We start from the raw sequence: 133,051 nt of genomic DNA on the forward strand, positions 1-133,051 counted from the left end.
TCCCTGGGGGGCATCTTCGGATTCGCAGAAATCCAGCTGCCAGCAGGCCCCTAAAGGCCGAGGGCCTACCTGGTACACAAAAAGGCTTCTGCCCTGGTAAGCAAAACTCACCAGCCCACGTTCCTGGTCTCAGTTTGCAGAGCTGCATGGGCACTCTCAAAGCAGCCCGAGTTGGCACAGGTGGCAGCTTGTCCCTGGGCGGCATCTTCGGATTCGCGGAAATCCAGCAGGCAGCCGGCCCCTAAGGGCCGAGGGCCTACCTGGTACACAAAAAGGCTTCTGCCCCGGTAAGCAAAACTCACCAGCCCACGTTCCTGGTCTCAGTTTGCAGAGCTGCATGGGCACTCTCAAAGCAGCCCGAGTTGGCACAGGTGGCAGCTTGTCCCTGGGCGGCATCTTCAGATTCGCGGAAATCCAGCAGCCAGCCGGCCCCTAAGGGCCGAGGGCCTACCTGGTACACAAAAAAGGCTTCTGCCCCGGTAAGCAAAACTCACCAGCCCACGTTCCTGGTCTCAGTTTGCAGAGCTGCATGGGCACTCTCAAAGCAGCCCGAGTTGGCACAGGTGGCAGCTTGTCCCTGGGCGGCATCTTCAGATTCGCGGAAATCCAGCAGCCAGCCGGCCCCTAAGGGCCGAGGGCCTACCTGGTACACAAAAAGGCTTCTGCCCCGGTAAGCAAAACTCACCAGCCCACGTTCCTGGTCTCAGTTTGCAGAGCTGCATGGGCACTCTCAAAGCAGCCCGAGTTGGCACAGGTGGCAGCTTGTCCCTGGGCGGCATCTTCGGATTCGCGGAAATCCAGCAGCCAGCCGGCCCCTAAGGGCCGAGGGCCTACCTGGTACACAAAAAGGCTTCTGCCCCGGTAAGCAAAACTCACCAGCCCACGTTCCTGGTCTCAGTTTGCAGAGCTGCATGGGCACTCTCAAAGCAGCCCGAGTTGGCACAGGTGGCAGCTTGTCCCTGGGCGGCATCTTCGGATTCGCGGAAATCCAGCAGCCAGCAGGCCCCTAAGGGCCGAGGGCCTACCTGGTACACAAAAAGGCTTCTGCCCCGGTAAGCAAAACTCACCAGCCCACGTTCCTGGTCTCAGTTTGCAGAGCTGCATGGGCACTCTCAAAGCAGCCCGAGTTGGCACAGGTGGCAGCTTGTCCCTGGGCGGCATCTTCGGATTCGCGGAAATCCAGCTGCCAGCAGGCCCCTAAGGGCCGAGGGCCTACCTGGTACTGACAAAGGCTTCTGCCCCGGTAAGCAAAACTCACCAGCCCACGTTCCTGGTCTCAGTTTGCAGAGCTGCATGGGCACTCTCAAAGCAGCCCGAGTTGGCACAGGTGGCAGCTTGTCCCTGGGCGGCATCTTCGGATTCGCGGAAATCCAGCAGCCAGCAGGCCCCTAAGCCAGCCTACCTGGCCCCTAAGGGCCGAGGGCCTACCTGGTACACAAAAAGGCTTCTGCCCCGGTAAGCAAAACTCACCAGCCCACGTTCCTGGTCTCAGTTTGCAGAGCTGCATGGGCACTCTCAAAGCAGCCCGAGTTGGCACAGGTGGCAGCTTGTCCCTGGGCGGCATCTTCGGATTCGCGGAAATCCAGCTGCCAGCAGGCCCCTAAGGGCCGAGGGCCTACCTGGTACACAAAAAGGCTTCTGCCCCGGTAAGCAAAACTCACCAGCCCACGTTCCTGGTCTCAGTTTGCAGAGCTGCATGGGCACTCTCAAAGCAGCCCGAGTTGGCACAGGTGGCAGCTTGTCCCTGGGCGGCATCTTCGGATTCGCGGAAATCCAGCAGCCAGCCGGCCCCTAAGGGCCGAGGGCCTACCTGGTACACAAAAAGGCTTCTGCCCCGGTAAGCAAAACTCACCAGCCCACGTTCCTGGTCTCAGTTTGCAGAGCTGCATGGGCACTCTCAAAGCAGCCCGAGTTGGCACAGGTGGCAGCTTGTCCCTGGGGGGCATCTTCGGATTCGCGGAAATCCAGCAGTCAGCAGGCCCCTAAGGGCCGAGGGCCTACCTGGTACACAAAAAGGCTTCTGCCCCGGTAAGCAAAACTCACCAGCCCACGTTCCTGGTCTCAGTTTGCAGAGCTGCATGGGCACTCTCAAAGCAGCCCGAGTTGGCACAGGTGGCAGCTTGTCCCTGGGCGGCATCTTCGGATTCGCGGAAATCCAGCAGGCAGCCGGCCCCTAAGGGCCGAGGTCCTACCTGGTACACAAAAAGGCTTCTGCCCCGGTAAGCAAAACTCACCAGCCCACGTTCCTGGTCTCAGTTTGCAGAGCTGCATGGGCACTCTCAAAGCAGCCCGAGTTGGCACAGGTGGCAGCTTGTCCCTGGGCGGCATCTTCGGATTCGCGGAAATCCAGCAGCCAGCCGGCCCCTAAGGGCCGAGGGCCTACCTGGTACACAAAAAGGCTTCTGCCCCGGTAAGCAAAACTCACCAGCCCACGTTCCTGGTCTCAGTTTGCAGAGCTGCATGGGCACTCTCAAAGCAGCCCGAGTTGGCACAGGTGGCAGCTTGTCCCTGGGCGGCATCTTCGGATTCGCGGAAATCCAGCAGGCAGCCGGCCCCTAAGGGCCGAGGGCCTACCTGGTACACAAAAAGGCTTCTGCCCCGGTAAGCAAAACTCACCAGCCCACGTTCCTGGTCTCAGTTTGCAGAGCTGCATGGGCACTCTCAAAGCAGCCCGAGTTGGCACAGGTGGCAGCTTGTCCCTGGGCGGCATCTTCGGATTCGCGGAAATCCAGCAGCCAGCCGGCCCCTAAGGGCCGAGGGCCTACCTGGTACACATTGGTACAAAAAGGCTTCTGCCCCGGTAAGCAAAACTCACCAGCCCACGTTCCTGGTCTCAAAAGGCTTCTGCCCCGGTAAGCAAAACTCACCAGCCCACGTTCCTGGTCTCAGTTTGCAGAGCTGCATGGGCACTCTCAAAGCAGCCCGAGTTGGCACAGGTGGCAGCTTGTCCCTGGGCGGCATCTTCGGATTCGCGGAAATCCAGCAGCCAGCCGGCCCCTAAGGGCCGAGGGCCTACCTGGTACACAAAAAGGCTTCTGCCCCGGTAAGCAAAACTCACCAGCCCACGTTCCTGGTCTCAGTTTGCAGAGCTGCATGGGCACTCTCAAAGCAGCCCGAGTTGGCACAGGTGGCAGCTTGTCCCTGGGCGGCATCTTCGGATTCGCGGAGATCCAGCAGGCAGCCGGCCCCTAAGGGCCGAGGGCCTACCTGGTATTGACAAAGGCTTCTGCCCCGGTAAGCAAAACTCACCAGCCCACGTTCCTGGTCTCAGTTTGCAGAGCTGCATGGGCACTCTCAAAGCAGCCCGAGTTGGCACAGGTGGCAGCTTGTCCCTGGGCGGCATCTTCGGATTCGCGGAAATCCAGCTGCCAGCCGGCCCCTAAGGGCCGAGGGCCTACCTGGTACACAAAAAGGCTTCTGCCCCGGTAAGCAAAACTCACCAGCCCACGTTCCTGGTCTCAGTTTGCAGAGCTGCATGGGCACTCTCAAAGCAGCCCGAGTTGGCACAGGTGGCAGCTTGTCCCTGGGCGGCATCTTCGGATTCGCGGAAATCCAGCAGCCAGCCGGCCCCTAAGGGCCGAGGGCCTACCTGGTACACAAAAAGGCTTCTGCCCCGGTAAGCAAAACTCACCAGCCCACGTTCCTGGTCTCAGTTTGCAGAGCTGCATGGGCACTCTCAAAGCAGCCCGAGTTGGCACAGGTGGCAGCTTGTCCCTGGGCGGCATCTTCGGATTCGCGGAAATCCAGCAGCCAGCCGGCCCCTAAGGGCCGAGGGCCTACCTGGTACACAAAAAGGCTTCTGCCCCGGTAAGCAAAACTCACCAGCCCACGTTCCTGGTCTCAGTTTGCAGAGCTGCATGGGCACTCTCAAAGCAGCCCGAGTTGGCACAGGTGGCAGCTTGTCCCTGGGCGGCATCTTCGGATTCGCGGAAATCCAGCAGGCAGCCGGCCCCTAAGGGCCGAGGTCCTACCTGGCATTGACAAAGGCTTCTGCCCCGGTAAGCAAAACTCACCAGCCCACGTTCCTGGTCTCAGTTTGCAGAGCTGCATGGGCACTCTCAAAGCAGCCCGAGTTGGCACAGGTGGCAGCTTGTCCCTGGGCGGCATCTTCGGATTCGCGGAAATCCAGCAGCCAGCAGGCCCCTAAGGGCCGAGGGCCTACCTGGTACACAAAAAGGCTTCTGCCCCGGTAAGCAAAACTCACCAGCCCACGTTCCTGGTCTCAGTTTGCAGAGCTGCATGGGCACTCTCAAAGCAGCCCGAGTTGGCACAGGTGGCAGCTTGTCCCTGGGCGGCATCTTCAGATTCGCGGAAATCCAGCAGCCAGCAGGCCCCTAAGGGCCGAGGGCCTACCTGGTACACAAAAAGGCTTCTGCCCCGGTAAGCAAAACTCACCAGCCCACGTTCCTGGTCTCAGTTTGCAGAGCTGCATGGGCACTCTCAAAGCAGCCCGAGTTGGCACAGGTGGCAGCTTGTCCCTGGGCGGCATCTTCGGATTCGCGGAGATCCAGCAGCCAGCCGGCCCCTAAGGGCCGAGGGCCTACCTGGCATTGACAAAAAGGCTTCTGCCCCGGTAAGCAAAACTCACCAGCCCACGTTCCTGGTCTCAGTTTGCAGAGCTGCATGGGCACTCTCAAAGCAGCCCGAGTTGGCACAGGTGGCAGCTTGTCCCTGGGCGGCATCTTCGGATTCGCGGAAATCCAGCTGCCAGCCGGCCCCTAAGGGCCGAGGGCCTACCTGGTACACAAAAAGGCTTCTGCCCCGGTAAGCAAAACTCACCAGCCCACGTTCCTGGTCTCAGTTTGCAGAGCTGCATGGGCACTCTCAAAGCAGCCCGAGTTGGCACAGGTGGCAGCTTGTCCCTGGGCGGCATCTTCGGATTCGCGGAAATCCAGCAGCCAGCCGGCCCCTAAGGGCCGAGGGCCTACCTGGTACACAAAAAGGCTTCTGCCCCGGTAAGCAAAACTCACCAGCCCACGTTCCTGGTCTCAGTTTGCAGAGCTGCATGGGCACTCTCAAAGCAGCCCGAGTTGGCACAGGTGGCAGCTTGTCCCTGGGCGGCATCTTCAGATTCGCGGAAATCCAGCAGTCAGCAGGCCCCTAAGGGCCGAGGGCCTACCTGGTACACAAAAAGGCTTCTGCCCCGGTAAGCAAAACTCACCAGCCCACGTTCCTGGTCTCAGTTTGCAGAGCTGCATGGGCACTCTCAAAGCAGCCCGAGTTGGCACAGGTGGCAGCTTGTCCCTGGGCGGCATCTTCGGATTCGCGGAAATCCAGCAGCCAGCCGGCCCCTAAGGGCCGAGGTCCTACCTGGTACACAAAGGCTTCTGCCCCGGTAAGCAAAACTCACCAGCCCACGTTCCTGGTCTCAGTTTGCAGAGCTGCATGGGCACTCTCAAAGCAGCCCGAGTTGGCACAGGTGGCAGCTTGTCCCTGGGCGGCATCTTCGGATTCGCGGAAATCCAGCAGCTGCCAGGCCCCTAAGGGCCGAGGGCCTACCTGGTACACAAAAAGGCTTCTGCCCCGGTAAGCAAAACTCACCAGCCCACGTTCCTGGTCTCAGTTTGCAGAGCTGCATGGGCACTCTCAAAGCAGCCCGAGTTGGCACAGGTGGCAGCTTGTCCCTGGGCGGCATCTTCGGATTCGCGGAAATCCAGCAGCCAGCCGGCCCCTAAGGGCCGAGGGCCTACCTGGTACACAAAAAGGCTTCTGCCCCGGTAAGCAAAACTCACCAGCCCACGTTCCTGGTCTCAGTTTGCAGAGCTGCATGGGCACTCTCAAAGCAGCCCGAGTTGGCACAGGTGGCAGCTTGTCCCTGGGGGGCATCTTCAGATTCGCGGAAATCCAGCAGCCAGCAGGCCCCTAAGGGCCGAGGGCCTACCTGGTACACAAAAAGGCTTCTGCCCCGGTAAGCAAAACTCACCAGCCCACGTTCCTGGTCTCAGTTTGCAGAGCTGCATGGGCACTCTCAAAGCAGCCCGAGTTGGCACAGGTGGCAGCTTGTCCCTGGGCGGCATCTTCGGATTCGCGGAAATCCAGCAGCCAGCCGGCCCCTAAGGGCCGAGGGCCTACCTGGTACACAAAAAGGCTTCTGCCCCGGTAAGCAAAACTCACCAGCCCACGTTCCTGGTCTCAGTTTGCAGAGCTGCATGGGCACTCTCAAAGCAGCCCGAGTTGGCACAGGTGGCAGCTTGTCCCTGGGCGGCATCTTCGGATTCGCGGAAATCCAGCTGCCAGCCGGCCCCTAAGGGCCGAGGGCCTACCTGGTACACAAAAAGGCTTCTGCCCCGGTAAGCAAAACTCACCAGCCCACGTTCCTGGTCTCAGTTTGCAGAGCTGCATGGGCACTCTCAAAGCAGCCCGAGTTGGCACAGGTGGCAGCTTGTCCCTGGGCGGCATCTTCGGATTCGCGGAAATCCAGCAGCCAGCCGGCCCCTAAGGGCCGAGGGCCTACCTGGTACACAAAAAGGCTTCTGCCCCGGTAAGCAAAACTCACCAGCCCACGTTCCTGGTCTCAGTTTGCAGAGCTGCATGGGCACTCTCAAAGCAGCCCGAGTTGGCACAGGTGGCAGCTTGTCCCTGGGCGGCATCTTCGGATTCGCGGAAATCCAGCAGGCAGCCGGCCCCTAAGGGCCGAGGGCCTACCTGGTACACAAAAAGGCTTCTGCCCCGGTAAGCAAAACTCACCAGCCCACGTTCCTGGTCTCAGTTTGCAGAGCTGCATGGGCACTCTCAAAGCAGCCCGAGTTGGCACAGGTGGCAGCTTGTCCCTGGGCGGCATCTTCAGATTCGCGGAAATCCAGCAGCCAGCCGGCCCCTAAGGGCCGAGGGCCTACCTGGTACACAAAAAGGCTTCTGCCCCGGTAAGCAAAACTCACCAGCCCACGTTCCTGGTCTCAGTTTGCAGAGCTGCATGGGCACTCTCAAAGCAGCCCGAGTTGGCACAGGTGGCAGCTTGTCCCTGGGCGGCATCTTCGGATTCGCGGAAATCCAGCAGCCAGCCGGCCCCTAAGGGCCGAGGGCCTACCTGGTACACAAAAAGGCTTCTGCCCCGGTAAGCAAAACTCACCAGCCCACGTTCCTGGTCTCAGTTTGCAGAGCTGCATGGGCACTCTCAAAGCAGCCCGAGTTGGCACAGGTGGCAGCTTGTCCCTGGGCGGCATCTTCGGATTCGCGGAAATCCAGCAGCCAGCCGGCCCCTAAGGGCCGAGGGCCTACCTGGTACACAAAAAGGCTTCTGCCCCGGTAAGCAAAACTCACCAGCCCACGTTCCTGGTCTCAGTTTGCAGAGCTGCATGGGCACTCTCAAAGCAGCCCGAGTTGGCACAGGTGGCAGCTTGTCCCTGGGCGGCATCTTCAGATTCGCGGAAATCCAGCAGCCAGCAGGCCCCTAAGGGCCGAGGGCCTACCTGGTACACAAAAAGGCTTCTGCCCCGGTAAGCAAAACTCACCAGCCCACGTTCCTGGTCTCAGTTTGCAGAGCTGCATGGGCACTCTCAAAGCAGCCCGAGTTGGCACAGGTGGCAGCTTGTCCCTGGGCGGCATCTTCGGATTCGCGGAAGCATCCAGCAGTTCCTGGTCTCAGCCGGCCCCTAAGGGCCGAGGATTCCTACCTGGCCGAGGGCCTACCTGACAAAAAAGGCTTCTGCCCCGGTAAGCAAAACTCACCAGCCCACGTTCCTGGTCTCAGTTTGCAGAGCTGCATGGGCACTCTCAAAGCAGCCCGAGTTGGCACAGGTGGCAGCTTGTCCCTGGGCGGCATCTTCGGATTCGCGGAAATCCAGCTGCCAGCCGGCCCCTAAGGGCCGAGGGCCTACCTGGTACACAAAAAGGCTTCTGCCCCGGTAAGCAAAACTCACCAGCCCACGTTCCTGGTCTCAGTTTGCAGAGCTGCATGGGCACTCTCAAAGCAGCCCGAGTTGGCACAGGTGGCAGCTTGTCCCTGGGCGGCATCTTCGGATTCGCGGAAATCCAGCAGCCAGCCGGCCCCTAAGGGCCGAGGGCCTACCTGGTACACAAAAAGGCTTCTGCCCCGGTAAGCAAAACTCACCAGCCCACGTTCCTGGTCTCAGTTTGCAGAGCTGCATGGGCACTCTCAAAGCAGCCCGAGTTGGCACAGGTGGCAGCTTGTCCCTGGGCGGCATCTTCGGATTCGCGGAAATCCAGCAGCCAGCCGGCCCCTAAGGGCCGAGGGCCTACCTGGTACACAAAAAGGCTTCTGCCCCGGTAAGCAAAACTCACCAGCCCACGTTCCTGGTCTCAGTTTGCAGAGCTGCATGGGCACTCTCAAAGCAGCCCGAGTTGGCACAGGTGGCAGCTTGTCCCTGGGCGGCATCTTCGGATTCGCGGAGATCCAGCAGCCAGCCGGCCCCTAAGGGCCGAGGGCCTACCTGGCATTGACAAAAAGGCTTCTGCCCCGGTAAGCAAAACTCACCAGCCCACGTTCCTGGTCTCAGTTTGCAGAGCTGCATGGGCACTCTCAAAGCAGCCCGAGTTGGCACAGGTGGCAGCTTGTCCCTGGGCGGCATCTTCGGATTCGGCTTCTGGAAATCCAGCCCACGTTCCTGCCAGCAGGCCCCTAAGGGCCGAGGGCCTACCTGGTACACAAAAAGGCTTCTGCCCCGGTAAGCAAAACTCACCAGCCCACGTTCCTGGTCTCAGTTTGCAGAGCTGCATGGGCACTCTCAAAGCAGCCCGAGTTGGCACAGGTGGCAGCTTGTCCCTGGGCGGCATCTTCGGATTCGCGGAAATCCAGCAGCCAGCCGGCCCCTAAGGGCCGAGGGCCTACCTGGTACACAAAAAGGCTTCTGCCCCGGTAAGCAAAACTCACCAGCCCACGTTCCTGGTCTCAGTTTGCAGAGCTGCATGGGCACTCTCAAAGCAGCCCGAGTTGGCACAGGTGGCAGCTTGTCCCTGGGCGGCATCTTCGGATTCGCGGAGATCCAGCAGCCAGCCGGCCCCTAAGGGCCGAGGTCCTACCTGGCATTGACAAAGGCTTCTGCCCCGGTAAGCAAAACTCACCAGCCCACGTTCCTGGTCTCAGTTTGCAGAGCTGCATGGGCACTCTCAAAGCAGCCCGAGTTGGCACAGGTGGCAGCTTGTCCCTGGGCGGCATCTTCGGATTCGCGGAAATCCAGCAGCCAGCCGGCCCCTAAGGGCCGAGGGCCTACCTGGTACACAAAAAGGCTTCTGCCCCGGTAAGCAAAACTCACCAGCCCACGTTCCTGGTCTCAGTTTGCAGAGCTGCATGGGCACTCTCAAAGCAGCCCGAGTTGGCACAGGTGGCAGCTTGTCCCTGGGCGGCATCTTCGGATTCGCGGAAATCCAGCAGCCAGCCGGCCCCTAAGGGCCGAGGGCCTACCTGGTACACAAAAAGGCTTCTGCCCCGGTAAGCAAAACTCACCAGCCCACGTTCCTGGTCTCAGTTTGCAGAGCTGCATGGGCACTCTCAAAGCAGCCCGAGTTGGCACAGGTGGCAGCTTGTCCCTGGGCGGCATCTTCGGATTCGCGGAAATCCAGCAGCCAGCCGGCCCCTAAGGGCCGAGGGCCTACCTGGTACACAAAAAGGCTTCTGCCCCGGTAAGCAAAACTCACCAGCCCACGTTCCTGGTCTCAGTTTGCAGAGCTGCATGGGCACTCTCAAAGCAGCCCGAGTTGGCACAGGTGGCAGCTTGTCCCTGGGCGGCATCTTCGGATTCGCGGAAATCCAGCAGCCAGCCGGCCCCTAAGGGCCGAGGGCCTACCTGGTACACAAAAAGGCTTCTGCCCCGGTAAGCAAAACTCACCAGCCCACGTTCCTGGTCTCAGTTTGCAGAGCTGCATGGGCACTCTCAAAGCAGCCCGAGTTGGCACAGGTGGCAGCTTGTCCCTGGGCGGCATCTTCGGATTCGCGGAAATCCAGCAGCCAGCCGGCCCCTAAGGGCCGAGGGCCTACCTGGTACACAAAAAGGCTTCTGCCCCGGTAAGCAAAACTCACCAGCCCACGTTCCTGGTCTCAGTTTGCAGAGCTGCATGGGCACTCTCAAAGCAGCCCGAGTTGGCACAGGTGGCAGCTTGTCCCTGGGCGGCATCTTCGGATTCGCGGAAATCCAGCTGCCAGCCGGCCCCTAAGGGCCGAGGGCCTACCTGGTACACAAAAAGGCTTCTGCCCCGGTAAGCAAAACTCACCAGCCCACGTTCCTGGTCTCAGTTTGCAGAGCTGCATGGGCACTCTCAAAGCAGCCCGAGTTGGCACAGGTGGCAGCTTGTCCCTGGGCGGCATCTTCAGATTCGCGGAAATCCAGCAGCCAGCCGGCCCCTAAGGGCCGAGGGCCTACCTGGTACACAAAAAGGCTTCTGCCCCGGTAAGCAAAACTCACCAGCCCACGTTCCTGGTCTCAGTTTGCAGAGCTGCATGGGCACTCTCAAAGCAGCCCGAGTTGGCACAGGTGGCAGCTTGTCCCTGGGCGGCATCTTCGGATTCGCGGAAATCCAGCAGGCAGCCGGCCCCTAAGGGCCGAGGGCCTACCTGGTACACAAAAAGGCTTCTGCCCCGGTAAGCAAAACTCACCAGCCCACGTTCCTGGTCTCAGTTTGCAGAGCTGCATGGGCACTCTCAAAGCAGCCCGAGTTGGCACAGGTGGCAGCTTGTCCCTGGGCGGCATCTTCGGATTCGCGGAAATCCAGCAGCCAGCAGGCCCCTAAGGGCCGAGGGCCTACCTGGTACACAAAAAGGCTTCTGCCCCGGTAAGCAAAACTCACCAGCCCACGTTCCTGGTCTCAGTTTGCAGAGCTGCATGGGCACTCTCAAAGCAGCCCGAGTTGGCACAGGTGGCAGCTTGTCCCTGGGCGGCATCTTCGGATTCGCGGAAATCCAGCAGCCAGCCGGCCCCTAAGGGCCGAGGGCCTACCTGGTACACAAAAAGGCTTCTGCCCCGGTAAGCAAAACTCACCAGCCCACGTTCCTGGTCTCAGTTTGCAGAGCTGCATGGGCACTCTCAAAGCAGCCCGAGTTGGCACAGGTGGCAGCTTGTCCCTGGGCGGCATCTTCGGATTCGCGGAAATCCAGCAGCCAGCCGGCCCCTAAGGGCCGAGGGCCTACCTGGTACACAAAAAGGCTTCTGCCCCGGTAAGCAAAACTCACCAGCCCACGTTCCTGGTCTCAGTTTGCAGAGCTGCATGGGCACTCTCAAAGCAGCCCGAGTTGGCACAGGTGGCAGCTTGTCCCTGGGCGGCATCTTCAGATTCGCGGAAATCCAGCAGCCAGCAGGCCCCTAAGGGCCGAGGGCCTACCTGGTACACAAAAAGGCTTCTGCCCCGGTAAGCAAAACTCACCAGCCCACGTTCCTGGTCTCAGTTTGCAGAGCTGCATGGGCACTCTCAAAGCAGCCCGAGTTGGCACAGGTGGCAGCTTGTCCCTGGGCGGCATCTTCGGATTCGCGGAAATCCAGCAGGCAGCCGGCCCCTAAGGGCCGAGGGCCTACCTGGTACACAAAAAGGCTTCTGCCCCGGTAAGCAAAACTCACCAGCCCACGTTCCTGGTCTCAGTTTGCAGAGCTGCATGGGCACTCTCAAAGCAGCCCGAGTTGGCACAGGTGGCAGCTTGTCCCTGGGCGGCATCTTCGGATTCGCGGAAATCCAGCTGCCAGCCGGCCCCTAAGGGCCGAGGGCCTACCTGGTACACAAAAAGGCTTCTGCCCCGGTAAGCAAAACTCACCAGCCCACGTTCCTGGTCTCAGTTTGCAGAGCTGCATGGGCACTCTCAAAGCAGCCCGAGTTGGCACAGGTGGCAGCTTGTCCCTGGGCGGCATCTTCGGATTCGCGGAAATCCAGCAGCCAGCCGGCCCCTAAGGGCCGAGGGCCTACCTGGTACACAAAAAGGCTTCTGCCCCGGTAAGCAAAACTCACCAGCCCACGTTCCTGGTCTCAGTTTGCAGAGCTGCATGGGCACTCTCAAAGCAGCCCGAGTTGGCACAGGTGGCAGCTTGTCCCTGGGCGGCATCTTCGGATTCGCGGAAATCCAGCAGCCAGCCGGCCCCTAAGGGCCGAGGGCCTACCTGGTACACAAAAAGGCTTCTGCCCCGGTAAGCAAAACTCACCAGCCCACGTTCCTGGTCTCAGTTTGCAGAGCTGCATGGGCACTCTCAAAGCAGCCCGAGTTGGCACAGGTGGCAGCTTGTCCCTGGGCGGCATCTTCGGATTCGCGGAAATCCAGCAGGCAGCCGGCCCCTAAGGGCCGAGGGCCTACCTGGTACACAAAAAGGCTTCTGCCCCGGTAAGCAAAACTCACCAGCCCACGTTCCTGGTCTCAGTTTGCAGAGCTGCATGGGCACTCTCAAAGCAGCCCGAGTTGGCACAGGTGGCAGCTTGTCCCTGGGCGGCATCTTCGGATTCGCGGAAATCCAGCAGCCAGCCGGCCCCTAAGGGCCGAGGGCCTACCTGGTACACAAAAAGGCTTCTGCCCCGGTAAGCAAAACTCACCAGCCCACGTTCCTGGTCTCAGTTTGCAGAGCTGCATGGGCACTCTCAAAGCAGCCCGAGTTGGCACAGGTGGCAGCTTGTCCCTGGGCGGCATCTTCGGATTCGCGGAAATCCAGCAGCCAGCCGGCCCCTAAGGGCCGAGGGCCTACCTGGTACACAAAAAGGCTTCTGCCCCGGTAAGCAAAACTCACCAGCCCACGTTCCTGGTCTCAGTTTGCAGAGCTGCATGGGCACTCTCAAAGCAGCCCGAGTTGGCACAGGTGGCAGCTTGTCCCTGGGCGGCATCTTCGGATTCGCGGAAATCCAGCAGGCAGCCGGCCCCTAAGGGCCGAGGGCCTACCTGGTACACAAAAAGGCTTCTGCCCCGGTAAGCAAAACTCACCAGCCCACGTTCCTGGTCTCAGTTTGCAGAGCTGCATGGGCACTCTCAAAGCAGCCCGAGTTGGCACAGGTGGCAGCTTGTCCCTGGGCGGCATCTTCGGATTCGCGGAAATCCAGCAGCCAGCCGGCCCCTAAGGGCCGAGGGCCTACCTGGTACACAAAAAAGGCTTCTGCCCCGGTAAGCAAAACTCACCAGCCCACGTTCCTGGTCTCAGTTTGCAGAGCTGCATGGGCACTCTCAAAGCAGCCCGAGTTGGCACAGGTGGCAGCTTGTCCCTGGGCGGCATCTTCGGATTCGCGGAAATCCAGCAGCCAGCCGGCCCCTAAGGGCCGAGGGCCTACCTGGTACACAAAAAGGCTTCTGCCCCGGTAAGCAAAACTCACCAGCCCACGTTCCTGGTCTCAGTTTGCAGAGCTGCATGGGCACTCTCAAAGCAGCCCGAGTTGGCACAGGTGGCAGCTTGTCCCTGGGCGGCATCTTCGGATTCGCGGAAATCCAGCAGCCAGCCGGCCCCTAAGGGCCGAGGGCCTACCTGGTACACAAAAAGGCTTCTGCCCCGGTAAGCAAAACTCACCAGCCCACGTTCCTGGTCTCAGTTTGCAGAGCTGCATGGGCACTCTCAAAGCAGCCCGAGTTGGCACAGGTGGCAGCTTGTCCCTGGGCGGCATCTTCGGATTCGCGGAAATCCAGCAGCCAGCAGGCCCCTAAGGGCCGAGGGCCTACCTGGTACACAAAAAGGCTTCTGCCCCGGTAAGCAAAACTCACCAGCCCACGTTCCTGGTCTCAGTTTGCACAGGTGGCAGCTTGTCCCTGGGCGGCATCTTCGGATTCGCGGAAATCCAGCAGGCAGCCGGCCCCTAAGGGCCGAGGGCCTACCTGGCATTCACAAAGGCTTCTGCCCCGGTAAGCAAAACTCACCAGCCCACGTTCCTGGTCTCAGTTTGCAGAGCTGCATGGGCACTCTCAAAGCAGCCCGAGTTGGCACAGGTGGCAGCTTGTCCCTGGGCGGCATCTTCGGATTCGCGGAAATCCAGCAGCCAGCCGGCCCCTAAGGGCCGAGGGCCTACCTGGTACACAAAAAGGCTTCTGCCCCGGTAAGCAAAACTCACCAGCCCACGTTCCTGGTCTCAGTTTGCAGAGCTGCATGGGCACTCTCAAAGCAGCCCGAGTTGGCACAGGTGGCAGCTTGTCCCTGGGCGGCATCTTCAGATTCGCGGAAATCCAGCAGCCAGCCGGCCCCTAAGGGCCGAGGGCCTACCTGGTACACAAAAAGGCTTCTGCCCCGGTAAGCAAAACTCACCAGCCCACGTTCCTGGTCTCAGTTTGCAGAGCTGCATGGGCACTCTCAAAGCAGCCCGAGTTGGCACAGGTGGCAGCTTGTCCCTGGGCGGCATCTTCAGATTCGCGGAAATCCAGCAGCCAGCAGGCCCCTAAGGGCCGAGGGCCTACCTGGTACACAAAAAGGCTTCTGCCCCGGTAAGCAAAACTCACCAGCCCACGTTCCTGGTCTCAGTTTGCAGAGCTGCATGGGCACTCTCAAAGCAGCCCGAGTTGGCACAGGTGGCAGCTTGTCCCTGGGCGGCATCTTCGGATTCGCGGAGATCCAGCAGCCAGCCGGCCCCTAAGGGCCGAGGGCCTACCTGGCATTGACAAAGGCTTCTGCCCCGGTAAGCAAAACTCACCAGCCCACGTTCCTGGTCTCAGTTTGCAGAGCTGCATGGGCACTCTCAAAGCAGCCCGAGTTGGCACAGGTGGCAGCTTGTCCCTGGGCGGCATCTTCGGATTCGCGGAAATCCAGCAGCCAGCCGGCCCCTAAGGGCCGAGGGCCTACCTGGTACACAAAAAGGCTTCTGCCCCGGTAAGCAAAACTCACCAGCCCACGTTCCTGGTCTCAGTTTGCAGAGCTGCATGGGCACTCTCAAAGCAGCCCGAGTTGGCACAGGTGGCAGCTTGTCCCTGGGCGGCATCTTCGGATTCGCGGAAATCCAGCAGCCAGCCGGCCCCTAAGGGCCGAGGGCCTACCTGGTACACAAAAAGGCTTCTGCCCCGGTAAGCAAAACTCACCAGCCCACGTTCCTGGTCTCAGTTTGCAGAGCTGCATGGGCACTCTCAAAGCAGCCCGAGTTGGCACAGGTGGCAGCTTGTCCCTGGGCGGCATCTTCGGATTCGCGGAAATCCAGCAGCCAGCCGGCCCCTAAGGGCCGAGGGCCTACCTGGTACACAAAAAGGCTTCTGCCCCGGTAAGCAAAACTCACCAGCCCACGTTCCTGGTCTCAGTTTGCAGAGCTGCATGGGCACTCTCAAAGCAGCCCGAGTTGGCACAGGTGGCAGCTTGTCCCTGGGCGGCATCTTCGGATTCGCGGAAATCCAGCAGCCAGCCGGCCCCTAAGGGCCGAGGGCCTACCTGGTACACAAAAAGGCTTCTGCCCCGGTAAGCAAAACTCACCAGCCCACGTTCCTGGTCTCAGTTTGCAGAGCTGCATGGGCACTCTCAAAGCAGCCCGAGTTGGCACAGGTGGCAGCTTGTCCCTGGGCGGCATCTTCGGATTCGCGGAAATCCAGCAGCCAGCCGGCCCCTAAGGGCCGAGGGCCTACCTGGTACACAAAAAGGCTTCTGCCCCGGTAAGCAAAACTCACCAGCCCACGTTCCTGGTCTCAGTTTGCAGAGCTGCATGGGCACTCTCAAAGCAGCCCGAGTTGGCACAGGTGGCAGCTTGTCCCTGGGCGGCATCTTCGGATTCGCGGAAATCCAGCAGCCAGCAGGCCCCTAAGGGCCGAGGGCCTACCTGGTACACAAAAAGGCTTCTGCCCCGGTAAGCAAAACTCACCAGCCCACGTTCCTGGTCTCAGTTTGCAGAGCTGCATGGGCACTCTCAAAGCAGCCCGAGTTGGCACAGGTGGCAGCTTGTCCCTGGGCGGCATCTTCGGATTCGCGGAAATCCAGCAGCCAGCCGGCCCCTAAGGGCCGAGGGCCTACCTGGTACACAAAAAGGCTTCTGCCCCGGTAAGCAAAACTCACCAGCCCACGTTCCTGGTCTCAGTTTGCAGAGCTGCATGGGCACTCTCAAAGCAGCCCGAGTTGGCACAGGTGGCAGCTTGTCCCTGGGCGGCATCTTCAGATTCGCGGAAATCCAGCAGCCAGCAGGCCCCTAAGGGCCGAGGGCCTACCTGGTACACAAAAAGGCTTCTGCCCCGGTAAGCAAAACTCACCAGCCCACGTTCCTGGTCTCAGTTTGCAGAGCTGCATGGGCACTCTCAAAGCAGCCCGAGTTGGCACAGGTGGCAGCTTGTCCCTGGGCGGCATCTTCGGATTCGCGGAGATCCAGCAGGCAGCCGGCCCCTAAGGGCCGAGGGCCTACCTGGCATTGACAAAGGCTTCTGCCCCGGTAAGCAAAACTCACCAGCCCACGTTCCTGGTCTCAGTTTGCAGAGCTGCATGGGCACTCTCAAAGCAGCCCGAGTTGGCACAGGTGGCAGCTTGTCCCTGGGCGGCATCTTCGGATTCGCGGAAATCCAGCTGCCAGCAGGCCCCTAAGGGCCGAGGGCCTACCTGGTACACAAAAAGGCTTCTGCCCCGGTAAGCAAAACTCACCAGCCCACGTTCCTGGTCTCAGTTTGCAGAGCTGCATGGGCACTCTCAAAGCAGCCCGAGTTGGCACAGGTGGCAGCTTGTCCCTGGGCGGCATCTTCAGATTCGCGGAAATCCAGCAGCCAGCCGGCCCCTAAGGGCCGAGGGCCTACCTGGTACACAAAAAGGCTTCTGCCCCGGTAAGCAAAACTCACCAGCCCACGTTCCTGGTCTCAGTTTGCAGAGCTGCATGGGCACTCTCAAAGCAGCCCGAGTTGGCACAGGTGGCAGCTTGTCCCTGGGGGGCATCTTCAGATTCGCGGAGATCCAGCAGCCAGCCGGCCCCTAAGGTCCGAGGGCCTACCTGGCATTGACAAAAAGGCTTCTGCCCCGGTAAGCAAAACTCACCAGCCCACGTTCCTGGTCTCAGTTTGCAGAGCTGCATGGGCACTCTCAAAGCAGCCCGAGTTGGCACAGGTGGCAGCTTGTCCCTGGGGGGCATCTTCGGATTCGCGGAAATCCAGCAGCCAGCCGGCCCCTAAGGGCCGAGGGCCTACCTGGTACACAAAAAGGCTTCTGCCCCGGTAAGCAAAACTCACCAGCCCACGTTCCTGGTCTCAGTTTGCAGAGCTGCATGGGCACTCTCAAAGCAGCCCGAGTTGGCACAGGTGGCAGCTTGTCCCTGGGGGGCATCTTCGGATTCGCGGAAATCCAGCAGCCAGCAGGCCCCTAAGGGCCGAGGGCCTACCTGGTACACAAAAAGGCTTCTGCCCCGGTAAGCAAAACTCACCAGCCCACGTTCCTGGTCTCAGTTTGCAGAGCTGCATGGGCACTCTCAAAGCAGCCCGAGTTGGCACAGGTGGCAGCTTGTCCCTGGGCGGCATCTTCGGATTCGCGGAAATCCAGCAGCCAGCAGGCCCCTAAGGGCCGAGGGCCTACCTGGTACACAAAAAGGCTTCTGCCCCGGTAAGCAAAACTCACCAGCCCACGTTCCTGGTCTCAGTTTGCAGAGCTGCATGGGCACTCTCAAAGCAGCCCGAGTTGGCACAGGTGGCAGCTTGTCCCTGGGCGGCATCTTCGGATTCGCGGAGATCCAGCAGGCAGCCGGCCCCTAAGGGCCGAGGTCCTACCTGGCATTGACAAAGGCTTCTGCCCCGGTAAGCAAAACTCACCAGCCCACGTTCCTGGTCTCAGTTTGCAGAGCTGCATGGGCACTCTCAAAGCAGCCCGAGTTGGCACAGGTGGCAGCTTGTCCCTGGGCGGCATCTTCGGATTCGCGGAAATCCGGCTGCCAGCAGGCCCCTAAGGGCCGAGGGCCTACCTGGTACACAAAAAGGCTTCTGCCCCGGTAAGCAAAACTCACCAGCCCACGTTCCTGGTCTCAGTTTGCAGAGCTGCATGGGCACTCTCAAAGCAGCCCGAGTTGGCACAGGTGGCAGCTTGTCCCTGGGCGGCATCTTCAGATTCGCGGAAATCCGGCTGCCAGCCGGCCCCTAAGGGCCGAGGGCCTACCTGGTACACAAAAAGGCTTCTGCCCCGGTAAGCAAAACTCACCAGCCCACGTTCCTGGTCTCAGTTTGCAGAGCTGCATGGGCACTCTCAAAGCAGCCCGAGTTGGCACAGGTGGCAGCTTGTCCCTGGGCGGCATCTTCAGATTCGCGGAGATCCAGCAGCCAGCAGGCCCCTAAGGGCCGAGGTCCTACCTGGCATTGACAAAGGCTTCTGCCCCGGTAAGCAAAACTCACCAGCCCACGTTCCTGGTCTCAGTTTGCAGAGCTGCATGGGCACTCTCAAAGCAGCCCGAGTTGGCACAGGTGGCAGCTTGTCCCTGGGCGGCATCTTCAGATTCGCGGAAATCCAGCTGCCAGCAGGCCCCTAAGGGCCGAGGTCCTACCTGGTACACAAAAAGGCTTCTGCCCCGGTAAGCAAAACTCACCAGCCCACGTTCCTGGTCTCAGTTTGCAGAGCTGCATGGGCACTCTCAAAGCAGCCCGAGTTGGCACAGGTGGCAGCTTGTCCCTGGGCGGCATCTTCGGATTCGCGGAGATCCAGCAGGCAGCCCTGGCCCACCAGCCCACGTAGTTTGCAGGGCATGGGCACTCTCAAAGCAGCCCGAGTTGGCACAGGTACTTGTCCCTGGGCGGCATCTTCAGATTCGCGGAAAGCTGCCAGCAGGCCCCTTACTGCCCTGCCCCGGTAAGCAAAACTCACCAGCCCACGTTCCTGGTCTCAGTTTGCAGAGCTGCATGGGCACTCTCAAAGCAGCCCGAGTTGGCACAGGTGGCAGCTTGTCCCTGGGCGGCATCTTCAGATTCGCGGAAATCCAGCAGCCAGCAGGCCCCTAAGGGCCGAGGGCCTACCTGGTACACAAAAAGGCTTCTGCCCCGGTAAGCAAAACTCACCAGCCCACGTTCCTGGTCTCAGTTTGCAGAGCTGCATGGGCACTCTCAAAGCAGCCCGAGTTGGCACAGGTGGCAGCTTGTCCCTGGGGGGCATCTTCAGATTCGCGGAGATCCAGCAGCCAGCCGGCCCCTAAGGGCCGAGGGCCTACCTGGCATTGACAAAAAGGCTTCTGCCCCGGTAAGCAAAACTCACCAGCCCACGTTCCTGGTCTCAGTTTGCAGAGCGGCATGGGCACTCTCAAAGCAGCCCGAGTTGGCACAGGTGGCAGCTTGTCCCTGGGGGGCATCTTCAGATTCGCAGAAATCCAGCTGCCAGCCGGCCCCTAAGGGCCGAGGGCCTACCTGGTACACAAAAAGGCTTCTGCCCCGGTAAGCAAAACTCACCAGCCCACGTTCCTGGTCTCAGTTTGCAGAGCTGCATGGGCACTCTCAAAGCAGCCCGAGTTGGCACAGGTGGCAGCTTGTCCCTGGGGGGCATCTTCGGATTCGCGGAAATCCAGCAGCCAGCAGGCCCCTAAGGGCCGAGGGCCTACCTGGTACACAAAAAGGCTTCTGCCCCGGTAAGCAAAACTCACCAGCCCACGTTCCTGGTCTCAGTTTGCAGAGCTGCATGGGCACTCTCAAAGCAGCCCGAGTTGGCACAGGTGGCAGCTTGTCCCTGGGCGGCATCTTCAGATTCGCGGAAATCCAGCAGTCAGCAGGCCCCTAAGGGCCGAGGGCCTACCTGGTACAAAAAAAGGCTTCTGCCCCGGTAAGCAAAACTCACCAGCCCACGTTCCTGGTCTCAGTTTGCAGAGCTGCATGGGCACTCTCAAAGCAGCCCGAGTTGGCACAGGTGGCAGCTTGTCCCTGGGCGGCATCTTCGGATTCGCGGAGATCCAGCAGGCAGCCGGCCCCTAAGGGCCGAGGTCCTACCTGGCATTGACAAAGGCTTCTGCCCCGGTAAGCAAAACTCACCAGCCCACGTTCCTGGTCTCAGTTTGCAGAGCTGCATGGGCACTCTCAAAGCAGCCCGAGTTGGCACAGGTGGCAGCTTGTCCCTGGGCGGCCTCTTCGGATTCGGGGAAATCCGGCTGCCAGCCGGCCCCTAAGGGCCGAGGGCCTACCTGGTACACAAAAAGGCTTCTGCCCCGGTAAGCAAAACTCACCAGCCCACGTTCCTGGTCTCAGTTTGCAGAGCTGCATGGGCACTCTCAAAGCAGCCCGAGTTGGCACAGGTGGCAGCTTGTCCCTGGGCGGCATCTTCAGATTCGCGGAAATCCAGCTGCCAGCCGGCCCCTAAGGGCCGAGGTCCTACCTGGCATTGACAAAGGCTTCTGCCCCGGTAAGCAAAACTCACCAGCCCACGTTCCTGGTCTCAGTTTGCAGAGCTGCATGGGCACTCTCAAAGCAGCCCGAGTTGGCACAGGTGGCAGCTTGTCCCTGGGCGGCATCTTCAGATTCGCGGAAATCCAGCAGCCAGCCGGCCCCTAAGGGCCGAGGGCCTACCTGGTACACAAAAAGGCTTCTGCCCCGGTAAGCAAAACTCACCAGCCCACGTTCCTGGTCTCAGTTTGCAGAGCTGCATGGGCACTCTCAAAGCAGCCCGAGTTGGCACAGGTGGCAGCTTGTCCCTGGGCGGCATCTTCGGATTCGCGGAAATCCAGCAGCCAGCCGGCCCCTAAGGGCCGAGGGCCTACCTGGCACACAAAAAAAAGGCTTCTGCCCCGGTAAGCAAAACTCACCAGCCCACGTTCCTGGTCTCAGTTTGCAGAGCTGCATGGGCACTCTCAAAGCAGCCCGAGTTGGCACAGGTGGCAGCTTGTCCCTGGGCGGCATCTTCGGATTCGCGGAAATCCAGCAGCCAGCAGGCCCCTAAGGGCCGAGGGCCTACCTGGTACACAAAAAGGCTTCTGCCCCGGTAAGCAAAACTCACCAGCCCACGTTCCTGGTCTCAGTTTGCAGAGCTGCATGGGCACTCTCAAAGCAGCCCGAGTTGGCACAGGTGGCAGCTTGTCCCATCTTCAGGGCGCAGCAAGGTCCGAGGGCCTCTGGCATCGGCTTCTGCCCCGGTAAGCAAAACTCACCAGCCCACGTCGGTCTCAGGCAGAGCGGCATCACTCTCAAAGCAGCCCGAGTTGGCACAGCAGCTTGTCCCTGGGGGGCCTTCTAAGGGCCGAGGGCCTACCTGGTACACAAAAAGGCTTCTGCCCCGGTAAGCAAAACTCACCAGCCCACGTTCCTGGTCTCAGTTTGCAGAGCTGCATGGGCACTCTCAAAGCAGCCCGAGTTGGCACAGGTGGCAGCTTGTCCCTGGGCGGCATCTTCGGATTCGCGGAAATCCAGCAGCCAGCAGGCCCCTAAGGGCCGAGGGCCTACCTGGTACACAAAAAGGCTTCTGCCCCGGTAAGCAAAACTCACCAGCCCACGTTCCTGGTCTCAGTTTGCAGAGCTGCATGGGCACTCTCAAAGCAGCCCGAGTTGGCACAGGTGGCAGCTTGTCCCTGGGGGGCATCTTCAGATTCGCGGAAATCCAGCAGTCAGCAGGCCCCTAAGGGCCGAGGGCCTACCTGGTACAAAAAAAGGCTTCTGCCCCGGTAAGCAAAACTCACCAGCCCACGTTCCTGGTCTCAGTTTGCAGAGCTGCATGGGCACTCTCAAAGCAGCCCGAGTTGGCACAGGTGGCAGCTTGTCCCTGGGCGGCATCTTCGGATTCGCGGAGATCCAGCAGGCAGCCGGCCCCTAAGGGCCGAGGTCCTACCTGGCATTGACAAAGGCTTCTGCCCCGGTAAGCAAAACTCACCAGCCCACGTTCCTGGTCTCAGTTTGCAGAGCTGCATGGGCACTCTCAAAGCAGCCCGAGTTGGCACAGGTGGCAGCTTGTCCCTGGGCGGCATCTTCGGATTCGCGGAAATCCAGCTGCCAGCAGGCCCCTAAGGGCCGAGGGCCTACCTGGTACACAAAAAGGCTTCTGCCCCGGTAAGCAAAACTCACCAGCCCACGTTCCTGGTCTCAGTTTGCAGAGCTGCATGGGCACTCTCAAAGCAGCCCGAGTTGGCACAGGTGGCAGCTTGTCCCTGGGCGGCATCTTCAGATTCGCGGAAATCCAGCTGCCAGCAGGCCCCTAAGGGCCGAGGGCCTACCTGGTACACAAAAAGGCTTCTGCCCCGGTAAGCAAAACTCACCAGCCCACGTTCCTGGTCTCAGTTTGCAGAGCTGCATGGGCACTCTCAAAGCAGCCCGAGTTGGCACAGGTGGCAGCTTGTCCCTGGGCGGCATCTTCAGATTCGCGGAGATCCAGCAGCCAGCCGGCCCCTAAGGGCCGAGGGCCTACCTGGCATTGACAAAAAGGCTTCTGCCCCGGTAAGCAAAACTCACCAGCCCACGTTCCTGGTCTCAGTTTGCAGAGCTGCATGGGCACTCTCAAAGCAGCCCGAGTTGGCACAGGTGGCAGCTTGTCCCTGGGCGGCATCTTCGGATTCGCGGAAATCCAGCTGCCAGCAGGCCCCTAAGGGCCGAGGGCCTACCTGGTACACAAAAAGGCTTCTGCCCCGGTAAGCAAAACTCACCAGCCCACGTTCCTGGTCTCAGTTTGCAGAGCTGCATGGGCACTCTCAAAGCAGCCCGAGTTGGCACAGGTGGCAGCTTGTCCCTGGGGGGCATCTTCAGATTCGCGGAAATCCAGCAGCCAGCAGGCCCCTAAGGGCCGAGGGCCTACCTGGTACACAAAAAGGCTTCTGCCCCGGTAAGCAAAACTCACCAGCCCACGTTCCTGGTCTCAGTTTGCAGAGCTGCATGGGCACTCTCAAAGCAGCCCGAGTTGGCACAGGTGGCAGCTTGTCCCTGGGCGGCATCTTCGGATTCGCGGAAATCCAGCAGCCAGCCGGCCCCTAAGGGCCGAGGGCCTACCTGGTACACAAAAAGGCTTCTGCCCCGGTAAGCAAAACTCACCAGCCCACGTTCCTGGTCTCAGTTTGCAGAGCTGCATGGGCACTCTCAAAGCAGCCCGAGTTGGCACAGGTGGCAGCTTGTCCCTGGGCGGCATCTTCGGATTCGCGGAAATCCAGCAGCCAGCCGGCCCCTAAGGGCCGAGGGCCTACCTGGTACACAAAAAGGCTTCTGCCCCGGTAAGCAAAACTCACCAGCCCACGTTCCTGGTCTCAGTTTGCAGAGCTGCATGGGCACTCTCAAAGCAGCCCGAGTTGGCACAGGTGGCAGCTTGTCCCTGGGCGGCATCTTCGGATTCGCGGAAATCCAGCAGCCAGCAGGCCCCTAAGGGCCGAGGGCCTACCTGGTACACAAAAAGGCTTCTGCCCCGGTAAGCAAAACTCACCAGCCCACGTTCCTGGTCTCAGTTTGCAGAGCTGCATGGGCACTCTCAAAGCAGCCCGAGTTGGCACAGGTGGCAGCTTGTCCCTGGGCGGCATCTTCGGATTCGCGGAAATCCAGCAGCCAGCCGGCCCCTAAGGGCCGAGGGCCTACCTGGTACACAAAAAGGCTTCTGCCCCGGTAAGCAAAACTCACCAGCCCACGTTCCTGGTCTCAGTTTGCAGAGCTGCATGGGCACTCTCAAAGCAGCCCGAGTTGGCACAGGTGGCAGCTTGTCCCTGGGCGGCATCTTCGGATTCGCGGAAATCCAGCAGCCAGCCGGCCCCTAAGGGCCGAGGGCCTACCTGGTACACAAAAAGGCTTCTGCCCCGGTAAGCAAAACTCACCAGCCCACGTTCCTGGTCTCAGTTTGCAGAGCTGCATGGGCACTCTCAAAGCAGCCCGAGTTGGCACAGGTGGCAGCTTGTCCCTGGGCGGCATCTTCGGATTCGCGGAAATCCAGCAGCCAGCCGGCCCCTAAGGGCCGAGGGCCTACCTGGTACACAAAAAGGCTTCTGCCCCGGTAAGCAAAACTCACCAGCCCACGTTCCTGGTCTCAGTTTGCAGAGCTGCATGGGCACTCTCAAAGCAGCCCGAGTTGGCACAGGTGGCAGCTTGTCCCTGGGCGGCATCTTCGGATTCGCGGAAATCCAGCAGCCAGCCGGCCCCTAAGGGCCGAGGGCCTACCTGGTACACAAAAAGGCTTCTGCCCCGGTAAGCAAAACTCACCAGCCCACGTTCCTGGTCTCAGTTTGCAGAGCTGCATGGGCACTCTCAAAGCAGCCCGAGTTGGCACAGGTGGCAGCTTGTCCCTGGGCGGCATCTTCGGATTCGCGGAAATCCAGCTGCCAGCAGGCCCCTAAGGGCCGAGGGCCTACCTGGTACACAAAAAGGCTTCTGCCCCGGTAAGCAAAACTCACCAGCCCACGTTCCTGGTCTCAGTTTGCAGAGCTGCATGGGCACTCTCAAAGCAGCCCGAGTTGGCACAGGTGGCAGCTTGTCCCTGGGCGGCATCTTCAGATTCGCGGAAATCCAGCAGCCAGCCGGCCCCTAAGGGCCGAGGGCCTACCTGGTACAAAAAAAGGCTTCTGCCCCGGTAAGCAAAACTCACCAGCCCACGTTCCTGGTCTCAGTTTGCAGAGCTGCATGGGCACTCTCAAAGCAGCCCGAGTTGGCACAGGTGGCAGCTTGTCCCTGGGCGGCATCTTCAGATTCGCGGAAATCCAGCAGGCCAGCCGGCCCCTAAGGGCCGAGGGCCTACCTGGTACACAAAAAGGCTTCTGCCCCGGTAAGCAAAACTCACCAGCCCACGTTCCTGGTCTCAGTTTGCAGAGCTGCATGGGCACTCTCAAAGCAGCCCGAGTTGGCACAGGTGGCAGCTTGTCCCTGGGCGGCATCTTCGGATTCGCGGAAATCCAGCAGCCAGCAGGCCCCTAAGGGCCGAGGGCCTACCTGGTACACAAAAAGGCTTCTGCCCCGGTAAGCAAAACTCACCAGCCCACGTTCCTGGTCTCAGTTTGCAGAGCTGCATGGGCACTCTCAAAGCAGCCCGAGTTGGCACAGGTGGCAGCTTGTCCCTGGGCGGCATCTTCGGATTCGCGGAAATCCAGCAGCCAGCCGGCCCCTAAGGGCCGAGGGCCTACCTGGTACACAAAAAGGCTTCTGCCCCGGTAAGCAAAACTCACCAGCCCACGTTCCTGGTCTCAGTTTGCAGAGCTGCATGGGCACTCTCAAAGCAGCCCGAGTTGGCACAGGTGGCAGCTTGTCCCTGGGCGGCATCTTCAGATTCGCGGAAATCCAGCAGCCAGCCGGCCCCTAAGGGCCGAGGGCCTACCTGGTACACAAAAAGGCTTCTGCCCCGGTAAGCAAAACTCACCAGCCCACGTTCCTGGTCTCAGTTTGCAGAGCTGCATGGGCACTCTCAAAGCAGCCCGAGTTGGCACAGGTGGCAGCTTGTCCCTGGGCGGCATCTTCGGATTCGCGGAAATCCAGCAGCCAGCCGGCCCCTAAGGGCCGAGGGCCTACCTGGTACACAAAAAGGCTTCTGCCCCGGTAAGCAAAACTCACCAGCCCACGTTCCTGGTCTCAGTTTGCAGAGCTGCATGGGCACTCTCAAAGCAGCCCGAGTTGGCACAGGTGGCAGCTTGTCCCTGGGCGGCATCTTCAGATTCGCGGAAATCCAGCAGCCAGCCGGCCCCTAAGGGCCGAGGGCCTACCTGGTACACAAAAAGGCTTCTGCCCCGGTAAGCAAAACTCACCAGCCCACGTTCCTGGTCTCAGTTTGCAGAGCTGCATGGGCACTCTCAAAGCAGCCCGAGTTGGCACAGGTGGCAGCTTGTCCCTGGGCGGCATCTTCAGATTCGCGGAAATCCAGCAGCCAGCCGGCCCCTAAGGGCCGAGGGCCTACCTGGTACACAAAGGCTTCTGCCCCGGTAAGCAAAACTCACCAGCCCACGTTCCTGGTCTCAGTTTGCAGAGCTGCATGGGCACTCTCAAAGCAGCCCGAGTTGGCACAGGTGGCAGCTTGTCCCTGGGCGGCATCTTCAGATTCGCGGAAATCCAGCAGCCAGCAGGCCCCTAAGGGCCGAGGGCCTACCTGGTACACAAAAAGGCTTCTGCCCCGGTAAGCAAAACTCACCAGCCCACGTTCCTGGTCTCAGTTTGCAGAGCTGCATGGGCACTCTCAAAGCAGCCCGAGTTGGCACAGGTGGCAGCTTGTCCCTGGGCGGCATCTTCAGATTCGCGGAAATCCAGCAGCCAGCCGGCCCCTAAGGGCCGAGGGCCTACCTGGTACACAAAAAGGCTTCTGCCCCGGTAAGCAAAACTCACCAGCCCACGTTCCTGGTCTCAGTTTGCAGAGCTGCATGGGCACTCTCAAAGCAGCCCGAGTTGGCACAGGTGGCAGCTTGTCCCTGGGCGGCATCTTCAGATTCGCGGAAATCCAGCAGCCAGCAGGCCCCTAAGGGCCGAGGGCCTACCTGGTACACAAAAAGGCTTCTGCCCCGGTAAGCAAAACTCACCAGCCCACGTTCCTGGTCTCAGTTTGCAGAGCTGCATGGGCACTCTCAAAGCAGCCCGAGTTGGCACAGGTGGCAGCTTGTCCCTGGGCGGCATCTTCAGATTCGCGGAGATCCAGCAGCCAGCCGGCCCCTAAGGGCCGAGGTCCTACCTGGCATTGAAAAAGGCTTCTGCCCCGGTAAGCAAAACTCACCAGCCCACGTTCCTGGTCTCAGTTTGCAGAGCTGCATGGGCACTCTCAAAGCAGCCCGAGTTGGCACAGGTGGCAGCTTGTCCCTGGGCGGCATCTTCAGATTCGCGGAAATCCAGCTGCCAGCAGGCCCCTAAGGGCCGAGGGCCTACCTGGTACACAAAAAGGCTTCTGCCCCGGTAAGCAAAACTCACCAGCCCACGTTCCTGGTCTCAGTTTGCAGAGCTGCATGGGCACTCTCAAAGCAGCCCGAGTTGGCACAGGTGGCAGCTTGTCCCTGGGCGGCATCTTCAGATTCGCGGAAATCCAGCAGGCAGCCGGCCCCTAAGGGCCGAGGGCCTACCTGGTACACACAAAGGCTTCTGCCCCGGTAAGCAAAACTCACCAGCCCACGTTCCTGGTCTCAGTTTGCAGAGCTGCATGGGCACTCTCAAAGCAGCCCGAGTTGGCACAGGTGGCAGCTTGTCCCTGGGCGGCATCTTCAGATTCGCGGAAATCCAGCTGCCAGCAGGCCCCTAAGGGCCGAGGGCCTACCTGGTACAAACAAAGGCTTCTGCCCCGGTAAGCAAAACTCACCAGCCCACGTTCCTGGTCTCAGTTTGCAGAGCTGCATGGGCACTCTCAAAGCAGCCCGAGTTGGCACAGGTGGCAGCTTGTCCCTGGGCGGCATCTTCGGATTCGCGGAAATCCAGCTGCCAGCCGGCCCCTAAGGGCCGAGGGCCTACCTGGTACACAAAAAGGCTTCTGCCCCGGTAAGCAAAACTCACCAGCCCACGTTCCTGGTCTCAGTTTGCAGAGCTGCATGGGCACTCTCAAAGCAGCCCGAGTTGGCACAGGTGGCAGCTTGTCCCTGGGCGGCATCTTCAGATTCGCGGAAATCCAGCTGCCAGCCGGCCCCTAAGGGCCGAGGGCCTACCTGGTACACAAAAAGGCTTCTGCCCCGGTAAGCAAAACTCACCAGCCCACGTTCCTGGTCTCAGTTTGCAGAGCTGCATGGGCACTCTCAAAGCAGCCCGAGTTGGCACAGGTGGCAGCTTGTCCCTGGGGGGCATCTTCAGATTCGCGGAAATCCAGCTGCCAGCCGGCCCCTAAGGGCCGAGGGCCTACCTGGTACACAAAAAGGCTTCTGCCCCGGTAAGCAAAACTCACCAGCCCACGTTCCTGGTCTCAGTTTGCAGAGCTGCATGGGCACTCTCAAAGCAGCCCGAGTTGGCACAGGTGGCAGCTTGTCCCTGGGGGGCATCTTCAGATTCGCGGAAATCCAGCAGCCAGCCGGCCCCTAAGGGCCGAGGGCCTACCTGGTACACAAAAAGGCTTCTGCCCCGGTAAGCAAAACTCACCAGCCCACGTTCCTGGTCTCAGTTTGCAGAGCTGCATGGGCACTCTCAAAGCAGCCCGAGTTGGCACAGGTGGCAGCTTGTCCCTGGGCGGCATCTTCAGATTCGCGGAAATCCAGCAGCCAGCCGGCCCCTAAGGGCCGAGGGCCTACCTGGTACACAAAAAGGCTTCTGCCCCGGTAAGCAAAACTCACCAGCCCACGTTCCTGGTCTCAGTTTGCAGAGCTGCATGGGCACTCTCAAAGCAGCCCGAGTTGGCACAGGTGGCAGCTTGTCCCTGGGGGGCATCTTCAGATTCGCGGAAATCCAGCAGCCAGCAGGCCCCTAAGGGCCGAGGGCCTACCTGGTACACAAAAAGGCTTCTGCCCCGGTAAGCAAAACTCACCAGCCCACGTTCCTGGTCTCAGTTTGCAGAGCTGCATGGGCACTCTCAAAGCAGCCCGAGTTGGCACAGGTGGCAGCTTGTCCCTGGGGGGCATCTTCGGATTCGCGGAAATCCAGCAGCCAGCCGGCCCCTAAGGGCCGAGGGCCTACCTGGTACACAAAAAGGCTTCTGCCCCGGTAAGCAAAACTCACCAGCCCACGTTCCTGGTCTCAGTTTGCAGAGCTGCATGGGCACTCTCAAAGCAGCCCGAGTTGGCACAGGTGGCAGCTTGTCCCTGGGCGGCATCTTCGGATTCGCGGAAATCCGGCTGCCAGCCGGCCCCTAAGGGCCGAGGGCCTACCTGGTACACAAAGGCTTCTGCCCCGGTAAGCAAAACTCACCAGCCCACGTTCCTGGTCTCAGTTTGCAGAGCTGCATGGGCACTCTCAAAGCAGCCCGAGTTGGCACAGGTGGCAGCTTGTCCCTGGGCGGCATCTTCAGATTCGCGGAAATCCAGCAGCCAGCCGGCCCCTAAGGGCCGAGGGCCTACCTGGTACACAAAAAGGCTTCTGCCCCGGTAAGCAAAACTCACCAGCCCACGTTCCTGGTCTCAGTTTGCAGAGCTGCATGGGCACTCTCAAAGCAGCCCGAGTTGGCACAGGTGGCAGCTTGTCCCTGGGCGGCATCTTCGGATTCGCGGAAATCCAGCTGCCAGCCGGCCCCTAAGGGCCGAGGGCCTACCTGGTACACAAAAAGGCTTCTGCCCCGGTAAGCAAAACTCACCAGCCCACGTTCCTGGTCTCAGTTTGCAGAGCTGCATGGGCACTCTCAAAGCAGCCCGAGTTGGCACAGGTGGCAGCTTGTCCCTGGGGGGCATCTTCAGATTCGCGGAAATCCAGCAGGCAGCCGGCCCCTAAGGGCCGAGGGCCTACCTGGTACACAAAGGCTTCTGCCCCGGTAAGCAAAACTCACCAGCCCACGTTCCTGGTCTCAGTTTGCAGAGCTGCATGGGCACTCTCAAAGCAGCCCGAGTTGGCACAGGTGGCAGCTTGTCCCTGGGCGGCATCTTCGGATTCGCGGAAATCCAGCAGCCAGCCGGCCCCTAAGGGCCGAGGGCCTACCTGGTACACAAAAAGGCTTCTGCCCCGGTAAGCAAAACTCACCAGCCCACGTTCCTGGTCTCAGTTTGCAGAGCTGCATGGGCACTCTCAAAGCAGCCCGAGTTGGCACAGGTGGCAGCTTGTCCCTGGGCGGCATCTTCAGATTCGCGGAAATCCAGCTGCCAGCCGGCCCCTAAGGGCCGAGGGCCTACCTGGTACACAAAAAGGCTTCTGCCCCGGTAAGCAAAACTCACCAGCCCACGTTCCTGGTCTCAGTTTGCAGAGCTGCATGGGCACTCTCAAAGCAGCCCGAGTTGGCACAGGTGGCAGCTTGTCCCTGGGCGGCATCTTCAGATTCGCGGAAATCCAGCAGCCAGCCGGCCCCTAAGGGCCGAGGGCCTACCTGGTACTGACAAAGGCTTCTGCCCCGGTAAGCAAAACTCACCAGCCCACGTTCCTGGTCTCAGTTTGCAGAGCTGCATGGGCACTCTCAAAGCAGCCCGAGTTGGCACAGGTGGCAGCTTGTCCCTGGGCGGCATCTTCAGATTCGCGGAAATCCAGCAGGCAGCCGGCCCCTAAGGGCCGAGGGCCTACCTGGTACACAAAAAGGCTTCTGCCCCGGTAAGCAAAACTCACCAGCCCACGTTCCTGGTCTCAGTTTGCAGAGCTGCATGGGCACTCTCAAAGCAGCCCGAGTTGGCACAGGTGGCAGCTTGTCCCTGGGCGGCATCTTCAGATTCGCGGAAATCCGGCTGCCAGCCGGCCCCTAAGGGCCGAGGGCCTACCTGGTACACAAAAAGGCTTCTGCCCCGGTAAGCAAAACTCACCAGCCCACGTTCCTGGTCTCAGTTTGCAGAGCTGCATGGGCACTCTCAAAGCAGCCCGAGTTGGCACAGGTGGCAGCTTGTCCCTGGGCGGCATCTTCAGATTCGCGGAAATCCAGCAGGCAGCCGGCCCCTAAGGGCCGAGGGCCTACCTGGTACACAAAAAGGCTTCTGCCCCGGTAAGCAAAACTCACCAGCCCACGTTCCTGGTCTCAGTTTGCAGAGCTGCATGGGCACTCTCAAAGCAGCCCGAGTTGGCACAGGTGGCAGCTTGTCCCTGGGCGGCATCTTCAGATTCGCGGAAATCCAGCAGCCAGCCGGCCCCTAAGGGCCGAGGGCCTACCTGGTACACAAAAAGGCTTCTGCCCCGGTAAGCAAAACTCACCAGCCCACGTTCCTGGTCTCAGTTTGCAGAGCTGCATGGGCACTCTCAAAGCAGCCCGAGTTGGCACAGGTGGCAGCTTGTCCCTGGGCGGCATCTTCGGATTCGCGGAAATCCAGCAGCCAGCCGGCCCCTAAGGGCCGAGGGCCTACCTGGTACACAAAAAGGCTTCTGCCCCGGTAAGCAAAACTCACCAGCCCACGTTCCTGGTCTCAGTTTGCAGAGCTGCATGGGCACTCTCAAAGCAGCCCGAGTTGGCACAGGTGGCAGCTTGTCCCTGGGCGGCATCTTCAGATTCGCGGAAATCCAGCTGCCAGCCGGCCCCTAAGGGCCGAGGGCCTACCTGGTACTGACAAAAAGGCTTCTGCCCCGGTAAGCAAAACTCACCAGCCCACGTTCCTGGTCTCAGTTTGCAGAGCTGCATGGGCACTCTCAAAGCAGCCCGAGTTGGCACAGGTGGCAGCTTGTCCCTGGGCGGCATCTTCAGATTCGCGGAAATCCAGCAGGCAGCCGGCCCCTAAGGGCCGAGGGCCTACCTGGTACTCAAAAAGGCTTCTGCCCCGGTAAGCAAAACTCACCAGCCCACGTTCCTGGTCTCAGTTTGCAGAGCTGCATGGGCACTCTCAAAGCAGCCCGAGTTGGCACAGGTGGCAGCTTGTCCCTGGGCGGCATCTTCAGATTCGCGGAAATCCAGCTGCTAGCCGGCCCCTAAGGGCCGAGGGCCTACCTGGTACACAAAAAGGCTTCTGCCCCGGTAAGCAAAACTCACCAGCCCACGTTCCTGGTCTCAGTTTGCAGAGCTGCATGGGCACTCTCAAAGCAGCCCGAGTTGGCACAGGTGGCAGCTTGTCCCTGGGCGGCATCTTCAGATTCGCGGAAATCCAGCAGCCAGCCGGCCCCTAAGGGCCGAGGGCCTACCTGGTACTGACAAAGGCTTCTGCCCCGGTAAGCAAAACTCACCAGCCCACGTTCCTGGTCTCAGTTTGCAGAGCTCCATGGGCACTCTCAAAGCAGCCCGAGTTGGCACAGGTGGCAGCTTGTCCCTGGGCGGCATCTTCAGATTCGCGGAAATCCAGCAGCCAGCCGGCCCCTAAGGGCCGAGGGCCTACCTGGTACACAAAAAGGCTTCTGTCCCGGTAAGCAAAACTCACCAGCCCACGTTCCTGGTCTCAGTTTGCAGAGCTGCATGGGCACTCTCAAAGCAGCCCGAGTTGGCACAGGTGGCAGCTTGTCCCTGGGCGGCATCTTCAGATTCGCGGAAATCCAGCAGCCAGCCGGCCCCTAGGGGCCGAGGGCCTACCTAGTACTGACAAAGACTTCTGCCCCGGTAAGCAAAACTCACCAGCCCACGTTCCTGGTCTCAGTTTGCAGAGCTGCATGGGCACTCTCAAAGCAGCCCGAGTTGGCTCAGGTGGCAGCTTGTCCCTGGGCGGCATCTTCGGATTCGCGGAAATCCAGCTGCCAGCCGGCCCCTAAGGGCCGAGGGCCTACCTGGTACACAAAAAGGCTTCTGCCCCGGTAAGCAAAACTCACCAGCCCACGTTCCTGGTCTCAGTTTGCAGAGCTCCATGGGCACTCTCAAAGCAGCCCGAGTTGGCACAGGTGGCAGCTTGTCCCTGGGCGGCATCTTCAGATTCGTGGAAATCCAGCAGGCAGCCGGCCCCTAAGGCCCGAGGGCCTACCTGGTACTGACAAAGGCTTCTGCCCCGGAAAACAAAACTCACCAGCCCACGTTCCTGGTCTCAGTTTGCAGAGCTGCATGGGCACTCTCAAAGCAGCCCGAGTTGGCACAGGTGGCAGCTTGTCCCTGGGCGGCATCTTCGGATTCGTGAAAATCCAGCAGGCAGCCGGCCCCTAAGGCCCGAGGGCCTACCTGGTACTGACAAAGGATTCTGCCCCGGTAAGCAAAACTCACCACCCCACGTTGCTGGTCTCAGTTTGCAGAGCTCCATGGGCACTCTCAAAGCAGCCCTAGTTGGCACAGGTGGCAGCTTGTCCCTGGGCGGCATCTTCGGATTCGCGGAAATCCAGCTGCCAGCCGGCCCCTAAAGGCGGAGGTCCTACCTGGTACTCAAAAAGGCATCTGCCCCGGTAAGCAAAACTCACCACCCACGTTCCTGGTCTCATTTTGCAGAGCTGCATGGGCACTCTCAAAGCAGCCCGAGTTGGCACAGGTGGCAGCTTGTCCCTGGGCGGCATCTTCGGATTCGCGGAAATCCGGCTGCCAGCCGGCCCCTAGGGGCCGAGGGCCTACCTGGTACTCAAAAAGGCTTCTGCCCCGGAAAACAAAACTCACCACCCCACGTTCCTGGTCTCAGTTTGCAGAGCTGCATGGGCACTCTCAAAGCAGCCCGAGTTGGCACAGGTGGCAGCTTGTCCCTGGGGGGCATCTTCGGATTCACGGAAATCCAGCAGGCAGCCGGCCCCTAAGGGCCGAGGGCCTACCTGGTACACAAAAAGGCTTCTGCCCCGGTAAACAAAACTCACCAGCCCACGTTCCTGGTCTCAGTTTGCAGAGCTCCATGGGCACTCTCAAAGCAGCCCGAGTTGGCACAGGTGGCAGCTTGTCCCTGGGCGGCATCTTGATCTATGTGCAATTCCAACTGGTATCTGGCTGCCCTGGCCCCCAGGGGCCCCAGGCCGCTCTTCAGGCCTTCTCCCTTGGAAACTAATCTCACCACTCGAGCACCCTGGTCTCCATTTTCCTGTGGGAGCCTGCTGCTCTGGTGAGTTTGTTGTCTGAGTTTTCTCCCCTGCAATGCTGCCAGCATCTGACCCTGGCCGCAATGACTCCACTGTGCCCAGCACTCACAGCCTGTGTCCCCGCCTTGTCTTACCAAACCCACTCTGTCACCACCGGCCCTTTTCAAACCCTCTCCACTGCTGTTCTAAAACTCTGCATTTTCATTGAGCATCCCCTCTGATCCTGACTCTGAAAATACTCCGAGAAATCCGGAAATAGCACTGAGAAACCCCTGACAAATCTCTAAAACACAAAACTCCTGAGAAACCTTTTAGAATCCCCTTTATATCCTTAGAAGTTTTGGAAAAACCCTGGAAAAAAACCTGCTCAGCCTCCCAGCCCCACCTGTTGTTCTCTAACCCCCAGATGTCTTCCCTACCTTTGTGCAGTGGCTCTGTTGTCCCCTGAGGGTTCTGTCCTTGTCCCGGTGTCAGGGCTGCTGTCCTGTCCCCCCGGGAGGGTTCCGCTGCGCTCTCGCTGTTGGGGTTGCTGTGTTGTGCTGCTCTTGGGGGCACAGGCTGTTGTTGGGGGGGCTGCTTAGGGCGAGGTGAGGGCTGGGGGGACAGGTGGGGCACCTGTGCCCTAACTTGCCTCCTAAGCTGTCCCCTGTTGCCCAGATCTCCACTGGACTGCCCGGCCCTCAAGCCCTCTCCCTCTGCCCCCCAGCCCTCAGGCTCTGTGTGTCACCCTGAATGCCTCTCCTGCGCCCCTCGAGCCCCCCTCAGGCTCTGTGTGTCACCTGAATGCCTCTCCTGCGCCCCTCGAGCCCCCCTCAGGCTCTGTGTGTCACCCTGAATGCCTCTCCTGTGCCCCTCGAGCCCCCCTCAGGCTCTGTGTGTCACCCTGAATGCCTCTCCTGCGCCACTCGAGCCCCCCCTCAGCGACCCCCAGCTCCTGTGTGTGACCCTCACGCCCTCTCCTTTGCCCCTCAGCCCCCAGCTCCTCTGTGTCACCCCCCAGCTGCCCCTGCCACCCTCAGCCTCTTTGTGTGTCACCCACTGTCCCTTCTCCCTGCTCCTCTGTCACCCTCGAGCCCCCACAGTGCCCCTCAAGCCGCCCCTCAGCCTCTGTCGTGCCCTGGAAGGACACTGAAAAGCCCTCTGAAGTCCCTAGAAAAGCTAGAATCTTTAAAACGTCCTAAAAACCCCACAAAAACCTAAACAGCCTCAGAGCACCCTTAAAATCACTAAAAATACCCTTTTAATAAGGGTATTTATCTTTTATTAAAAAATAATTAAATGCTATTAAAATTTATTCAATATTTAGTATTACTTTTATTTTTACTAAGATATATATTAATTATCAATTTAATTATTATATTTAATTTTAATATATAAACCTGATAGTAAAATTATTTTAATAAAAATAATTGTTTTTTAATTTTTTTATATTTACCATTATTTTTATTTTTAATTTTAATGAAATATATACTCCATATAAATTTAATTAATACATTTAATTTTATTATTTAAACATTTTAATATTATTTTTATTTATAAATATTTGTTATTTTTAATTTTTAATTTCAACGTTAATATATTTAATTAATATCAAATTAATATCAAATTAATTAATACCTTACTTTTAATATACATAATGAATTTTATATTATATTTTTTAAATATTTTTTAAAATTTTTTCAATGTTCAATATTTTTGTATTTAATTTTATTATTGGTATATTTGATCAATATTTAATTAATAAATGTAATTTTAATATATTGAAATTTTATATTTTTATTTAAATCATTAATTTCTATTTTAAAACAATATAATTTTTAAATTAAAAAATACCCTATTAAAAATGTTTTTTAAAAAACTTCAAACACCTCTAAAAATCCCCAAACAACCTTTAAAAAAATCCCTAATTATTCCTAAAAGACCTCTAAAATACACCAAATATCATAAAAATACCCCAAAATCCCTCAAAAATTCCCTCAAAACCCTAGAAATACCCTAGTCCTATTAAAGTCCTCTGCATACCCTCAATAGTTCTCAAAGAGCCCTAAAACATTTTTAACAGTCTGAAAAAAGCCCCAAGGATCCAACAAAAAAAAAAAAAAAAACTAAAAACCCTATTTAGTAGTGGAAAGCCCTTGACACACCCTAAAAAATTCTTTTCAAAAAGCCCCAAAGGTATCTTAAACATTCCCAGAGAATTCCTAAAAACCACCTGCAGAAAAAAAAAAAAAACCTAAAATATCCTTAAAAAGCCCTGAAAAAAAACCCTAAAAATAACCATTAAAAAACTGCTCAGTCCCTACCTGTGACTCTGCAGCCTCCAAACACCATCCCGACCTTCTGACTGGGGCAACAGCCGGGGCCTGCTGGGGCTGCACCAGAGGCTTCTGGGGCTGTCCCTCCATCAGGGTGATCACCTGCACCTGCTGGGGGGCTCCTGGGGCTGTCCCACCATCTGAGCTGCCTTGTGCTGCTGTTGGGGAAAACAGCACCCCAGACCCCACGGGGAAACTGCAGGTCTGCCCGCTGCATCACAGAAAAGCTTCCCCGCACTGCCTCGGTGCCTCGCAGGGAAATTGCCCCTGCCTTGTCTCAGTGAGGCACCAAAAGCCCCCCCACGCCTCCTCTGCTCTGCAGTCTGGGGTCACCCAGCCCTGGAGACTCTGAGACAGGTGGGATGGGGCAGAAGCTGCTGCTGGCTTCATCTTCCCCTCGGACCCTGAGGGCTGCACCCCCAGAACTGTGGGGTCACCTCAGCGACACCAGCGTCCCATCCAGGGCAGAGCCCATGTGGGATGTGGTGGTGCCGGTACAGGGGAGTTTGGCATCCTTCAAGTACTGCAGGTGTGCTGCAAAAGGTGGCAAGGGGCCAGAGCTTGTCTTGCTGGACCCACACCTTCAAACTGGAAGCACTGGAATCACCCTGGAACTGGGTGCACCAATCACCCACTTGCCAACTGCAACTGTGGAAAACGCAGAATTTTAAGAGCTGGGCACCCCCAGGCTGGGACCAGCATCCTCCAACAGGGACCACTGGGATACATGTGACAGTGAGCCACCTTCAAACTAGGTTACCTTAACAGCAAGATTGCAGACTGGAACTCTCCCTGGAAAAACTGGAATCTCAGGACAACCACACCAGCTCTGACCAATGTCACCTGTTGAATCAGACCTACAAGGCACCCCAAGGTGGGTGTCGCTGCCCCTCCAGAACCCTTCCCCAGCTGAAACACTAAGGACCCCATGGATCAGTTCAGTGCCCAGACCAGCTTGCTCTCTTCACTCTGGATCCTACTGGGGTGCCTGGTGTAACCACCCCACTGGCAGGTGTCCTCCTGCCCCCTCAACACCTTCTTTTTCCTCCCCCACCAGTGCCAAACCCTGGCCTCCCCAGGTGGTGACAAAAGGGAACTGCTGTGGTATATGTAGTTTAACTCGTTTTATTTAGACTCAAAGGTTAACTGCGGCCCAGTGGGACCGTGACCCAGTAGAAACGCAGCAGTACATCAGAACTGGGGTGGGAGCGGGTGAGCTGCAGCGGGCTGCGGTGCCCAGGCTGCCCGAGGAATCGTCAGTCGGCGAGAGAAGGGTTTACGAGAGCTGCCCGCAGTCGGTGATGGTGATCTTCTTGCTTGTTTTGCCATCTTTGGAGCCACAGCGCTCCATGGCCTCCACCACGTTCATCCCCTCCTTGACGCGGCCGAAGACGACGTGCTTGCCATCCAGCCTGCCAGAGAAGCACCAGTCACAGCCGGTCCCTGATATCCCCAAGAGAGGACATCTCCCAGATGCAGACCCCCAAGCTTGCCCTCCCACAGCCCACGACTCACCACTCGGTCTTGGCAGTGCAGATGAAGAACTGGGAACCGTTCGTGTTGGGGCCGGCATTGGCCATTGACAGGATACCAGGACCCGTGTGCTTCAGGATGAAGTTCTCATCTGGGAACTTCTCCCCATAGATGGATTTGCCTCCAGTGCCATTGTGGCGTGTGAAGTCACCACCCTGCGAAAAGGCAGCATTTCAGGAGACGGGTGCAGAAGAACACTCTGGAACTGGGTGCAGAACCAACCTCTCACCCTGAATCTGCCATCATACTTGAGTGCCAGACTGCCTCACCCACCTACCCACTGGAGCAGGAGCACCACGCACCTGGCACATGAACCCAGGAATGATTCTGTGGAAGCAGGACCCCTTGTAGCCAAATCCCTTCTCACCAGTGCTCAGAGCACGGAAGTTTTCTGCAACGGAAATAAAATCCCACCATGAACAACTTTATTTGTTGAGTTCAGGACAGTACTAGGGCTTGGTGCAGTTGCAGTGGAGACAAAGTTGCTTTACCAACCTGCTGTCTTCGGGACCTTGTCTGCAAACAGCTGTAAAGACAAGAAAGGCATTTGTCAAATCCGGGCTGATGACTGGCCACTGCCCTCCCTCCTCGAGGCCAGTCCAGGCTGCGGGAATCCCCCCAGACACTGCTCGGAGCCCAGGGACCCCCACCGGATGGGGGCTTCTCAGCCGTGACGGCAGCTCTAGATTCCTCCCCGTCTCACACCGTCATCTGCAAGCTCTGAACTAACAGCAGCGGCATCGCTCATCTCACCAGCGGGGCAGAGAAGCGTTCGTTCCGCTGGCCTGGATTAAATTAAACATTAATGTGCCTGAAGCCTTCCTGGGCGGGGCGCACGCGCCGCCTCCCAACGCTTCAGGAGGATTTTGGGCTGGATGCGCCACCCGTGCGGGAGCGCGGCCCCGAATCCGCAGCAGCCGCGGCGCCCGGAGCAGGCCCAGCCGTGCCAGGGATGCTCTGCGCCCCGGGCGGGGCGATAAATGCTTCGCCCTCCAGCGACAATCCCGCGGTGATCGGGTTGCCGGCACTCCCCGCCGGCATCCCCAGACTCGGGCAGCACTGCCCGGGAGCTCGACACGGCTCATCCCGATGCTCCGGGGGCCTTGCGATAAAATGGCGGCGAAGCCGCCACGGCCGCGACCCGCAGTGGGGGGGGGAAACTGCTGCGCCCCACCCCGGCCCCGGGGCGGAGCGGAGGCGCGGCGGGAACACGGCGGTAGCGAGGCCAGCGGTAACGGGGAACCAGCGGTGCCGGCCCAGGTGCGGACGGACTCCCTCGGGCGACGGCGCGCCCCGGGCTGGCATCGCGCCGCCGCTCGCGGGGCCGCCCGAGCGCGCCGCTGCGGGGCCCTTTGTTCGCCCCGCCGGGCCGGGGGCGCCGCAGCCCCGCAGCCACACCGGCGCGCCCCCGCCGCGCACGCGCGCCGCCCGCCGGCCCCCCGCCGGCCCCGCGCGCCCGCCGAGGAAACGGCAACGGCGCCCCCCGCCCCTCCCCTGTCGCCTCTCGCGCCCACCTCGAAGGTGACGCGACCCAGGGGCTCGCCATTAGCGGCGATGTCGAAGAAGACGACGGGGTTGGCCATGGCGAGACAGGAGCAGGGCAGCAGACACTTGTCCGTGCGGCGGGCGCGGCGCAGCAGAAGGAGCGCAGTGCCCCGCCGCCCCTTATATCGGGTTGAGGAGGGCCCGCCTCCCCCACCGTGCCGACCAACGGCCGCTGGCGGAGTGGCGGAGTGGCAGGGCAAGGAACCAATCGGCCGCACCGCGTTTGAAAGAGGGGGGAAGGGGGAAAAAAAGCGCGGGCGGGGCGGGGGCCGCGGTCCGGCGCTGGGCAGGGCGCGGCGCGCATGCGCCGTGCGGAGCACGAAGCGGCGGAGGGGCGGCGGGCGCTGGGCGGCCGTGAGGGGCGGCGGGGATGCGGCGGCACCAGGGCCTGTGGGGCTTGGAGCTGCCGGAGCTGCGGCTCGGCCCTGGCAGCCCACCGCCCGACGTGGGGAGACACCCCATTCCCCTCCTCCGCCGTCGGACTGCAGCACCACCCCGCCGGCCCCGGTTAATGATTGACGCCACAGGTCCGGTTCACCGCCCGGCCGGGCCGCCACTGCTCGGGGATAGGGCAGGATTCCCTCGCTACACGGGATACGCCCTCCCCGCTCTGCCCCGAGAGAGGGCTGGATCCTCCCGCCACCCGCGGACCTGCCCTGCTTGCCCCACAGCGGGATGACAAAAGATGGGGACACGCGTGACCCTGCAGAAGGATCCTTTAATAGCCATCGGGGACATACAGGGCAGCTGGGCGCGGGGGCAGTGGGAGCTGAGCTCCGCACCCCACACCAGACCCGTGCGGTATAAGGGGCAGCAGCATTTGCACATTGATGGGGGGCACGGGCAGCCCCGCAGTGACACACTTGCCTTTAAATATGGGGACTCTCGGGGAGCAGTAGTGTTTCTACACTATGTACAGCCTTGTGCTTCTGGGGGGGCTCAGCCCCTCTGTCCCATCGCAGCCCTTTGAGAAACCCCCCCTGTGGGGGGTCCCAGCTCTGCAGCGGGCAGGGGCACACAGTGCTGCCCCCCAGCCCCGGGAGGGGGGCGAGGATGGCTCAGTTATTCTCGAAGAGAGAGAGGAGGTCATCGTTGCTGCTGCTGGGGAGGTCGGGGGGCCCCAGGTAGGAGAGCAGCTCGTCAGGATTCGTCAGCTCGGGCAGGAGCTGGGGGCGGCAGTGTGTGATGATCGGCTCCCCGCAGCTTCTGCCCACCCCCCTGCAGCAGCTGGGGTCCCGAGCCAGCAGCGGGACCCTCGTCCACCCCCCTGAGTACTCACGTCGAGGGCAGCCTCCGAGCCATCGCCCGCCGCGGCCATGCTGGGTGCGGGGGGGAAGACGAGGTCGGCAGTGTGGGCCGGGGGTCCCAGGGGCTGCCGCGCCGCTGCGCTCCGGGAGTGCAGCGTGGAGCTGGGCTGGCTGCCCGAGGGAGTGCTGTGCAGCCCCGTCTGCACTGCGGGGTGGGACGGCTCCATTCGTCCCGGTGGGGGAAGCTGGGGCAGGGGGGGAAGAGCATAGCCATGAGACCCTCCCTCCCCTGGGACCCCCCAGCACCCCCACAGTGAGACATGAGGGCTTGGGGGCAGTCCCTCCACCTGTAGCCCAGCTGACCTGTGCAGGCAGAGGGGGCACAGGAGGCTTCTCAGGGGCCAGAAGGCTGCCTGGGATGTTGGGCTGGTAGGAGATGGAGGAGGGGCCTGGTGTGAAGTCGCTCAGCGTTGAGGGGCCAGGGACACCCGGGGCAGCAAAAGGCTCTGGGAAGCCCCCAGGACCCAGAAAGCTGGAACCTGTGAGAGGAAATGGGGCAATTGGGGGGGACACACACCGGGATGGGGTTCAGTCCTGTCCCCCATGGGTCCCCCCCGTACCCGGGGTGCTGTAGTCGGTGGCAGCCCCCGCTGGAGGTTGTGACAATGTTGGGAAGGGCACAGAGCCAGGCCCCAGGGCTGCAATCATCTCCATGATGTTGGGCAGCACCATGTGCGCAGGACTGAGTGTCCGGCACCGCTTCAGCGCCGGCCCCTCCGGCTCCTCCTTGATGTGGACATCAGGTTTGATAGGGACGGGTTTCCAGCTGCAGGTTGGGTCGATGGTGATCTCCTCATGCTCTGAACTGGGGGCAGCAGGAGCACAGGGGAGGTGAGGCTGGGGGCACTGGCTGCACAGCCCTCCAGGGGTGGCACAGGACCAGGCATGGATGGACAGACAGCCAAAGGGAAGGCACTTACTTCTGGATGTAGATCAGGATGCCCAGCATGTACTGGTCAACCTCCAGCCCCTCCAGCAGGGCCGTCTTACTGCAGGCAGAGTGAGAACAGAGTGAGGTAAGAGAACCCCCACCAGACAGGAACCTCCCCCTAAGGCAAGAACTACTCCTCTCCCAGGGCAGGAAATGCATCCCCCACAGGCAGTGAAACACACACCCATGCCCTGCAGGCCCCATTGCAGACCCCACTCACTTGCAGACAGGACACCGCCATGTCCCCCTCTCGCAGTTGAGCTGCAGGTATGACTCCAGGTCAAAGCACTGTGGGGAGAGCAGCAGCTCAGATGCAGGAGGCAGGATATTGGGTGGGGGATACCCCCAGCACCCTGTCATCATCACGCCCTACCTGTATGTGCCGGCAGTCGTGACCCCTGGCTGGAAGCTGGATCCTCCGGAAGGTGATAGGGCACTTGAGGGACACCTTGATGGCCGTCTGCTCCACACCGTCCTCACCATTGGGCCCCGGTGTCCCCGGGATGGTCCCACTGCTGAAGTTGCGCTTGACTGGGAAGGTGGGGGCGAGGGGCACCAAGGGTCAGAACCAGGACCCTGGGATGGGGGTGGCACCATGGTGGCACCTGGGCAGTACTGCACCATCACCCCCATCCTGCTGCGGCCTCCCTGCCACAGTGCATCCTCCTAAGCCCCAGATGCTCACTTTTGGTGATGCAGTGCTCAGCGGGCAGCAGGCGCTTCTTGATGAGCCCCTGCAGCACCGAGCGCACCGAGGGCCGATGCACCAGCTGCAGGACGAACAGGTGGGACTGTGGAGAGATGGGAGGCTGAGCTGTGGCCCCAGCCACCACCCTCCCTCTCCTGGTACCCTCCTGGTGACTCACACAGCAGCAGGCGGTGACAGTGATCTGGATAGTGTTTCTGCCGGGCTGGCAGACGTGCTTCAGGTAGAGTGGCTTGTGGGAGGTCTTGTTGTCACCACGCTCAATGGTGAGCGGCGTGGCGTTGACGCTCACCTGCACGGAGGCCGGCCAGTTGGTGTTCATCTGCCGGTCTTCGTGGTGGTAGCACTTGAACTGCAGCTCCAGGTCAGGCCTGGGGACAGGCAGGGTGTGGGCAGGGGTGTGTCCGCACACGAGCACCGTGTGTCACCGCACCATGCTGCTCCAAGCCATGCAGAACCATGCAGTGCTAAGCCATTCCATGTTACACTGAGTCACACGGCACCGTGACAAACCCCAGCAGTACCACAGCACAGCGCTGTGCCAGGCCATACCGCGTCCCACCATGCTGTGCCATGCCAAGCCACGTCCCAAAGCACCGTGCTGTGCCACAACGTGCCAAACACCATGACACCACGCTGAACCACGGCAGGTACAGCTGTGCCAAGCCACACCTCGCACCGTGACGCCAGACAGTGCCGTGCCCAGCTGTACCAGGCCACACGGCGCCATGCAGTGCCCAGCTGTGCTGCCCAGCACAGCCCCACTCCACTCCACTCCACACCACACGGCGCCGTAGAGCACCCCCTGAGCAGCGCTGTGTGACGCTACAAAAGGTGCCCCCCAGCATCCCACCTCATCATGAGGGTCTTGTAGACAGAGTCACGGAGCTGGAAGACGTGGTTGCTGACAGCCAGGTTGTGCTGCAGGCGGAAGGGCTCCAACACCACGCCGTCCCGCACCGGGAAGGTCAGTCGCAACTCCTCGCCGGGGGCCGGCCCTGCGGGACGCCGCCATCAGGAAAACCATCAGGGAAACCGACACCGTCCCCGCGGGCGCCAGCCGCACCCTGGCCATGCCCCAGCCGCCTCCGCCCACCGCACAAGGACCCACCTTGCAGGGAGCCCAACTGCACTTCGCGACCTGCCCACCCCGGGAAGGGCACCCCGTGCGATGCAGGAGGCTCCTGCCACCCAAGGTGGTCCCACCCCTGGGGACCACCCCCCTCCCACCCCAATTCCTCCCGCTCGCTCCAGGAAATCGCACCCCATCCAAGCCCCTCCCGATCCGGATGGTCCCACCCTAAAAGCAGGAGCCCCCCACCAAAGCAGCACTCCTGATAAAGCCCCGCCCCCCTAGGCCACACCCTTTTACCAAACCCCTCCCACCAGTCACAGCAGCCCACCCCCCGCCTCCATCAGCCCCCAGACCCGGGCAGGGGTCCCGCCCTCCTCTCTGAACTCCCTCCCGCCCTCCACTGAAAGGGGCAAAGGCCACGGAGCTGTCAGAAGCGAGCTGCACACCGCACTGCTCGGGGGTGATCTCTGAAGGGCCCCCTCACCCAGGGACACCTACCTGAAGGGGACGGGTGCAGGGGGGCAACGCTGGGCTTCATGTCCGCCAGGAAGGGCGACTTGACATCCTGACCAGGGGACGCGTAGGCGGGGATGCCACTGCCTGGTGTCATGGGCGGCGTGGGGTTCCCGGCCAGCGGCGAGCTGGGGTACCCCGGCAGTGACCGGCCCGGCTGTAGAGGCAGCACGTGCCCTCAGCGTCCAGCCAGGCCAGCAGAGCCCCCTCCCCACCCGCTGCCACACTCACCCCATTGATGGCTGCTTGGCTGTAGGTGCTGAAGCTGGTGCTCTGCCCATTGAACTGGTCAGCTGGCTATGGGAGGAGGAGGGTCTCCAGGGGCTGGCACCGGGGGATGGTGGACACCCAGACCTCCACCCCGGGCCCACCGTTCCCCTGTGGTACCTTGTAATAGGATGCAGCACTGCCTGAAGCGGAGAGGTACTGGCCCACGCTCTGCTGCAGCCTGTGGCCAGGGTATGAGGGGGACGGCGCGGAGGACTGGGGGGCGCTGGGGGCATACTGGGCACCAGCTGTGGCGTACTGCCCGCCCTGGAGGTACTGCTGTGTCGGGTACCCCTGTGGGGCCACGGAGTCAGCACCAGTGGGAAAGGGGGCCACCATACGCCATAGCCCCCACCAAGGCAGCACTCACCTCATTGGAGTATGCCCGCTTGAGGCCCTGGCGGGGCAGCTGCTGGCTCTGGGGAGGTCCAGGGTAGGTGTGCTGAGGCACTCGCTGCCCACCATAGAGGGGGCCAGTCCCGGGCGCCCGCACTGGGCTCATGCTCACAGGGGAGACACCAGAGGGGGCCACAACACCTGCCATGCCAGCTGGGCTCATGCTGTTGGGGCCACGGGGTCCAGCATGGGGCAGGAACTGGCTGCTGAAAGACTGCCCTGTGCCCATCTGCAGCAACGAAGAGAGAAGGGTCACAGCAGGCCAGGGGAGCTGTCAGCTCCCCAGCTCTGCCACAGCCAGGCTCTTACCGCACCGTACTGGCTCAGCTCCTGGCTCTGTTTCTCCTGCAGTGCAGCCACCGTCGCCGTGGCTGTGGCCGTGGCTGTGGCAGCAGCAGCAGCCACAGCAGCAGCTGCTGCTGCCTGGGTGAAATCAGCAGTGGCCCGGCTGGCGTGCGATGGGAGCCCCATCCCTCCGGGGCCACTCGGGCCACCATTGTAGCTGGAGAACAGAGAAGCAGGAAGGGGAATGCAGTGACCCTGCAGCAGGGCACATGCCAGGCCACAAAGCACAGGGCTGGCCTTACCTGGCAGTGAAGCCTGGCCCGCTGGGGTAGGTGTTGCGCCCATAGACGCTTGGCTGCACATAGCCCTTCCCTGGCGCCCCCTCAGTGAAGGGCTGCTGTGGCAGGAACGGCGGTGAGCTCATGCCCGAGCTGGTGCCTGCCATGCCAGGCAGCAGTGGGGTGCTGGAGCTGTTTCCCCCAGGGCCCATGGGGCTGCCAAAAACCTGCAGGGTGCAGTGGGAGGCAGCGGGTCAGGCAGAGGCAGTGGCATCCAGGCGCGGGGGATGCCCGGGGCGGGGGTGCTGCCGGTACCTGGCTCTGGGAGGGGTTGCTGACACCCCAGACAGTGGTTACCACGGAGAGGGATCCCGGCGGCTGATTGGTGCTTGGTTGCCAAGGAACAGTCTCGTATGCAAATGAACCATCACTAGAAAGAAAAACAAATTAATGAAGATGAAGGACAGAGGGATGGAGGGACAGAGGGATGGAGGGATTGAAGAAATGGAGAGATGAAGAATGGAAGGGATGGATGGACAGACAAGGGGATGGATGGAAGGAGGGAGGGAGGGAGGGAGGGAGGGATGGATGGATGGATGGATGGATGGATGGATGGATGGATGGATGGATGGAGCGACAGATGGAGCGATGGATGGATGCACGGATGCATGGGTGGATGGAGGGACGCTGCCCCGGCGCCCACCCGTGGGGCGCAGGCGGCAGCGAGGGTTTCATGGGGTTCATGGAGCTCATCAGCGGGTGTGGGCTGGGTCTTCCGAGGCCGCGGCGGGCACTGCGGGACGGCGGCACCGTCTGTCACCGGGGCTGCGGGAAGCAGTGGAGCGGCGGGTGAGGGGCGGCCGCCCCCGGGGAGGCCGGGGCGGGGGGGGACAGCCCTTAGGCTTCGCGACCCCCCAGCCTCCGCGCCGGGGACTCGGCGTCCGGCCCGCGGCGGGCACGGGGCGCCGGCCGGCACGCGCCGCCCCCGCTCCGGGCCGCCCCCCCCCGTGCCGGCCACCGCGGCCTCAGAGCTCCCCGGGGCGGCGGGCGCCGGGGGCTTCCCCCGCGCCTGCGGGCGGGGGAAACCACGGGGACTTCCCGGGAAAGGGACGCGGCCCCCGGCCCGGCATGGCGCCCCGCTGCCCGGGGTATTTCCAGCCGGGCCCGGCAGCGGGGGGCCGCGGGGTCACCGGCGCTTTCGGTTCCTCCCGGCGCCGCGGGAGGGCGGCGGAGACGGGGTCGCCGCGAGGAAAGACACGGACAGGGGGAACACCCGCGGCGGGCCGGCCCCGGCTCCCGGGAGCCGCCACCACGGAACCGCCGGCCCCCGGCGCCCCTCGCCGGTGGTGACAGCCCCCTCCGCTCCTTCCCCGGCGGCACCGCAGGGACAGGCCCCGGGGCCGGGTCCCCCCATTGCCATGGCAACCACCCCCACCACCCCCGGCACGGCGGGGGGGGCCCGCGGGGACACCGCCAGCCCCGCCCGCCCTCCGCCCCGTCCCCCCGGCCGGCGCTCCCGCTCTCACCGCGGCGGCGGCCCAAGATGGCCCTGGCGGCGCGGGGCGCGCGCGGCTGCGCGGAGGCTGCGCGGGATCTTCAGCCGCGCGCGGCCGCAGCTCCGCGGGGGGCGGGGCCCAGGGGCGGGGCCGGGCCGCCGCCGCGCACAATGGGGCCGCGCGCTCATCAGCATGCAGGCCCCGCCCCCGCCCGGCCAGGCGCGGGTAGCCGAGCGCCGAGGAAGGGTCCGGGCAGCGGGTGGAGGGGGGGAAGCGCGGCCCCGAGGGCAGCCCGCGGGAGGCGCGGGCACGGCGTAGCTGGCGCCGGTGTGCGCGTGCGGACGGTGCGCGGTGGCACCGGGTGCGACCCGGTGCGTGACAGCGCAGCCACGGGTGTGGCACGCGCACCCCCCGAGCTCCCCACCGCAGCCGAAGGAGCCGCGTCGCACCGAAAAGCGGCGATGCGTGCTGGGGACACCGACAGCCAGTCCCAGCTGCGGCTGTCCCCGCCACCCGCACCCCCCAAGGACGTCCCGTGGGAGGACGCGGTGGGCTCGGGAGATGCCAAGGAGCCGCATTCGGGAGGTCACCTCCCTCGCACCCCACTTAGGATCTCCAATGAGAGGACACGGCCCCCGGCACCAGCCCCGTCTGTCCCCATGGGGGCTCAGAGCTGGGGGATGGTGCAGACGCAGGCGGGAAAAACATGCTCCCCGGGGACAGGCAAAGCTGAGACATGGGCACAGCCCTCTTACACCTGCCGGCCCTATCTCCTTCCTCCAAGAGGCAGTGGCTGCACAAGGGCAAGTCCAAGACTGAGAAGAACTGGGAAGAACCTGACTCACTGCACTGGACACCCCCACAAAAGAGCTGTGGGGACCAGCCCCTCTTGGGGGGTATGGGACACCCCCAGAGAAGAGCCCAGGGAGCAGACATTCCAGGGGTCTGAGGGGCCATGGGTCTTACCCACCATGGCAGCAGGCAGCCCCCAGACCCTCATCCTCCCAGTGTGGCTGCACCGGAGCCACCCTGGCATGAGGCAGACAAGGACGCCGGGCACCAGTGTGGGTTGATAAGATCTGTAGTTGAGGGGGGGAGGCGAGCAAAGGACAGAGAAACGGACAGACAGACGGAGGAGCATGCTGCGCCGCGCCGGCGCTCAGGCCAGGTCCTTAAAGGCATCGAGGTTGAAGGCCGTGTCCAGGAGCCGCTGCAGCTCCGTCAGGTGGGTTTTCTTATTGCCAGTGGCAGGGGCAGCTGCCGGCTCCCGCCCTGCATACCTGCCAGGGAGAAGGTGGGCCGTGAGAAGGGTCTGTACCGACCAATTCCCTCCCAGCCTCTCAGCACCCCCTGCATCCTTACCAGACAGGCTTCGCGCGGTTGATGGTGGTGCGAAGCCGGGGTTTGACATAGTCATAGTAACCCTGGTTCTTGTGCTCCTCCTGGCACCACACCAGCTCGGCAGCCGGGTATTTCTGGGCTTCCCGCTGGAGGAGGTCAAAGGGGAACGGGGAGAGCTGTGGAGGACACAGAGTGGTGTCACAGGAGATGTGGGGCAGCGTCTCAGGGGCTGCAGAAGCCCCAGCCCGCAGGCACGGCGGTGGCAGGGCCCTGCTCACCTGCTCCACCCTGGTGATGGCCACATCGGCCTCCATCTGCCGGGCCTTGCGCTCGCGGGTCAGGTCATAGTACACCTTGCCGGTGCAGAACAGCACCCGCTTCACCTGCTCGGGGTTGTGGGCTGCAGGGCCACTGTCAGGGATCACACGGAGGAAGTGGGTGCCTGCCAAGAAAGAGAACAGCACCCTGAGCCACAGCAGTTCACAGCCCTGTGCCAGCAGCCACTGCACCCACAGCCCATGCCAGCCCCTCCCGGGACCCTGAGAGGCAGAGTCAGCTAACCCAGGTACAGGCACAACTCCCACTACAAACCATCACGTGCCGCTTGGGGCTGCCAAATCCCAGCGCAAGTGGCTGCTGGTGGAGGAAGCACCATGGAGCCAAGTCTCCCAAGGGTGCCAGGCTCAGCCCTAAGGAGGTTCTGGTGTGCCAAGGAGAAGGCCCTGGCCTCACTCGGCCAGCCTCCAGCATGGGGAGGCTGCTGCCAGGCAGACTTTACCCAAGGCCACAGGCTCCTGCCCCCCACCCTGCGGAGCAGCACGGGGGAGCACAGGCAGCTCCGTGCCACTTGTACCTGGCAGCATGTCGTCAAAGCTGGAGCGGGCTTCGGGGTGGCGCAGCAGCGACTTTGGAGTGAAGATTATCAGCTGGAGTGGGGGAGAAGAGTCAGAGCAAGGTGGTCAGCTCTGCCAGAAACACCTCCTCTGCAAGCCAGAGCTGGAGCAGCCACCTGCCTGCCCTCCGCTGCCCATCCTGCCTGAGCAAGGGAGCAGCTGCCAGAGATCTGCTTCTCACTCAGCTGCAATGCTCTGCCAGACTGAGCACCCACCCCGACAGCACCAGCCATCCCAGTCGGGATGTCCCCTGGGGAAGAGGTGGAAGGGCCACCAGGGACCTGCCTGTCCCATGGCTGGAGCTGACTGAACTGGCTGAAGAAGTTACGTAGCAGTGTCTGTTGGCTCCAACAGCCCTGACCTGCCCGTGCAGTTTGGGAAGGGGTCACAGCCCTTGCAGCCCACACGAGACAGCAGCTGCACATCAAGTGCAAAGCCAGTCCTGAGCACCATGAGGTCCTTGGCCAGGCAGCAGCCAACTGCCCATGTCTGAGGTGCAGGAAGAAGCTGCCCTCAGCCCAATCCCAGTCCAGGGAAATACCCAGCAGGACACAGCGCCCTGCCTGGGCACCAAGCTGGGCACGGAGCTGCTGGCACTGACCGGTTTGCGGAAGGGCAGGAGGATCTGGCGCCGGAGGACGTGGAAGAAGTTGGCTGGAGTGGAGCAGTTGACGACGATCCAGTTGCACTCATAGAGCTGACGCACATCAAAGTCATCCAGCTTCTGCCTTGGCCAGCACGGGTGAGGGGTTTTCAGGAAACACAAGGTATCTCTTGGCCTTGTGGCTCCAGCAGCAGGCAGAAGAGTAGTCCCAAGCCCTACCTCCCCTGCCTCCCTCCCTCCCTCACTCACTCTCCAGAGCATACAGAGACCCACAGAGATCTGGGAGAGGCTCCAGAGCTGTGCCCTCCACCTTAGTCTGGCCATGGGGGTGGCCAGCAACCCCCTCTCGTGCCATTTTCAGGGCCACCTCTCCCTTGGACTATGCCATGGCCCCAGGTTCCGCAGAGGTGCAGCCTGGGCACCAGGTTCAGGCCCTTTCCCCAAACCCTCTGGCTAGCATGAGACCAAAGCATCCCATGCCTCCTGCCATCAGCTCCCACTGTGCTAAGCCCAATCCAGGGCACAGGAGGGCCAGGCTGAGCACCACACCACCATGGGGGCCACCACTCACAGGGAAGACATCGGGATCATCGTTGCACATCTGCAGGAATCGCTCTGGGCGGGCAGAGGAGTGCTCGGGACCCTATGGGGACCAAGAAGGGGGATGGTCATTGCAGGCCAAGGCAAGCATGACAACCCAAAGTCAGGCACTGCCACATGATGAGCAGTGCCACTGCTGTCCAGGGTTCCACCTCCAGGGTGAGCCAGGGGAGTCCTTACCATGCCCTCCATGCCGTGGGGAAGCAGCAGGACAATGCCGTTCTGCCTGACCCACTTGGCCTGGCCAGGACAGATGAACTGGTCGATGATACATTGAGCAGTGTTGTGGAAATCCCCAAACTGGGCTTCCCAAAGCACCAGGGCATTGGGACTGGCCATGGCAAAGCCCAGCTCAAATCCTGAGGAATGGAAGAGTAGTGAGAGGGTTGGGTTACCCTTCCAGAGCAGCCTCACCCTGGGCAGTGAGCACAGACCTACTCACTCACCCAAGACACCGTACTCTGACAGGGAGCTATTGCACACAGTGTACGGAGCCTGGTTGGGCCAGAGGTGGTTCATGGGGATGCAGGTCCTCTTGTCCACATTCTGATCATGCAGGACATGGTGGCGATGGCTGGAAAAGGGAGAAGAGTAACTTCATTGTCAGCCTTTGGATTCCTTCCAGAAGGGCTGGAATTGCCTTTAAAGCCTCCAATAGCAGGGTTTTACCTAAATGTCCCCCTCTCAACGTCCTGGCCACTCAGGCGGATGTGGATGCCCTCCTTGAGCAGGGAGCCAAATGCCATGTACTCTGCCAGGGCCCAGTCGACAGTGCGGTTCTTCACCATCTCCCCACGGGTCTTCAGAATACGGCTCAACCCTGCCGGGACAGGAGCGGCTCACAGCCAGCACGGGACAGAGCTCCAGTGACACCAGGTCTGCTCCACAGCCAGCCCATGGACTGACAGACTGCAAGTGCCACGGGCAGAGGAATGGATTCACCTCCTCTGGAGGGATGAATCATGGATGAGGAAATCAGGGCTGCAGGGAAGGATCAGCTCCAAAGAAGAGCTGTTCCTTGCTTCACTTCCCTTACCCACAGCTCCCTCGTGAACAAGTTCTCATAAGAGTCTGGGTGAGAAGGAACCTTAAAGATCATCCAGCCCGACCCCTGCCATAGGGCTTTCTTGCACTACAAGGGACACCTTCCAGTAGACCAAGTTGCTCCAAGCCCTGTCCAACCAGGCCTTGAACACTTCCAGGGCAGCCACAACTTCTCTGGGAAACCTGTGTTAGGGCCTCACCACACTCACAGGGAAGAATTCCTTCCCAACATCCCATCTAACACTGCCCTCTGGCACTGGGAAAGCATTCCCCCTTGTCTTTTCACTCCATACCCTGGTGCCAAGTGCCTCTCTACCTCTTTGGAAGCTCCTTTAGGCACTGGAAGGGTCTCTAAGGTCTCCCTGGAGCCTCCTTTCCTCCAGACTAGACACACTCAGCTCTCTCGGAGTTCCTGCACAGGGGCTCCAGCACTGGTACAATTTTCAGGGCCTCCTCTGGACCTGCTCTAACAGGTCCAGGTTTTGTTCTGGGGCCCCCAAAGCTCCAGGCAGGGTCTCAAGAATGCAGCATGCAGGGGAAGGATCCCCACCCTTGACCTGCTGCCCATCCATATTGAAGCAGTCCAGTATGTCCCTTCCTTCTAGGCCACATCCCAGCCCTATCTCACATCTCTCTGGAACAAATGCCCAGTCTGGCACAGCTTTCACAAGCTCCTACCTCCATGGATAGTGAAATCCTCCACTGGCACTGAGCTGGCCACTTGGCCAATGTGTGTCAGGTCCTCTTCATTGAGGCCAGTGGAAGGGCAGGTCATGCTCCGGGGCTGCCCATCCAAAGTGAAGAAACCTGTCAGAGAAGGAGAAACACCACGCTGCAGGAGCTGCGCCAGATCCGTGCGAAGACCTCAGGTCACAGACACCCTCAAACCAACATAGGGACACCAGGAACAGCACCACTAACCTCCCCTGTGGGGTGGCTTACTAGAAAATCTCTGCCATGGATCTAGAGAGGCCAGGTGCCTTGCTATGGCCTCCAAATCACTGCTAGTGCCTTACCTGGCCAAGGTGAGTCCAGCCAGTGCTTGATGTGCAAGATCTTCTCATCCTTGGATCTGGCATGGGCCTCCTCACAAATCTTATCGTACTTGGCAATTTCCTCCTGAAAGGCAGAACCAAGAGGCAGAAAAACATTAACGGGGGATCTCCAAATGAGGGTGTTGAGCCTCGGGACCTTGGTAAGCTTGCAAGGGTGCTGGAGGGCAGAAGTGGTCCCCACCACAGGAAATCCCAAAGCTGTGCAGTGAAGCCTCAGAGAGCACAGCCACAGCTGGGACCCCTGCACCCCAAGGCATAGCTCTGCTATGTTCTGACATTTTGTGTCCAACCCTACTGATGCTGAAAGGTGATGCCAGGGCAAGCAGGGCTGGGGGAACCTCTGCGTCGTGAGCTGCCCAAGCAGCAGAACCAGGACAGGATCTGCCCCAGATACCCGTGGCCACAGCAATCCTGAGCACGGGCACCTGCCTGTGCTGCAGTGGCCCAGAGCTGCATGGCCTGTTCCACACTGATCACAGGGTGATCCTTGAACTAGATGTTCCTGCACTTTTCAGAGCTGGCACAGTTCAAGGACGAGCCTTGGCTCTGAGCTCCATTGCTGCCAGGTCTGCAATGCACACCCAACCCCAGCACAGCTCTGCCACCTTCAGGTTACAAGTGTAAGAATGTGGTTCTTGTAGGCCCACGTGGGCCCTGCATATGGTTCACACCCAGGTCTGAACCACATAAGTAGTTTTCCCTGGAGATGCCACCAGCAGTTTTCCCCTTTCAGCCCCGCAGATGGTACCTCATACTCCGGCTGGTTTACCACCCCCTGGGAAATCAGCAGCTCTGCGTATTTCTGCAACACTGGCTTCTGTTTCCGGATCTGTTTGTACATCAGGGGCTGCGTGAACATAGGCTCATCCATCTCATTGTGCCCGTTGCGCCTGTAACAAACCTGCCAGGAAAGGAAAGATGCTGCCTGTGACCCACCACCCCAAAAGCACCTGGGAGCTACCTGGGTCATGTGAGGGAGGGCCCTAAACAGCCCAGCAGGGACCCAAGCACGCCCCTGGCAGAGTCTCAGCTGCAGGCACTCGTGCCACATTCCTTACCAAATCTACCACCACGTCCTTGTGGAAGGTGCTTCGCCATTCTGCTGCCACGTTGCACACATAGACAACGGCCTCAGGGTCGTCCGCGTTGACGTGGAAGATGGGCGCGTTGACCACCCGGGCGACGTCGGTCGGGTACGGCGAGGAGCGCGCCATCCGGGGGTCTGTCGTGAAGCCAATCTGTGGCAGGTCAGGATAAGCACACTGTTACCAACTGCATTTGGGATTCAGCTTTGCTATGCAGCTCCTTCTCTGGACACTGACATCACAGCTGGCTCAGCGTGAGGCAGCTGCGCTTTGCTGTCCCAGGAAACTGTCCACACAGCTCCAAGGGCAGCTCAGCTGCTGCAGCTGGGATGCAGATGAACAACCTGCCTGTCTCCTGTGTCTGCACACAGTGGCACATGCTGAGACCTGCTGCAGCTATGGGGACAGGCTGGTCCCAGTGAAACACCTCTGGTTTCCGTGGCAGTAGACAGGATGGGCCCTGTCAGACCTCAGACACTCAGCATCAGGTTGTATCACCTCTGCACCAGCCTGGGCTCACAAGTTGCTTTTGTCGAACAGCTGGGTGAGAAGTACCCCCTGCTGACCCCAGGTTAGGGCTCCTGCCATGAACACTGGCAGAGAAACAGCTGCTGCTGGTTCCAGCTACTCCCTGCCCCAGAGCCTGCAGTGACACCTCTGCCAGGGACCCACAAGCATGGGGTATTTGCTCCTCACCTGGTTGTTGACCACAACGTGGACAGTGCCGTGGGTGGTGTAGGAGGGAAGGTCGCTCAGGTGAAATGTCTCGTACACAATGCCCTGCCCCGCAAATGCAGCATCTCCGTGCAGGAGGATGGACATCACCTGGGAGAGGGGAAGCCATGGTGGTCATCAGCGTCAGAGAGCAGGGCACCACCAGGAAAGGGCCCAGCTCTCCTCCCCATGAGCTTTCAGCATCCCAGAAAGGACATAGAGCAGTTCATCAACACATCCAATGCTTTCCCAGAGGATGGGAGGGAGGCAGCCATGGCTGACACACCACTGGGCAGAGACTGTGGCCACCACCACACCCCCAGCAAGGACAGCACACTTGGGGCACCCTGAGCAGACAGCAAAACAACACCCAGTATGCCCCAGCTGGGCAGCAAGTCCCATTCCCAAATACATACACCCCAAAGCAAAGCCTTTTTCTCACTGGGGGAAGAAGAGAAGAAGCCCTGTTCTCTCACACTTTCAGCCCAGAAGCCCCAGGGGCAGCAGCGGGCCCAGGAGCTGCAGAGCCACTGACGTTATTTTGTCACCATCCCAGGGGCTGGCTAAGGACACCGCCTGCCAGGCGAGGACAGGATCAGGCTATTTATATCCAGCCCCTGGGGTGTAGGAGGGAGGGAAGCACTTTGGATCTCACTCTTCCACTTCTTAGGATTGGAGTCAGGTCTGCAATGAATCACACAGGAAACAGCTCCCCATAGCCCCTTCCCACCGGGGTGTGGAGAACTGCCTTCTGTTGCCAGTTCCAGCTTTCCCAGCCCCAGGAATGGTTATCTCTAGTCACACTGAGATCCTGCTGCCAAGCCCTCCAAGGTGTGGTGCTTGGATTGCCTTGGAGTTCCCCTCATGTCCCTGTCTTCCAGTCAGGGGCTGTGCATTTGCTGTGCCCACAGCCCAGCTCAGTTCAGAGATGAAGAAAGCAGCAATGGGAGCCTAGGATGGGCAAGCCCCTCCCAAAGTTATCTCCAAAAACAACAGGAAGGATGGGGAGCAAAGTCAGGGTGACAGCAGGGGAAGTGGCACATCAAACAGAAAGCAGACAAGTTACTTCACTTTCCCACCAGCCTGTCTCCACCAAAATCCATCCAGCCTAAGCCTCGTCACTACACACATCTGAGCAGCACTCACCTTCTTCCCCTCCGTGTCCCCACAGTAAAACTGCTCTGCCTTAGTCTTGCCTTGAACAACAGGATCGGCTGCTTCCAAATGAGAAGGATTTGCCACCAAGGAAAGGGTGATGTTCCTGTCAGTGACGCGGTTAATCCGCCGGTGGTACATTCCCAGGTGGTACTTCACATCCCCAGAGCCCTGTGGAGGGGAGAAGGGAGTCACCCCAGGAGCAGGAGGGGCTTTTGGGGCGGGGAAGGAGACAGAGGATTGCTGACCCCAAGGCTGGAAGAGGGGGGCATTTTTTGGAGGTACTGCCACAGCACAGCAGGCACTCACTGCAGCAGCTGAACTGGCACCCAGGAAAGCCGGGTCCAGGTGCCAGACCACCGCCACCTTCAGACATGCACCCAGCCCATCTAGACACAGCTGAAGGTGTGGGGGATGAAGCAAGGGTGGTGGGCTGGGCAAAGACCCTGAATAACAGGTAATGCTTGCCTGAGCTCTACCCACACTGCAGCAGCATGGCCATCCATGGCACCATTCCCAATATGCGGCCAGGTAGCCCACCAGGGCACCTCGAGGCCCCAGCCTGCTGCTTTTCTCACCTTGAAATCCTACTGAAGGTCATGGCAGGATCAAACTAGCCCAGCCCAGCTTCCCAAAAGCCAAATCATCCCAGCTTGTGATGCTGAAGCTTTGGAGCATGACATTACTGCAGTGACAGAGCTGCTTTTGGAGCTGCTTTAGAACCCCAGATGGGGACCAGGGGCACAAATAATCTTCTGCTCCTGGCCACCTCTCAGCAACCACCCCAAGGCTGCTTCATGCCCTGCAGAGCTGCCAAGAGCCAAGTTTGTGCTGGAGACAACGGCACATGTCACCCCCAGGACAGGCAAGGACAGACCAGCACTGGCACCTCTACAAAGGCTGCCATCACCCAGGTGCGCTGGCAACGTGGAAATCCATGCAACACCAGTGCCACTGAGTGATACCAGAAGCAGTGGCACAATCCAGCCACAGCCCTTGGGGACTGCTCAGGGACAGGCAGCAGCAGCCTGCTGCAGGCAGGAGAAGCTCACCTCATCAGCAGCCTCCAGCTTGGAGTCGAACTGGCAGAAGATCTGCTCCAGCTCCTTCCTGATCACGTTGGCAAGAACGTTCAGGCGTCCCCTGCAAAAGCAAGGCCACTGCTGACAGCCATTGAGTGCTGATGGTGATCTACACGCCCTCGCCACAGGCCACACCTCCTGTGATGGCTGTGGGGTCACCCAGATACAGGGACTCCCCAGGAGGAGTCTGAGGATCCCTCAGCACAGGGATGGTTTGGCCAACACCACATCCTACATACTTGCTGAGATGCCCCAGAGTGGGCAGGTGCTGGGATTCCAGCATGATTCCAGCTCTGACCTCAAGCCACCACCCTTCTCCAGATGAATTTACAAAGAAGCTGGAAAGATCCTGATGAGCAGAGAGCAGCCAAGGCCTGAGATCTCCAGCTGAGGTTCATCACCAACCAAGATCAATTTGGTGATGGTAGAAACCAGTGTGCCCTCCAGTACCAAACCCCAGCAGCATCCTCCCACCTTCTACCCGCACCAGGCAGCACCATGGCTAGAGGCAAGGTTACCTGTGGGGCATTCCCATGATCACATAATCCACTCCCTTCTCACTTGACTTATCAATAATGGTCTTTAAGGCTGGGATCAGCACTTCGCATCCCTCCAGACCAAAACGCTTCTCTGAAGACCATTTCCGATGGAGGAACTCCTCAAACCTGGGAGGCAAAGGGAGGGAGGGATTAGTGAGAGCAGAAACCAGAGAAGGGACAGGGACTGCACCAGGGGAGACACAGCACCGGCTGATGCTCCAGCTGGTACCATGCAGCACACAACAGTCAGTCACTTCAGTGTCTTCCCACAGAGTTCAGCCGGCTGTTTACCCCCACTCCAACACCATGCTGCACTTAATCCTTATTTTTAGACCTTTTCTTTCAGGATCATTCACATTTTCAGGCTGTTTGCCAGCATCTGAGCCTGCCAGACGGGCAGCTCAGTGGCGTCAACCTGTACATTAAGCTGACGGCGACAGATGATGTCAAGATGTGACTCAGCTGGGGACTGCATCACTCTGGCTGGGGCAAACCTCCTGGGGAAGATACGGAGAAGGTGAAGCCCCCCAGGGTACCTGGTAGAGCGGACCAGCCTGGCCAGCAGCGTGCGTTTCTCCTCATTGGTGAACTGCATGATGCCTGGGGTCTCAAACTTCTGCCGGATCCACTGGCACTGCTCCAGGTCATTGATGAACATGAACTCCACGCCAATGTGCTGGCAGTATGCCATCTGCTCCAACAGGAAATGAGGGGCCATCAGACAACAGCCAGGGCTTCAGCACCTCAAACCCTCAAAGGACTGGCACTTGTAGCACCCCTCTGGATCACAGGGCCAGGGGCTCTTCATTTCCCCCTTTACCCTTTCAGCCAAAGAGCCCTTCTATGCCAGCAGAGACATTGACCCTCATGCCTGGCAGCTGGAGGGGGATCCTGGGGGAACCTAGCTGCCAGCCCTGCAACAGCCCCACTTCAGGAGCCTTGTTTGAGTGGTATTCCCAGGAAAAGGGATGTGGCAGGACATGTTCCCGGATGCTGCAGGGCAGCTCGGACCGTGCACATGACCCAGCATCAAGCTGTTTAATTCCCCTTCCCTGAGGGGCCCACAATCAGTCCCTCAAATCCTTTACATCCACCTCAGAGGAGAGATTTTCCCTCTTCATGGCATCACCTGTGAGCAGTCCAAAATCCCACATCACAGGGCAGGGGAGAATGAGAAGCTCCTCCCACAATGAGGAGTCCATTCCTGCAGATGGGCTAAGAAGTTGGCAGAGTTTTGCTTCTTCCAAGGTCAACTAGTCTCAGCAGAGACCATCTGAGCAGCCTGCAGCATGCCTAAGAGCTGCTTGAGATCAATCCAAGCACAGGAGGGGATGAAATTTGGCAGAAAAGGGGAACTGCCTGTACGAGTTGGAAGCCCCAGCCCCAGGGGTCTCAAACCTGCACCAAGACCCTCTGATGGACACCCATGCAGGACAGCAACACTGCTGCAGAGCCTGAAGAGGGGATCACTGGCCTCCAGCCCACTCCTGTGCTCTGCAAGTACCAGCTACAGCTTCAAACTGGAAAGCATAGCTGGAGAGGTTTCAAAAAAGGCAATATCCAGCTGCCTGGGGTTTGCTCCACCTTGGGCAAACCAAGTGTGTTGCTGCAATGCAGCAGAAAGCTGGAGACAATCAGAGCTGAGCAGGTTACTCGAGGTGACTCTGGTGAGTGGGGCGAGTGCTGAAAAGCAGCTCCCAAACTGAAAATCTTAAAATGTGCAGGTTGACCCAGGACTTTCCAAAGACCACTGCTGTGCCCCTGCCCCTGGCTGCACACTGTTCTGGTGAGAGCCCTGCCCTCCTCACCTCCAGCCGACGGATGATTTCCCGCAGTGGAAGAGCCGATTCATTTCCGCCGATGAAAGTGGTTGTGGGCAAGTGGAAAACTTTGTCGAGGTCAGATTCATCCAGACCATAAAAGCCTGCAGGATTTGTCATGGGTGGGAGAAGCAAGAGAAAGAAGGAAGGAAGAGGGACGTGGATACCGTCACACGGGGCCCAGGTACGTTTGGGAGAAGGGGGGAAGGGACAAAAAAAAGCAGCATAAAAAAATAATAAGCATGAAGGAGGTTTATATGGATAAAAACCAAGCCATAATTAAACAAAAAGATATTAAGCACAGAACAATGAGTTATTATGGAAGGCACCGCAGGAAATGAACCACAAAGCAATGTATATGCATGGAAATGGGCAATTAAAATCCAGGGTGAGTCAGGGAGTTTGGAGCCCCAAGAACACAAAAAACACGCAACAAATTATAACAAAAGGGAGAAAAAAGAACCAGGAATTGAGGAGTCACCGAGCACATCAGAGGTATCGGCACGTGGTGGGAATTAAATATGGAGAGTCAACGCACAGAAGGAAACAGTTAAAACAGACACAACCCAGCAGACAACACCCCGAGGAGAGAGAGACAGAGAAGCGAGAAAAGGCAACAGGGCTCTGATGGACTCTCCTGAATAGCTCAGCCCGGGAGGAAGGTGGCCAGCAGCCACTCGGGGGTTTGGCTGCCCAGGCACCCTTTCACCCCAATCAACAGCTTTTTAATTAGAGCTTTTGCTTAGCTCTGCTCAGCATCCACCCTTAGGTGCTAGGCAGCTGACGATCTGGAGGCAGCTCCTACTCATGGTATGGAGCTGAGCTGGGCCTCAAAGGGGCCAAGCAGGTCTCAAGAGCTGGAGGTTGGGATTTAGGGCTGCAGGTGAGTCCCACTGTACCCCAAAGCCATCAGAGGTGCCTCACTACCCGCTGAAGCTCATGGTTGTCTCTGAGGAAACTGAGGCACAGAGGAGGAGGGACAGTGCTGACCTCACTAAACCAATGCAGAAAGGCAGAAGCAGGTCCAGGAACTGGAGAGTCCCATGACCCTTCTGAAGCAGGAACGTGGATGAAGGAGTCGGTCTACAGCCCTTTTCCAGGCTCCTGCTCATCCCTCCCACGCTCCCAACAAGGCCTGGTCCCAAGGTGTTTCCTAACCCCAGGGCAGGAGCTGCAGTGGACACACATACCACTGTTCCTCCCAGCTTCCTCCAAACCAGCCCAGGACCCCAGATTTTAGAGAGGGAGCTTTTAGAGGACCTGTTCTTTTAGAGAGAGGGTGGGGAACACCATCTAAGCATGGCAGGGCCGTGCAACCCACCTTCCTCAGGGGAATGGGAGGCAAAAACTGGCCCCTCGTGGGCTGGCCCCTTCCTTGAACTTCATGTTAAAAGTCTATCCCTTGCTGTCTGGTCAGGAATGGACAGTGATTTGTGGACAATCCCTAGAAGTGTTCAATGCCAGGCTTGGAGCAACCTGGTCTCATGGACTGGGTAGTATGAAAGGCCCCTTCCAGCCTAAGCCAGTCTGTGATTCCCTGATGACAGGGCTGGTCATGGCTCACTCCTGTGCAGCCTTGAGGGGTGAGTTCAGAAACTGGAGCACATTCCTGGCTGCCACTGCTGTTCATCCCCTCTGCTCCTGGGACACTAGAGTCCAGGAGAGGGAATGAAGCCAGGCTCTGCTCCAGAGCTATGCCTAGGAACACTGAACCAGACAGGAGTTGAGAGTCTGGCCCCATGTCTCTGGGGTTTCTCTTTGGTTCCCATGCAAACAGAAACCCCAGAGAGAAGCAGCAGGGAGCCTCCCACACAAACTGCCTGTTGAAGGGTTTCAAGGAATCCTCAGTAATTTGCTGAAGCTCGCAGACCTGCAGCACAGGGCTTTGGATGGTTCTCCTGTGATGCTTTGAAGACACTCTGGCACACTTTGGAGAGGATCAGATTTTACAAGGAGTTTTAGGACATCTAAGCATCTTTGCTTCTTCTTTGCTGCAGCCTGACAGCTCTGACAACACTCGGTATTTATAGGCAGCAACACCATCGGATGGAGGAAGGCAAGGGACGAGCTGCCAAATTTTCCCTGTGACAAAACCAGCAGAAGACAGCTTGGATTTTTAGGAGTCTTGAACCAATGAGGGAGATTGAGGCCTTGTAAAATTAATATTCACAACAAAAAAAACAAGTACTCTAGCAAGCCAGGCATGCAAACACAGTATAGAAAAGGCCACCAAGGCTCAAACTGGGGATTTATACAAGGCAAAGTGTCACTAACCACACGCCTACATCAAGACTTTGAGTAGAAATTAAAAATAAAACATGCCACAAAATTCAGGAGTGGTGGGAGATGGGAGGGGTCCACTTTACCAGCTCAGTTCATGCCCAGAATAACCTATTCAAAGAGAGTCCTGCACTCCAGAGGGTTAAGGGCTCATTAATTGCATACCTCCTACTGTTAACACTCTCAGCCGCTCCTTGAACACTGCGAGGTCTGGGGAGGGCAGGGAGGGGGGATGCAGAAAGGGAGAAGACAGAGAGATGCAGTCAAAGTTAGTAAAAAAAAATCTGAAACTGTGAAAACTAGTCATGGAAAGCACAAGTCAAAAATACAGTATTTAAAATACAGGCAAAATCCATCAGAGGCAAAAGGGCAGGGATGGAGGATGACTATACACTAGGCAGAGGAGGAATCTTGGTGGGAAGTCTAATGAGAGGAAGGAGGAGCAGGAGGGGAAGGGGGCATCAGACACTGGGGAGTAGTTGAGCTGCATGGTTTGAGATCTCCTCTTGCACCTTGATGGGAGAGAGGGTGGCCTGGCATCTTCATTTGCCACGACCAAAAGCATCCTGCCAAGCTGCATCACAGGGAGTGGGACCTCTGCAGAAGCTGGGAGCTGCCTCCCACCAACACCTGCTCCAGAGGGTTTGCTCTGCTCGTGCTGCTAGGAGGATTTCAAGGTCAACCCACGCAGGTAAGGGTGCTGCCCTTGCACAAAGGAGGAGGACTGGGGTGTTGACAAGCAGGCAGTTCATGAGGAAGACAGCAAAGACGGCAGCACAGCAGGCATGCACAGCCGCCTCTCTGGAGCATGCTTGGTGCAGGCAGAGTGCCAGCACACTGCAATGGTGGGTAAGCATGCAGCACCAGAGCTGCCTGCCCGGCTAGGTTAGTGACCCAAGTGCCTCAATCTCACCTAGGTTACAAAAAGGCCTTGGAAACACTGGTCATTTGGGTCAGCAGGGAAAATCAGACACTTCCCCAAAGTGGGGAAAATTAAGGTGGGAGCACCTCAAGACCAGGTCCCCGCAGGGGCTTGCCTGGCTCTTCCTGAGCTGGAGGAGGATTTCCATCAATTCCCCTTGGCATGAGGCAGAGGCAGCTGTCTTCCACGGGGAGAAAGACAGACAGACAGACACTTAGACACACACAGCCTTCCACACACCACCCGGATTTCAGTGTGCTAAGGTGCTATTTCATTCTTTCTATTTTCAGGGTCATACTGAGTTCCTGTAGTCATCCTGTCCTTGTTTTACACACTTACCATGCCAGACCAGCTGCAGTGGAAGACCAGGATGAGATTACTTGGGTTGTTTTGTTTTAATGGAAAAGACAAGAGAAAGGGGAATTGGGTGGCTCCAGCCCCACCACTCCTCAGACTGAGCAGCCCTGGGCAGGTTTTCTCCCTCTGACATTTTCCCCAAAGATCGCACTGCTTAATCCAAAGAGAGCTTCCAAACCAGAGCCAAACCAGTTGCTAAACAAAAGGCAATTGAGAAGAAGGATCAATTTCTGAGATTAACCATCCAACTCATTTGAATCACAGCAGTGCCACTTAAACTGTTGGCAACTGTGATCACACCACAAAAGCTGACCTTTGAAGGACTTCACTGTTCAGAAAGAAGAAACAAGATTGTTTCCAAGCTTCAAAACCACTCCTGTTATTAACCACCCTGTAAAGTGCTACACATTCCTTCAAAGCAAAAAGACAGCAGGATCTGCTTAGAAATTGGCTTTTTCTGCCACAATCAGGCAACAACCAACCTTAGGCCCAGCTGGAGCTCTGTCTTCTGCACCACCGCAGCTCCTTCCCCACTTTCTGAACACTATTTGCAAGCTAAGTTCACTCAGTTACAGCTAGGATTGACTAGATGAGGCTTTCCAAGATAAGAATATCAAGGGAAAATCTACTCAGTATAAATAATACTTACAGCTAGTTAAACAAAGCCTTTTGCTAAGACCTGGCCACCTGAGTCTGGGTTCTACCATGAGACACAACCCCAGCACGAGCTGGCAGCTTGCCACTATTATATCTCGTTCTCAGGACTCATTATTTCCTATGAATTTGTGGATTCCTGGGAAGCAAATCAACACCACTAGCTCACTGAGGGGAGTGTTCTATCCTTCTGCTTCACTCAGGTGAGACCCCACCAGTGCTGCTTAAAGCATGGGGTCCCCAGGGCAAGACAGACATGGACCTGCTGGAGCAAGTCCAGAGGAGGCTGTGGAGATGCTTGAAAATCTGGAGCCCCTCTGCTATGGAAATAGGCTGGGAAAGCTAGGGGTGTCAGGCCTGGAGGAGAGAAAGCCCCAGGAGATCCTGTTGTGACCTTTCTGTATATAAAGGGGCTTATGGGAAAGGAGCAGAGAGTCTTCTCACCAGGGTCTGCAGTGCCAGGACCAGGGACAAGGGTTGCACACTGACGAAGGGCATGTCAGTGATTGGACATAAGGAAGAAATTCTTCCCTGTGAGGGTGGTGAGGCCCTAGCACAGGCTTCCCAGAGTAGCTGTGGATGCCCCATTCCTGGAAATGTTCAAGGACAGGCTGGACAGGGCTTGGAGCAACCTGGTCTAGTGGAAGGTGTCCCTGCCTTTGGCAGTTCAGTTAGACTAGCTGACCTCTTAAGCTCCCTTCCAGCCCAGACCACTCTGTGAGTCTAGGATTTCCTGAGCAGCACAGTAACTGTGCTCCCCACACCCCGCTCCCTTTCCTGCTGAGGGACAGCTGTCACTGCCACCACTCACAGCTGACTCGCTCTGGGCGTCACCCAGATCCTGCTCTACTCTCAAAAGGAATACACATCCACCAGGCATAAGGCTTCAGGGCTCTCCTCTCCTGCTCTGCTTCAGAATTGTAGTGCCCACAGCAGAGGTCAAAAACCCTGAGTTGGAAAAGCCTTTCCTCATCCTCTCCACTACCCAGCCATGGTGAGTGGCTTTAAGGTTACCTAAAAAGTCTTCCTGCTTTCCTCACAATGCTGACTATGAGCACGTGTCTTCTCCCACAGGTGGGTTCACAGCAATCATCTCCCCACCTCTTGCCATCAAAATGGCAAGAGGCACAGGACACACTCCTAGCTGGAGCTGCATGGCTCCTGAGGTTCATCCAAGGGCTGGTCTTCCAGGAAGCATGTCAGAGTCCAGACTATGGGATGAAGCAGCTTCCTCACCATCCAGTGAACTGGTCCAACCAAAACCTACTCCCTTCCCTACCGCTCCTGGTACATGTAATCCTGTCCGAAGGTCCAGCAGGTCCAGGGCTGGTGTCCCTGTGCTGGCAGATGAATAAGGAATCAAGGAGGTTGCCATGCACCGTGCATTCTGATCGGCTGTTTCGATTGGCGAGGTTAGTAATCATCACTGCTGCTCTACTCTACGTTAGGAGCATCAGCATGCCTCTGGAGCACTCGGAGTGCCAGGGAACCACCCTGGGAAGCACCAGTGAGGTGACAAGAGTTCAGCAACCTCATCCTGGCTAGGAGAATGGTAGCAAACTACAGAAATCAGCTCTAAAGCACATGGAGAGGTGCTGGGTTTAGGCACTTTCAGATCAGGATTTCAAGTCCTGGGAACCACACACACTTCTGTACAACACTCATGCAGCTCTCACTCAAACGCATTGGAATTTCCACCTCTCTACTTGGACAGGAATGCATCCCAAAGCTTCCTTGTTATGATCACCAGTAGGGACTCATAGCTCCGTCTTGGACAAAGGGCAGTTAAAGGATTTACAGATGCTGGGGCAAGCTGGAAGTTCAGTTCAGGAAGGTCATCTCAGCCCTGCAGAGATGAACCCAGTATATTCACCCCCAGCTCTGAGGGTCACCAAGGGCAGCAAGAGGAGCTGAGAGAACAGACCTCCAGCTCTCACCAACAAAAAACCTCTCTGCTTTGCATTTCTAGAAGATGCAATTGCTTCCAGCCCTCCTGGGTTTTTGCTTCTGGGTGAACAAGATCAGTGATAACACTGATTGGTACTGGTTGAAGAAACATGAGCTGAGTACTGGAGCGACAGCCGGAGGGTGGCAGGACTGCACTGCTGCTGCTGCCAGCAACTACAATTTTAGAGTGATCATTACTAAGGAAACTTCAGACCCCCGGCCTGTGAAGCAATCTACCTACGAAGCTGTGAAAGAGAGGGGAGCTCAAGCAATGCAGCACCAACTGCTCTCAAAGCCCTCACCCAGTTTGTCTGTGGATGTGATAATATCGGCTGGAAGGGAGGAGTCCAGATCTGCATCCAAGATGCCCAGTGGATCGAGTTGTGCTACATGATGCCCTCGAATCTATGAAATGCATCAGGAATGGAAAGGAGAACAGGAACCAAAAGGGAGAGAAAAACAAAAGAGGGGAGGGGTAAAAAAGTTAAATTACATTAGAATTAATTTGCAGAGTAATTCTCACCGACGTTTGGAGAAACAGTTACTGGCGCATCATCAAAATTTACACAACTAATGCCGAGAGGATCAAGCTTTGCAATGTGGTGACCCCTGACCTGGAAGCAACAACACAGATTAGTCATTAAAACAAGTTAACTGAAGAGACATTCCTTTCCTCGGAAGTTGGGTCTGCAACAGGGGGAAGCAGGATGGGTGCTCGGTGCTAAGCATGGCAGGAGCCCATGGCACTGGGGCAGCATTCCAGACAGCAGCAAACCACACAGTGTGGAGACCTCCCCCTCCCTGCCACCCTGCTTGGATGACAATAGCTTTAATCTTCCCATTGTCCAGCAAAGCATCAGCTGAGCTTCTGCCCCAACAGATCAGCTGCTGCTGTGAGGCAGCCCAGCTCCTATCCTGCGTGCTCTCCATGCAAATGTGCATCATTCACACTAACCCCAGCCCACCTCAGCCCCAGCAAGCCCCTCTACAAAGGACCTGACCCTCCTCGGCACAAAGTTCCTTACCTGATATGCCCTGATGAGAGATTGCACTGCAAGATGGTCCTCCACCAGTTTATCCACGTTAGGCTGTGCCTGAACCAGGGACTGGGCTTGGGACAGGGTGGAGAGGCTGGTAGTCAGTGGAGGGGGGCTTTGGTAAGCAGTGCCTGGAGCAGCTCCAGCATTGGCGTTGCGAAAAAAGATGTCCCATGACTAGGAAAAAGGAAAGAAGAGAGGTGACCAGGGTCTTCGCTTGCAGTCCAAACACCTCCTCCAGTCAAGGTAACAGAGGTCTCAACTTTACTGCCAAAGCAGGGGACAGAACTGCCTCCTCCCCTGTACCTCATCTCCATGCAGCTGCTGCTGAAAGCACCCACCTGCCCTGAACAAAGGAGCAATAAAGCTCTCCCACTATTCCAGCTGCATCATCATCCCACTTCCCATCCATCTGGATTGTTTCTTTTGGCATGAGGCCAACGCCAGAGCCACCCCTCCCTTGGCAGTGCCACCAGGACAGGACAGAGTGACACCCCATCCCTTGGCTCTTCTCTGAGCAACAAGCCCCAGCGTGGACTTCCAGCTCATTTCCTTCTCCCCAGGGGAGAAGCAGAGATTTTTTGGGGCAGAAAATAGTTTTTGTCCCCTGGAAGCAGGGTGGAAAGGACTGAAAATCCACCCTTTGCTGGAGTCGCCCCAGCTCAGCTGTTCTCCCCGGAGCTCCTCCAGTTGCAGCACCCATCACATGCCCCAGGAAGGTATTTCCAGTCCCAATTTACCCAAACACCCCATTGTCCCATCACATGACTGCACAAGGCGAATAAATTTAGAAACAGGTCACGCTAAAGGAACATAAATAAGATCCGGAACATTTTGACTGTAACTGATAAACAATCACTCCCCCAAGGGGAAAAAAAAGGGAAGACAGAAAACACCCAACCCTGTTCTGACTGCTAAAGGAAATTTCAGTGGGAAAAGAGGGAGAGCTGCTTTTTGTTCCCTCCCAGCCCTTCCCTTCCACAGGCTCACAGAGCTCCTGGGTGCCCACAAAGCCATCAGCTCCTGGAAACGGAGGGACAAGCACCCAGGGATGGGCTCTGTGCCCTTGGGATGGAGAGGAACCTGGCTGGATACTTTGCTCCGCAGTTTAAGGTTCCTGTACTGGCAAATAAAGACAGGCAAGAGAAAAGGAGCACCTGTCAACCTGAGAGGGGGGTGATGGGGACAGGGACAGAGCCAGGGGTGCTGCCTTTATAACCTTCGCCCTTCTGCCATTCATTTCTCTTGGAGTTGCAATTAGCTTCTGTTTCGGAAGGAAAAGCTCACTTTAAACTCTGCAAACAAGGTGTGGCACTTTCACTGAGTGCTTTATTGCTCCACAGAATGATGTCTGGATGGCACAGGGCAGGCTAGGGCCGTGATAAGGGCCATAAAGACATCAGCTTTCAACCAGCTGATGCGGTTTTGAATTCAAGAGACTCCAAGGGCTATCCCATGGGTTTCTGAGGAGCACAGAGGTGCCCCTGGAGCTCCTATCTCCCATGGGAGAGGCTGCCCCATCAGAGTTATCCCGCTTTATCATGGGAAGGAGAACTTTGAACTTAATCCAGCATTTGCCAAAGGTAACAGCAGTAATAAACTCATGGGGTTATTGTCCTCTGACTTTTCTGTGCCCGTGGCAGCTCTGTGAGTGCTCCACTCGCTTTTATACCCTGTATAGACGCATAGAGGATGTAAAATACATAGATATACATTTTGGGTACAAGAGAGCTCAGTTTCGGGGCATTTTTAGACAGTCCCACAGCTGCAACACAAAGCATTAGCCTGGACTGGCTTTCCCAGTGCTCCTCCACACACAGGCAAAGTGGGATGGTGAACCAGCGGCCTGCCACACACCAGGATAGTTCAGGCTTTAGAGGGATCCTGAGCTCAGTTCTGTGAGTGGAGCTCAGGGCAGGCTCCTCTGTTGGGAATAGTCCCAAACCAGCTCACCAAGCCAAACCAGCACCTTCTACCAAATTCAGCTTCTGAAGAAGGGTGTGGGCTCATACTGCCATGTCCCAGTTTCTCAGCTTGGAGGTCAGGCATGCAGAGCAAGGAAAGAGGGATGACATTTCCCATCCACTGCAGGCACTGAGGGTGCTTCAGGCTGGGACGTGCGTAAGGGACGCACTGCTTCCACCTCCAGCTCAGGCTGCTTCCTGCTCCTTCCCCTACCACAGGCTCCAGAAGCATCAGCCCCGCCTGGCATGGTCTGCAGGTCTGGCAGCCCCTCCTGCTCCAGCAGGGAGGAGGTGATGAACACCAGAACTTAGGGCTGCACGAGGAGGAGGAGGAGTAGCCTGAACCAAATTTAAGGCAAATTTAATGTTTGCTGAGAGCAGGCAGTCAAGTAGCAACCAATGGGTTCATGCTGTGCACATTGCTGTGTCCTTTATCAACCTAGACAAGGACCTTCAGTTTTCTGAGGGTGATGGGTTCATCAAACCCCTTTCAATTTAAAATCCCAAACACTGGCAAGTCAAAGGGTCTGTGTTAAGGACTGTTTCATGTACAGATCCATGGGGAGAGCTGTGTCCCTCTCACCCAGTTCAACCCAAACTGCTGCTGCTTAGGGAGGCTGAACCTACCTGAGATGTATGCAGGTAGCAGCCACCTGCAGCCACAGCTGTTTGGCCTGAAGCACCCATGATGTTGCTTAGGGTATGGGGAGACACTGTGGGCTGTACCAAACACCCAAGCTGGTCAAATGGAGAGCAGGAGGATGGTGTCCCCACTTTCAAGGGGATGCAGTCCCAGGAGCAAGCAGCACCGACTGACCCTGTGGCAGCCCATCCATCATGCCTTCACCTCCTCCTTCTCCCACTCTTCTCTAATTTTTATTATTCTACTGTTATTATTATCCAACTCTGCTCATTTGACTTGAAAACTGGAGCTCAGCTAAAGGATTCCATGCAGAAAATACCCTAAAATAACCTATTTTTTACCTTCCCTATTTTAAGCAAGAACTAAAGCTTGTTCTGCAGTTTAAACCCCTGGTGTGTACATGGAGGAAATGCATTCAGTGTGCTCAGCTGGGACCAGCACACCAGCAGGAAGCCTCAGAGGTTTTTGGTGACAACAGCAAAGACATTCCAGCTCTTCCCAGTTGAACGTGTCCCTCCTCCCTGGTGGGACACAGCACAACAAGGAGCAGCTGGTCTCTGTGCTACACAGGGATAGAAAAACCTCAGCCAGGTCCCCGTGACAGCCTCACTCCTTCAAGAGCTCCACCCCAGGATCTGACCCTCCATGTGGCAGGACAGAGGCCAATGCTTATCAGGGACAGGAGTGGCACTTTCCACCCCTGGGCAGGGCACACAGGCTGATGAAGCCTGCGAGCCAACGCGACCAGGGACAGCTGCAAGCCCAGCAGCTCAGCATCAGGGGATGCATGAAAAAGTGCAGAGAGGACAAAGCAGCACAGAAAGGAGCTGGGAAGGAATCTTGCTGAACAGGTCACTGGAACAAGGTGGAGTCCACACAAGAGACAAGGCCAGAATGAGGCCAAGTCTGTAGATCAGCAATCTGGCTTTACACACACAAGCTCAAAGCCAAGCTTAGCTACGTCTGCCCCAACACAGAATACCACCCATGCCTGAGACAAAAAGGAAGCCAGTCACAATGTGGAGAATACCCTCCTTGCCCCTTTTCCCCATCCTCCACTCCAGAATCAATCCTCTTGATGAGCCACCAGAGATGGAAAAAAACACAGCATTGGGAGCTTGCTACAAGTGGATTCCCAGAAGCCGTTCCTTGTATCTGTTTGTGATCCAGGATGCTGCCCATGTCCCAAGCCCACGACGTTTCCTCTTGAACAGAAAAAGCTCCTCTTGCTTCTTGCTCAAGGAATCACTGCTGTTTCTTTCGGGCAAAGTGAGGCAGAAGGACCATCCACGAACATCCAGCCCCTACTGACGAATTCACTCCTCCTCAAGAGGTGGCACTTACCTGCACCCACTGTTCAGACACATAGAGAAGTGAAGGTGACGTCCTGGCAAGGTTGATCCTTACCTTATGTACACTTTTGGGATTTTCCAGCCAAGCATAATACATTTCCTCCACATAGTTTGAACTAGTCCCACTCAGAAATGGCTCGGCAGCCACCGGTGCGCTGTAGCACCTGAGCTGTTGGAACGTCCTGGGTGCTGCCGGTCTGTGTTGGGAAATTGTCTTTACAGTCTGTGAGGCCGTCAACGGCCTCAGTTTTGCTGCACAAGTCCTTAAGTTAAGCATTTTTGTCCTGTTGCCTCACACAAGTTCCTGTTGAGGGAGAAAAGTGGGTTATGAATTACTGCAGGAGAGCACTGAACAGAGACCACCCCCTCCCCGAGCACAGAGAACCCAGCTAAGGATCAGTTTTTAATTTGGATTAATCCATCCACCCTGTCCCACAGCCAGGTCCCTGATGGCTTGGAAATGCAGTTTTCACTCAGTACACTCGGCATGACCAGGTCTGCCTCTCCTACCCCAGGCAGCCTGGCATCATCATCTCCCCTGTCACGACAGTGCAAAGCAAATCTGCTCGGTGGGTACCCAACACCGGCCTCGAACGAGCCACTGCACACCAAAGCCACCCACATCTCTTGACTTCAGCCTCTTCCATCACTCTCCTTCCCAGGTTGGTCTGGGCTTCCATTTCCATGACCACTCTGCGTGGCTGAGGTTTTCTTCTTGGTTTGTTGTGATGTGCACCAGGATAAAGCTGGGAAGGAACTGTCTGCAGGGAAAATCACTTGCAAAGTAGGGGTACAGCAGTGCAAAGCACCTGAGAAGTGGGCTCCAGGAAAGACTGCTGCTCCTCAAAAGCCCAGACTCAGGAATATCAGTGCAGGTGAAAGACCCAGAGAGAGGCTCTCTGCTGCTCAGAGAACCCAGGAAAGTAACCCGGAGCTGGTGTGGGACCTTGGAGAGGTGCAACCTTGCAGCTTTCAGCAGGGCATGTACTGGGAGGCCTGGGGTCAGCCAGGGGGTTTGCACATATCCAACCAACCACCACAGCCCAAGGAAAGCACTGGAACTGATCCTGAAGGAAGTGCAGGCACTTGGAGCTGCCCTTTCCACCCAACTCCTCCTGCAAGAGGCAGGACCCAAGGCTAGAGGTGACCCAGCTGGCTGGTTTCCATATCACAGACCAGTTCAACGAGCAGCAGCCCAATGGCAAAGCAGTTACCATGTGTTCACTAGATTAAAATGAAATTTCACAAGGGGCTAGAGAAAACAACACACCTTCACGGCCAGCATTTTGCCAGCCAGCCTGCCAGCTGAATCTAGCTCAGACACTGATCTCTCCCCTGCAGTGACCAATAACAGGGCCCAAGGGCTGCATCAGGGGACGTTTAGGTTACATGTTAGAAAAAGGCTCTTCACCCAGAGGATGTTTGGACACTGGAACAGCCCCTCAGGGGAATGGTCAAAGCCTGACAAGAAGCACTCAGACTGTGCTCTCAGGCACAGGGTGCGACTCCTGGGGATGGTCCTGAGCCAGGAGTCAGACGTGGTGATCCTTGTGGGTCCCTTCCACTGAGCATATTCTGTGATTCTGCAGTGCTGGCTGCCCAGCATGACCAGGGCTACACTTCTCATTGCAAACTACAAGGTTTTGGTTCAAAAAGCCTGAGGAAGACCCAGAGTCACCTGAATTCAGACAAAGTGACAGATTTACCCACAGGAAAAAGGGAACCACCTGTTTCCGCCCTGCCCACAATAACACCTGGCAAGGAAGGCCAGCAGGTGCAGGACCACAGGTGCCACAGCTCTGGGGATTCTCCAAGTTCACCCTCATCAGATCTACACAGCAAAACACACACTGTTATTTTTCTGAAAGGCTAAGAAAGTCAGGGATGTTCAGCCTAGAGAAAAGAAGGCTCCAGGGAGTCCTTGGAGACCCCCATAGCCCCTAAAGGCACTCCAAGAGAGCTGAGGAGGGACTTTAGACAAGAGCCTGGAATGACAAGACAAGGGGGAATGGCTTCCCACTGCCAGAGAGCAGGTTAGATGGGCTATTGGGAGGAAATTATTCCCTGTGAGGGTGGTGAGACCCTGGTACAGGCTGCCCTGGATCCCTGGAAGTGTCCAAGGCCAGGGTGGATGGGGTTTGGAGCAACCGGGGCTAGTGTAAGGCGTCCCTGCTTATGGTGGGGGGTGGAACTGGATGATCTTTAAGATCCATTCCCACTCAAAGCGTTCCATGATTCCGTGATATTTCAGAGAGCCAACTGAATCCGGTGCCAGAGCACAGGCATGCATATGGCAGGGAAAAACCTTTAGGACAGAAGTAGCATCATCATCTCCAGTTTCATATCCAGTTTTGGTGCTGTCACTCAGCAGCATCCAGTGACCTCTCTGGAGAACAGTGAGGTTAATGCCAGAGTTTGACCCAAAGTGAGCAGAACTAGCTGCTCCTGGAAGATCTCTTGCAGGAAAGGTTAGCTAGGAGCCTGGAGAGAGACAGGCAAGCTTGGAGCTGGGATGATTACAAGTTGTATCAAAATACAGAACCAGAAGCAAGGACGTAGGAAACCAAGTCTGAGATAAAGAATATCAGGGTCACACAGGAATGCAAAGGTCACACTGGGAGTGACGGCTGAGGAGAGTGCAGTGGGGCAGCCAGCCACAGCCCAAACCTCACCGAAAGGTCATACCTCAGGAATGCCCACAACAGATGACGGCCGGAGCGCGCCAATAAGCAGATTTAAGTGTTAAATGTGACCCACCCGCAGCCGGGATGGGGACGTCGGCCTAGATGGCAGGTCTCGGTAAGGACTTGTGATGTAGGAATACTTTCTAGGTTAAAAACAGCACAAATTCCACCTTCCAGGAAACGGCGGGGCCAGAGCCACCGGCTGCAGCCACAGCTGATCCAGCACCGAGCACCTTCGGGCCCGCGGCAGGCGAGGGCCTCAGAGCGGACGGGGGCCGGGGCAGACCCTCCGTGTCCGCCGCAAGGCCACCCCCGGCCCGGCAGAGCCCTCCAGAGATGTCCGCGAGGCGCCGCGGGCTCGGACGGCATTCCCCGACCGGGCACACGGGACGGAGCGGCCCCGCGGAGGGAGGGCGGGCGCGGGGCGCCGTGAGGAGCGCGGGAAGGGGCGGCGGGACCCCGGCCCGGCCCGCCCGGGAGAGCGCCAGGCCCGCCCGCGCCCGCGCGCGCCAATCAGCGCCCGCGCCGCCGCCCGGGCTCGCCGTCCCTCGCCGTCTATAGGCCCGCAGCGAGCAGCGGAGCCCTCCCATTGGCCGCAAGGCTGTCCATCTGGCCACAGTCCCGCCCCCTCGCTCCCCTCCTCCCAGGCGCCCGGGCGGCGCCAAGGACACCGGGGCGCGACCGCGGGCTACCGGCCCAGTGCGGCCCCCGGCGCGGCCCCCGCTCCGCTCCCCTGCCGGCCCGGGCCCCGGCCCCGGCCCCGGCCCCCGCCCCCGGCCCTCCCGCCCGGCTAGGTGCAGCCTCACCGTCCGCCGCTGCCGCGGAACCCACCGGTGCGTCCGCACACCCCGCTCGTGGTCCCGGCTCTGACAGCGGCCCCGAACACCGGCCCCGCCCCGCCCCTCCCTGGCGTCAGCACGTCGCGTCACCGCGCCCCTTTCGCCACGCCCTTCTAGCCCGGCCCAATGCGTCTGCGCCGTCCGGCGGGGCGGGGCCGGGGCGGGGCCCGGCAAGACTGAGGCGCAGGAGGGGCCTGGGGACCGCTGGGGACCCCCGGTATGGCCGGGGAACCGGGGAACCGTCACCGCGGCCGGAACACCTTGTACGGCCTGCGGACACCCACCGTGGTTCATGGCTCTCAGCCCTCATCATGGCCTGGTGACTCACCATGGCTTCAGGACCCCAGCCGTGGCCTGAGGACCTCTGCCATGGCCTAGGGACCTCCACTGTGTCGTGGAGAACCCCTTGCTCTGGAGCACCTCAGGCTTTTGGGGATATCCTGCCATGTGTGACAGCCAGCGGATGCCCAGCAGGGCACAGGAGGTGTTCTGGGAGCTCTGCGTTTCTGGCAATTTCCTGACAGTGAGTCATGGTGGTGCCAGTCTCGGCCACAGCAGCTGTGCAGGGCTGGCTGACATTTTCAGGAAGTGAAACGGGTGCCAGGAAAACACCCCAAGAGCCCAAGTCCACGCAAGCCCGGCCACGCACATCCCCGGCCCTCCCAGCATGGTGCAATCTCCGGCAGGCCAGATGGACATGAGGATGAGGAGAGCCCCTAAAGGCCACGTCTCTGAAGGCCATGTCCCCAGGGCGGCATGAGTGGGCACAAGAAACTGAGCGGACAGCAGGGTCCTGCACCCGCTGGTGTTGGGGCAGTGAGGACGAGAGGGGTGACAGAGGAGGCACAGCTGGCCGTGGCACCGGGGTCTGGGCGCTACAGGAGGAAGCTGTGGGGAAATGGTGGGGTGGCAGCGCTTGCGCCACCGGCACTTCCGGGACACCCACGGTCCCCAGCCCTGACAACGACGGGTGTCATCACAGCTGGGCTGGGCTGGGGCTGGGACTGGGGTCGAAGCTGGCTCTGAGTGAGTCCAGCTCCCAGCTGGGTCAACCAAATGGCAGATTGGCACATGGTCACAGGCCCCACACATCAACCCCAAACATCCCCTCTGCTCTCTGCCCCACACACCAGCCCTGGAGCATCCTTCTGCTCTGCCCCATAACCCAGCTCTGGATCATCCCCTGCTCTGACCCATATCTCCTCCTGGAGAATCCCCTGCTCTGCTCCATGCTCTGCCTCCCCACTGCACTGCTTATGGGAAACCAACCCCCTCCAGTCTCAGCAGAGCAATTGGGCAAAACTGGGCGTTGCGAAACCTGGAAATCCCACTCTGACGGCGCTTCCTTCTAGAGACTCTTGAAAACCAGCCACACCGACGCCGGGCTCAGAGAGCAGCCAAGCAGCACTGCAGGCAGGACCGGCCGGAGCAGGCAAGCAAGTGCCTCAGAAGTTTGCAGGTGCTGTGAAGTCTCTGCCCAGGACTCTGCAGTCAGTGGCGGCAATGGCGTTCGTCCCTGATTTGGACACGCTGGAGAGCAGCAGGTAAGAATAGACACGCCAGAGAGGACTTTGGGGATGTGATGCTGCATTCCTGACCCTGACTTCACCATCTCCCTTTGCCTTTCAGCCTGAACGAGGAGACGCTGTACGGCCCCAGCTGTCTGTGCCCGCAGAAGGTAAGGCTGTGGTGGCGGGAGTGGTGGGGTCCATCTCGTATGGAAGCCAGGCTCTCACCCTGCATATCCCCTTTCTTCCCCAGAAGCCCCGACTGGACTTGGAGGGGACATCGCCTGGGGTGGGCATCCAGGTGACAGTGACAAAAGGACCCCTTTCCAGGACCTTTCACCAGGCTGCCGTCCTGGTGGTTGCTGTGACCAAGCTCCGAAAGCAGCCGACACGCAAGGACTTTGCTGACAGTGACCTTGGCAGCTTCTTGGATGATATTTTCGGTATGAGGGTGATGTCAGGGGGGGCACCCCAGCCAGAGCGTATTCTTGGGGGACATTCTTGGACCTGGGAGCAGCATCCTCCTGACTGTCTCTCTCCCCACAGAGCCCGTCTCCTTCCAGTGCATCAAGGGCAGCCATGCCAGGGCACCCGTTTTCCGCTACACTCGCTCCCAGTCCTTCGACATCCTGGACATTGACCACAAGTGCTTCGTACTGGAGTCACCCACCCAGCTGGTGGCCCTGCACCTGCAGGGACCCTCTGCTGGACAGAAAGGTGAGAGCATATGCTCCCATCCCAGTGCCCCTGTCCCCAAACCCAGGACCATGCAGGAGCCACCCCACAAGCCCAGGAGCACCCCTTCACCTGTCCCTTCTCTCTGCAGTGAAGCTCAACATTGCTCTGTACCGTCCCCGCTCGTCGCAGGGCGCGCCAGGCTCTGGAAGGGTGCCGGTGGCTCTGGGCATCAAAGGCTACCAGCTCTACATGTCATGTGTGATGAGCGGCACCGAGCCCGTGCTGCAGCTGGAGGTGAGCAGGGGTTCCCACCGCTCTGTCCTCTGTGGGGCTGGGGGCTCCATTCCACCTTGACCCCCATTTCACCCCCCTGGCTATAGGAAGCTGACGTCAGGAGGGATATTGAGAGCGTGGAGCTGACCCGCTTCATCTTCTACCGCCTGGACAGCCCCGCTGAGGGGACCACACGCTTCGAGTCGGCCGCCTTCCCCGGCTGGTTCGTGTGCACGTCCCTGCAGCCCCGCCAGCCTGTCGGCATCACCAACACCCCAGACCAGGTGAACATCGCCACCTATGAGCTGAGCGGGCGCTGAAGACCCTGCATCAACCCAACCGGCAGTCACCGGTTTTCAGGCTGTATGTACTAAGTACAACCCCCGGGACACAATCCCCTTCCCCCTCTATTTCATGTGAAATAGCAGCTCTGGGCCCCATGGGCTCGAGCCATCCCAGTCTGTATTTATTTATTTATTTATTTATTTATTTATTGTGTCTGCCCATCGCTTTGGTACTTACTTGTTGTGCCCCCTTTTTTATTTTCGCTTTTAACTTGTATGCGGATAGAGGTGGAAATAAAAAGTTTTCTAGGACAACATTGCTCAGCTTATTGCTCATGGGGGATGGGGTTATGGATGGGAAAATCCCTCTGCTTTGGCTGCTTTTTGGGTGAAAATCCAGGGCGTGGGGGGCCACCCCACAGCCCAGGGACCACCCTGACCCATGCAGAGCCCTCCACCACTCTGTCTCCATGCCCACACCACAGCTGGGAGGTGACTGGGGTGGGCATCCCGTGGTGGATACTCATCAGCTGCCTGAAACTGTCACCTCTGCCCCAGCTGTGGCCAGCGCATGGCATGGTTGGCCACAGTGCTGCAGGACAATGAGTGGCGTGGCGTGGCACTGTCAAAAATAGGTTAGAAACTGTTGTAAAATAGTTGATAGATCGTTTAGTGTGTACTGTTAGTTTGGTTATTATATTGTAACAGGGGTTAAAGGGCAGTTGTAAGGAATCCGGTACTCAAGGTACCCGAACACAGCTCAGTAAAGTGCAGCACCCCCAGCGGAACGAGCTGGCCTGGCCAGAGCTGCCATGGGCAAACCCAGCGCCTCAAACCTTCCTGCAAATGAAGGATCCGAACAGAAACCAATCCAAAGGACAAAAAACAGGATTAAAAAAAGGCATCCGACCTAGTGAATCCGTGCCGCTCCACCTGGACCCTGCAGTCCCGGGAGCGTGTCCCGTTGTCGGCAGCACGGTGCGGCTCGGCTCGGCACGGCGAGCTGTCACCGCGGGCACCGCCCCCGGGGCTGCCCCGCCCCTGCCGCTCAGCCAATCACAGAGCCGGAGCCGGCGCTGGGCTGTCGCCATTGGTCGCTTTGAAGAAGGCGGTGGCCAATAGCGGCGGCGCGGCCGTTGTCGGGAGTGCCGGTGGCCGTTCGACGGCGGCGCCCGGGATGGAGCGGGCGGGAGCGGCCGGTGAGGGAGCCGCGTCTGGGGGAGCCGGGTCTGAGGGGTCCCGGTGCTGGGGGAGCCGGGTCTGGGGGAGCCGGGTCTGAGGGGTCCCGGTGCTGGGGGCGCGGAGGAGAACGGAGCTGTGAGGGCCCGGGATGCGGGGCAGCTGCGGAGCCTCCGGGGCGGGTACCTCGCGGGGAGGCCCGAGCTCTGTGGGCGCGCTGGGCCGGAGGCGGCACGGATGGGCCCGTGGGGAGGGTGCCGGGGCCGCTGCTGAGGCCTTGGGTGGTGTGCGTGACGATGCGCGAGCCCGCGGCAGGTGCCCACAAAACGGGCCCAGGGACGCGCTGTGGGAGGAGTGGGAGCGTGCTGGGGGTCCTGCTGCTCCTGGGGCTCAGAGGAAGCCTTTCCTTCTGCAAACTGAGCCCTGCACAGTTGAGGTGTTGAGTGGCATCGCACTGCGGAGGTCAGGAAGCTTAAGTGCCAACAGCCTCTGGGCAATATCATGTGCAAGGGAGTTCCTGGGAACAGCATTGCCAGGCTCCCCAGGCAGGGAGGTCCAGAGGTGTGCAATGTAGTGTTTGAGAGTAACAGAGATTCTTTGAGTACTGAGACGGGTCCTGTGTGCACTGCCTTTCCTGTCATCTCTTCACAGCACAACGGAGGAGCCAGCTGCAGAACTGCCAGGTAGCCAAAGAAAGGCTGAAATGCACAAGTGCCAAGTAAGTTAGGAGGATGTTGGGCTTGGATGAGATGATATGTAAAGGTCTGAGGTATAGCTGGCTCTCCCCAGTCAGTGTCTACCCTCTCTGGCCTGTCTAATGCAGCAGTTGGTTACATACGTAACTCTTTCTGCTTTTCTTATGGCTGATAAATAACCTGATAATTTGTGAAATAACCTGATAACTTTTTTGACTTTTACAGACCCTTTTTAAAGGACTGGACTAATCACCCGAATCCACCCTTAGAACCGGTTTCTAAACTCAAGCAGGTAAGTAGGAAGCTTTTGAGTCTTTCATGCTTTAAGTGAGTCTGGGCAGAACGGGGTCCCCTCTCATGAATAAGTGTTTTATGGTTGCTTAAAGAACCACTGGCAAAGGCAAAAGCAGGTTTAATATTAAAGTGAAAGTACGACAAAGTTCATTGTCAAGCTTCACTCTACTTACTGGATGGTTAAAGCACATAGAGAAAAAGCAAGCTAAAATCTAAAACTCAGACTTAAGAAGGCTTCTCTATATTAGGAGCCTCCCCTAAAATGGAAAATGTAAACCCCCTCCCTCCAAATTGCTATAAATTTAAAATTAAGGAGGGCTCTCAGGCAAAGATATGGGAGCAGGAATAACAGTTCTTTACTAGGGAAGAAAATTAAGAAGAAAAAAAAAAACAAACAAAACAATGCAGTAAGTCAAAACAACACTGACAGAGTCAGAATACGACCTGACACCCTGTTGGTCAGGGTGCTGGTAGCAGTCCCATTGGAATGGTGGCTGCAGCCCTCCTGAAGCATCAGGGGTGGTTCTGTTGGAGCAGGGATCCTGTAGAAGGGTGTGGGGGGGTGTAGATGGGCCTGGTCTTCCTCTGAAGATCCAGTGGAAGAGGCAGCTGTTCCTCTGGGAATCCAGTGGAAAGGCTATTGTGGTGTCCCAAAAGCTCAGATTATATTCAGGTAGGAATGCTGTCTGGCAAGGGCGATGGGTTTTCCTAAGAGTCTAATATAATAAAGTGATTGATGAGCCTTCTGCAATCATGGAGCCAATGCTAATTATTCCCTGGTGGGGACCGCTGCTATGATACGTTCTCCTTGGAGCTGAAGGCTGCTTTCTTTCCAGGTTAACAGCAACAAGAAGGATGTTCTTGGGACTGTGATGGAGGATGGTCAAAAGAATGGCAAGCTTGGAGCCAAATCCACGCAGCAGACTGGCCACGCTGCTCTGAAGAAGGCTTCAAATACATGCCAGAGAGCAGGAGGGGTGCGTCCAGGGCAGCCAGGGAACCATGCCACGTTTCCTGCTTCTGCACAGACTGGAGGCAGGCTCCCACCTTCAAGCTCTGGTCACCTAAATCCAGAAAGGAGCCAGAAGCCTGCACAGGAGACTGTCACTGCAGCAGCACCGCAGGTGGGAAATGACCACCCTCTGCACTCCCTGAATGTGGGGCTGCAGGACAGGCTGGCCTGCAACAAGGAAAACCTTGGCCCACAAGCCTCCACATCCTCAGAGCCGATCAGAACTATCCCCTCCAATAAAAACAGTCTCAGGAAGGAGAGAGTCTTGGCCCACAAACAAGGAAGACCTGGAACATCAAAGTCTGTTCTGGGTCAGAAAGGAAGCATGGGTAACCACCAGGCTAAGGAAGAGCCAGATCTGGGTAAATTCAGGAAAGCCCTGCCAGAATCAAGGAGCATGTCACAAAACACAAGTATCAGAACTCAGCCATTGCAGCCCTCTCGGTTCCTTCCTGCTTCTTCTAGTTTGACACATAAAAACCCAGGGACAAAGCAAGGAGAAGGTATTGCTGTGAGGCAACCTGGCACAGCTCCAGGGGGAAGCCTCAAGCAGCACAGCCAGCCTCCCCCAGTGAGAAGATTTCCCCCCAAGCCTCCCACCTTGGGCAAGCCCCAGGGGACCACAAACCTGAAATCCAGCCTGAACCCAGGTGTCACTTTACCAAGGCCCATGGTTAAAGAGGTGATGGACAGGAAGGACGTGAAGGTGGTGGCTCCTGGACACACGGCAGCATCCCAAGGGACAGGTCACAAAAACCGATCTCACAGCATACACAACTCCAAAACTCATGTCCGTGAGGATGATTGGAGAAGCAGGAGAGATCAACTTGAACCAGAGCTGCAGAAGGCAAGTGGCATGCAGGCCCGGCGCGTTCCAAGGACCCCATCAGCTGCAGATCGTAGGTAAGTGGCAGCTCTGAGTGAGCCAGCACCACCCTGCTGAAAATGGAGTCCAAGTCTTTTATCAGTGAAAGCTTGAGGGGAGGTTGATGCCCTGAAGAAGAAGGGATTTGGGGTAATGTTGCGAGGCACCCTGGGTTCCTCTCCCACCAGTTCAGTAAGTGGAAGGAGAGTGTGTGGCCACTCTCCTGCTTTAGCCTCAAGGTTTCGGCTTGAGAGTGATTTCCTTTCCCAGTCTGGACCTCAGGTGGGTTACTGAGATAGACAGATAGACTGATTCTTCATAAGCAGCTGAAGTTGGCTAAAGGAAGACTCCAAGGAAAAACAGCCAGCTCTTGCCAAGCTGCTGTCTGCTGGGGTAACTGTGATTTCTCTGTGCTTGGACAGGAAACAGCTGGAGGAGTGGTTGGCATCCAAAGGCAGGACATACAAGCGGCCGCCGATGATGCTGCTTCAGAAGCAGGCGGTGAAACCATCCTGCAGAAAGGTCAAGGCAACAGAGAAGCAAGAGAATCCAGGGCAGCGCTGCCAAGCAAAGATCAACAACATATTAACTGAGTGCCTGAAGCTCATTGAGGAGGTGAGAATAGGAAAGGAGCTGCTTGAAGGAGCTTTTCCTCTCCTGAAGCATGCCAGGGGATGAGGGCCATGTCCCTCCAGTAGCTAAGAGGGGCTGGGAACAAGGCTTCAGTGGCAAGAGGGGAAACATAGGAAAATAAAAGTCCTCATAAAGCTATGGGGAGGCCAAAGGTATGCAGAGGCAGACCAGAGCTTAAAGGTGGGAGCCTGCCTCTAGACTGGGAGAATGGAGAGGTACCTTGTCACAAAAGACCATTGCAGTTTTTATCTGCCACGATTATGTAGGAGACTTGCAAAGCCAGACTTTTGAGGGCCTCCTCCTGGAGACTGCTGGGAGCTGTGCTCAGGCAGGGTCTGCTTCCTGGAGCACACACTCATCCATGCCATGGATACCTTCCTTCAGGCCCTCACCCTTCTCCTTGTAGGGTGTCCATGCAGAGGAGATCTCGGCAGTGCTGTCCCTTGTGCCCCAGGCAGAGAAATTTGCCAAATTCTGGGTCTGCCAAGCAAAGCTGCTGGCCCGGAGCGGCCCCTTTGATGTGTTGCAGCTGTACAGAGAAGCAGTCAGTGCTGGGGCTGAGGTGAGTGGGGCATGCCACCTCCCTGTGTTCCCTGCCTCTGCTCTGGAGGGCTTCCTCAAGATCCAGGGGCCAGGACTTGGAATGAGTTTAGCAGCATTACTCACTGGTGAAAAAGTCCTTTGGAGCTGCCAGTCCCATTCCATGCTGCAGGATGTGCCCATGCAGGGTGGGCACCTGGCCAGCTGTGCTGGGTGCTGATGGATCCCACTGGGCAAAGGGGAATACTGCAGCCTCTTCCTGCTGTCCTCAGCACAGGCTGAGCAGCAAAAGCCTTTCCTCCCATTCAGTTCTAACCCTGGTCTCCATTCCCGTGCCAGACCTGCCCTGACCCATGTTCTGCTTTTCCTGCAGCCAGTGGAAGAGCTCAGACAAACTGCTCTCAATATTTTGAAGGATGCAGGCCAGAAACTGGAAGGTAACCTGAGCATTGTGGGGTTGATGAGCATGGGCAGGCGGGGGCTCCCTGGTGTTGCCAGCCTGGAGGCAGCACGGTTTGCAGTCTGTCCCAGAACCTCGTGTCCCTCCTGAGGAGCATTGTGAAAGTCTGGAATTCTGATCTGAAAAATGGGACACTGTTACTCTTCCTGGGCTAGGGAGGGTCCTGGCCCTGCAAGCCTCTGCAGGCAGGTACCCTGCCCCTGTCCAGAGTGCCGAGGTGTGATCCCTAGCCAGCACTGCAACTGAGCCGCCCTCTTCCTTTTGTGCCAGGAGAAAAGGCAGAGGAACCCATTCCCTGGGAGCCTACCACGCCTTGTCCAGCTGAGAGGCAGCCCATAGTGTCAACTCCAGGCCTGGTGGGGAGGCCCATGACCTCCCTCCCCCCATCAGTCAAGTTACAGGTTACATCTGCATCCAGGTAAGGCTGAACCTCCTGCTCCTGGCAGCACACACCCTTCCATGCCAGTGGTCCTCTGCAGGCTTTACCCTGGGGCTGCATTTCTCTTCACAGAGAAAAGCAAGGCACAATTCTTCCCAAGGATTTCTGAGATCCACATTCTCTGAACCTCAGAGAAAGGAAAAACAATTCTTATTTGCTGGGCCTGTGTTTGTGCCCAAGTAGAATGCAATATGGGGATTGCTTACCCAGAGTGATGGTGTTTTGTTTCCTTGGCCTGTCAGGGCCAAGTGTGTGTGTCTCGGGACTGTCGACTGACAGACACAAGATGAGTGCAGTTGTGTGCAGAGTTGAGTGCTGGGCAGATTCAGTTTAGATGTAATGTAATACAGTGTAATATAGTATATAATAATACAGTATAATAAAGTAATTAATTAGCCTTCTGATATCCATGGAGTCAGATGCATCATTCCTCTCCCTCATCAGGGGCACCCTGTTTCAGTATTACACAAGCCTCTTCTTCTCTCCACAGAGGAAGGGAATTCCTGGAAGGCCCAGAACTGAAATTTCTAACTCCCGTGCGGCGCTCCCTTCGGATTGAGAAGGTTGGGAGTTACTACCCAGAGATGCTAAAGGACCATGACCCTGTGGTGTCATCCCTCAGTGAAATCCTGGATGCTGAGGAGGAGACTCGCTTCTTCTTCCGGAAAAACAAGGCTTTGCCAGAAGTGGAAGAGCTGGAGGGCTTGAGTTCGTACCCCCCCACGAGCCCCTGAGGGGTTCCCAGCAGGAGCAGCCTGCCTGCCCACCATGCTGCCTGCCACACTCCCCTGACTGCTCTTGCTGCCCCTCAGATGTAGAGGGGAGGGGTTGGCACAGAATAAGCATGGATCAATTATGTAAATGCAATAAATACTTAAATGTGGTTTTAAATAATAAATGTAGTTTTAAATATTAAACTTTGCATGGCCAATGTGTGTGGGCTAGTGAGGGGTGTGGAGACACCAGCTGCGTCTCTGGGGATTGTGGCCCCCAGGCCTGCCCTCAGCTCCTCTGCCATCACACACACTGCTTCTCCTGCTGCAGAATGCTGTCAGTTGGACTGCAATGTTCCAGGCATCTCCCAGTGTCTGGAAGCAAAGTCCTGAGCGATTTGCTCTGGAGCTGCCTTGTGCCCTGCCTAGCGCCTCCTGAGAGGCCCAGCTGCAGCCCCAGTGTCTGGAGGCACGGGGGGAGCAGTGGCTCTGCCTGAGGAGCTGGGGGCCCTGCAGTGCCCCAGTGCCCTGTGCAGCGCTCCTGGCCCCATCACGCTCTTCTCCTCCTCTCTCCCTAACCCAGAGCAGAGGGGCATCACCAAGGGGATATCAGGGACAGACAAAGGTGACACAGAGACTCCATCACCAGAAGGCATGAAAAAGCACTTCATCATTAGAAATCTGTAATTCTTATCGAAACCATGGTGGACCTGAGACCCGAGTGGCCTTTAGGAATCTTCTCTCACCTACTAGTCAAGAAGGGACAACTCCTTCTTGTAAACATCTTTGACAAACAGAGATTGCCTGCCAAGGGCAGAGATTGAGATAATCATTGTTTTAATTCTTTTTCTGAGCTTTCTCACAGCTTCCCAGGAAAACCCTAGGAGAGCTATGTCTCTCTGTGTTCAGGGATATGTGAGTACCACAGAGGTGGGGATAGCTTGGGGCTGCCACCTTCTCCCTAGGGGCTTGTGCATACCCCAGCTGCTGGACAAGGATTTGGGGACCGCCCTTTGCCCCCAGCTCTCAGGTGCAGGGACAAAGCAGTTTTCCTTTAAAAACAATTTTATGTCTCTGCGGCACCAGGAGTTTTGAGTATCTTTTATAAATAGAAAAGGGTAGAAAGAAGAAAAGAGGAACAGCAGGTGCAGGGGGTTCCACTGGAGCAGGGTCACCTCCAGAGCCCCACCCCATCCAGCCAGCATTGCAGGGCTCATGGCCAGGCCCAGAGGCTAAAGGGGCAGGGGCCTTTAGCTGCTGGGACCCCAGCTGCTGCACTGGGGCTGCCAGTGGTGCTGCAGCAGTGGCACTGCCCGTTCCCCCTGCTGCTGGATGCCCCCAGGCTGGCACTGAGCTGTGGGAGAGCAATCAGTTAAAGGGGCACCGGGCAGATGTGAGTTCAAGGGGCAGGAGCTAGCAGACTTGGGGGGAGCCTCTCCTGGCTCTGGGCAGGGTCAGGAGAAAGTCCCAACTGCCCAGGGACAGGGGTGACAGGGACCATGAGGCAGGGCCACCAGCCATCCTGTGGCCACCAGAGGTGGTAGCTGGCCATGAGTGCAAGTGGACCAGGGCCACTGAATGTCCTCCCATGGGCGGCATGGCAGCAGCTGGGGTGTGCTCAGGCTTCTCCATCATCTTCCTCCTCCCCACTTGAGTCCTGGGGGACCTGAGGCAGTGCAGAAGGGGCTCAGTGGCCACAGGACCCCAAGGGCCTCAGGGTGTCAGGATGCCCATGTCCTTCTGCCCCTCTGTCCCTGCCACTCACCTGCTGGCGAGGGTCACCGTGCTGGGCCAGCCAGGGAGGAAGGGCAGTGACGGTGTCCCCCGAGTCCCGGCGAGAGTGCTCCACCGTTGACTCGTGGGCCATCTGCGGGGGGTGGACAAGGCTCCCAGAGAGGCTGGCACCAGCCCCGTGCCCCCTCAGGCAGGGAGGGAAACTGAGGCACAATGGGCGACCAGCAGGGCCTGGGGGCTGCGTACCAGGACAGGGGGAGCCCGGAAGAGGTAGCTGAAGGGGTAATAGAGGAAGTTGATGAAGGAGGCAGCGTAGAGGTCTGCGTAGCGCATCAGCTGGTTGGCAAAGAGCGTCTGGCGTGAGCCACAGCGGAACAGGCTGCCCATCTTCCCGTAGCACATGTCCATCTCATGTGTGACTTTCTGTGGGTGCAGCAGGACAGTCAGGGCACCCAGCGGCTCCTGGGGGGCCCTCCACAGAGGAAGCTGTGGCAGGGGGCTGGGCTGAGCTGCGTGCCAGCAGGCACGGCCCTGGGTGTCACCTGGATCCGACGCTTGATGGAGCTGATGTCTGGGCGCTCACTACTGCCACTGTCCAAGTGCCTGGAACGGAACAGACCGAGCTAAGGGCTCACCTGGAGGGCTCCCCGCAGGGGCTCCCACCCCTGCCTGTGTCCCACCCCAAGTGACTCACTGGTACAGCTCGGCCAGGAAGAGATCCAGGCTCCGCAGCTCCTCAAACAGCTCTGCAAGGGCAACAGGGCCAGCTCAGCGCAGGAGCACCTCCCTCTGCCCAGCACGACCAACAAAGAGGGGCAGGGCAGGGCCCACTGAGGCAGTTGTGCCATCGAGGGGTGCAGGAGGCTCCAGGCACCTCCCCTTGCATGGTAAAGTCTGTGTAAACCCAGCACTGCTCACCACTCTTCTCCGTCCAGACCTGCAGCTCACGGGCCAGCTCGGGCACCACCAGGAAGGTGCGCCAGCCCTGCCGCTTCTTGGACTTGAGGATGTCCCCAAAGATGTGGTCCCCCATGTAGAGGATGTCTTTGCCCTTCACACCCAGGAGGTCACACACCACATCTGAGGAGCCTGTGACAGCCGGGGGTCAAGGTGGGGGGTGGGCATGTCCCCCTTGCTGCCCCCAGAGCCCAGGGAGCCCAGCTGGGCGCTTACCACCGGAGTACACAGCACAGTGCTGGAGCGGGCCCGTGTACGTCCCGATGCGCAGCTTCCCCGTGTCCTGCAGGACAAGAGGACCCCAGGATGGGGACGCTGTTACCTGTGCCTGCCTGGTGTCCAACCAGCCTTGCTGAGCCCACAGGAGCCCCCTCAGTGCCCAAACAGTGCCCCCAACCAGCCCTGCAGCAGGGGAGAGGTGCCCACCGTGTCCACTTGGCGCAGGACGGTGCCCTCAGCAAAGAAGAGGGGCTTGCGGGTGTCCACCACGATCAGGTCGAAATAGGACCTCCAGGGGCGCCGCGGGACGTCAGCCTGTGGATGCCGGGGAGGGGATCAACAAGAGGGGGCTGATGGCACCCTGTGCCCCCCACCTGTGGCCCACAGAGAGCAGCACAGGCCTTGTGCTGGGGAAGGCTGCGAGAAGATCAGAGAAAAGAATGATAAACAATTCTTATCTTCACTTGCTGCACCTGCTGTTGTGGACACGTGGAATGTGTTTATGGAGAGCTGTTGAGCAAGGGGTGATTTCTTAACTGGCCAATGGTGATGGTGTTTGGATTCAACTGACTAATCTGGAAAAAGCTCTACCGGACTGTCTGCACTGTCTGGAAGGGTGATGGGTTTCCTAACAGTACAATATAGTACAGTATAATAAAGTGATGGATCAGCCTTCTGGAATCATGGAGTCGATGGTAATTACTACCCCTTTCAGGGGCCTGCTGCTACCATACCCACCCAGCCCACACTGGGGACAGACTCACCTTGTCCTCATTGCTGAAGTCAAACAGGTAGGACATGATGGCCTGCAAGGACATTTGGCATCATCACTGCTGCCCCAGGGAAGGCAGACCCTGCCTGTGCTTCAGCACAGCCCCTCTGCCTCCCCCCTGCAGGGCAGGCTGGACGTGGTGGTGGTGGGGGACAGGGACACCCCCTACTCACGTCGGTGTAGGTGTAGTCACTGTTGGTGGCCAGGAAAACCTTCCCCACCTCCTTCATGCGGCTCAGCAGCAGCGGCACACGGGGCTGGTGAGGGGCAAGTCAGTGGCGGGGAGAGCAGGGGGGCCACAAGGGATTGACTGAGGGGAGCAGAGTGGGGAGGGGTCCCTGGGGTCTGTACAACTCACGTCCTTCACCACGTATTTCTCCAGGTTCTCTAGCGTCTTCTCCTTGAGGCAGCCCTGCAGGAGGAATGGGGTGGGGCTGGCCCAAACCTCCCAGGCTGTGCGTGTGGGAGAACCCCAGCACTCCCAGCACCCAGCACCCCCCTGCCCCCTGCCCCCTGCACCCACAGAGAGGTGGACGTGGTCCATGGCCTCGCGCACATCCTGGAACATGCTGCGGAAGGACATGAAGAGGTTCCCGTGCTTGTAGCCGGTGTCACAGCTGCAACAGGCAGGAAAGGGGGGGTGAAAGGGCTGCCCTGCTAGGGGAAGCCCCCCCAAGATTTACACCTGCCCGATCCAACAGCAAGCCCCCACCCAGCACCTCCCTCTTACTTGACATATCTGGAGCAGTTGGTGAAGAAGTCCACGAGGCAGGCGTAGAGGTGGGCCTCTGCGAGGGAGGGGGCTGTGAGAAGGGGAGCAGGGCGGGGCAGCACCCCAGGGTGGTGGGAGGGCCAGGACAATGGGGGTTCTCACTCACCTGTGAGGTTGAAGAGGGTGTTGAGGATGTGGAAGCGTTTCATGTCATCCCGCTGTATGAACTTGTTGGGGTAATAGTGGAGGATTTCGGCTCTGGGGAGGGAGCATGGAGCTGCACTCCACCCTGAGGCACCTCCAACTTGCCCCTGCCCCAGGGGTGGTGAATTCCCAGACTCACCCCTTGAGGAAACGGAAGCCATGGGCACAGACCAGCAGGTTCCCGTGGGAATCCACCTTCAGCAGGTTCCCGTACAGGGCATCGAACACCAGCCCCCTGCACCACACAGCTGTCAGTGGCTGGGGGCTCCCTTCCCTCCCCTCCCCTCCCACCTCTGGGACCCCCTCCACAAACTGACCGGGTGGGGAAGGTGGGGTCGTATTTGTAGGCAAGGATCTCGGGAGGGTACCCAATGGCGACAAGGTGCTCCAGCAGCAGCGTGAAGGCCAGCTCCTCGTAGTCAGGGGACTTGTACACTGCAGGGGCAAAGGGGGATGTGGGCAGGGGCTGGGGGAATCCCACCACTACCCCACCCTGCCTTAGGGCTCCCCCAAAACGCACTGGCCAATGTGTAGTCCATGTCAAAGCCAAAGCACTTGATCTTCTCCAGCGCCAGGCTCCGGTTGACAAAGATCCTGGGGGTGACCAAGGTGGGAGTTATGGGGTTAGAGGAGGTTTAGGGCTGGGGGTGGCACAGAGGAAGAGATGGGGTCGTGTTTCCCTATCCCAGCCCCTGGTCAGTGCTCTGGAAGGGTTGTGTGCTCATCCCAGCCCAGGGCCCCCACAGCAAGTTATTGGAGCAGAAAAATGGGCTGTGGAGCTGGAACTGGAGCTGGAGGAGGGAGAGGGGATAGTAAACCCCTGTTCGGACCTGTCCCGACCCCGGCAAGTCGACACGGCACCCAGGGCCTCTGCCCCTGCCGGTACCACCAGGCTCCTCTCCCGCACCTGGAGCCCGGGCCCTTCCTCGGGTGCTGCTCCCGTTCCCAAGCCCCGGCCCCGCGCCCCAGCTCCCGCCGCCCCGCCGCCCGCCGGTCCCCCCGCGCTCCGCAGCCCACCGGTGCTGGCAGTCCCTCCGCAGGGCGCGGGGGTCGCCGTGCCCCGGGCTCCGGGCCGCCGCCGGGCCCCGCTGGCCCTCGCTGCCCATCGCCGCCGCCTCCGGCCGCCGCCCGCGCCCGCCGCCGCTTTAACGGGGCCCCGCGGAACCGCCCCCGGCCCCGCCTCGGGCAGCGCGGCGGCCCCGACCGGGCACCCCGGGGCCGTGACCCCCGAGCGGGGCAGCCGTCCCCCGTGCCCCCCTGCGGGCGCGGACGGCTCCTGCCGCCCGTTCCCCGCACCCGGGAGCGCCCCCCGAGCGGGGCTCGCCGCTCCCCGCGCCCCCGAGCGGGGCTCGCCGCTCCCGGCGCGTCCCCCCGGCCGGGCCCGCAGCCCCGGGCTCCTGTTTGCCCGCGGCGAATCATTAACCGGGGTCAGCGACCGGCCTCGCCGCCGCCCCAGAGCCGCCCCGACGGCGGCGCAGAGCCGCCCCGGTCTCGCACCGGGGGAGATCGGGGCAGCCCCGGCCCGGGGGACACGGCGACCCCCGCCCGCGGGGCTCCTCGGCGTCCCCACGGGCACGCACAGCACCTCTCGAACCCCGCGTGTGCCCCCCACGGCACCGTCCCCCTCCTCCCGGCCGCCCCCACGAGGCTCTTGCGACACCCCCGGGACGCTGACGCGGCCCCGGGCCGGCCTTGACCCGGGAGGGAGCAGGGACCCCGCAGCGGGGACGGGGCTGGCAGGAGCCGCCCCCAGGTGCAGCGCCCCGATAACCCCGCAGGGCTGTTTACAGCCCCTCCCGTGACACGGGGGGCACGTGGGGCTCTTATCTTTGTCCCCAGTTCCCTGCTGGGGCACAGGGCCAAGGCACAGAGGGCTACGAGGCAGCATTTGGGGCCCCCAGCATATCCCAAATCCCCAGAACCGCAGGCAGCACTGGCATACGAAGGAAATCTTTATTAAGTCCGAGGTAGCAGCAGTGACAGGGGCCAGAGGGCAGCCCCCAGGGCCCCCGAGCAGGATGGTGTCCACAGCACTACGCAATGGAGGCAAAGCTGAACACTGCAGAGCCTGCGAGAGGGGCACCCCACGACTCCCCGGCCCTTTGTTCCAGGGCAGGCAAGGACCAACCTCTGTCCTTCCCCCAAAAATCACTACCAGGGGATCGGTAGAAGTCAGAAAGTGGCCCCCAGTAACTGCTTATCTACAGCTACAGCACATCAGGGGGGGCACCTGGGGGCACATACAGCCCTGGCAGTGCACCCCCACAATGTTAGCGCCAAGACAGTTATATTTAAAAAAAAAAAAAAAAACTTCAGTGACAGCACTACGCGCAGATGGGCGCAGCCGCCACCCCGCAGCAGGCAGCCTCAGCGGCTCCTCGAGGGAGGACAGCAGTGGGAAGCAGGAGCAGTGGGAGCCCCGCTGCCCTCACACCTTCAGGACAGCGAGCTTGAAGACAGCCATGATGGCAGCGCTGATGAGGCCGGAGATGGGGACGGTGACGAACCACGCCATGAAGATGTTACGGAAGAGGCGCCAGTCCACTGCCTTCCTGGAGCGCAGCCAGCCCACTGAGACCACGGAGCCCACCTGCACGAGGAGCCAGGGCACGGCTCAGCACCAGAGCAGCCATCTGCACCCCCAAACACGCGTCCTGCACCCCTCAGGCAGAGCCCTGGGTCCTGCCCCGGTGCCTGGGGGCACCTCACAGAGCGCAGGCAGGGAGTGCAGGGCAAGGAGCTGCCACCCCAGAGGGGTGACAGGATGCCGCAGCACTTGGGTTCCCATGGCCTCTTGGCAGAGCCTAGGGGACCATGAAAGGGGTTTTGTTCTGCCATCATCTCCCAAGTGGCCCAGGGACCCACCCGAGGCTGGGCAGCCGCTGCCACCTCGCATTGAGATGCAAGCGGCGGAGCTGGGAGCTGACAGTGGCCGCTGGCCAGAGCGGGGCCTCCCACACGGCGCAGCCCTGTGAGCACCAAGAGCTGGGAACACTGCGCTCACACTGAGCCAAAGCCACCCTCCTGCTAGCCCTCCTACCTTGCAGTGGGTTGTGCTGATTGGGAGGCCGACGTTGGAGGCGATGACCACCGTCAGCGCTGACGCCAGCTCAATGCTGAAGCCGCTGCAGGGACAGAGAGCGGGTCAGAATAGGGGCACTGGATACCCCAAAACACCGTGGGCTCAGCTCAAGGCAGCACAGCTTGGCTCCCCAGCCCCGCAGATGAACCCCCCAGGATCCAGCAAGGTGTTGGAGCCACACACACCCCAGCCCCACCACTGAAACCCTCAGGAGAGAATGCAGAGGGGCTCCTGGAGCAGAACGCAGCTCTCAGGCTGCGTGGAACCTCCCCTCTGCTCCAGGCAGCCCTTACCTGGATGGCGTGATGGGAGTCAGGTCCTTCCCCATCGTCTGGATGACTCTCCTTCCCCAGACCCACAAGCCAATGCAAATCCCTGCACCCCCATAGAGAAGCAGCCAGATGGGGGTTGCCACCTTGGTAGCCACATCGCCCGTCTGATAGACCAGGAAGAGCGCGACCAGGGGCCCAATGGCATTGCTGGAAGAGAAAGAGGATCTGGTCTAGAGGGCCAGAGGCTCTTGGCAAGACAGAATAGCCCTGGAAGCGTTCAAGGCCAGGTTGGATGGCACATGGAGCAACCTGGTCAAGAGGAACAAGTCCATAGCAGGGGGTTGGAACAACGCATTTAAGGTCCCTCCCACCCCGAACCATTTTGTGATTCCATGCTTCTGTGAGCACTAGCCCCAGCTAGCAGCCTCCCTGGCTCCCACTAACCCCACTGACCTGACATCATTGCCACCATGAGCGAAGGAGCCAAAACAGGCTGTGAGGATCTGCAAGAACTGGAAGAGCAGAGACACCTCAGGCTTGTCCTGCTCGTGCCACTCCTCCAGGGAGCTGCTGCTGTCCTTGCGGTCAGTGGCACCCAGCTCGGCCTGGGCTGTGTTCAGGTCCACGTCTGCAGCCGGGTGTGCGTCCGCCACTGCGTTGCAGTAGCTGGTGTAGCTGTCCATGCGGACCCTCTTCTTGGTGTCCACCACGGACCAGCTGAGCTTCTCCCCCTCCTCGACGTCCCTGGCGCGCAGAGAGTCCAGGGGCATGCCGCAGATGGCCATGGTGTAGGAGGTATAGCTGTTGTTGCGCCGCAGGGGCTTGTCCCCCGAGTCCCCCATGCAGTCCCCCATCTTGGCTAGGTGCAGCTTGTGCAGCAGCTCCTTGTAGAGGCCAGAGTCCTTGTGCACAGTGTGGTACTGGTACTGCCCGCCTGAGCCCAGCTGGTGGCCCACTGCCTGGCTCAGGGGCACCAGGCTGCCGTTGGGCAGCCGCACAGCTCCTGCCGTGGGGACAGCGGGTGGAGGGCTTAGCACCGAGGCTGGGGAAGCCTCACCACCCAGTCCACCCCCTGCTACTCACCACTGTCAATGCTTGTTTCCTTCAGGTCGAGGCTGGGAAGCCTCTCCTGCTCTGGGGCCTCCTCCAGCTCCCCCAGGTTGAAGGAGACCACCCGCTCCTCCACCACTGCCCGGGGGGGCATGGCTGACCCTGCATCAGCAGCAGGGCCCTTGGCATCTCCCAAGGGCATCTTGGCCTCCTCTTGCTCCTCCTTTGGGCAAACATTCTTCTCCATCAAGGGGCTTTCAGAAGGACTTGATTTTATCTCTCCTGCAAAAAGGAGCAGCCCATCAAACCCCTTCCCACCACTGCACCCAATGCCAGCAGCAAGCCCACACCCCTTGCCACTCAGATTTATGGCAGCCAAATAAAATTTACAGCTCCTCCACATCCTGAACTTTGGAAACTGCTGGACAGTCACACCTTGTCCCGGGCACAACAGCCAAACCATCTAAGCCAGCTCATCCCCTATTTTTAGGCACCCCCACCCACACGGGGTGTGGTGAACACCATTATGGGGCTTTTATGTCAGTAATGTCTAGTGCAGAGGTTCCTCTTTGGGCCATGTTTGTCCCATCCCTGTGGGCAGTGGGATGCTCTGGACCCACTTTTGGAGCGGCTGTGACCCCTGAAGCTGACACAGAGGCGCCCAGAAGAGCCCAGCTCCTCCACCAGCCCAGCAGCTCCAGCCTGGGCTCCTCTCCAGCTTCCACTGGTGGACGACAAACCCAAACAGGAGCTGGTCTCCACCCCCCAAAGGCAGCCTGGTTTCCTGTCCACTCTGGGCAGCCAAACCAGCAGCACCAAGCTGTGGAACCTGAGGCTGCTCCTCCGCCTCCAACAGTAAAAGCATGTTTTCTCCAGGTGAAAACATGAGGTCAGCTCCTTCAGACAACAACCAAAACCACCTTCTTGTCATAAACATGACCATCTCCCTGTCACTTTGTTTGCCTCAAGGGCTGGCTTGTGGCACCAACCCTTCATCCTGGCATCCAGTCCCAGCAGAGCTGTGTTCCCCTGCATGCCCACCCCCTCCCAGGGATGCTGTGGGCCGGCAGGGAGCAGGTCTGACAGGCAGAAGAGCCCACCTGACCTCACAGGCAGGAGAATTTAAACAGCTGGAGGATTGTCAAGAGCAGCCATAAAGCTGTTAGTCACACCCCAATTACACCAGCACAAGGACATCCCCTCATCACCAACTCCCAAGGCCCCAGCTTGCACACATCATTGATATTCAGGATCACACAGTTCCAAGCACTGCTCTGGAGGCACAGCTCCAGGCTGATCCTTTGGATGCCTTTCAATAGAGTGTTTTGGAGTTTTTTTGCTACAGGGAAAGGATTTTCGTCAGCTTTAAACGTGTGATCTGCATCAGCCAGGCCAAGGATTGCTCAGCAGGTATGAGAAGATTAAAGTCTCCAACAGGCACGTTTGTCTCTTGCCTCGCCTCTCCTCTATTAAAGCAGGACAAGCTGTCTGACACTGCCCACAGCTCCAGGAGAGATCACCATGCAGATCAATCAGCTCCAGACACTGCTCAGCAGCACAAGAGCTGCTCCTGGGGGTTTGGGTGCCTGGGTGAGGAGCAGCAGAGCCCAGCGTGGTGAGCACCCCAGTGACTCAGAGCAGGCTAATCCCCGAGTGAAGAGGAGGATTCTGTTAATAACAGCCCCACAGCTAATGGGATTCCCCAGGGGAACAGAAGTGGGTTAGCCCGAGCGTGCCCTTCCCCGAGGACTGCAGAGGGACGTGGTACTTACGGTCGATTTTCTTCTTCATTCTCGGACATACAAAGAACCAGACGACGAGAGCACAGACAACAGCACTCCCCGCCGAAATTAGGAGGATACCCCACAGAGGAAGTTTGTCAAAGCCCAGCACTAGGAAATAAAACAACGGATCTTTGAAAACCTCTGGGCAAAACCCTCCTCGATACATGACTTTGGTTTTCCCAGGCACAGGGACTCCATCACCTGCAACAGCCCTGAGCTAATCCACCTGCCAGGGAGAAACACTGCTGGGAAGGCATCACTGCACATGCTGAGACCCCAGGTAAGCTCTCAGCCCCACAGCTCACATTCCCTTCAGCAGCTGACCCTTCACAGCCCTGTGCCCCGGCCAAAGCCTTCACAGAGTGCTGCATGCCCTGGGCTCCACACTGCTCCTGTCTCCTCATTTGCTGCAATGTCAAAGGAAAAAACACCTCCCAGGGTGGCTGCTGCAGCGCCAGTGCTGCCTCCCTGCTCTGGAGAGGACAGGGACGCCCGGGCTGCTCCCCCTGGAGCTCTCCAGCCCCTGCAGCTGCTGGGGAGGGCAGCTCTTCTGCTCCCAGAGTCAGTGGGAATTTAGGCTTCACGGCATCAGAGGTGATTCGTGACCCACTTAGGAGCTTTCTCACAGGCAGCCTGACTTTGAGCAGAGGACTGGCACCACACAAGCCCAGGGAGGGCATCAGGTGCTTGTGACTATCCAAACCCTGCCCTTGCTGCTGCAGGCAGTGCCTTATTGCTCCTGAAGCAGCCCAGACACCTCAACCAGGCACAGGTCTGCCTGCAAACCCTGTGCTCAAGCAACCTAGAGCTCACTCAGCAGTTCAGGGCTCAGGATAAACACAGATCCACTTTGGACATGCCAAGTGATTTTGGAGCAGCCCCAGTGCCCCCAGCAGCAGCACTGCAGGCCTGTCCTCCTCTCCCACATGTTGGAGAGCCTGGGGAAGGGGAAGCTGACATCCCTCCAAAAAATTTTCCAGTCACTGTTTACAGAGCAAACCCTGCCAGAGCCAGCACTGCCTGCCCGCATCCCACCTCCAGAGGCTCCTCCACAACAGGAAACCCACGCTCACACCAGAAAACAGCTCAGGCCGAGTCATCCCAGCCAACAACACGCTGACAGAGCCTCTGGCTCCACGGGCAAATCCACCTATCCCTGCTGAGCCCTCCCTCAGCCCTGCTCGTGACCTGTCCCCTGCAACACAGCATCTCAGTTTGGCTTTTCCACCCGAAGCTCAGACTCTGCAGCACACGGGCCAGCTCTTCTCGACAAGAGTTTAGCTTGTTTTTAGGGACAGGATGAACCAGGAGGCGCAGCCCCATCCCTGCTCCTAGCCCCACTGCCGGCAGCCTGAGCAGCCCTTGGGCAGCCAGCAGATTCCCGAGTCTTGGCACAGGTAAGAGAAGGGGAGGGGAATTATTGGCCAGTCCTGGGAAGTCTAAGGAGAAAGGTCTGGAGGAGTTTAGTTTGAGCAGGTCTCTTTGGCTGGGCAACTACCTAGCCCAGCCAGTGCAGGCTAGCCTGCCGCCTTCCGTAACCGGCACAGGCCAGCCGCCTTCTAGGAGATCTCAGCCCTGCAAAGCAAAAAAGGGGTAAATCGTGCATTTAATGGAGGCTTCAGAAAGAATTTCAAAATTCAGGTTGAAGCGTTCTGCTGTGCACTTACAGGGCGCCCCAGTGTACATGATGGAGAAGAGGTTGATTCCCACAGTGCAGGCGTAGAAGACGGGCAAAGCTCGCAGGCCGTTGGGAACAGGATCTGCCTGCAAAACACACACCAGCGCTGCAGAGAGGCACACCGGGGGCTGGGGAGCAGCCACGGAGCAGCTCAGCAACAGGTTCTCCCCAGAAGGGGTTTGTGCCCTCAGTCACCTGCAGATGACAGCTCCCAAGAGGCTGATGCCCCCGGCCGGGAGCAGCACAACCCCTGGAGCCCACATGGCTCCCCAGGAGCTGGGGCAGGCCCAGCCAAGGCTCCCAGCGCCCCCAGGCTTGGAACAACTCATCTCTAGCTGGCTTCTGAACCCTCTCCCTGGCTCCCCACACTGCCACCTCCACTTACAGTTTTCTTTCACTTCCCCAAGAACTTTCAAAGCTTTTGCCCCTTTCCAGCTGACTTGAACAAAATAAAAAGTCCATTAGTGACAAAGGAGCTTATTTGACCACATACCTGGCAGCAAGGCCCTCAGCCCAGCAGCAGGAGTGTTTAATCCCCACTGCTGCCCAGCAATTGGGATTTGGCATCAGGACAAGCACACCAAGCCCTCCTGAATGCCAAGCAGCACGGAGCACCAAGAGGGAGGTGACAGGGCCAGCCACGCTTTGGGAGGCTGGTTACACAAGGTTACTGTGACAGTGCTGACGCTGAGCTGGTTTAAAGGGCTGCCACTGATAAGATCTTAACATCTCTTCAATCCTTAGAGGTAAAACTTAAAGGAATTTAACCTCAGATATGCAGAAGAAAATGCTGGAGTTTCTCTGCACAGTTGGGGTCTCAGGAATGTGGTTTCCCCAGCCTCAGGAACAATTCTGTCCCTCCTAGCTGAGGAATGCCATGTCTGTGGATAACTACCTTCACCTGCAGCCTACTCCATGGAAAAAAAAAATCCTTACACCAGGATTTTGGAAAAGCCCAGCTGACAGCTCTGGTCTCATGAATTCTGAGCTACCTCATTGCTGGGAAACAGGGCTGTTCCTGCTGAAGCCAGGCAAGACAACTGCCATGTTTCAGAGGGGAGGTGACGTCCCAACACCCTCCAAGTCCACTCTGAGGAGTGGCCACAGGGCCCCTTTTCTGTTCAGCTCCCAAAGGGCTCCCCTGATGCCACCAGAAGAAGCCCTGGGGACCATAAACCAACCAACGAGTCCCCTGAGAGCAGCCCAGAGCCCCAAGGCAGCAGAAAACAGGGCAGCTAGCCCTTACCTTACAGAGGATGAACCTCTGGACGAGGAAGAACAGGATAGCAGACATGATGCCCGAAAGAAGGGGTGAGATGAACCAGGACAACACTAGAAAGTGGGAGGCACAATCAGCATCCTGCTGCTGGAAAAGGAAGCCCAGGGACACACGGGGTCCAAGGCTGGGGTGGTCCTGCCGGCTGCACTTACCAATCTTCAGCAACTCAGACCACTTGACACCTTCCTGCCCTTGGGCCACCAGCGAGAAGCCAATGGTGGCTCCAACGATGCAGTGGGTACCAGAAATGGGGAGCTTCAAGAATGAAGCCATCAGCTGCCACACAGCAGATCCTGCAGAAGAAGCAACCTGCTAGGAGAGCCATCACCAGGGCAGCCTGGGACGCGGTGCCCCTAGACCGCGACCTCCGTGCTCCTTACCGGACATGGCGCTGATCGAACCCGCCATCAGCAGCTCCTGCGTGGAGTTGTACATATCCACATCGATCAGCCCCTTGCGGATGGTCTCGCTGACCTTGGCCCCCAGCAGCACCGAGCCCACGGTCTCGAAGATGCTGGCCAGGATGCAGGCCTGCCGCAGGGTCACCACCCCCGAGCCCACGGCCGTGCCGAAGGAGTTGGCCACGTCGTTGGCCCCGACAGAGAAGGCCAGCACGAAGGCGATGATGAAACCCAGGACCAGCATCCAGAGGAAGTCAGCCATGGGGGCGGTGGGCACGGCGGGGGTCGGCTCCATGGCGACGGGTTAATAAATTAGGTACAAAATTAAATAGAGGGATCGCTATAGGGCTCGGGGGAACCGCGGCGTCCTAGCGGCCCGAGGGTCGCGGGGGCTGGGGGCCGGGTGCCACGCCATGGTCCGCGCCGCTCTTCATCCTGCGGGAAGGACAGAGCTGAGCGGGGCGAGCACCGGAACCGGCCCTTCCCGCCGCCGGTAACGGCCGCTCCCGCGCGCGCCACCGCCCCCTCCCGCCGCCATGCGCGACGGGCCCGCCCCCGCCCGTCACCGCCGCTCACCGCCGCGCCGCGCCAAGCGGGGAGCCCCAGCCGCGGTGCCGCTCCGCTGCGCTCCGGCACCGCTCGGGCAGCGCTGCCGGTGCCGCTGCCGGTGCCGCTGCCGGTGCCGCCGCCCCGACTGACGCGGCCACCGCGCGCGGCGCCTTTAACACCGCCCTCCGCCCCACGTGACCGCGGTCCCGCCCCCGCCGGGCCCGGCCCCGCCCTCGCTGCCCATTGGCCCGCTCGCCGGGGGAAAGGGCGGGGCCGCGCCGCCATTGGGCAGCGCCGAGCACGCATCCCGCGCCCGGCCCCGCCCCCCCGCGCGGGCAGCGCGCCTGAGAACCACGTGCGCGCGCGGGGCGCCCCGGTACCGGCAGGGCACGGCACGGCATGGCATGGCCCGGCATGGCCCGGTACCGGTACCGGCACCGGCACGGCATGGCACGGCACGGCATGGTCCGGTACCGGCATGGCACGGCACGGCATGGCACGGCACGGCATGGCACGGCACGGCATGGTCCGATACCGGCACGGCATGGCATGGCACGGCACGGCATGGCCCGGTACTGGCATGGTCCGATACGGCACGGCATGGCATGGCATGGCCCGGCATGGCCCGGCACGGCATGGCATGGCGTGGCATGGCATGGCATGGCATGGAATGGCCCGGCATGGCCCGGCACCGGCACGGCACGGCATGGCATGGCATGGCATGGCACGGCACGGCATGGCATGGCATGGCCCGGCATGGCCCGGCATGGCCCGGCACGGCATGGCATGGCCCGGCACCGGCATCGGCACCGGCACCGGCCCGAGAATGGCACGGCATGGCTCGGACTGGCCCCGGCACGGCCCAGCCCGACAGTGTGCTGACTCGACTCTGGCACGGCCCAGCGCTGGTGTGGCTCATCCTGAGCAGATGTGTGCTCTGCCCCGGCATTGTCTGGCTCAGCCCTGCCCGGGTGTGGCCTTGTCTGGGCTCGGACACATCTGGCACGGCTTGCCACCGATGTGGGCTCTGCTCTAGAGTGGCACGGGCACAGCCCAGCATATGTGAGGGCCCAGGCTGGGCTCCAGCACAGCCCGGCACGGTTTGGCACGGGTGTGGGTCCGTGTGGGTCTGGCCCACGTGTGGAACCGCTGTGCTCAGCTGCAGCATGAGCAGCCCGTGCCAGGCACAGCGCCAGCGCTGCCCAGGGCGGGTGCTGAGCTGCTGGACTGGGCTGGCACTGCAGCCCGGCTCAGTCCCATGCCAGCTCTGAGCTGGCCCCATGCGCGGGCCGGACCAGCCCAGGGGTACCCGCGGCCCAGCAGGGACTGAAACCAGTTCCCACGGGACCAACCACGGCACCAGCATCCACAGCTGAGTGGAGTGGAGTGGAGGCAGCTCAGGGCGTCCTGCAGGGTCCCAGGAGTCCTGAAGGGTCCCCCCAGCCCCTCCAGCCTGGGTGGCACAGGCAGGGGTGAGCCCCTCAGCGTGCAGGGTCTGTCACTCACAGCCCCACGTGCATGGGGGGCACACGCTGGGGGCACACGCTGGGGCACACTCCCATTGCCATCCTGGGGTGATCGTGTCCCAGGGGGGCACACTCCCGTTCCCATCCTGGGGTGATCGTGTCCCAGGGGGGCACACTCCCGTTCCCATCCTGGGGTGATCCTTGCCCGGGGGGGCACACTCCCATTCCCATCCTGGGGTGATTGTGTCCCAGGGGGGCACACTCCCGTTCCCATCCTGGGGTGATCGTGTCCCAGGGGGGCACACTCCCGTTCCCATCCTGGGGTGATCGTGTCCCAGGGGGGCACACTCCCGTTCCCATCCCGGGGTGATCGTGTCCCAGGGGGGCACACTCCCGTTCCCATCCTGGGGTGATCCTTGCCCGGGGGGGCACACTCCCGTTCCCATCCTGGGGTGATCCTTGCCCGGGGGGGCACACTCCCGTTCCCATCCCGGGGTGATCCTTGCCCGGGGGGGGGCACACTCCCGTTCCCATCCTGGGGTGATCCTTGCCCAGGGGGGCACACTCCCGTTCCCATCCTGGGGTGATCCTTGCCCAGGGGGGCACACTCCCGTTCCCATCCTGGGGTGATCCTTGCCCAGGGGGGCACACTCCCGTTTCCATCCTGGGGTGATCATGTCCCAGGGGGGCACACTCCTGTTCCCATCCTGGGGTGATCGTGTCCCAGGGGGGCACACTCCCGTTCCCATCCTGGGGTGATCCTTGCCCAGCAGGAACCGCGGCTCAGCGCTCAGAGGCCCCGGGCAGCGCCAGGGCAGGGGGCAGCCGGCACGGGAAGCTGGGGTGTGTGGCCCGGGGCTGTGCCGCCGCACGGGTCAGCGGCTGGGGCCGGCCACGCCACGGCAGTGACCAGGGGCTGCAGGCGGCACCGGGTACCAGGGAAGCGGCCAGGGTGCCCCAGCCCTGCTGCATGGCTGCCCCTGCGTCACCCGGGCAGAGTCCGTCCTGTGTCCCCACGGGCCCTGTGTCCCGGGCCACGTGCAGCACCAGGTGCACAGAGACACAGCCCAGGCTGGCCTGGGGGGCAAGGAGGGACGTGTACCTGGGGCCTGGGGACCCCTTGCCACTCTCAGCTGGCCAAAGCATTAGCAGGGGTGAGCCCACGCCTTTCCCCTGTCCCCACTCCACGTTCCTGTAACCACTGGGTGTCCCAATCTGCCCTAGGTGCGTGAACTGGGGAGGAAACTGTGGCAGGAGTCCCTGGATGAAGCTGGTAGGATCCATGTTCTGGGCCCCCAGATCCCATAACCCTGTGCCCCCAAGGCTGAGAAGGGATCCAGGTGCGGGTACACCCCTGCAGGGCTAGAGGCAGCTCTGGGGAGCAGCGCTGGGCAGACAGGGTGCAGCACCGGACATGGGGCACAGCACGGAGGGTGCAGGTGTGTGGCCAGGTGGGGAAGGGTGTAGCCCTGAGCCTTGCAGGGGATACAGAGGGGTTCAGAGCCTCGCACAGGGGGAGCAGCACTCATCACAGAGCTGAGCAGAGGGGGCGCAGGGCCAGGGGAGGAGCAGGCTGGGTGGCCCCAGGACAATGCGCTGCAGGTTCCCAGCACCGGGAGGGGACCCTTAGACCTTGGTCAGCCTCACTCCTGCAGTGAGCCCCACCCCTGAGCAGTGGCGCTGCGACACGGGGGGCTGCTGAGGCAGTGAGGCAGCACTCTGGGAGCTGCTGGGAAACGCCCTGGGAAACACTCCAGCCTGTGGCCATCTCACCTACAGACCCAGGGGCCACATCCCCCGCCCCAGTTACACCAGTAAGTCTGTAACTCCTGTGCCGGGAGCCTTTGATGGATGCTGAGTGTGCCCTGAAATCCACCTGCCCGGCATCACCACTCCCAGTCCTGGTGCTGGCTTTGACCTGCAGGTCCCTGGACGTGGCCTGGTGTTCAACAGCATCACTGGGCATCCCAACACTCACTGGCACACTCTGGACCTCTGAAGTGTCACCAGCAGTCTCCAGAAACCCCCAGCACTGCAGCTGTTGGCATCCCTGCCTACCCGGGCTCCACTCCTGACTGATCCTCTTGCTTCATGTTGTCCTACTCGGTCGTTAATTGGTAATAAATTAAAATTAATTTTCCCGAGTCAAGTGTTTTGCCCATGACTTAACTGTTGAATGATCTCTCTCTCCTTACCTCACCCCAAAGTTGTTCCACTGCTCTCACCCCTGCCACATGTGCCCCCGTGGCCCCTCCTGTGTCACCAGCTGGGCACTGAACTGCACTCATGTTCCATGAGAAGTTACATGATGCAGATTCATGAACAGTTTGGTTTGTTGGAGCAACAGGAAAGCAGGTTCAGAATAAATGCATGAACCACAGAGCGTTAATATGTCATGACAAAAGGTATAGAACAGAAGAGGTATGAAATATTCCTGGGTCTCTGAGTAGCTGGACAGCAGCTCCACAGGGGACACCTGCACAGGCAGCCCACCTTTCCCTGGTGTTCCAGTGAGCTGGGATGGAAAAAGCCCTGCCAAGATCACCCCAGCTCACTCAGCCAGCTCCTTTCCTTGCCATGCATTTCTCCAGATGGTGCCCGAGCATATGAAACAATCTCACCTGCATGGGAGACCCCTTCCCCTCGCTGCGGGCTGGTGGGGGGCTGCCAAAGTGAAAACAAACTTGAATCACATTGTGGGTAAGGTTGAAAGTGGGATCATCCGGCGCCACCTCCCTCCTCAGGCGAGGTCATCCAGAGCCCATTGCACAGAACTGTGGTCAGACAGTCCTGGAATACCACAAGGGGTGAGACTCCACAGCCTGGGCAGCCTGTTCCTGGGCGGGGTCCCCTGCATGGAGAAGCTCTTCACGTTCAGCTGGAGTGAACATGAATTTGCAGAAACACAAGAAAGGCTCGTGTCCAGGGTCACTGTACTGCTTACAGCATGGATAATACACATAGTGGAAATCAAACTAGAATCAATTAGAACCAGTGGCATCGTGGGGCACCCCCTCAGGACCCAGGGGACCCCCAGGCCCCGCAGTGGCACCCGTGTGAGTCTGCTGCCAGTGCAACACAACTGACTGTGCTGCTGCTCTTTATTTATAAACACAAACATTCTCCGAACACTCTGCTGCCTGCCCGGCCCTGAGCTGGCCCGGGCAGCTGCGAGGCGCCTGTGGCAGAGGGAGCTGCTGGGGCACGGCGGGGGCGCGGGGTGGGCATGGGGGTGCGGAGCAGCCTGGGCACCCCGCGGGCCGTGGGCTGCCCGGGGCAGCCGTGGGCACTCAGAGAGCTCTGGGGCGGCCCACAGCACCCATGTCCACAGAGATCTACCAGGCATCCAGAGCTCGAGGCGCCCCACGCCACCCAGCAGCGCCCCAGCAGCTCGCCTCCGCCCCGGCAGCTCACTTTCTCCTCTTCCTCCAGACATGGAGCACACAGCACAGCACCATCCCCAGCAGCATGGAGCCGAGGATGGCCACGACGCCTTCGATGCAGTACGTCTGGAAGGAGTTGGCATCCACAGCGTTGGAGTCTGCCCTGCCCAGCACGGCGTTGGCGTCGGCGCCGTCGTCCGCAGCGTCCGGCTCGGCGTCCGGCTCTGCCCCGCTGCTCCCGGCGCTGGCGGATCTCCTGCTGACAGCGCCGCTCAGCCTCAGGCTCTTCACACCTGGGGGACCAGCCGTGCGCGTCAGTGTGTCCTGCCCTCCTCTGGGCACCTCCCCAGAGGGCTGACATTGCCAACAAATGTTCTTTCCCGCTTCACTGGCAGCTCTGAACAGGGAATATCCCGTGGTGGCAACGTTTCCACGGCTTCAGGAGAAGCCAAGGCAGCTCCAAAGGCCTTGCAGGTCCCCACTCACTGGACCCTCTCTCTCCTCTCAGCTTTGCTAGCACTTTGGGGTGGCCTTAATCCAGTTCTTCCAGTGTCTGCCTCTGCTCCCTGCTCCTGGGGATTTTTCCCACGCACCCACAGTTTCTCTTGTGGTCTGGCCAGGGATGATCAGACTGGGGCAAGCACAGTCCCCGGGACTCAGCTGGAGACACAGCTGGCAGTACAGACTCTGGACTCCCCTCGCAGCTCACCAGCACGCACGTGGAGGGTCCCTCAGTGAGGGTCTGAGTGTGGGTGGGGGTCCTTGGGGTGCCCCTACATGCACCTGGTCCCTCGGCTGCCTGACTGTGCTGCTCGGGGCGACCGGGACCCACCTCCTACTATCACCTTCAGCTCCCTCAGGATCTCACGCAGCACTTTGGATGTCTCCACGGAAGATTGTCCCCTTCCATCTTGATACTCTGGACCTTAATGCAAGGAATGAAGCTGCGTTTTGCCCCCAGCAAACCCTGGGAGCAGCCCTCAGGCCGTGCAGCTGGTCAGGACTGACAAATGACCCTGCAGCGCCAGGGGAGTGCCAGCTCAGGGCCCAGCGTGGCACGGGCAGGCCAAGCCCGGCATCACCCGCACACCTGCTGTGCTCACGGCGCTCTCCCCGGGGCCGGGCCCTGCCTGGCCGCCTTCGCGCCGCGCCTCCTCCTCCTCCGGCCCTGCAGAGAGACACAGAGAGTCAGGGCGTCCCGATCCTGCTGCTGCTGGGGATCTGCAGAGCCCTGCGGCCCGGCTGACACCTACCCACGGCCTGTGCCTGCCATGGAGCCGCCCCGGCGTGCCGGGCCACCAGGAGCAGCGTGAGCGCCAGGGCCCACCGTGCCGGGGCCATTGCAGCCCCTGCTCCTGGTGCTGCTGCTCCTGCTGCTGCTCCTGCTGCTGCAGCCGTGGCACCAACCCGCACTGCCCGCCTGCAGGGCCTGCAGGGCCTGGCTCTGCAGCTCCAGGGGCCCTTTGTGACCTCAGGGGGTTCCAGCAGCCACCTTCTGCCATCTCCACGGCATCTCCCCAAACCCTCCCCAGCTGCCGGGGATGCCAGGCAGAGCCACCAGAGGTTGTGAGATGTGCAGGGATCCCAGGACGAGGGAAGAAATGAGAATCTTGACTCCATGTTTTAGAAGGCTGATTTATTATAATGTTATATTAAAAATGCTGTATTAAAACTATACTAAAGGAACAGAAAGGATTCCTCAGAAGGCGAGACAGGAACAGAAAGGAATGAGTAACAAAGGCTGTGACTGAGCAGAGTCTGGCCCAGCTGCATCCTTGACTGGGTATCAAGTAGAAGCACCCAACATGGGCCAACCAAGGAAGCGCCTGTTGCATCTCACAGCAGCAGAGTCATCATTTCCTTCCTGAGGCTCCTCAGCTTCGCAGGAGAAGAAAACCCCGGCAAAAGGATTTTCATAAAGTATGTCTGTGACAACCAGACCGAGCCCTTCCCCTGCACACGCAGCCTCTCTGCAGAGCTGCTCTAGTAAACTCTGCAGAGACCACCTGGGCTTCACCTGTGCGCACAGCCAGGAGCTGCTGGCACCTGGGGAGCACACCTGGGGGGCACACCTGGGGAGCACACCTGGGGAGCTCCGGGGGGCACACCTGGGGGGCACACCTGGGGAGCTCCTGGGAGCACACCTGGGGAGCACACCTGGGGGAGCACACCGGGGGGAGCACACCGGGGGGAGCACACCGGGGGGGCTGCGGGAAGCCCCTCCCGGAGCTCCGGGGCCCCTGAGGGCGTCAGGCGCTGCGGGCGCGGGCTGCCCCGAGCACGGCCCCAGGCTTGGGCGCCCCTGCAGCCGCGCCGCGGGAGCCGCCCCGGTCCGCGCCGCTTCCGGTGCCGCTGCCGGTTCCGGTTCCGGTGCCGCTTCCGGTGGCGCTCCCGGTCCTGGCCCCGCTCCCGAGCGGCGGCGGCGCGGCTTGGGCGCCCCCTGCGGGCGCGGAGCGGGAGCTGCAGCCCCGCCGCGGGGCAGGGCCGAGGGGGAGGGGGCGGCCGGGGCGCGGGGGACACGCAGGGCCGGGGCAGGGGCACACCGGGGACACCGGGGACACCGGGGACACCGGGCCGCGGGCGCCGGGCGGCCGCTGCTGCTGCTGGGAGGCGCCAGGAGGTCGCCGCGGTGCCGCCGGCGGGCCAGGAATGCCGTGGAAGCCTCAGCGGGCGGGGGGGGGCCCTCAGGGCGGCCGGAACAGATGAGCGCGAGGCGGGTTCCGGGCGGACCGGAAGTGCGGCGGGACCCGTTGCCGTGACAGCGGGCCCGGGGCCGCCATGGAGGCCGCGCTCACGGACATGTACGACCAGGCGCTGCTGGGCATCCTGCAGCATGTCGGCAACGTGGAGGAATTCCTGCGCATCCTCTTCGGCTTCCTCTACCGCAAGACCGACTTCTATCGGCTCCTTCTGCGGCCCGGGGACCGCCTGGGCTTCCCGCCCGGCGCGGCGCAGGCCATGGCCCTGCAGGTACCGGCGGGCCCGGGGGATGGCGCGGCCTGGCCTTGCCGTGGGCCGGGGCTGTCGCTGCCGCGGGGCCGAGCCGCACGGGCCGTGTCTCCCCGGCCGGGCGGGGTTCGGTCCGGGCAGAGCGGCGGTGCGCGGCGGGGTCGGGCAGCACGGCAGCCCCCGGGACACCGGCGCTGCCCGGGAGCGCAGAGGAACGCAGGAGAGGTGCCTTGAAGCGGGGAAAGCGTCACCCTCGTAAGAAAACGAGGAGCCCCGGAGGCGGGCGAGGACTGCGAGAGCCGGTGGGAAGAGCCGGGTTGTGGCATCAGCTCGGAGCTGGGCCCGAGCTCGGGTTCCTGTCCGCTGTCCCCTCGAGGGCTTTGGGGCTGGCACAGTGCAGGAGGGGCAGCGTTCCTGCCGTGGGGAGGTGCTAGGGTGGCCTCATGGCTGCGGCCAGAGGTACCAGCGTGTGGGGACAGTGTGGAAGGGGCTGGTTCCTCCTCACCCTCGCTGATGCGCTGACACAGCTCTGAGGCGTTGCTCTGCGTGAGCCGGGCAGGGCTGGTTCTCACCTCTGCCACACCTCCCCTCTGCTCGCTGCCTGGGGAGGAGAGCTGGGGTGAGCTTCTGTCCTGCTGGGGTTGTGCTGGCAGGAGCCTCCCTGGCCCGTGTCCTTTGTCCTGCACTCCCTGGGCCCGGAGGAAGACTCAAATCGAGCAGGTGTGCCACTCCCCTGCTGGAAGCGCCGAATCTGCCTCCAGAATATTCCTGGGAGACGAAGCAGGGCTGTGTAGGATGCTTGCACGCTTTTTGGAGCACGTTTACAGTGCCAAGCCTGGCAGGGGGGTGGGAGAGCCCGCAGGGGCAGGGTCAGGGTCTGAGTGGCCATCAGCCCGTGCTGCAGACAGCCGTGGGTCATTGCTGACCTGCAGCCTGCACTGGGCAGGCTGGGCTGGAGGCCAGCTGAGGGCTAGGATTACAGCTCCTGGGAGCACATCTTCTCCTGCACCTGTCTGTCTGGGCACGGCCGGTGCCAGCTCAGCTGTCCTGTGGCTGCTCCCGGGGCAGCTCATCCTGCCCAACCCTGCTTGGGGGCTTTGTCTGAGCCCAGGCTTGCCAGGGGTCCCTGGGTGAGCCCTGCCCTGTGGGGTAAGGGCAGGCTTCCTTGGAGCCCCCTCCCAGCCGAGAGCTGAATCTCACTGTTCTCCTTTCCCCTGGAGTAGACAGCCCTCTTCCAGGCTAGGGCGAGGCTGGCTCTGACAGCACAATCCTGGAAACAATTCCAAAATGCCCCCGGGGTTTTCTGAGGTGTGCTTGGTGGCCACTGGACTTCTCAAAGAGGCATCAGCTGTTTGTGTGGTGACTCAAGCAGCTCGGGGCAGGCGTGCCTGCAGAGACAGGAAGGGCAGGAGGGAGCAGGTGGCCCAGGTGTGATGCTGCTCCTTTCCATGCCTGGGCAGCCAGCAGGGCTGCAGGGCTGCTCACGGGGTTTGCAGGGCTGCAGCACTGCTCTCTGGGTTTGCAGGGCTGCTCTCTGGGTTTGCAGGGCTGCAGGGCTGCTCTCTGGGTTTGCAGTGCTGCTCACTGGGCTCGCTGTTTCCCTCCAGGCGTTCCGGGTGTTCGAGAGGATGGCCAGGCAGGACGACGAGAGGAGGCGCCGCGAGCTGGAGGCCAAGCTGAGGAAGAAGGAGGAGGAGGAGGAGGCAGCTGCCACCGCTGAGAGGGTGAAGCTGTGTCCTGCAGCTCAGGAGATTGAGGTGGAGACGACGGAGCACATCCCAGCAGCAGATGGCGGGGAGGCTGCGGGCATGCAGGAATCAGCTGCAGCCCAGGGTGCAGCTGCAGCCCCCAGCCCGCTGTCCGTGGAGCCTCCAGGGGCTGCTGCCCCAGCAGAGCTGCCCACGTAAGGGTCTCTCACCTTCTTCATGCTCCTGGCGGGGGGAGGCAAAGCCGTGGACAGGGTATCCACTGTTCCCTGCACGGCCCTTTTTGGGTTTTGGCCTTCCTCTGCAGGCACTCAGCCCTTGGGGAGCCCGTGAGCATTTCCCCTGCAGGCTTCCAAGGCCAGAGGCATTGTGTGACTCCCCACAGGAGGGCAGCAGTTGTTGTCCTGTGGGTGGTTCAGGGTTTCCCACTCTGCACTGAGCAGGGGAGGTGGCATATCCTGTACGTGGCCCCACAAAGCTGGGTTGGGCCATGCAGCTCCTCCACAAACTGGTTATGGTGAGCACTGTCCCTTTTCTGGCACCTGCTAAGGCTCACGAGGAAGTCCTGCAATGTTTTTGTTAGTGCTGGACTCCCAGAAGCTGTATGGGAGTGTGCAGGGACACCTGCAGTACCTGTGAGCTGTGCTGGGAGTGTGCAGGGACACCTGCAGTGCCTGTGAGCTGTGCTGGGAGTGTGCAGGGACACCTGCAGTGCCTGTGAGCTGTGCTGGGAGTGTGCAGGGACACCTGCAGTACCTGTGAGCTGTGCTGGGAGTGTGCAGGGACACCTGCAGTACCTGTGAGCTGTGCTGGGAGTGTGCAGGGACACCTGCAGTACCTGTGAGCTGTGCTGGGAGTGTGCAGGGACACCTGCAGTACCTGTGAGCTGGTGCTGGCAGACCTGGCCGTGTGACAGGCAGCTGCAGCAGCACAGGGGTTTGGAGCTCTCTAGAGGTCTCTGGCCCAGCCCTTGGCTCAGAGCAGGGCCAGCTTTGAAGATCAAGCAAGTGCTGAGAGTTTTCTCTTTAGTTTGGTGGCTTTCCAGCAGTGCCAAGCAGCCTCCATTTGTGCAGAAATGTCTTTGTGTCAAAGTCCTTCCACAGTTTCTGGGGCACTTCCAGTCTGGCTCTGCTGAGCAGCAAGGTGTGGGCTGCGGAGGGCCAGCATGGCCTCTCTGAACCACGAACTTGAAAGCAGGTCCTGTGCAGGCTTCACTCGTCCTTCCCTGGCATCGCTTGAGCCTGAGCCGAGGGTCAAACTCCTGTGTTTCTTTGCTGACCAGGTGGGGCAGTGCTGCTGTGAGCTGCCCGTGCAGACTGCATCTCCTGCTCCCCTCCCGGCTGTGCTCTGTGGTCAGAGCCATGCGGTGGCTGTGCCGACCCTCTCTGATCACCACGATGGTGCTGACCCAATGTGGGGCTTTGCTGGGCCTCGTCCCTGCTGTCCCACTGGTGCTTGCTGGGGAGGGAAGCTTGGGCTGGGGATCCCTCCTCCCAGCCAGTTTTGGACATGTCGTTGGGAAGAGCAGGCTGCCAGAAAGAGGTGGACCACTGGAAGAACCCCTGATCCTGTAAGGGCTGGGATGGCTGATGCCCCTGAGGGGATAGAGAACTCAGAGCTCAGACTTTGGGGCATATTCTGTTTTCCTTGGCATATGGGACAGTGTGAGCACCAAAATCTTGGGAGCAGTGGAATGATAAGTGGCAGGAGTGGAGAGGTTTGGTTGTTCCCCCCGGAGATGGCTGGGCACTCGAACAGGCTCTGTGTTCAAGGCTGCTGGAGCTCAGGGAGCATTTGGACAATGCTCTCGGGCAAATGGTGGGATTGTGGTTGAGGCTGTCCTGTGCAAGGCCAGGAGCTGGACTCGATGATCCTCGTGGGTGCCTTCCAGCTCAGGATATTCCATGATGTCATTATTCTGGGACAATGGTGGAGCCAGGTTCTGCAGCCTTGGCTGGAGGCCGTGCTGGAGAGGAGCCTGAGCTCTGGCCGTGCTGGGGAAGAGCCTTGGAGTGGCCACCTCTGGGGGAGGGGGAAAGGGGGCCAGCAAGGTGCCTGGTGAGTCACGTGGCCCAGTGGGAAGAGGAGAAAGGACTTGTGTGTAACTGATGTGCATCCCACGGGGTAAAGATAAGCCAGAAGCCAGAAATGAAATCATCTGCAATGCCTGTACTGGAGCTCTCTTGGTAAATGTGGATTGTCTCTGGGGCTGCCAGTCTGACCCCGATCCCTGGGCAAAATTAGCAAGTCAAAAAAAGCCCTGCCAGAGTGCACAGCAGAGGCCTGGGTGCGTCCAGCCCAGCTTTCTCCCAGTGGAGAAGAGAGGGAGAGGCTGGAGGCCCGCGAGCAGAGGGAGTTGGGCTGGGCTGAGTGCCAGTTGCTCCTGTCCCTGTGCAGGCCGCGTTTGCTGTGGTTTGCCCCGAGAAGTTTCACCTCAGGACTTTGGTTGTGGGGCAGCAGCTGGTGTGAGGAGAGGTCAGCTGCCTGAAACAAATGTCAGGGCTGAGGAAGGAAACTGGAGGGATCGGGAAGGAAGGTGGGGGCTTGTGTGAGTGCAGGGTTGATCTGACAGCGAGTGTGCTGGAGCCAAGAGGGATGGTTTCTGCTGTGTCTGGTGAGAGCCTGGTTAAAACTCAACCCTTGCGTGCGCCACCCTCTGAGCGTGTCCTGGCGCTGCTGCAGCTCGGCCCCTGTCAGACCTCACACTCGGGTGCTGTTCTGCAGCCTGCAGCTGTGGCATTGGACACCAAGCCCTGCGTGGCAGCCCTCCCCTGGGTGTTGCCACGAATAGAAGGTGCCTTCCGCTGCCTAGAGCTGCCACTGCAACTTCTGCCCTCCCCAACGGGCTCTTCTCTTGCTGCTCCCACCACCCCAAACTCGCTGGTGGGGTGGAGCACCTGCAGCCCCCTTGGTGCCTGCCCAGTTGAAACTCGTGGTGGGTGAGACCGGGGCGGGAGGCCCGGTCCCAGTCGCAGGAGCCTCGTGGTTTCCAGGCCGGGGGAGCGGGGTGAGTGCGGGCCCCAGCAGGGCAGGAGCCCGCGGATTGTCGCGGCGCTGTAGTTGGTTTCCGTGCCTCTGGGGGGCACTGGAGCCCCCGGAAAGGCGGTGGGGGCCGGGCGGGCACCCCCCGACACACTATTAATAATTTAACCAACTGCTTAATTCTCCACAGCCCCTTCCTTCTGAGCAAAACCCAGAGCTACCAGCCTGGCTACGAGGGGCGCATGAGTAATGCACAACTCTGGCAGCAGGAATGCAGAAAAGAGCTTAAACAAAAATATTTTCCATCTCCCTTCCTTCCCCCCGCCCCTCCAGCCGCTGGTGAAGAAAACCGCTGCCACTAGAATCTATATAAAAACTTGCTCATTCTGTCAACCTGACGGCTCTGGAAATGTAGGGCAGGTACCATCCCAGATCTGCCAGCTCCCATCAGAGCCTCGCGCTGCGCCCGGGTGCTGGGGTGTTGGTTGGGAACATCTTAGGAAGCACAGTGAGATGGTAGCAGCCGTTTCAGGCTCGATCCAGATGAATCAAGCCAGTTTTGCAGGTGTGGAGGTTCTCAGGGCTCGGTCTGGGGCTCGGCCAGGTCTCCCCAACTCCCTCGCCTTCCCCACTTGGGAAGGGCAGGTGAATCAGTTCCTCTTTGCTGCCCTGCATGTTGCTGTGCCAGATGGCCCAGCAGCAGCAGCTGGTGTAAATACTCCGCGGGCTGAGGTGTCGTTGGGGTGACACTCGTGCCAGGAGCCGTGCCGAGGGGGACAGAGGTCTCTGTGCCACCGAAGAAGCCAGGCTCCTGTTGCAGCTGCCCCAGTTGTTCCAGCTGTCCTTCCCCAGTGGCTGCAGCTCTCCTGCTGTCCCTGCCTTGCCAGGAGGGCAGCGGGGCACAGCCCTCCTCACACCTCTCCGTGGGGCTGTTCTTCCTCGCGTCGCAGCTGCACAGTCCCAGCTCTGGCTCTTCCCCCATCTGCTCCCAGAAGCCATCCTTGCCTGAGCTCAGCTCCTAATTTTGAACACCTCTGCTGCCCAGCACCCTCCCCTTCCCCCAGCTTGGATTCCATCCTGCATATATTTGCCACACAGCATTTAAAATAGAGCCTGGCAGCCCACGTGTGGCACTGCGCAGCCCGGCCTGTGCTTGTGCTTTATGACTTTGGTTCCTGGCTTCCCCCTGCTCCTTGCTTTCTCCCAGTGTGAACTGGGGGGGAAGCTCTCATCCCCCTGGCCTGTGAGTCCCTTCTCTTACTCCCTGTATGGGCAAGAGGTGGTGCCGGAGGCTGGGAAGGGCAGTCCTGGAAGCCTGTGCGTGATGGTGAATGTCTCACCCTCATGTGTTTCTCCCTCCAGCTCTTGTGTCTCTCCCAGGTGCTCCAGCCAGGTGTGCTCAGGATGGGGCAGCTCTGGTCTGTACCTTGGAGATCATCTGGGCAGGTGAGGTCTCTGAGAGGAGGATCTTTGGGTGTGGACAGCACAGCCAGGCCTGGAAGCAGGCCCACTGGGGCACGCAACACCGTGCCAGGTGGGGCCAGGAGGATATGGAAGTGCCTCAGTCCTGAGGAGGCCTTTGGCTGCTGCTGGGCACAGCAACATGCAGGGCAGAATGAAACCCTGGGGTCTCTGTGGCCTCAGCCATTTCCCCTCTGTGGTGTGGAGAGGAAAGGGGCAGCAAGAGGAGGGGGCTCCTCATGGCTCCCACTTTGTGGGGCCTTGAAGGAGACCCTTGAGGTGTTCTGGAGTCTGTGCCTGGGGAAGGGGCTCGTCTCACGCTGTGCCCACAGTGCCATTGTGCCAAGGAGGGGGGCAGACAGGCTGCTGCTGAGCAGCAGAGCCCTGGCCACGCCGGGTGCCCCCCTCACCTGGTCCAGGTGAGCCCCCACCAGGCTGGGCTCCCTGGCTTTGCTCTGCTGGGAGTGGGAGCTGGGGCTCTGCAGTGACCTCCAGGAATCCCTGGGGTACTGCGGGCTGGATTGAACTGAAACGCATTCATCTGGTGAGCTGAGTCCTAACATTCCAGCTCTCTCCTGAGACCCGCCACTCCCATTCCCAGAGCCCCTGGGGACCTGGAGTTAACCCGTTGTGAGCTGCACTGGGAGCATCCCTGGGATGACACAGCAGTGCTCTGGGAAATTTCCATGAGGCGCCTGTGTGAATCTAACTCAACTTAGCAACGGCTTGGCTTTGCTGGAAGCCCAGATGGCATTTTGTTGTGAGGTGCCTGCAGGATGGGCTTCCTGGCATGGCTGCATCCTCCTGGAGGTGCCGGGGACAGGAATTTCACTGCTGGTCACCCTCTGGGGGGGAGCAGGGCTATGAAGAGGAGCTGTTGCTGCACGCTGCTAACTTCAAGGCTGGTTTTGTTTGACTCAGAGACTGCGTTGTCCCAAGCTTTCTCCTCTCAAGCCTTTTCCATTCAGAAGGGAGGGGAACCCTTAGGTGCTTAGCAGTTTTGTCTGGGACTGTCCAGACCAGAAGCCAGTTAAACTGGTTTCCTTCCCCACTGCCCCTATGGGCTTTCCTGATGAGCTCACCTCAGAGTCCATGCTGTTTTTCCAACCTGACCTAGAAAGGAGCTGATCTTGATCCATATTTAAGGAGAATCTGTCCTGGTTCCGATTCCTCTTATGCACGTGGGGCTGTGCACAGGGAATTCCTCCAGCATGGCCAAGGCCTGTCATGAGCAGGAGTCAGACAGAGCCCAGAGAACGGCCTGACCTGATAGAGCCGAGCTCCATCTGGCCCCGGATCCTGTCTCCATCAGCAGCAGATGCTGGGGGAAGAGGAGAAGAACAGAATGAGCGGTGCAGTGATACTTTCTCTGTGCTTTCACCCTACCCTGATACATAGTGGCTCAGCAGCTTTCTAAGCACTTGGTCCTTCAGCCCTTTGGGGGGATTATTTTCCCTTTCCTGAAATCCCTTAGCCCTTTCTGGAGCAGCCCTTGTCACTCAAGCCTTTTGCAGATGATGAGGAACAGTCAGGGTCCAATTTTCCGGTGTTCTCATGGAGAACCAAGCCCCTCTGGTTGGGTAGCTGAGATCAGCAGCAGAGTGCCAGCATCCCTGTGCTGTGCTAAACTGCTAAGGCTTTTGGTTGCCCTACCAAGGTACTGAGCTCCAAAATTAGGTCCTGGGACCAAAAATAACTAAATTAAAACCTATAAAATTTTCTCTCAACAAGCAGAAAATCCCAGGGCTGGAAACCAAGGGACAGCATGTGCCCAATTCTTAGATAAAAAAGTAATCGCTGTTTGCTTGGTTTAATATTGCAGTGTTCACCTAAAGGGGCCTAACGTGGAAAACTACCTGGACTGGGCTGGGTTATGTTGGTGGTGCAGGGGTCTGGGAGGCCACCTTGTCCTCTATTCCCACAGCTCCATCCCTCTGGCTTCCTTTGGCCTTACCCCCCTTTCCCAGGGCAGCCTGGCTGGCTGCGTTAGGTCTCTCCCTCAGGAGATCTGTGAAGCCCAAGGTTGTGTAAGCTCTGTGCAAACAATGAAGATCCCAGGGGTCTTTTCCAGACGGTGGCATGTCCTGCTGTCCTTGACCTAAATATCCCAGCAGTAGTGAAATTTAGCCCCCTGGTGCCAGCACTCCAGCACTCTCCTGCAAGCCAGTGGTGGCATTTCAGCTTGCCTAATGTCAGTGAGCTGGCAATGTGGAACAGCTCTGTAAATAACTCGGGACGCAAAAGGGAAGGCTAAAAGCTCTCCTGAAGAAAAGAGCAAGGCTCTCCCCCAGCAGGGAGGGGGGCAGAGCATCTCAGTGGGGCTGCTGGGGGCTCCAGATGCAGAGGAGGCGGGTGGATTTGCTGGCTGGCTGCTGAGGAGAGCAGCAAAGGCATCGTGTGGGTCATGCCTTGGGCACCTGGTACCCAGGAGCCTTGGCCCCTTCCCACTGCGTCACCCAGGCTTGGTGACACAATGGGATCTAGGGGAGTGTGTCTTGATGGGATTGATTTTTGGTTGTTGGTCCCATCCTGGTGGTCAGTTGAAGCTCTGAGCCTTCCTGAAGGTGAGCTGACCTTTGAAGTGCAAGTCATATGAGGAGCAGCTGGGAGAGCTGGAGGGGCTTATCCTGGAGAAAAGGAGGCTCAGGAGGAACCTTCTTACTCTTGACAGCTGTCTGACAGGAGGGTGGGGCCAGGTGGGGATCTGGCTCTGCTCCTAGAGAAAAGGGACTGGAGAAAAGGAAACAGCCTCAAGTTGTGCCAGGAGAGGTTTAGGTTGGATATTGAGAAGATTCCTTCATGGAAAGGGCTGCCCAGCCCCGGCACAGGCTGCCAGGGCAGTGATGGAGTACTTATCCCTGGGGGGTTTGACAAACGGGCAGATTTGGCACTTGGGTACATGAGTTAGTGGCAGCCTTGGTGGTGCTGGGGACACATTGGACTTGATGGTCTCAGAGGGTTTTTCCAACAGAAATAATTCCATGATTCTGTGATCCTTGTGAGGTTGATGGTGGGCACTGCAGGCTTGAGCCTGGGCTGCACTTCCTGGCTGGGCTGTGCCTCAGGTTTCAGGGTGAGGGGGAAGGCACTGGCTTGCATTTTTCACGTTCTGTTTTTGAGAGCTGGATCACCAAGCTGCACAGTGCAGTCCTGGAGGTGTGTGCTGAGAACCCCAGGGATAATGGGCTATGGGGAACTGTTGGCAGGCTTCTGCCCACTTTGGGGGTGAAGAAGACTTTCCAAAACTGGATTTGGGTGGTTCTCTGGCAAACCAAACACACCTGGGTTGGAAGAAATCCTGAGGATTGGGAGGGCCCTGGACCACTGCTGCTCAGGGCTGGAGCTTGCTGCTGGACAAGGAGTGTCGGAGAGGATTGGGATGGTTCAGAGTGGATCCTGGAGCTTATTGACTGCAGTGTGACTTGAACTGTAAAGGAAGGGATTTGGCATTCAGCTTGCTGAGTGCTGTGCCAGAGCCCTCATCAGCTGAAGTGCTGGTACAAAGAAGCCTTTGTGGAGCCCTGGGTGCCTCCTGGACCCCAGCGAAGGTCTGGGAGCTGCAGCCTACGTTTTCCTACCCTGGCACTTCCCAGGCAGAGCCCAGAGACAGAAAGTGCAACTGTCCTGATGTTTTGATGCCAAAAGATGTTAAATCTGGAGGTGGGGGGGCGGCTCCTTTGCAGCTTGCTTGCAGAAGGACTGCAAAGCTGGGATTTTCCGTGCACACAGTCCCTGCAGCTTTGGGAATACAGCTTTCTGGTGAGGTTAAACCTCTGGCTTCCCTACCTGTTGCTACAGCATCCACACTGGAGCCCTGAGGAGCAGAGGGCATGCTTTACCCTCGTCAAGATCATCTTAGAAGCTGGTGTTTTTTAGCTTTGGCTGAAGCTTGGTAGCAGCTTTTTGGGGTGCACAGACCTTCCTGTAGCTTGAGGCACTTTTGGTTCTCATCTGAAGGGCTAGTAGGCAGAAGTTCTGGAAACCTGTATTCCAGTAAATCTGCATTCTGTTGCGTGTGCTGGTGTCTTTGGGTGAGCATGGCCTTTCTGCAGAATGGGCTCTGCCATCCCCCTGCCTGCCTGCCTAGCTGGCACTGCTCTGTGGGTTCTGCCCTGCTGGGCTGCCTGCAGCCCCTTTAGGGCTGGGAGGGCAGGATGCAGGTGTGGTGCAAGGTGCTTCCCCAGGAGGGAGCAGGGATTTGAGGTCGTGTGAATGCCTGCAGGCTGCCAGGGCTCTGACAGGCCGCCCTAGGTGGGTGACCCGAGTGTTGGCACAGCAGGAGGATGGTTATTGCTGACTTGGTGCTGGTTCCCAGCAGCCCTGTGCTGCCTGCAGCAGCAGTTTCAGGGGGACAGGCTGTGGGCTGCTCCTCTCATCCTTCCTCAATATCTCCACATCTGGCCTGACGTGTTTTCCTTAAAGCTGCCTAAATAATTCACCTTGACTAATAGCAAACAGCAGTGCCAGCTCTGGAGGAAGCTTTCTAGGAATGCCAGGGATGGGAGATCGGCTGCTTCTTGCTGTACTGGCCGCTGTGCCGTGGCGTGCTTGACTGCTAGATCCAGGCATCCTGGACTGACTTCCTGAGAGGGCAGGGATCCTGCCTTGGAAAGGTGAACTGCTCCAGGCTGACAGGATCACCTTCATTGAGTTGTTCTCAAAATCCCTAGAATTTTTTCCTTCTTCTTATGGGGGAAGAAAGAGGTCCATGGGCATTATGCCATATCAGTTCCCTCCCATGGCACTTTCCCACCTCTGCTCCTCATACTGCTGTGTCTTTTCTTCAACTTCTGCATGCTTGCACCAAAACTCCTCAGTGAGGAGGAACTCGGTGAGCTGCCCTGCTTCTTCTCAGCTCAACCAGCCAGATCCTTTGGCACGTGTGGTTCCTGCTCTTCGTTTGTGTCCAGCACTGCGTTCACGGAGTTGGTGCTACAGCTGTTGAGCTCCAAGGACAGAGATGTGTTCAGCTGACTGGCCACAGAGCGAGGATTGCTGTTGCCATTTCCACATTGCTCAGCTCGTCGTGCGTCACCAACCCACGGAGCTGGGAATCCCGGAGTAAGAAACGCCCAGGAATCTGGGCATGGGGCTTGACACGCGGCTCAGCCCTCAGGCATGTCCACAGGGACAGCACTGCCACCTCTCAGGGAGTTGTGTCCCCTGGTGTGGCTGCCCAGGGTCTCCCGTGTGCAGGGAGGGAGTGTCCCAGGGACAGCGCAGCAGCGGCTGCGCCATGTGGCTCTGAGGAGTGGGAAACAGATCGGCTGCTTCTCGACGGTGCATTGTTAAAGATTTCACCTCCCCCAAAATGACACATTGCGAGCAAAAATAGAACAAGACAGAACACATAGACCCACCCCCACCATCCCCACCACCCGGCAGCCAAGTGCACGCAGTGCCAAACCCTTGGGTTTAAAAGCTGGTGCTTTGTCACCCTCCCTCCCCTCCGTCCTGCCACCACCTGCCCCAGCCCAGCAGGCGTTCAGGCAGTCGGGTGAGTGACCATCACACCAGGAGCAGCCATTCTGGTGGGACATTGACCACCCAAGCCATGCTGTGTGCTGGGTCTCACCTCTCTCTTCAGCTGCTGGGTCTGGGGATGGGAGCAGGCACCGTGGTGTTGGTGCAGGAGGTTCTGTCACCCCCTGCACAGTGGTGCTCTTGAGACAACGTGACAGATGCCTTTGGCCAGGAGAGCCACCCCCGGCGTGGTGGCATGGCTTGGCCCAGCCTGCTGTGAGCCAGAGCTGTCTCCTGTGAACGGTGGGGGAAGCTGCCTCCCAGCCAAGGAGCAGGGTCCAATTCTGGAGTGCCACTGGTGTGTGCTAAGCACAGTTGGACCAGGCAGAGATCTGGCTGGAAAACGTCCAGGAAAGGAAGAGTTGCTCCAGGAGGTGGTAGAGCTGTCAGCCGTTTGTCAGCAGTGCCTAACAAGGCTGCGGCCTGCCTTCACCACCCTGGATCCTCCATGGCTCCAGAGCTGGCAGTTACACTGGCAGTGAAATTATCCAGGCTTCGTGAGTCCCCCAGTGATCCTGTTCAGGGGTACAAAGCCCATTGCATGGATTTTTAACACTGGAAACAGCTGAGGCAGAGGTTGGTGGTGTCTTGGGTAAACGTCTGGAGGGATTTGGACTGGGTGTTGGAGAGGAGAGGAGTGGAGAAGTGATGGCCCTGGAACTCACATCCCCAGGACGAGCAGCCATGGCTGGAGGGAGGTTTAGGCACTCTTCAGGGGGAACTTCTCCCCCTGAAGCTGGATGAGGGGCTGGAGGCTTGTGACAGTGAGTGATTGCTGTGTTTATCCATGCTGAGGCCGTGTGGTGTTTGCAGCTGGCATCTCACCGAGTGTGCCTTTGTACCAGTGGATTTCTCCCACCTTTGATGATCTGCATCTGGTCTCACGAGCCTTGGCTGGCATAAGCCCACTGCCTCCTCCCGCTCCCTTTTGAGTTTTCCCAGGAAAGGTCCCGAGGAGCAGGCCAGGGGAAACAGCCATTTGATGGCTCTTGTCCAGTTCTTTTGTGCTTGTGGGGAGCCACCAACACTCGGAACGGCAATTCCCAGCTTCCTCCAGGCGACTTGCTGGCAGGTTTGGGAGGACCCAGGTTGGGCTCTGCCTTGGCCAGCGTGGCCACTGGGTCAGAAAGCTGGGCTTCTCATGGGGGGAGGCTGCAGAGAACTGAAGGGTGGTGCAGGTAGGACTGTGGGGTGTCTAAACCCCCTCCATGCTGCCGCCCCTGAAGGTCACAGAACAGAAAGTAGCCCACGCTGCTTAGAAGGAAACACTCTCCTAGGAGGAAAAAAACCCAGCTGGGTTTAAAATCGGGTCAGGTTTGTCCTCTGGTTCACCGTGTGGCCTTGTGGCCAGCCTGGGGTGGAGGGCAGGAGTCCCATGAAGCTGTGCCGTGCCTGGGCAGGTGCCACAGCATGGGTAAATGTCTTATGAGGCCATTTAACCAGCCAAGCTGCCCCGGGCTCCACACCGACCCTGCTCCCTGCCAGGGGCTTATGCAGGCTGGTCTCTGAGACAGCCGTGCCTTGAGAGCCAAGCTGGGTGCCCCCCTGGGCTGTTCCTAGGTGGGGACCGGGGGCACACGAGACAGTGCCTGGGGCCTTGCCTCTGCATTTCAGCTCGTTTGCTTCCCACGGGGGTGAGCGCCGGGCCCCGAGGACCCTGAGGGGTGAGCAGAGCCCCTGGTCGCCTGCAGCGTTGGGCTTCTCCTCGCCCGCAGCCTGTTTGACTCCTCCAGTCCGGGGGCGGCTGGAAGCGACAGCTGGAGCCAACGCAGCAGCCCGGTGCGCGCTGCCATGCCAACCCTGTTTCCATGGCAATGGGCACCCAATGGGCGACTGCCAGGCGAGGCCAGGATGCCCGAAAAGCGATGCGCTGCCCCCCGGAACGGCCGGCCAGGCTGGGAGCCCGTGCACGCCAGCCCCAGCTGTGCCTTCTGTGCCTGGAGCGGATCAGAAGCACCCCGGTCCTCAGGTGTAATGGGGCAGGTGAAGCCCTTGGTGCACCCAGTGAAACCGTAGAGAAAAAAATGGGGAGGTGCAGCCACGTCGACAGCCCCCTCCGGCTGTCTCACAGCCTAATTTAATTTAAATAGATGGCTCTTACATAACCCTCAGGGCACCGTGCTGCTGGAGCCAGCCCCACCCCATACTAGTGAGGGCCCCCCAGCGTGGGGGTGCCAGGAAGGCAGCGGGGCACAGGAAGATGGGGTCCCCAAGCTGGCTGTGCCCTGGGGCTGCTCTTCACCAGCCCCCCCTTTATGTAAGTCCCTGAGCCCCATGTTTATCCAGCTCTACATTGAAGCCTAGGTGGGTATCAAAACATTTTAAAATAACTCTGCCTTTTGTTAGCACCACAGCTATCTTTAGAAGAGATTTGATTTTATTTGAAGGGCCTCTCTGTGAGGGTTCAGTGGAATAGATGCCTAGCCCAGCAGTTTAAAGGGATATAGGTGTGGTGATCTCCTTTCTTGTCTGGAAACACTGTATTGATTATTGCTTATCGATCTGATAAACTCCATCTTACCCCTGCAGCCATCTCCTCAGCTTTTCTGGCATTTCCACAGCTGGAAGGGGCAGTGTTGTGCTCAGAGTGTTGCTCATGATTCACTTGTCCAGGCACCCTGGGATGGCTCTTGAGGCATCCTGGTCCCCAGCTCCATCACCTCCACGTGAACAATTGCCCTGCTCATAACAGCTGGCAGTTTTCCCAAATGTTAAAATCAGGGTGAGGAGAACCAGTGCTGTGTTTTCAGGTCACAACCATAGGCCACCACCTCTGCAGCCGTGGCAGTGGCTGGGGGGACAGCTGACACCCAGCTGCCAGTGTCCCTGCTCCAGCTGTGATGGGAAGTGGAGGGAACAAGGAACTCCGCACTGGAGCAGAGGTGGCCAGGAAGGCGCCCTGGGCCCACTGGGGGCCAACTCTGCACCTTTTGGGCAGCCAAGCCATCCTGTGTCTCACCAGCTGTCCTTTCAGCAGCCTGACTGCTGCTGCAGCACACTGGGGAGACGGGACTGTGAACCACCCACAGTGGGCAGGGTGGCTGTGGTTCCTCTGTCCTGTGGCTGCTTGCTTGGACCTGCTGCCTTCCACAGAGCCAGCAGCGAGGGAGAGACTGGGCTGGAGCCCACCTTGGCTGTAGGAGGACCAAGCAGAGGCTATGGCCTCCCTTTTGGTTTCTTGCATCCTGTTCTCAGGCTTCCTGCTCTCTCCAGGCTCTGATCTTGCTGACATTTAACACGTCTCCCCTTTCTCGCCTCACAGGAGACAGGAGCAGTTCCAGACAAACCCCGACAGCTACAATGGAGCTGTGCGAGAGAATTACACCTGGTCCCAAGACTACAGTGACCTGGAAATTAAAGTGCCTGTGCCCAAGCACATTGTCAAAGGCAAACAGGTAAAGTGATGTGAGTGCTGTTTCTGTAGCATTTCCCTTTCCTTTGGGGTGCACAGCTTTCCTGGGAGACTGTGTTTTGTATTGAAGGACCAAGATGTGGTAGTGCCTTATTCCACACTGTGAGTCTGGTGAGGACTGAGATCACAGCCTGTCCGTGTGCCTGTTGTGCTGCAGTGTCCTCTGCTCCATCTCAGCTAGGTTCCCTGGCACCGCCTCGCCCCTTCTGTGCTTTTTCTTTCTGCTTGCACTGCCTGCATACTCACACGCGTGTTTCGGAGCCTGGCTGGGGATGGATGCCCTTCCTCAGTTGTTCCTCTGGCTCTGAGTGTCTTCTGCCTTCTGTTTGGAAGCAGGAGCTGCTGGAACGGCTCCTCTGGCACTGGGGAGCTGGATCAGGCACAGCCCCTGTGTGGCTTGACCTGCTCTAGATGGAAGGGAGCCGGCCTGGGGTGGAGGCTGGGGCCAGCCCCTCCCCCTGGCTGGCTTCCTGCGCTGAGGTCTCGCCTCTCTCTTTGGCTCAGGCAGGAACTTCCCTCTTCTGCTTGTGGTCACGTTGCTTTTCCTGTACCACTTCTGTTCCCTCCTGGTCAGGGACCCAGAAGGAATGTGCCCATGGCTGGCCTTAGTTGGACCTAGAACTCTTTCCCAAGTGCTGCCCTTCCCTTTGTATTTTTCCATTTGGGAAGCCTGTGCTCCCCCACCTCCTGCTCTCCTCTGCTTCCAGGGTGGCTGAAAGGAGCACGCTGGAGTTTGTCACTGGCTTCAGCCTACACAGCTCCTCAGCATGCCAAGGAATGTCACTGGCAGCAGCGGCAGCAGCCCGGGCCAGAGGGGTGAGGGGGCACACGGCTGTCACAGGCACAGCAGGGCACCAGCAAGATGCATCTCTCCCAGTGGGTCTCTAAAACAAACCCAGAGTGTTTCTTGAAAGGATTCTGGGGTGCCCAGATGGATATTCCATCCCTCTGCATCAAACTTTGATCACGATTCCTCTCCCTGACTAGGGAAGTTTCCTCCGTGCCAGGGAAGTTGTGTTCTTGCCAAAAACCCCACACAGGGCTCTGTCTGCTCCATCCTTGGCCATGGAGAGGTTCAGGAGCCTGCAGGAGCTCACAGGAGTGGAGACAGGATATGGTTTCCTGACCTTCCCTTGGTTCAAGACTGTGCCATGGCTGTGGAAGAGTCCCTGCACCTCAGAGCAGGCAAAGGGGGTTCAGGACACCCCCTTCCCCTGCCAGTGCCCGTGGCATGGCTCTGCCTGCCCTTGCCCCAGTACCTGCCCACGCTGCCCTCTTGAAGCAATTGGTAGTTCAGATGCTGGACTTCCCTTCTCTTGCACTCTTTTTCCTGGTGTTTTGTTCATCCATTCCTCTTGGGGCTCCTCTTGGCAGCTGACTTTCCATTTCCAAATGATTCTGTGTATTCCCAGCCTCGGGGGAATGAGAACAGACAGGCTGGGTCTTGGGCCAGAGCAGGAGGACTCAGAGCAATTTAAAAGCTCCGTGTACTTTGGACATGTTGTTCATGGGTACTTGCACAAGAGCAACATTCTCTTGCATTCAGACAACTTCATATTTTAAAAAAATTACCAGGTTTTTGGCTTCTGCCTGCCAAGGCAAGATTAAAAATTTCCCCATTTGGTCCCTGGGCTCAGAGTGCACCCAACTCTAATGCTGCTCACTGTCTTCCTTATGAGACTTTTTGGGTTTCAGGCTGTTGCCATGGCACATTTTGCTCTGGTGAGCTTAAGGCTTCCTTGTATGGAGCTCAGGTGTCCTTGGAGCAGGAATGGGTGATTGGGTAGGTGAGAGCATCTTCCCCCGTGGTCCCCCCCCTCTGATCTACTTGTGGGCGCGACAGAGGCCCATGGATCTGAGCACTCAAACGGAGATGATGACTCCAGGCCTCTCTCTTTGCTGAACTCAAAAGGAGACAAGCTCAATTCCTCCCTCAGTTTGTATTTGCTTGTTTGAGCTGCGTGGGCGGGCGTGGGCGTGCAGTGTGCACAGAAATCACTGTGGTGAAAAGGCCACAGCACACAGAGAAAGCTGGCTTTCCTTGGGGGCAGCCAGGTGTTCTGGGGAGCTGAGGTGCTCACAGCGAGCACATGGGGAGGGACGAGAAGCTTCAGAGCTGCCAGAGTACTGTGGGTTGCTCTAGGCCTTTCCCCAGGTGAGGGCTGTCCACAGGTACCACCTTGTGCACACGTGAGTCCTCAGACATGTCCCTCCACGCACGCAGGGACAGGGCTCTCCAGCAGGGCATGTGCTGCCCCTGTCCCTGCTCCTGGGGAGCTGGTGTGCTGGGTGGGACCTTCTTGCCAGGTGCAGGTAGAAGCAGGTGTTGCAATTGCTTCTCATGTTGTCTACTTGCACAGCAGAGTGGCCAGGTGAAGTCTTCCCAGATTGTGTATCTTCTCCCATTTGGGTTTCTCTGCTCCCTCTCCCAATGCGTTGCTGGTCCCAGAGCTGCCTAAAAGGTGTCCCTTGGCCCCACCTGGTATCTTGTGCAGCCACCTGTGAGTAAAACCCTCTCACATTTGGTTGTTCCTGTCCATGCAGAACCCACAGACCTGTGCCTTCCATGTCTCCAGCTTAGGAGTCACCTTGCCTTTTTCCCCTTTCTGGGCAGGCCCTGTCCCGTGCTGGGAGCCCAGCACCAGTAGCTCTGTCCCTGCACCCAGGAGCCTGAGCAGATGATGGTGGTGGAGGGCAGAGTCTCATCCCCCTGGCTCGTCTCTGCAGTAGGGTCAGCACTGGGCTGGAGGGAGCTGCTCCATGGAGGGAGCACCTCCTCTGGAGGTGTTTTCGTCCCAGGGCAGCTGCTCTTGCAGAGACTGTCCACAGCCACATGCCAGTGACAGCCTGCTGTCCTCTGCCGTCCTCGCAGAGGATCCCCTGTGAGCACGGTGCTGCTCCCAGCTCCCACTGGAGCTCAGTCCCACGCCAGCCTGGTCTGCGTGTGCTGGGCCTCCTCTGCTGCTGCCGGAGCACACAGCAGGCTCGGGGGCTGTACCCTGGTGACATCAGTCAGACACAGCCGTGTGCCCTCCCTGGCTGGAGCAGCTCTGCCTGTCTGCTGCCTGTGTGGAGCTAGTGAGCTGCTGGAAGTCTCCTAGGTAATGGATAATGTAATAACATTTCAAATGAGATCTGCAGAGCAGGAGGAAGATCTGGGGGAACTCTGGGAGAGAATGCAGGCAAATCTCACTGCAGTCTCCTCCTCTCGGGCCAGCGCTGGGGGCCCCAATCCTGCCCCTTCCCAGCCAGGTCCTCCCTGCATCCCCTGGCTTGGCGCGGGCTCTGCTGGCGGCACCTCAGCGCTGGAGGGGACAGGAGAGAGCATATGGTCTCCACAGAGACCGAGGGTACTGCGTGCCTCTCACAGCCTGCCTCTGTCTCCCCGGGGGACAGGCATGTCACCTGCATGGCAGGTCGGAGCAGGGTTCCCCATATGGCTGCTGTGGGCGGGAGCTGGCCCCGATCCTGGGGACGGAGCTGCCCCGGTAGCAGGGAGCCAGGAAGGCGTGCTGCAGCATTCCTCCTGCACGGGCCCCTCCTCACACACCCAATGGGAGGCCTGGGCTGAGCCCAGTGCTGGCTCCAGCAGCACAAGCAGAGCCAAGGAGCAAGCTTTCAGCATGGTGCAGCAAATAGGGGATGACCTGCTGCAGCCCTAGGGTAGGAGCCCCTGCACTATCAGCCCCTGCTCAGCTTTCAGGATGACACACACTCATGCCCAGCTTGTCACGGTGGCAGACAGGCACGCCCCAAAAGAGCTCTCTCACAGTGAGTGGATGTCCAGCCTTTGAATGCTGTTTGGAGGCCTGTAGCATTACTGGTCTTCTGTGAGGGGAAACTGAGGCACAGGGTAGAACCAGCTGCCTTGAATCCTTCAGGGGTCCCCCCGATTGCTGGGCTGTACTGCTTTTCCTTCCCTGAAGAGGTTCCCTCCCTCCTCCAAACTGTCGCTCTTTGCTATGAGAGAACAGTGGGATTCTCACCCTGCTGCTACAGGCAGGGCTGGAAGCTCTTCTCTCTCTCATCCCCCTGCAAGTGCACTTGACCCCAGACCCCGCCTGCACAGTGAGAAGGGAAGCAGGAGCCTTCCGGATCATTGTGTCTGCCTTTGTTTCCAGGTGTCTGTGGATATCAGCAGTGGTGCAATTCGTGTAGCAGTGCTGGAGGGAAGCAGCCAACACGTCCTCATGGAAGGGAAACTCACCCACAAGATCAACACGGAGAGTTCTCTGTGGAGCCTGGAGCCTGGGAAGTGCATTTTGGTAAGGGTGCTCTACCCCAGCTGTGTCTCCTTGGCTCACAGCTCTGCCACGCTTAACCTGGGAAAATGGAGCAGCTGGAATTTGAGCCAGCTCTAGATGTGTCTGGCTTTGCCCGTCCAACGTCTGGCTCCTGCTGCCCTTGCCTGTGTGCCGTGCCCTGCCTCCTGCTCCTGACTGGCCTGTCAGGGTGCAGGCTGGGCAGCACGACTGTCAGGCTGGGCAAGGGGTCCCCAGCTCCTGCTGAGGGTGGGCAGCCCAGCCATCACTTGAGGGTGGTCAAAAGGTTGAGTGAGGTCCCTGCAAGGGAGAGGAGCTTCTCCGATGCTGCTGGGCCATTGAAGGGATGTGGTAGTGGCATCCTTAGCCTGCCTTTTGTAAATATTCATAAACATCTTGAAAATTAGCTTGTCTGGGACAAAGGAACAATCCTGGAAAGGCATAAACCCGTTGAAGAGGAGGTGGCCCAATGGGTGGCTGCTCCACAGTGTGGATGGAAGTCTGGAAGTGCCTGGTGGGTGTTCCCAGCCTCAGCAGGGGAGGCAGCGTCTCCTCAGTGCCCGTCAGAGGCTGGCGATGGCGCGGGAGGAGCGAGGCTCCTGGAGTGGCGCGAGCAGCGTGGGGAGCACAGTGGGCCCATCACCCCCAACCCCAGGGCTGGGTCTTGCCTCGAATAGCACGAGGCTTTGTGAGGATCTCCAGCTGGCTGCCAACATATTGATGGTGGGATGAGATCTCGCTTGAAGAATTGTAAGGTAACTGGAGCAGTGAGTAATCCTCGCCCAAGAGCATCTCCTTTTTCCATGCGCTGAGTAGCCAGGAGTGGTTTGCGCCTCCTCCCCATTCATTCATCAGGGGACACCCACCCTTGTGGGAATGCTTCATTCAGCGCCTGGACGGGGCCATTGGGGTCTGTTTGGAGCTTATGGGGCATATTAACCCATTTCTGTGCCCCAGTTTGTGCATCGCTCGGTGTGAGCTCCAAATGCAGCAGCTGGGCTGTCTCCCTCCTGCAAGGTGCTGCAAGGTGCTGCCTGGTTTCCCTGTGGGACCCAGGGATGGCATTCTCTGGCAGGGTGTGGATGTAGCCAAAAACTCACCCAGTGCCAGCGCTGGGGTTGTCCAAGGAGATCCTGCCTGCCCTGGGGACTGCTTGGGGCACCTTGGTGGCCCTGTCCATGCTGCTGCATGTTGGAGGTCTGTGAATTGAGGTGATCCCTGCAGCAGAAGTTGGTCTTGGTGCCAAGGAGGTGGAATCTGTCTTGCTTGGTCCTGTCTGTCTGAAAAGGTCTCAGTTCTGTGCAGAGAGGCTGTTGAGTCCTGTGTCCTCTTGCAGGGCGTGTCAGGGATCATCAGGATCCCCGGATTCTTCAGGTGGCTGCAGCAACAGCTGTTTCAGTGTCCTCAGCCTCCCTGGCCTCCTCCCGGCTCCCTTCTGGGGTGCCATTCACGGGCGTGCCACGAGCAGACTCCTTCTCCCCCAGCTCTTATCCTGGGGAGATGTTTTTGCCTTACAACCCATCCTTGTTCTGCTTCCCCCATCGTGCCTGGTGTTCTTATTCATGTATCATCTTCATTATGTCACTGGCACTCCAGCAGCCCCAGAACTCCCCTCACCAGCATTCAGAGACCACTCTGCCTTCCGCCTCCTGCTCCGTGGAGCTCTCCCAGCTGGAGCCCAGCCTGACACCAACATGTTTCTCATCTCATCCTTTGGCACACCCGTGTGCACGGCAGCAGAATCCAGCTGGCATTGTTCCGCAGTGCTCTGCCGACGTGGGGCGGGGGCCTGTCCATTCCTCCTGCTCAGGTTTTGTCCCAGGATCGTGCCCCTGCCCGTGGCATGCTGCACGCTACTCTGGTCCTGGGTGTCATCCCTGTGCTCTCCCTTCTCTGTCACACCCGCTTGCTTGTTGAAAGTGAGATTAAAATAACCTCGCTGTTTTTAGCAATCCCCACTGGGTGTTGTGCACAACTCCTTTTGGTATTATTTTCGTTGTGGAGGATTTTTCTCCCATTCCTTCTCTTTTTCTCTTCCTCTCAGCCTTTGTTTTCCACACTTGGGCTTCTGTCAGCAAGTCCTGCCTTGAATGTTTGTTGCAGTCTTGGCTTGCCATCCTGTGAGCCTTGAGGGGACACAGTTAATGGTGCTCAGCCTGCCCTCCCCGTACTGCTGGGAGTGGCCTTGCTGCCTCCTCTGTCCCTCTGAACACCTCACAATGACTTCTGAGGTGACTTTGGCTGCTGTGGTTCCAACAGGAAAGCCAGCAGGTGGAGGTTTTCCTCCCAAGACCTACTTACACCCCCTGGGAGCATCTCCCCAGGTCTGACAAGGTATTTGGCATCAGAGAGGAAACCTTGTGCTGCCACGAAGCCCAGCACCCACAGTGAGGGGTTGTGACCTTCCCAGTAGGGTGTGGAGATGGGACATGACCCTGTGTCCATGCCAGTGATGCCTGTCACCTGCTGGAGGGTCTCTCCTGCTGAGTGTCCCACTGTTCCTGCAGCAATCCTCCTTGCACTCCATCATTACCCTGGTGCTTTCCCGGGTCCATCCCAGCGTGGCTGAGAGCTCCTGTCCTGGACACTGGCTGTGGCATGAGGACACTGCCAGCTTCAGATACAGCATGGGGGTATGCCTCCTGCAAGCCTCCCTCTCCTCAGGCCGCTGTTGCAGGGGCAGGTGGGTGTGTGAGGGCTGGCATGTGTGGGGAATCACCCAGAGACCTGCCGTGGCCTCTCAGCTCTCCCTTGCCTGCACCTTTGGGCAGCCAGAGAGCTGTGGGGGGAACCAGCTGCATCTCCATCACCACTGGCTCTCAGAACCCAGACTCTCAGCCAGGCAGGGGCTGATCCACAGAGGACATTGGCAGAAACTGTCCAGGAAAATGGCCTGTGTCTGTGTCCCCCATCCTGGAGGTGGGACCTGTCTGCAGCGAGTCCTCCAGTGCTGCCTTGAGCCACAAAACCACAAACTCCCATGAATAGAGCAGCCTTTGCACTGACCCATGGGCGTTTCATTTCAGAAACTGGGGCTCACTCTCACTTTGACAGCTTTCCCCCTGGAATAGAAGGATGAACAGATCACCTCAGGCAAGCTGCAGAGGTGTGCAGATGGTGGCAGGGTGCCAGCAAAGAAAAGGGGTTTGGTAGGGAAGGGAGGGGGGATGGATTTCCCATCCCCCAGTGCTCTGAGATGGCGTTGGGGTGATGCCTGAGCTCCTTGAATGCTTGTCTGTCCCTCTGCCATCAGGCTGGCTCTGCTGGGGATATACCAAGCCGTGTGTGCTTCGCAGCAATGCCATGGGAGCATGCCTTGTGCTGGAGCCCTCACTGGGGAAGCTCACAGCTTGCCAGCAGCACCGCGGGGTCATCCCTCGTGTTCCAAACCTGAGGAGCCTGAAGGGTGCTCCTGCTGCAAGTGTGGGCAGTCGGGGCTGCTGCCCCTCCCTTTCCTTTCTGTCTTAGGGTGACGTTCTGGGGGCTCCTCCACTCCCCCACCTGCCCACCCAGGGTTGGGAAGCCCAGGAGCAAACCCTCGGTACCTCTCCCTCCCCTCCGAAGGGGAACTGTGCAATTAAAAAGAGAACAAGCATGCCTGTCTAGCTGGAAAAACTAACGCCTTCCCCAAGCTGGAATATTTTACCGGCTCTGCTCTCCCAGAAGGATTAAACCCCAGCCACCCCCTCCTGTATTAATTGGTTCCTTTTCTTCACACCACAGAGAAGCTTGGCTCCGTAACAGGAATGGCTGTCCGTGTTCTCCCCTCCGGAGCTATTGAGCTTCCTGGGAGGTTTGAGCAAATTGTATTGTCTGCCTTTATTGATGATTTTGCAGAGGCCGACGAATGCCATAAATCTGCCCTGCTGCTGGGATTAGTGCTAAAATAACATGGGAGGAAGCAGCCCACTCTTCCTGGAAAAGCTAAAAGCAAGTTGGAGCTGCCGTTGCGGGATGCCCCGTGCTGGCCTCGGCGCAGCCCCGCTGGCCAGCCAGCTCTTCAGGGCACTGCCATCGGGTGCCTGTGACTACAGCAGGTGGCTTTTCCCAGCGAGGGTGTTGGCTGGAGCAGGCAGAGATCCCCTCTCCTTGTGCCTCCCTCCGAGCTGCGGTGCCACGGGAAGCGGGTGCTGGCAGTCAGCAGGGGTGGCACAGAGCAGCAGCTGATGTCCTTGCCTCCTTTGCCACCCGTGCTGCCGCCCGCCGAGCCAGAGCCAGGGGAGCTGAGGCCGAGGTTCCTTCTAGGATAGGGAAAGGCAAGATGGCTGCGCTGCCACACCAGGAGCCCTGGCCCCACGCTGCACCGGACATGGTGATCCCACAGTCCTGGCTCTGCCCCTGCTGCTGTGCCAGCCGTGTGGCCCCGGGCCAGTGTCACCCTCAGGCAGGCGCTGCTGGGGGACACGGCTCCTGACTGAGCCGTAGCGTGGGCTGAGATTTCATCCTCGGGGCGTGAGCTGAGGCTGTGGGGGCCCACAGCAGGGTTGTGCAAAGCCTTTGGCTGCCGAGGGAGGGAGGCACAAGCATCCCTTCCCCTCTGCCAGCCGTGAGGCTGGATTAGAGCTTGACTTCCACTGGTGGGCAAGCGCCATGCTGCTGTCAGCCGAGCTCTGCATCCCTGCCACAGAGCTGTGAGGTGGGCAGGGGTACCACATCCTGGGCAGGACAGGGGCTCCTCTCCCCACTCGCTGACCCGCACCTTGTCCCCAGATCAGCCTGAACAAGGGGGACGAGTACTGGTGGAATGCCATCCTGGAGGGCGAGGAGCAGATCGACATTGACAAGATCAACAAGGAGCGCTCCATGGCCACGGTGGACGAGGAGGAGCATGCTGTGCTGGATCGCCTCACCTTTGACTACCACCAGAAGCTGCAGGGCAAGCCCCAGAGCCATGAGCTGGTAGGTGCTGGCTACCTTGTGCCACCGGCCCAGCTTGGCCCTCCCACCTGCCCTTCAAGGGTCCCATCCCCAGGAAAAGGGACCCCGTGGCTCTGCTGCATCTCAGAGCTCCTCTTCTCATGTCCCCCCACACTAACATTTGGGGGGTGAGGTTCTGCTGATCGATCTTTTGCCATGCACTCCTGCCTTCCCCTTCCTGGCACCTGGCAGGTGCCTGTAAGCCCAGAGCCCCTGTGCCAGGGATGGGCCCCACATCCCTGCGCCTCTCCCAAGCTGGACCCGCGTGGGTCTGGGCTCAGCCTGACCCAGGAGCTGCCTGGTGCTGCCCTGGGTGCTGTCTGCCCTTCCCCAGGCACAGGAGGGGTGTGTGCAGTGACCACTGCCAGCCAGGGAGGAAGGGGCACCGCTGCCCACAGCCCTTCCCATGGGTCAGGTGGCCTCGCAGCCCCAGGGGCTGTGGGATGGGCTGCAGGGGAGAGCAGGGGCTGTGGGGAGCAGCGTGGGGTCACCCCGGGCTGACGGAAGCCTGCGGCCTCTTTGCAGAAGGTGCATGAGATGTTGAAGAAGGGCTGGGACACCGAGGGCTCGCCGTTCCGCGGCCAGAAATTCGACCCCTCCATGTTCAACATCTCCCCCGGCGCCGTCCAGTTTTGACAGTGGCAAAAACAACTGAAAAATAAAGCGGGGAGAGGCGACCTGCCCGCCCCTGGATGCCCACCAGGATCCTCACAGCCAGCACCAGTGCCCGGGACTCTCCGATCCACGCTGCCGGCGCCCATCCGTGCCGTGTGGGGAAGCCTGAGGAAGTGGGCAGATTTACATCCTGTCACCACGGCAACCCGGGCACCAGGACCCCTCTCCTCCCCTCCTCTCCCCTCCCCTCACCTCCAGCTGCCGATGCTCCATGTTTTTCCGGAATAGAGGGAGCGTGTTGGGTCGCGTTGGGTGGCATAATTATTGTTTTTGGTGGAGGAGGATAGTGCTTTTGGGGTTTCTGGGGATGCGGAGCCCTCCCTGCCCTGGCACGGGGCAGCTTTGCCCCTCGCAGGTGGAGATGGGTGCTGGGTGTGGGCAGTGGGGATGGGGAAGCCTGGCCCTGCCTGCCTCTGCCAGCGCCCTGCCCGCCTGGCACCCCCGGATCCTCTCGCCAGCCCCGCTCCAGGGTATCCCGGGGGGCTGTGCTGCCCCTGCCCTCTACCCAGCCTGGGGGAGGCTTTCTCCTGGCTTCCCCTGGCGTTTGGGGGGGCTTCAGGCCCACCCCTCATAGCCAGCAGCTGGGCAGGAGCCCCCGAAACACGCGCGTTTCCCTGGCATGGTACTCGGGGTCTGGAGTGGGGACTGCCTCGGAGAGGAGGCCCCCCAAGCCCAGCCTGGCTCTCACAGCTTCCCCCCAGCCCTCCCCCCGGGTGTGTGGGTGGGGGTCCCCGGCCGGCTGCCCACCCCTCACCCCAGTCTGCAATAAACACGTGTCACCGTGGGGCCTGTGAGTGATTCGGTGCCGCCCCGGGGAGATGAGCGTGCCCGATTCTCCAGCATCACCTTGCTGAGGGGACAAGGACGGGGACACGGTGCCCGGGGTGTCTGTCTGTCTGTCTGTCTGTCTGCCAGCCAGCCAGCACGGGCTCCACACACTGGGGTGGGTGTTGTGGCGGATATGGGACTCCTGGGGAGAGTAGAATTTGGGGGTCCTTCGGGGTGTGGGTGTAGGGCTCCTGGGGGTGGAGGGAGTGAATTCTGAGACCCCTGGGAGGGGCTGGGTGTAGGACACCCCGAGGAGGGCTGGATTTATGCTGGATTTATGGGTTACTTGGGTCCAGGGGTGTTGGAATGTGGGTACCGGGGAGGGGGCTGGGATTCTGTGTCCTTGGGGTGAGGTGTGAGATCCCTGGGGAGAGCTGCTGGGATTCTGTGTCCTTGGGGTGAGGTGTGAGATCCCTGGGGAGAGCTGCTGGGATTCTGTGTCCTTGGGGTGAGGTGTGAGATCCCTGGGGAGAGCTGCTGGGATTCTGTGTCCTTGGGGCAGGGGGTGGATGTGGGATCCCCAAAGCTGGCTAGGTTTCTTGGGGTGGGTGCCCTGGGGATGCCACCCCCGAGGTGTCACCCACCCTCTCCCCCTCGGCAGTGCCGGCATCTCCCGGTGCCGATGCGCACACCGGGCCCCCCCCGGCCGCCCACGGTCCCCATGGCAACGGCAGCGCCAGCCGCCCGCCGCCCACCCGCGCCCACCCACCCCCGATGGGGGGGACACCGCGCTGGCCCCCGCCCCGGGAGCTGCTGCTGGCCCCGGGGCGGCCTTGCTGTGTCCCCCGCAGCAAAAGCCACCCCCGCGTTGTGCTGCTGACACTGGGGGGCTTCAAGGTGCCCTTGGGGGGGCAGCGGGGCGATTTTGTCCCGCCCCGACCTCTCCCGGGTGTTCTGCTTGGGGAGGGCTGGGAGCCTGGAGGGGTTGTTTAGGGTGACGGTGGTGCGGGAGGAGGGAGCCCAGTATTGGGGGGACGGGGGGGATTCCCCGAGGGGGGAGAAGGCCGGCATGGGTGGGGGGTCTTTGAGCAGGTTGGCTGCATACTGGGGCTGCTGAGGGGGAGAATGTGGGATCCGGAGCGGGCGCGGGTTTGGGCTTCTTCGGGGGGGTTGTGAGATTCTCGAGGGGGTCTGGACCTGAGTCCTCTTGCGGGGAGCGTGGATGCGAGTCTGGGTTTGGGGTCCTTGGGGGGATCCGTCAGAGGGAGCCTGGACACGGGGCTGTTTGGGGGGAGGGGGGGCTCCCGGGAAGGGGCGTCTGGGTATGGGGCCTTTAGGGGTGGGGGCTTGGTATGCCACCGCCGGGGGCCATTTGGGATAAAGGGGTCCCGGCTTGGGGGGGTCTGGTGCCGGGGCCCTTGCGGAGCCAAGGGGGATCCCCCCGGCGTGCGGGGGCCGCTCCGAGGTGGGGGTGCCCGCGGAGGGGGCTGGGGGGATCCCGGGCGGGGGGGCGGCGGGGGCTGTCCCGGGCTGGAGCCTCCCCCGGCCCGGCGCCTCCCCCCGCCCCCCCGCGCCGGGCGGAGCCGGAGCCGAGCGGAGCCGGTGCCGGGGCGGCTCATTGCGGCGCGCCGCGGCGGCAGCATGGCCACCACCGTGCCCTGCACCCGCTTCACCGACGAGTACCAGCTCTACGAGGAGATCGGCAAGTAAGGGCGGCGGCCGCGGCCCCGGCCCCGGCTCCGGCCCCGGCCCCGGCCCCGGGGCGCGGCGGGGGCGGGGGGCGCTGCCCGGGGCTCGGGGAGCCGCTCGGTGCAGACGTGACGCATCCCCCCCCCCCTCCTCCCCCCCCCGGGATGGGACACCCGGGACTGGCCCCCCCCGCCCCCCCCGGGACCGGCTCCCCCCCCAGCCCACCCCCCCGGGACCGGCCCTGCCCAGATCCCCCCCCCCCCCGGTACTGCCCTCCCCCCGGTATTGGCCCTGCCCCCCCCCAGTGGCCCCCACCCCTTATACCGCCCCCCTCCTGGGGCCTTCCAGCCCTCCCCGGCTGCCCGGACCCCTCAGCTCCTCTGCCCCCCCCCGGTCCCTGCAGCCCCCTTGTTCCCCATCCTTGGGGACCCTCACCTCGAGGCTCCCCTGGTCTGTCCTCACCCCCCAGCCCGGGTCACCCCCACCCCTCCTCCATCCCTCCAGATGCCCTGCAGTCCCCATCTCCTGTCCCTGGAGACCCCCACTCAGTCCTCACTGCTGCCCTTGACCCTATGGACACTCTATCCTTGCAGACCCCCCCAATTCCCCCTCAACCCCCCCAGTTTTCACAGATTCCCCCAGCACTCCTAATCCTGCCCCTGCCCCCTGCAGACCCCCTCAGTCCTTAAAGCCCCCTTGCCCCCATTCTCAGAGACCCCTCATCCCCACAGACCCCCCCCAATCCTTACAGACCCCCCCCAGCCCCCCACATTCCCTGCTCCTTACAGATCCCCATCCCTCCAGATCCCCCCCAAAGCTCCTACAAACCCCCACCCCTCCAGTCCTTATAACCCCCCTGGTCCCTTCCGAATCCTCCACCCTCCTCAATCCCCCCTCCCTGGTCCTTGCAGCCCCCCTACAGACCCCCCCCCCCATTCTCCAGACCATCCTTGAGTATTTATAGGCACCTGCTCCTTTTAGATCTCCTCCCTTTTCAGGACCCCCTTTGCCCCTCACCCTGATGGATTTCCCCATCCCTCCAGCCCCCCCATTTCCACAGACCCTCCCCCCATCCCTGTCCCCCCGGTCCTTTTAGACCATTCTCCCCCCATCCCCTATCAGCCCCTTTTGGGCCTTATATAACTCCCCAAATCCACTCCCCCTTCGGGTCCTTACAGACTCCAGCCCTCCTGGGCCCCCCGGGCCTTAAAGGCTCCCAGGGCCCCCCTGCTGCCCTGGATCCTTCCAGGCCCCCCAG

General features: G+C 59.4%; 9 protein-coding genes across 20 annotated transcripts; 3 read left to right on the plus strand and 6 right to left on the minus strand.

The window, feature by feature from the left end:
• Positions 1–36,500: 36,500 nt before the first annotated feature.
• PPIA (peptidylprolyl isomerase A) lies at positions 36,501–38,584 on the minus strand. The gene is made up of 5 exons (XM_038160148.1): positions 38,439–38,584; positions 37,420–37,450; positions 37,227–37,315; positions 36,907–37,079; positions 36,501–36,803 (listed from the first exon to the last, which is right to left on the minus strand). The coding sequence occupies exons 1-5, from the start codon at positions 38,505–38,507 to the stop codon at positions 36,668–36,670; spliced, it is 498 nt and encodes a 165-aa protein (XP_038016076.1). The 5' UTR covers positions 38,508–38,584; the 3' UTR covers positions 36,501–36,667.
• Positions 38,585–39,194: 610 nt separating this feature from the next.
• On the minus strand, positions 39,195–46,683 carry ZMIZ2 (zinc finger MIZ-type containing 2). Of its 4 annotated transcripts, XM_038160139.1 has the most exons (19): positions 45,754–45,816; positions 44,931–45,052; positions 44,543–44,657; positions 44,252–44,454; positions 43,974–44,166; positions 43,639–43,893; positions 43,389–43,562; positions 43,233–43,298; positions 42,987–43,158; positions 42,267–42,411; positions 41,574–41,784; positions 41,393–41,498; positions 41,081–41,238; positions 40,928–40,995; positions 40,697–40,765; positions 40,337–40,581; positions 40,080–40,255; positions 39,749–39,961; positions 39,195–39,635 (listed from the first exon to the last, which is right to left on the minus strand). In XM_038160139.1, the coding sequence occupies exons 2-19, from the start codon at positions 44,978–44,980 to the stop codon at positions 39,528–39,530; spliced, it is 2,727 nt and encodes a 908-aa protein (XP_038016067.1). In that variant the 5' UTR covers positions 44,981–45,052; positions 45,754–45,816; the 3' UTR covers positions 39,195–39,527. The 4 variants fall into 4 exon arrangements, with proteins under 4 accessions (XP_038016067.1, XP_038016065.1, XP_038016066.1 ...); XM_038160137.1 differs by lacking the exon at positions 44,931–45,052 and having other exon boundaries at positions 41,393–41,477; positions 45,754–46,683; XM_038160138.1 differs by lacking the exon at positions 44,931–45,052 and having other exon boundaries at positions 40,080–40,222; positions 45,754–46,683.
• A 103-nt stretch (positions 46,684–46,786) lies between these two features.
• On the minus strand, positions 46,787–72,432 carry OGDH (oxoglutarate dehydrogenase). Of its 7 annotated transcripts, none has more exons than XM_038160142.1 (24): positions 72,302–72,432; positions 68,867–69,115; positions 64,841–65,029; positions 64,339–64,429; positions 60,101–60,145; positions 57,644–57,759; positions 56,372–56,526; positions 55,815–55,961; positions 55,267–55,357; positions 54,206–54,385; positions 53,042–53,170; positions 52,319–52,498; positions 52,009–52,161; positions 51,222–51,324; positions 50,884–51,012; positions 49,831–49,981; positions 49,608–49,735; positions 49,342–49,520; positions 49,133–49,204; positions 48,559–48,681; positions 47,918–47,990; positions 47,343–47,506; positions 47,086–47,240; positions 46,787–47,003 (listed from the first exon to the last, which is right to left on the minus strand). In XM_038160142.1, exons 2-24 carry the CDS (start codon positions 69,086–69,088, stop codon positions 46,883–46,885), a joined length of 3,096 nt encoding a protein of 1,031 aa, XP_038016070.1. In that variant the 5' UTR covers positions 69,089–69,115; positions 72,302–72,432; the 3' UTR covers positions 46,787–46,882. The 7 variants fall into 7 exon arrangements, with proteins under 7 accessions (XP_038016070.1, XP_038016068.1, XP_038016069.1 ...); XM_038160140.1 differs by lacking the exon at positions 64,339–64,429 and adding an exon at positions 64,118–64,220 and having other exon boundaries at positions 72,302–72,431; XM_038160141.1 differs by lacking the exon at positions 64,339–64,429 and adding an exon at positions 64,118–64,220 and having other exon boundaries at positions 72,327–72,420.
• Positions 72,433–72,546: 114 nt separating this feature from the next.
• On the plus strand, positions 72,547–75,913 carry LOC119710747 (interleukin-1 beta-like). Its single transcript, XM_038160147.1, has 6 exons — positions 72,547–73,878; positions 73,964–74,012; positions 74,096–74,285; positions 74,389–74,559; positions 74,669–74,814; positions 74,901–75,913. The coding sequence occupies exons 1-6, from the start codon at positions 73,838–73,840 to the stop codon at positions 75,111–75,113; spliced, it is 810 nt and encodes a 269-aa protein (XP_038016075.1). The 5' UTR covers positions 72,547–73,837; the 3' UTR covers positions 75,114–75,913.
• Positions 75,914–75,948: 35 nt separating this feature from the next.
• On the plus strand, positions 75,949–82,399 carry CKAP2L (cytoskeleton associated protein 2 like). Of its 2 annotated transcripts, XM_038160149.1 has the most exons (9): positions 75,949–76,276; positions 76,908–76,974; positions 77,177–77,243; positions 78,082–79,160; positions 79,545–79,737; positions 80,162–80,317; positions 80,669–80,732; positions 81,026–81,173; positions 81,685–82,399. In XM_038160149.1, the coding sequence occupies exons 1-9, from the start codon at positions 76,255–76,257 to the stop codon at positions 81,926–81,928; spliced, it is 2,040 nt and encodes a 679-aa protein (XP_038016077.1). In that variant the 5' UTR covers positions 75,949–76,254; the 3' UTR covers positions 81,929–82,399. The 2 variants fall into 2 exon arrangements, with proteins under 2 accessions (XP_038016077.1, XP_038016078.1); XM_038160150.1 differs by lacking the exon at positions 80,162–80,317 and having other exon boundaries at positions 75,950–76,276.
• On the minus strand, positions 79,203–87,692 carry LOC119710751 (cytosolic purine 5'-nucleotidase-like). 2 transcript variants are annotated; one of them, XM_038160152.1, is made up of 19 exons: positions 87,523–87,692; positions 87,026–87,099; positions 86,823–86,940; positions 86,645–86,740; positions 86,468–86,559; positions 86,320–86,377; positions 86,113–86,206; positions 85,948–86,001; positions 85,763–85,846; positions 85,582–85,623; positions 85,025–85,132; positions 84,815–84,881; positions 84,560–84,730; positions 84,336–84,387; positions 84,184–84,244; positions 83,888–84,064; positions 83,673–83,774; positions 80,738–80,874; positions 79,203–79,682 (listed from the first exon to the last, which is right to left on the minus strand). In XM_038160152.1, exons 1-19 carry the CDS (start codon positions 87,609–87,611, stop codon positions 79,646–79,648), a joined length of 1,713 nt encoding a protein of 570 aa, XP_038016080.1. In that variant the 5' UTR covers positions 87,612–87,692; the 3' UTR covers positions 79,203–79,645. The 2 variants fall into 2 exon arrangements, with proteins under 2 accessions (XP_038016080.1, XP_038016081.1); XM_038160153.1 differs by lacking the exons at positions 79,203–79,682; positions 80,738–80,874 and adding an exon at positions 82,728–83,573 and having other exon boundaries at positions 87,523–87,688.
• Positions 87,693–88,439: 747 nt separating this feature from the next.
• SLC20A1 (solute carrier family 20 member 1) lies at positions 88,440–96,790 on the minus strand. The gene is made up of 11 exons (XM_038160151.1): positions 96,628–96,790; positions 96,031–96,486; positions 95,803–95,943; positions 95,618–95,703; positions 94,361–94,457; positions 92,682–92,801; positions 90,943–91,191; positions 90,313–90,862; positions 89,881–90,066; positions 89,546–89,630; positions 88,440–89,095 (listed from the first exon to the last, which is right to left on the minus strand). Exons 2-11 carry the CDS (start codon positions 96,344–96,346, stop codon positions 88,934–88,936), a joined length of 1,992 nt encoding a protein of 663 aa, XP_038016079.1. The 5' UTR covers positions 96,347–96,486; positions 96,628–96,790; the 3' UTR covers positions 88,440–88,933.
• A 4,266-nt stretch (positions 96,791–101,056) lies between these two features.
• LOC119710760 (atherin-like) lies at positions 101,057–104,229 on the minus strand. The gene is made up of 5 exons (XM_038160160.1): positions 104,180–104,229; positions 103,594–104,132; positions 102,540–102,617; positions 102,282–102,374; positions 101,057–101,742 (listed from the first exon to the last, which is right to left on the minus strand). The coding sequence occupies exons 1-5, from the start codon at positions 104,227–104,229 to the stop codon at positions 101,477–101,479; spliced, it is 1,026 nt and encodes a 341-aa protein (XP_038016088.1). The 3' UTR covers positions 101,057–101,476.
• Positions 104,013–130,121, plus strand: NUDCD3 (NudC domain containing 3). Its single transcript, XM_038160373.1, has 6 exons — positions 104,013–104,419; positions 106,006–106,301; positions 119,333–119,465; positions 123,604–123,747; positions 128,455–128,643; positions 129,187–130,121. The coding sequence occupies exons 1-6, from the start codon at positions 104,228–104,230 to the stop codon at positions 129,295–129,297; spliced, it is 1,065 nt and encodes a 354-aa protein (XP_038016301.1). The 5' UTR covers positions 104,013–104,227; the 3' UTR covers positions 129,298–130,121.
• Positions 130,122–133,051: the final 2,930 nt, after the last annotated feature.

This window comes from Motacilla alba, chromosome 22, assembly GCF_015832195.1.
Source record: "Motacilla alba alba isolate MOTALB_02 chromosome 22, Motacilla_alba_V1.0_pri, whole genome shotgun sequence".
Taxonomy (NCBI): domain Eukaryota; kingdom Metazoa; phylum Chordata; class Aves; order Passeriformes; family Motacillidae; genus Motacilla; species Motacilla alba.

Excerpts from the sequence above, each read along its gene's own strand:
- PPIA (XM_038160148.1), bottom strand. The coding sequence starts at position 38,507 with ATGGCCAACCCCGTCGTCTTCTTCGACATCGCCGCTAATGGCGAGCCC. Across the intron at positions 37,451-38,438 it reads TGGGTCGCGTCACCTTCGAG|CTGTTTGCAGACAAGGTCCC; the intron begins GTGGGCGCGAGA and ends TTGTCTTTACAG. Across the intron at positions 37,080-37,226 it reads TTCCTGGGTTCATGTGCCAG|GGTGGTGACTTCACACGCCA; the intron begins GTGCGTGGTGCT and ends GCCTTTTCGCAG.
- ZMIZ2 (XM_038160136.1), bottom strand. The coding sequence starts at position 46,301 with ATGCGGCTCCTTGGCATCTCCCGAGCCCACCGCGTCCTCCCACGGGAC. Across the intron at positions 44,658-45,753 it reads CATCTTGGGCCGCCGCCGCG|TGATGGTTCATTTGCATACG; the intron begins GTGAGAGCGGGA and ends TTTTCTTTCTAG. Across the intron at positions 43,299-43,388 it reads GTGCTGCATCCTATTACAAG|CCAGCTGACCAGTTCAATGG; the intron begins GTACCACAGGGG and ends CTCCTCCCATAG.
- OGDH (XM_038160140.1), bottom strand. The coding sequence starts at position 69,088 with ATGCTTAACTTAAGGACTTGTGCAGCAAAACTGAGGCCGTTGACGGCC. Across the intron at positions 52,162-52,318 it reads AGGACGTGGTGGTAGATTTG|GTTTGTTACAGGCGCAACGG; the intron begins GTAAGGAATGTG and ends CTTTCCTGGCAG. Across the intron at positions 47,507-47,917 it reads CTTTGACGACATGCTGCCAG|GCACCCACTTCCTCCGTGTG; the intron begins GTACAAGTGGCA and ends CTTTCTTGGCAG.
- LOC119710747 (XM_038160147.1), top strand. The coding sequence starts at position 73,838 with ATGGCGTTCGTCCCTGATTTGGACACGCTGGAGAGCAGCAG. Across the intron at positions 73,879-73,963 it reads GACACGCTGGAGAGCAGCAG|CCTGAACGAGGAGACGCTGT; the intron begins GTAAGAATAGAC and ends TTTGCCTTTCAG. Across the intron at positions 74,286-74,388 it reads CTTCTTGGATGATATTTTCG|AGCCCGTCTCCTTCCAGTGC; the intron begins GTATGAGGGTGA and ends CTCTCCCCACAG.
- CKAP2L (XM_038160149.1), top strand. The coding sequence starts at position 76,255 with ATGGAGCGGGCGGGAGCGGCCG. Across the intron at positions 76,277-76,907 it reads GGAGCGGGCGGGAGCGGCCG|CACAACGGAGGAGCCAGCTG; the intron begins GTGAGGGAGCCG and ends ATCTCTTCACAG. Across the intron at positions 80,318-80,668 it reads CAGTCAGTGCTGGGGCTGAG|CCAGTGGAAGAGCTCAGACA; the intron begins GTGAGTGGGGCA and ends CTTTTCCTGCAG.
- LOC119710751 (XM_038160152.1), bottom strand. The coding sequence starts at position 87,611 with ATGGGCAGCGAGGGCCAGCGGGGCCCGGCGGCGGCCCGGAGCCCGGGG. Across the intron at positions 86,207-86,319 it reads AACTGCTCCAGATATGTCAA|CTGTGACACCGGCTACAAGC; the intron begins GTAAGAGGGAGG and ends TGCCTGTTGCAG. Across the intron at positions 84,731-84,814 it reads CTGTGCTGTGTACTCCGGTG|GCTCCTCAGATGTGGTGTGT; the intron begins GTAAGCGCCCAG and ends CGGCTGTCACAG.
- SLC20A1 (XM_038160151.1), bottom strand. The coding sequence starts at position 96,346 with ATGGAGCCGACCCCCGCCGTGCCCACCGCCCCCATGGCTGACTTCCTC. Across the intron at positions 95,944-96,030 it reads TTCGATCAGCGCCATGTCCG|GATCTGCTGTGTGGCAGCTG; the intron begins GTAAGGAGCACG and ends CTTCTTCTGCAG. Across the intron at positions 89,096-89,545 it reads TCAGCACAACCCACTGCAAG|GTGGGCTCCGTGGTCTCAGT; the intron begins GTAGGAGGGCTA and ends CTCCTCGTGCAG.
- NUDCD3 (XM_038160373.1), top strand. The coding sequence starts at position 104,228 with ATGGAGGCCGCGCTCACGGACATGTACGACCAGGCGCTGCTGGGCATC. Across the intron at positions 123,748-128,454 it reads AGCCTGGGAAGTGCATTTTG|ATCAGCCTGAACAAGGGGGA; the intron begins GTAAGGGTGCTC and ends CCTTGTCCCCAG. Across the intron at positions 128,644-129,186 it reads AGCCCCAGAGCCATGAGCTG|AAGGTGCATGAGATGTTGAA; the intron begins GTAGGTGCTGGC and ends GCCTCTTTGCAG.
- LOC119710760 (XM_038160160.1), bottom strand. The coding sequence starts at position 104,229 with ATGGCGGCCCCGGGCCCGCTGTCACGGCAACGGGTCCCGCCGCACTTC. Across the intron at positions 104,133-104,179 it reads CGGGTCCCGCCGCACTTCCG|GGCCCCCCCCCGCCCGCTGA; the intron begins GTCCGCCCGGAA and ends GGCCGCCCTGAG. Across the intron at positions 102,618-103,593 it reads CCCCCAGGTGTGCTCCCCAG|GGCCGGAGGAGGAGGAGGCG; the intron begins GTGTGCTCCCAG and ends GTCTCTCTGCAG.